The 115,768-nt window shown below is 41.0% G+C and overlaps 2 protein-coding genes and 1 non-coding gene across 4 annotated transcripts; 1 reads left to right on the plus strand and 2 right to left on the minus strand.

Annotated features, from left to right (window-relative positions):
- Window positions 1-4,682: 4,682 nt before the first annotated feature.
- On the plus strand, window positions 4,683-78,147 carry RAF1 (Raf-1 proto-oncogene, serine/threonine kinase). 2 transcript variants are annotated; one of them, XM_057554309.1, is made up of 18 exons: window positions 4,683-5,061; window positions 48,169-48,401; window positions 55,816-55,928; window positions 58,659-58,761; window positions 59,053-59,210; window positions 60,949-61,047; window positions 62,706-62,859; window positions 63,452-63,511; window positions 65,973-66,000; window positions 66,111-66,238; window positions 66,590-66,707; window positions 72,530-72,614; window positions 73,386-73,562; window positions 74,762-74,808; window positions 75,993-76,111; window positions 76,497-76,628; window positions 76,762-76,896; window positions 77,127-78,147. In XM_057554309.1, exons 2-18 carry the CDS (start codon window positions 48,195-48,197, stop codon window positions 77,268-77,270), a joined length of 2,007 nt encoding a protein of 668 aa, XP_057410292.1. In that variant the 5' UTR covers window positions 4,683-5,061; window positions 48,169-48,194; the 3' UTR covers window positions 77,271-78,147. The 2 variants fall into 2 exon arrangements, with proteins under 2 accessions (XP_057410292.1, XP_057410293.1); XM_057554310.1 differs by lacking the exon at window positions 63,452-63,511 and having other exon boundaries at window positions 4,684-5,061.
- On the minus strand, window positions 25,769-25,841 carry TRNAG-UCC (transfer RNA glycine (anticodon UCC)). Its single transcript has one exon. It is a non-coding gene; the product is annotated as a tRNA-Gly (tRNA).
- Window positions 78,148-79,155: 1,008 nt separating the features above from the next.
- Window positions 79,156-107,143, minus strand: MKRN2 (makorin ring finger protein 2). The gene is made up of 8 exons (XM_057554311.1): window positions 106,992-107,143; window positions 92,939-93,067; window positions 91,840-92,021; window positions 90,687-90,991; window positions 89,568-89,782; window positions 87,482-87,592; window positions 79,556-79,700; window positions 79,156-79,378 (listed from the first exon to the last, which is right to left on the minus strand). Exons 1-8 carry the CDS (start codon window positions 107,015-107,017, stop codon window positions 79,241-79,243), a joined length of 1,251 nt encoding a protein of 416 aa, XP_057410294.1. The 5' UTR covers window positions 107,018-107,143; the 3' UTR covers window positions 79,156-79,240.
- Window positions 107,144-115,768: the final 8,625 nt, after the last annotated feature.

Genomic DNA, 115,768 nt, shown 5'->3' on the forward strand with positions numbered 1-115,768 from the left:
ACCTCCTGCCCTGTCCACCCTCCATTCTCAGTCTGGAAAATTCTGACTCTTCCTTTAAGACTCAGCTTCAAGGTTGCCTCTGCAGAGGCCTCCCTGACCCTCCCAGGCAGAACCGGTCACTGCCCCCTTCCCCCAGGTGCCCTCCCACAGAACGCGGCAGCTCCTCGCCATTCGAGCACATTTGGACCAGCTGGTGGGGTAACTGTCTGTTTACATGGCTCTGTCTCTCCAGCACCCAGCCCAGGCCGGGCCCACACGTCAAACTCATCTGTGACTAAAATTAAACTCGCTGGAGAGGTAGGATGGCATGGAAAGGGCACAGGCGTGGGAGTCAGCTGCTATGACTCCACCCTCTGTCCAGTCCCCGCTGCGCCAGCCCCAGCTCCCCCTCCTTGGCTGTGTTCTGACCACGCTGGCCTGCACTCCTTTCCCACTCATGGCCCTTCACGTGCTATTCCGGCTGCTTAGAATACTCTTCTCCCGGCTCTTTCTCACCTCCAGTGCCCAGCTTAACTATCACCTCCTCCTGAGAAAGGCCTTCCTTGGCTCCTGAGTCTAAAGGCACACCGCCCCCCATTCCTTCGTTCTCTGGTCCTTCCCTTCACGGATTTACTACAATCCTGAGTCTCCCGTGGATGTGTTGGTTTACCTGTTCGCTGCTTGTCTGCCCCGCTGTGACCCTAAAGCCCTTGAGGGCAGAGACTGTGGCTTATTCGCTGCTATGGGCCCAGAGCTAACATGGGGCCTGGCACGTACCAGGCATGAGAGAAATCTTCAGCAACTGGATGAGGAATGAACAGAGGAACGGGTCCTGACCCCCACTCCACCACTTCCCAGCTTTGTCCGTAGATTAATTACCCTCTCTGAGGGGCTCCTCATTGGAAGATCAGGCCTTTTAAGTTGTGATGTGTATTGAAGATTGTGAAGAATGCCTGATTACATGAAGAGGATCCATAAATGGTAGCTGTTATTTGTGAAGTTTTTCTTTCTTCTGAAAAAATGCACCCTTTTTGGCCAGGTTTGGAGAACGTATTGCCCATCTTTCAAAAGAATTCTTTACTGAGGTGTAACAAATGTATAGAAAACTACACACAGCCATTTCTACATACATATGTATATCTACACACTCATGTAACCACCTCGCAAATTAAGAAGTAGAACATTCCAAGACCCAGGAAAGTTTCCAGGTTAGCCTCCCCTCATCCCCTTCCCCTACTAATGGACCCCTCCCATTCTTTCCCTCTTCTCTTTGACCTGAGCTCATGGCATGTCCCTTCTTCAAGCCGTTTCTGACTCATTCCTTTCCCCACTTCCGTTCGTCTTCTGAGACCTTTCCTAGTAATTCTAGCTCTCCTGACTTCTCCTACCACCAAACCAGAGGTCTGCAAAGTAGGGGACATGCAACCCAGTGGAGTGCAAGATGGCCCAGCAATTCCACTCCTAGGTATATGCCTGAAAAAAACTGAAAACAGGTACTCAAACAAGTACATGTACACGCATGCTCATAGCAGCACTATGCACAAGAGCTGAAAGATAGAAACAGCCCAAATGTCCATTGACAGATAATGGATAAACAAACTGTGGTATATACTTACATACTCAGCCATAAAAAGGAATGAAGTACTGCTATGTGCAACCACGGGGATGAACTTTGAAAACATTATGCTAAGTGAAAGAAACCAGAGCAAAAGGTCACATATTATATGATTCCATTTATATGAAATACCCAGAACAGAGAAATGCATAGTGATAGAACACATAGTGGTGGTGGTCAGGGGCTGGGTGGGGATGGGAGGGAGAGAAACTGCTTAAAGGGTAAGGGGCTTTACTTTGGAGTGATGGAAGTGTTTTGGAAGTAGAGGTGGTGGTTGTATAACATTGTGAATGTACTAAATGCCACTGAGTTGTTCACTTTAAAATGGCTGATTCCGGGACTTCCCTGGTGGTCCAGCGGTTAAGCATCTGCCTTCCAGTGCAGGGGACGCAGTTTCCATCCCTGGTTGGGGAACTAAGCTCCCACATTGCTGTGGGGCAACTAAGCCTGCACGCCACAACTACTGAGCCCGCACGCCACAACTACTGAGCCTGAGCGCCACAATGAAAGATTCCGCATGCTGCAATGAAGATCCTGCATGCTGTAACTAAGACACGATGCAGCCAAATAAAATAAAATTTTAAAAAATGGCTAATTTCATGTTATGTGTACTTCACCTCAATAAATTATTTTTGAAAAAATGAAGTAGCCACTCTTACTGGTGAGCTGGGAAGTTTGAATGAGGCACAGACTCCTTCAACCTTCTAAGCTGTGAATTGCTGGGCAAATACCAGCTGGGGGTGGCTGAAGAAAGGAATGGCCTAGGGGTCGGCAAGTGTGGTTTGCTGCTCTGCCCTAAGCAGTAATGATAGGATGATAAGAGTTAACTATAATAATTACAGCTAACACTTCTATAATGTTTAATGTGAACCAGGCACTGTTCCGAGTGCTTTACATCTTAAACTCACTAAATCCTTACAACTCTTAAGAGGTGAGTGCTATCGCTTTTTCATTACAGATGAGGAACTGAGGTTTAAATGACTTATCCAAGTCACAGCTGAGGAAGGGGCAGAGTCCAAATTTGAACCTTGGCAGTCCGCCTCAACCCCCAGGCTCTGTGCTAAGTGCTTTTCATGTTTTATCTCATTTAATCCTGTGAGGTACGTATTATTGAGACAGTCTGGGACATGTGATCTGGGACCTGGGACCCTTTACTGCAGTGCTTACACCTGGACAAAATACAAAGAAACTGTAAGGGACTAAAAATAACTGCGTGCATGCAGTTGGGGCAAATTATAGAGAACAAGATACGACCAAAAACCCAGCTGCCACTTCGGAGGTGTCGGGAGCAAAAGCAAGGTACTGCGCATGCCCCCTGCACACAGCACTACCAAAGGGGTGGGCAGACCACCTAAGCCACCCCTCCAGCCTGACCCTCGACCCGCCCCTACCCTCATCCCTTATAAGGAAACAGCTCGCCACCCACCTGGGGAGCGAGCTTGTTTTCACTCCCCCTTGCTGCAGCAGGGGCCCCAATAAAGCCTTGCCTGAATTTCTTGTCTGGCCTCTGATCAATTTCTATTGATTAAGGAGGCCAAGAACCCTGGCAGGTAACATCATTATTCCTAATTAAAAAAAAAAAAAAAATCCCTTCATGGTCCCTACATGTTCAATGCCTTCCAGTCTTTCCCCTGCATTTATGTATATTTGTGTGTATTTACATATTTATGTATTTATATATTATTTTATTATGTATTTATATATTTATGTATTTATATATAGGTCCACATACTCCTGTCATTATCTCCTCTTCTTCATCTTCATTTCCCTCTATTTTTTAAATATTTATTTATTTGGCTGTGTTGGGTCTTAGTTGCCACAGGTGGGAATTTTCCTTGCGGCACATGGGATCTTTCATTGCGGCGCAGGCTTCTCTCTAGTTGTGGCATGCAGGCTTAGTTGCCCCACTGCATGTGGGATCTTAGCTCCCTGACCAGGGATGGAACCTGCGTCCCCTGCACTGGAAGGTGGATTCTTAACCACTGGACCACCAGGGAAGTCCCTTCATTTCCCTTTATACTGTACATATTACTACCTGAATTTATTATTTATGTTTTCTTTGGGTTTCCCATCTCTGCAAAACAGAGCTTTTGATTACTGTTGACTTCCCAGTACCCAGAACAATGTGTGGTACATAACAGGCTCGCAATAAAAATTTAAATGAATGACTTGTACATGGTATTGGGTAGCTTTGTGTGACTGTATTTGAATGAATAAAATCATTCTGTACATGTTCTACTTTTTAAAATTTAATGTCCTGGATTAAAAAAAAATCAGTACATAGATCTAGCTCATTCTTTTTAACAGATGGATATCCTGTACTGTGGACCTAGCACCCTTTATTTAACCTGTTTCCTATTTAATTAATCCACATTTTTTCCAGTGTTATCTCTAACACAAACAACATGGTAATAAACATCTTAGCAGGTGCCTTTTTGTGCGTATGTGTACCTATTTCTCTAGCATGAGTGCCTAGAAGTGGACTTGCTGGGAGGGATAGTATATGAATTCAAATGTCCATAGATAACGCCAAATTGCCCTCCCGATATCCATTCCTGCCAGCGCTGGATGAAGGTACACATCAGGTTTTCACACATCTTGCACCAGATTGGATATTATCAGTCTTTTAAACTTTTTGCCAGTCTGACGGGGGAAAAGGAACCCTCACTTTACAGATGAGGAAACTGAGACTCAGAAAACTTTAGGGACTTTCCCACATGATGGGCTGCGATTTGCCACTTGATGTGTCCGACTCCAGGGAGGACGGGCCAAAGGTGGACACGGTCCTCTATGCTATGCGTCCTCGGGCACGTCTGGTTATCTCTGGGCCTCGAGATGCCGGCAAGCTGGCCTTCCTCCCCTCTCCAATTCTCAGGCCCCTTTGGGACAGCCAAACCCTGGCCCTTCCCGACTGCCAATCCGGGGCCAGAGAGGACCCGCCCTACTGCCTTCACGGCTCCGAAATGGCGACCAGCGAGATGGCGAGGCCACGCCCCCGGGAGGCGGGGCCTGAGTTCAGGCCAGAGCGATGGATACCCGAGCCAAGTTTGAAGTCTGCCGGCAGGCGGGCTCGCGCAGAAGCCGAGAGCTGGTGGCGTCGCAGGTCGGGAGGAGGAGCACCGAGTGGAGGGCTCGCTTGCCGGGGCCGCCCGAAAGCGTCTTCAGTGCGGGCGCTGGGGCCGCCATCTTAGATGGCGGGAGTAAGACGAGAAAGAGCGTGAGAAGCGAAGGCTTCCCTGCCGCTTTTCTTGGGCCCCGAAGAGGGCCAGCTGGCCGGGCTTTGGGGTGTGTGCCCTGAGGCGCGGAGTGCGAGAGCGACGATGCGAGGGCTGCCCGGGGCCCCGTCCCCTGGGCTGGGGACGCGCCGAATGTGACCGCCTCCCGCTCCCTCACCCGCCGCGGGGAGGAGGAGCGGACCAGACGCCACAGCCGGACGACTGGACACAGAGGCGGCCGGGCTCCCTCAGGTAGGCTGCAGGGCCGGGCCCGGGATGCCGGGGGAGCCGGGCGGCGGCGGGGCTGAGGGGGCCGGGCTCCCCGGAGGCCCGGCCAAGGCGGCGCTGACGGAGCGGCCCCGCGGCTGCCGGGCGGAGGGCCCGGGCCAGGCCGCTGTCACCCCGGGTGGCGCTGGGCGGGCGGGGGCACTGGGGCCCGGCGTCATGGCCGGCGAGCCGAGTTCCCGCATCCCCACTCAGGTTTCCTTGTGTTTTGGGGAAACGTGCCGGCACCACCCCTGTACCCGGTGCACATTCCGTATATTTTGGCCACGGGAAAAACCGCCCAGAGCTGTCTCGGATCTGTGTTGTCACTCAGATGGGCTAATGTCTTTTTGGCCGCGGAGTGGGGGACCCGGGCTTGCATCTTCTCTCAAGTAAGTGACACCCTTTTCCGGAAGATGAGAGCAGTCGGGGACGGGAGGAGGAAATAGGTCGGTGCCCCACCACAAAGGCATAGGGGCCTCCCCTTGGGTCTCAGGACTCTGCGGGTACTTAATGAGACATTTGTGATGCTTATACTGACGATTGGCCCCGGGATGCTTTGGAATGAAGATCCAGGGCTCTTGGGTGTGAAGTGAGAGCCTCCAGGACGCTTCAGTTCTGCAGCTGCAGAGGCTCTGCAGAGCTAGTCGATGCCCAGAGAGAGGAGTTTGGACATCAGGAGAGGCGAGGCGGCTGTGTTCATTCATTGTTCTCTTTCAGGGGCTCTGGGTGTGCCTCCTGGTATTCATTCTCTGGTGGGAAGAATGATAGGGTCTCCTGTGTCTCCTCGAGATGTGACCGGGTTCTAGAGGATCACCCGGTCTAAGTAGGGAATGGATTCAGCGCACGTTCATCATTTCTGCCTGATTCGTCCTCTCCGGGCTGAGTGGAGGGAGTCTGCCCTCTGTTAGCTCCCGAGGCATGAGCACAATGCGCTGTGATTAGGATGGATTTACCAAGTGTCTTGGGAATTTGGAACAACTAGTTTTGCCTGGGGAAGTTGAGGAAGCTTGTAGACTGGAGGGGACTTTTGTGCTGAGGTTTGGGCTGATGAGTAAGTGCTCATCAGGTGAGGAGGAGGGGAGAGCATGCTAAGTTGGGGGAACAGCTGGTACAAAGGCACGGAGACGTGCAGGAGTTTGGGGAGCAGCAAGCAGTCTGGGGTGCAGGAAGGAAGTGGTGGGAGATTTGGGTCTGAAACAAAAGTTGGCTAGCTTGTGGAGGATCTTTGTTGAAGATAGTGAACTAGTTGATTTAATTGGGATTATTTTAAATGAGTGTTGCTAATTCTCTTTTCTTGCTGATAACTGTATTTCCTCCTTCTCTTGATGTTAAAGCTGATAGTAATTGCACAGATTGACTTTGTTAAACCCAGTTAACATTTTGATAAGGGCTTTATGTCAAATTTTTGTACTTGCACTGTGGTGAACGAACTGAACTCATATTCCTAGGGATTCTTGCAAACGTTTCTTCTAAAGTTACACTTGCTAACAAAAATGTTGATTTTATAAATGTAGCACACTCTACTGATACTACATTTTCAGTGGCTGTTGACAATGTAAACCATGCTCCCCAGTCATTTAGAAATTGGCAGATTATATGAAACATCTGAAAAATTGTAGAATGCAAGTGAGTATTTTTAGTTAAGTAAATGTTTTATATAGTAAACTGTTTCTTTGGATTGATTCCGTGGATTCCAATTCTGTTATAAAGTCTTTAGCTCTATGAACATAATTTTCCCCAAAGATCTGTATTGTGATTAATGTTTATGCTAAAGTGATTATTATGGTATTAACAGACTTCATCTAGCAGTTCCTAAATCTTTCTTGGGTTGTGATGATTATATACCACTGAAGAGCCTTTTGGCTTGTTTTCACCCTTATCACTTCAAGGGATAAGCTGCTGAAAATGCAGCAGAGACGTTTGACCCAGTTGAATGCTGGATACTTGGGAAAATTAACCTGTTACTCTTTCTGTTGTAAAAGCTTATCTTTTAGGTATGTGGTGTTTGTGATGGTAAGTTGTAGTGGAACTGCTTAGTCTTGTTAAACTCTTGTCAGATAGTTTAAAAGATGTATTTCACTCAAGCCTTCTACTTTGAGGGCATACACGTTAGAACATATTTTATGGGATTTCGTTTAGCAGAAGAAAACAGTGAGAAGCAGGTTAAGCTGGTCACTTATGATGAAAAGTATCTAAAAGATGAAATGCAGAATGGTTAAACATTAAGTATTGTATTATAACTGCTTTGAGACTGGTTGCTTTTAGTTTAAAACATGCCGTTTGTGAAATCCAAAGTAGGAGTTTGCTCTGAAGATGAAACAACTTCTTGGAAGTTGAATTTGACTTTTCCAGAAGCACCAGATTATTTATTAAATGGAAAATATAATTAATAACTTGAAATTACTATTTCAAATAGCCTGTTAGTAGTAGGTGCATGATTCTATCACATTTTAATTCCATATAAAACTTTGTTAATAACCTATTGCCTAAAAGTAGAAAAATGTTACATGGGAGAGTGCTTTTGTTTGCATGTTAACATAGTAGGGCATACATAATAATCCTGGTTTTGGGAGAAGCTTGTTAGCCAAACAGCATGCCTTAATGTTGACTTGCAGAAGAGAATTTTAAATATTGCCTTTGAAAGGCAGTGGACTAATGTGACAGCGGGACGGGAGTTAATGAAACCACAAAATCGAGCTTTGATTTATTAAAAGGTCTTCTGTTTTTTAAATTGTGCGTGTCATGGAAGTCAGTTCTCCATAACAAATGTCTGTAGTTGGAAAATTGCTCACCTTGGCTAAATTAATTGGGAAATGAAAGAACACTTGGGTTCATTTAGGATAAGGTTGTTTAGGATTTAGGTTGGGGTGTGTGTGTGAGAATGTGTTTATATTTACGTATGTGTCTGGATGTATAAGAATGCTTATTTGCTAAACTGACCAGGTTGAAAATGTGATACTAGATATTTGTGTTATAATTCAGTTAGTATTTCTGGTATAGGGCTTAACTACCTTGCCTGTAATACTCAGGATAGTAATGTCTGGGTATTTTATTCTTGCCTTAAAGTTGTGAGTAAAAATTCCTTAATTACATATCAAAGTTTTCATCTTTAATTTTACAGTGGTTGAGTCATTCTGTTCCTCCTTTTCTCCGAGAATACTTGTGTAGCTCGCAATGATTTTAGTAGTTAACTTCAGATCTGTTAGCATTTCTTCTAAAACTACTCCTAGAATGTCAGTTTAACCAAGGAAAATGTCAGATGGGTGTTGTTCCTTTGTTACTGGTTTTGGCCCAAGCTATCTCAAGTCTCTTTGGCATATCACTCAAGAAGTGTGTTAATTGCTTCACATTCCAATCAGTGTACATAGTTTTTCTTGAGGAATACTTGACACAGAGTTTTATTTTTAGATCAGATTCTAAGGGATTTTACTGGGTGGGGATTAACAGCCCTAAAACTAGTTTGGAATCAAAACCTTTGTGATTTAGAAATTGTTTACATTTTTGGTTAATGAATGGGAAGCTGCAGGCAATGACAGTGTTTTAGGGAACCAAATATGTCTAATTGCTTCTGAGGACCCTTGTAGACTATACCGATGACATCTTTCTACCTGTTGGGTTTCACTTACTATCATCCAGTAGCAAGAGTAAGTACATCTTTACTGTTGTAGTCAAGATGTTGTCTCCTGTTTATTTTCTTCCAACCTGCTAAGGAAGGCAAAAGTAGTCTGATTTCTTTGAAGCTACTTCTTTCTAGGCATCATATTTGGACAAAGTATTTACCTTTTTCCACCCATAAACATTTCTGATGGAAGAATCAGGCCAGTTAATGTTTAACTATGTTAATAGGTCTTTAAAGTTATGACATTCTTAATCTGGGTTTTATGGAGGCATACTTTTCAATCTCAGATAGCTTTTAACATCTGTCCTTTAGCTAGGTTTGGGGTAGATGAAATACTGAGTTTTCCTTAGAAGAACATGATTCTTGTTCTCTGTGGCAAATCTCATTAGGAAGCTCAGAGCTTCTGGGAGAGGCATTTCCCTGGATCCAGATAGATCATTCAGAAAGGAACTCCCATTTGCATTTAAGAAAGTTTGTTTACAGTAGAAAAAACTAGAAAAAGTTCAAATGTACTACAATAATAAAATGATTAAGTAAACTGTGGTACAGCCGCTTAAGGAGCCCTATGCTTTTCATTAACTATGGCGTATATGAAGCATTTATGACACGGGAAATGCTATATCCGAATGATTACAGTTGTGTTAAAAAACAAAACATAATACAATGGAATATTATTACTCAGTAATAAAAAGAAATGATGTACTGATACATTCTCCAATATGTATAAACCTTGCAAACATTATGTTAAATGAAAGAAGCTAGTCAGAAAAGACCACATATTGTATGATTCCTTTTGTATGAAGTGTCCAGAATAGGCAAATCTGCAGAGAAAGTAGATTAGTGGTTGCCAGTGGCTGGAGGGAGTGGGCAATGGGCAGTGACTGTGACAGGGGTTTCATTTTTGAAGTATTGAAAATGTTCTAAAATTGATTGTGGAGGTGAATGCACAACTCTGTGAGTATAATAAAAGCCATTGAATTGTACACTTTAAATGGGTGAGTTGTATGGTATGTAAATTATATCTCAAGCTTTTTAAAAAAACTCAAAACCTACCCATAGGAAGAAAACACATGTAGATGTTAACAGTGGTTGTTCAACAGTAGAAATACGGATAATGTTCCTCTTTATACTCTTCATATTCTCTGAATATATTGTTTTATAATAGAAAAATACATATAATAAAGTTAAATTCTATTCATGGTGTGGGCCCTTATGTCCCTCCAAACATTCAGTCACTCTCAGATTACATTGACAACTGTATTTTTGAGCTTCTTTCACCTGTTTTCTACTTTCTCCAGATTAGTTCAGGCTTTTATGCTGTATTTGCCTTGACTGTTGTTAGAACCTCTGAATTGAACTCCTTTTTCTTGTTTCTTCCCTTTTCACATTATTGCCAGATTCACTTTTTAAATGTGTAGAATCTTAAAAATTAAGTTTTATTTTTTGTATAGATAGTACAGTCACATGCTACAAAATTCAAAGGATACAGAAAGTTATGCTGTGCAGAGTAATTCTGCTTTCCCCTTTGTTTCCCAGATACCCAGCTTTTTTTCATGGAGGGAAATATGTTATGGGGTTCTTATGTATCCTGTTTTGTGATGATACAAGAATATACAAGTGTAGATGTGCTGGCCTTACTTCCTTTGGCAGATTGTCCAGGAGTCTCCATTGCTTTTCAGACTAAGCATACAGTTCTTGCTTCTATGTCTTGCTAATGTGGATTATTCCTCTTACTATCTTCAGTGGAATTCAGAAGCCATTTTTTTTTAGCACCTAAGTAGGTGCAGCAGGCTAGTGTGGTGGAGGGTGAATTAGGCAAGCTCCTGCCTTCAGCGACCTTATCTAATGAGGAGAGATTCATAGGATTTCCTCACTTTTATCTGTTCCTCTTTTAAGAGTCATTTTGAACACGATCTTCTAAATATCATTTCCCGATCTTTTTCTCTTCTTCTCACTCATTGTTTCCTTCTTTGAACCCCACCTTAAAACCCTTACATTTATTTTTCTTATGATCTTTATCATATAGTCATTTGTGAGCTTATCATCCCATTAGGTTATCAAGTCAAACTAACGCTTTCTAGTCAATGTGCAAGTCCTTCTTTATTGATATTTGTGAAAAAGTTTGAGAGGCTGAGGGATCAGGCCTGTGTGCTTTGGTGAAAGCATTGAATCTAAATTACCACATTTAATATTAGGTTTAAATAAGACCTTTTATTTAAACTTAACACGGTTTGTGTATGTACTTTTTGGTACCATGCACTGTAGACTTTATATGTATTTATTGTGACGTATTGATATTTTATTAAAGTATTTGTTTACCTCTCATCTTTTCTCAGAGGACTGTATCTTGATCATCTTTGAATACCCAGAGTTTAGCACAGTGGCTGGCCCCCCTGATTTCAGTTCAATTTGTTGAATGTAAGGTGCTAAATGATGTTTATTGAATTGAATTTTTTGTGTAGATGTCTTACATCTCTGGCTAAACTTAAGCTCCTTAGAGCTGAGCCATGTCTTGTTTCTAAATCTCTAGTTCTTAAAAGTTTCTCTGGATTATGTAATAAACATTAATTGCATGAGTAGAGATTCACAGGTTAATCACCTGTGGATTTAGTTCCTTCCTACTGCCCACCACACACAAATGCTTACAATTAAAAGGGTATACTACTTACTAAACTCATACTCAGAACTTTGTAACTTAGGACATCTGTTGAAGGAATTAGCTTGGTTAGCTTTCCCTTCTACTTTGCTTTATCAGTAGAGTGCTCTGGGTTCTCACTGCCAGCTCCTTGAGGACGTTTGCCTGCTTTGGCAGCTTGCTGACTCATTGGTTCAAGCCACTCTTGCCATACTGGCTATTTTCTTCTGCATTCATAGGCTTTATACGTGGAGGAAAGTTTTAGCCAGAGAGAATGAGGGGACAAATGATACTCTTCTGCCTTCCTTGATCTTAGTCTGGACTGGAATTAGAGAAGTGTGAATGTGAGAATAGATATGTCCTTCATGACTAGTATTTATCTAGCTGTCTGACAATGCAAAATGGGCCCTTTAGGCTTTTTTTGGGGGTGGCGGCAGTGGTGGTGATAACTTATACAAAATATAAAATATACCATTTTAACCATATTTAAGTGTATTATTCAGTGGCATTAAGTGCATTCATAGTGTTGTGCAACCATGACCACTAATCTTTTTCCAGAACTTTTTCATCATCCCAAACAGAAGAACCCTGTAACAATTATACAATAACTCCCCATTCCTCCCTACCTCCAGCCTCTGGTAAACTCTATTCTACTTTTATCTGTGAATTTGCCTAGTCCAAGTATCTCATATAAGGGGAATCATACAATATTTATAGTTTTGTATCTGGTTTATTTCACTTACTGTGTTTTCAGAGTTCGTACATATTATACTGTGTGTGAGAATTTTATTCCTTTTTATGGTTGAATAATATTCCATTGTGTGTGTGTGTGTGTGTGTGTGTGTATGTGTATGCTCCCATGTGTGCACACATAAAATATTTTATTTATCCATTCAATAGTTGATGGGCTTTTGGGTTCCACCTTTTGGCTTTTGTGAATATTGATGCTATGAACACTGGTTTACAAATATCTATTTGAGTCTCTGCTTTTATTTCTTTTTAGTATATATCCAGGAGTGGGATTGCTGATCATATGGTAGTTCTGTTTAACTTTTTGAGGAACTGCCAAATTATTTTCCACAGCAACTGAACCATTAGATATTCCCACCAGCAATGCATGAGAGTTTCAATTTCTCTGTATCCTTGCTAACATTTGTTATTTTCTGTTTTTTGATAGTAACTGTCCTAATGGATGTGAAGTGGCTCTAGGCTTTTTTCTTACTGCTGATTAGATCGAATGGTCAAACCAGAAGGTTAGGAAGTTGGCTGTATTTGCATCTGATGGACTTTTTCCTTCTTTATGAATGTATTTGTATACAATGTTCTTGAAAGAGATAAGTTAATTACACAATTAGTGACTCATTTTTTGAAAAAAAAAGTTTTTTGTTAAGCTGGTACATATAGTTGTTGTAGTTACCTTCTTTGTACCCTTATTTCCCCCCGCTTTTTTTTTCTTTAATTTTCTTGGCGGCCGCGTGGCATGTGGGATCTTAGCTCCCCAACCAGGGATCAGACCCGAGCTCCTTGCATTGGAAGCGAGGAGTCTTAACCACTGGACCGCCAGGGTAGTCCCTACCCTCATCCCCTTTTAATCTAAAATGTGTTCAGTTAACCTGTAAACGATGATTTCAGTTAATCCTGGGTGGTAAGATATATTAAGTGAAAAAAGTAGGGTACTAAAATATGTACCATAAGATTCCTTTTTTTTTTTAAAAGGAATATTTATTTATTTATTTATTTATTTATTTATTTATGGCTGTGTTGGGTCTTCGTTTCTGTGCGAGGGCTTTCTCTACTTGCGGCAAGTGGGAGCCACTCTTGGGGGCCACTCTTCATCGCGGTGCACGGGCCTCTCACTATCGCGGCCTCTCTTGTTGCGGAGCACAGGCTCCAGACGCGCAGGCTCAGCAATTGTGGCTCACGGGCCCAGTCGCTTCACGGCATGTGGGATCTTCCCAGACCAGGGCTCGAACCTGTGTCCCCTGCATTGGCAGGCAGATTCTCAACCACTGCGCCACCCGGGAAGCCCCAAGATTCCATTTTTATAAAGAAAAACATTTACATGCGTCTATTAAAATGCTACCCCTTCAAGTTCAAATATTACAATGAAATTATTCTTTATTGTCAATCTCTTCCTCCACTCGAACTATAAGTGACCTTTTCACGCTCTGAATTCTTATGGTTTTCTTAAGAAGTTACCCCTCTCCCCCCGCACCCATCACCACAAAAAAAAAGCTGTCACATCTTGTTGTAGGCCTCTTTGTCATCCTGAAAGCTCATAGCACATAGTCAGTCTCTGGGAAATGATGATTTTTTTCTTTTACTTTAAAAACTCTTGGAAGGCAAGGGCTGTCTTTCTGAACTTTATATTCTTCGAAGCAGCTAGCAGTTGAAATAGATTCTTAGAAATCGTTAAATGATAGTGTTTCTTATACTTTCCCACTCAGTTCTCTGCCAGGTTGCAGTATACAGAGAGGCATTCTGGTTCTTTGGATTGTATATATCAGTACTTTTATGTGGTAGATAGTGATTCAATATCCATGGAAAAGAATTAGGATAAATATTGTAATTATAGCTTTTCTCCATTAATATTTTATTCTGAATTTAAGCATCTAATTTTGTGTGAGGTACTGTACTGGATGATGGAGTATAACAAGATGTAGGAAATGCGTATAGTTCTTTTCCTTAAGGCATTCAGACTGGTGTATAATTACATAGGTTACATTTTCATATTTTGTTTTTTTGCTCCTATGGCAAAGTAGCTGGGTATAATTTAGGGCTTTAATGAATTAATGGTCTAATTTACAGAGAAAACTTCTGCACATGTCCTTGTTTTAAGAAAATTATTCTTGAAAAGTTGATTTAAAATATTTTCTGGGAAACAAGTGATACTATCAGTTTTACAGGTATACCTTATTGTAGTTGTAACTAGTTCTTAAAACAAGCAAGGTGATTGATTACCTTTGGGGGTATCATTGAAGACTAGGGAATCTTTCTGTGTATGAAAGCCATTGACTCCAGAAAGAATTGTAGGAGAAATGGCCGAATCAGATGGTTACTTCTTGAAATAGCTTTGGCAAGGTTGTAAACCTGGAGGAGTACCTCCTATCTTGAGGATAAATCTCAGTGTCTGCCCAATTGAGAGATGCCAGTGTGCAGAATAGTGGATTCACTTATTTTATATTTCATGTCTTTATTTTTGAGGAAAGTAATGCTGTTTTTTAAGTCACTTGTTGATTATGCAGGACTTGCCACTAAAATTGATGCCTTTTATGTGGAACAGAAATTATTGGTACAAGGTTAAGTCAGTGTTTCCAGGCATTAACTTACTAGCAGGGTGAGATGTCTGCATGGTTTTTATTTCCTCTCCTTCCCCTTCCACTGACTAGGCGTTTTTTACTTCATTATTACCCAGCCATCAGAATGATCATTCCTAAACCATATTTTATTTGTGCATTGTATTGATATATTTTCATGCTTGTGTTAATGGTTTTACTTTGTAAATGGCTCTGTTCATTTAAAAATGAGCAGTTGCTGCCTAAATGAAGAAGCAATGACTGATTTGGAGATGAAAAGTAAAACTTGGGTTAAAAAAGAGTTCAGACAAAGTGACTTAAAATGAAAATAATGAAAAACTAAGAGTTAAAAATAAAATTGGCTCCAGATGTCTTTCATTGTGGAACTGATTGCTTTAACATAATTGTTTGAACTAGCTGATTAACTTGTTTTAAAATTAATTATCCTTTTAAAAAGACTCTTTTCTAAACTTGGGCAGCCCTGCTTGCTAACTATTACAAGGGTAGAGTATCACATTTTTTCATGTTCGTGTATGCTGGCCAGTCATCTGATGAAGTTACCAGTTTGTGGTCAGAAATTGAGAAAGAGGGGTGAGGAAACTCAAAATATTGACACACACACCACCTTGCGGTGCATCAGAGTGCCCTTTTGAACTGGTTGGGAAACTGTAGCTAAGCCATTTCCAAACTGGACATATTATTGTTTCCTAGCTTGGACAAGATGACATTTTATTTAAGTGTTTGAGTGTTTCTGTTCAGCAGAAACTTTTTATGTGCGAGGGTGGGTTTTTTCCAGTGTTGTGTGACCAACTGAATTAAAACGAAACAAAACAAAACACTTAATCCTTAAAGGAAGCTTGGAGTAATCTTGAAAAATTGATCACCCAGTCTCTCAGATGGACCAAGGCTGGATTGAACAAAGGGATGAGCTTAAAGGAGAAATGAAGAGTGAAGTCGCATTATAAATACGTTAAAATACGAGTAGGAAATTCCCTGGCAGTCCAGTGGTTCGGACTCTTGCTCTCTCACTGCCCAGTGTTCAGTCCCTGGTCAGGGAGCTAAGATCCCACAAGCCACCTGGTGCGGCAAAAACAAACAAACAAAACAACCAAACAAAAAACGAGTATTCAACTATGTTTTTGCCCTGCCAAGAAAAGTGTTTTAATAATGCAGGCAATTTTAGCCACCATTCCTCATACTGAGTATATGTTCTTGTGAGATTTTGATTGCAGTTGAAGAAAGTGAATCTATTCTTTTGTCATTCTCAATTCTCCCAAGCCTTATAGTTTGACCATCTCACAATTGAGTGTGATTGTTTTGTCTAAAGATACATTTTTAAAAAAAGGTCCCTAAAGATAATAGTTTACCTTTGTTGATTTAACTACTATATGCCAGGTTCTTCTGAGAGTTTACCTTAATTCATTTAATCTTCCCATCAGCCTGAAGATGTAGGTACATTGTGATCCTTATTTTAAAGAGGAAGAAACACAGAGATAGATGGCGTAAATACCCTAAGTATAGACCATCTACTTAAGGAGAGATTAAAGAGAGAGAGATATTCTGGGTTAGTTTTGACTTCATCCTACATCCTATGAGCACCTTAGAATTTAAATTCTAGATGTGATGCAAACTTACTGTTATTGCTAGGTTTCTGGGAATGCCGTCTGCCTTATAATTTTCTTTATGACTTAGAGTAGTTCCATTTCCTTCTTATAGGCCTTATATGATTAACCCCACTTCATCCCTGTATTACTTCTTCATCTAAATTATAAATTTATTGAGGGCCAGGATCAAGTCTTAATCAAATTTGCCTCTTCCAAGTACTTACTTTTCATAAATCCTTCAGAGGTATCCCTTCTGAAGAGTTCTTTCCTAAACTTTTTTTGACTTGAGTAGAAATAATTACTTCCATTACTTTTTTTCTGTAAGATGATAATCCCTTTGTTATGACTTTGTATGTGAAAACTTTTCTTCAAATCTTACATATTTAATTTAGGGATTTAGTTTAAAATAGCACTTTAAGAAGTATTCTTCTTGGGGCTTTCCTGGTGGTGCAGTGGTTAAGAATCTGCCTGCCAGTGCAGGGGACACCGGTTCAAGCCCTGGTCCGGGAATATCCCACATGCCATGGAGCAACTAAGCCAGTGTGCGACAACTACTGAGTCCGTGTGCCACAGCTACTGAAGCCTGCGCACCTGGAGCTGGTGCTCTGCAACAAGAGAAGCCACCGCAATAAGAAGCCCATGCATCGCAATGAAGAGTAGCCCCTGCTCAACGCAACTAAAGAAAGCCCGCATGCAGCAATGAAGACCTAATGCAGCCAAAAATAAATTAAAAAAAAAAAGTATTCTTCTTTCCAAAATGTGTTTCTCTCCACCACTAATCAATATTTCATAAAGTTCTAGGAACTTTTAATCACTTGTATAAAACAATTGTGGGCTCACACTGAAGCCTTTAATCTAAAGTTTGGAGTGATTGGGGATACCCGTCTAATGTTTTATCTTAAACATTTACCATTTAATGGGGAGACTTCCCTCTCTGGACAGTCTTCTGTGCAGATTTTGCCAGTTCTTAGGGGAATGTTTAAGATGCTTAGAATTTTATATGATAGGTAATACTCTGAAGAGTGAGCTTAGTGGAAAGATTTATGAAATGATTTATTGGCTTTTGTAATTTTAAAGGTTCATTAGACAATTAAGTAATCAAAACTGAGTAGATACAAGTCTTTGGAATAGTGTTAGTGTTCTGATCAGAATGGCTGTTGGAGTTATTAAAAATTAATGAACTAAGTTTATTTCATTGCTACCATTTCTCCTACTCTATACTCTTAGCCTGTTTTCAAATTTTCTGATTTACCAGGAAGATACAGAGTTAGAATATTTTAATTAACTGATAAAAATATAAATTGACATATACTTCAAATAAAGTTGTATACCATATATAGTTAATAGAGCTACTTCTAACTATTTCACTTAAAGAACAGTGAAATAGGGTATTTTACTTGTCTTTTAAGCATTGTCACTGTAAGTTGTACATAGCATTTGGTTTATTTCACTTTGATAGTAAATCTTGTCTAATTTCTCCTATCATGGGGAAAAAAATAAGCTTTTTGAGGAAATGATAAATCCAAGCAGAGAGAGAGGTATTTTCCAAAAAGTTACATTGGTTAATTGTAGGTAATTTAGGAGCATGCCGATATTACTCACAGGTTCCAAGTTATAGTCTAATGGGTAAAGCATCTGGAATTATTACTCCATGCAGTCTCTGCAGAGGATCTCTGGGAATATGGAGACAATTTGCAAAGATCAAATGAACAAGATAGCATATGGCCAGTGTTATTCCCCCAAGTAATGTGAGAGCTAAACAGTTGATCTGTATTTTGGAACCTGGGACTTAATTTTGGAACACAGTACCAGTAGCGGTTAAGAGCTTTAGGCTTTGAACTCAGAAAAACCCAGGCTGGAGGTTTAAGGGCTATCTAGAAGAGTTCCTGATTGTTGTATATCATGATAATAGGGAACATTTACTGTCTTAGGCCAACACTGTGTGTTTCACGTGTTATTTAATTCTCACATCTTACAAAACATGCTGAGTAGAGGAGAATGAAATACAAGTATATCTTAAGTTTAGGTGTCATAAGTCAAAGGCTGTTTAAAACTATAGGCACCGTAGTGGATTCAGGTCAGTTATGGCCAGTCGTAGTCTTTTAAAGCTCTTGCTACCAGTTCCTCCTCCTCCTTTCTCTGCTTTCAAACCAAGGAGAAACTCACAGCAGCTAGATAATATTACAACAGAATTTTAACTCTAGGGCAGTGCCCAGGTTATTTTGATGTATAGGAATTCTTTTGTATTGACTAATCTTCAGAAATAGTGAGTCATGGTTTGTAGTTCAGCAGTCTTCTAATTACATGGAGATTTTATTTTATCTAAGCTGTATTTATTACCAACTCTGGGGAGAAAAATTTTGGATTGAAGATAAAGAAGAATGACTTAAAGGCAATTTACAAGACTGGTGCTCTAACCCCTGAGTTACAGAGCTGTAAAAAGCAATTTAGACTTCATTATGTTTGTTTTAAATCCTTATCTATTTGCTGCAGATTATAAGAGTTAGCTTTCTGAATAAAAGATTATATATTTCATACATTCTCTCTTCTGTATCATTTAGTGGATAAGAAGAAAGGTCATGTGAGAAAAAGCATTAGTAATACAACTGCTCTAAGGTAATTTGAACTAAATCATGTATTATTTAGAAATGATGTAAAAATCTCTTAAATATGAAGTAAATTTAAATTGCTTATGATATATAAAACTTATTTTCCTTTCTTCCACATACAGGTCCGATGCATTACTTATAAACAAACAGTAATTATTTCAAAGTAGTATAATAGTAACAATGTTAAATAATTATTTTTTGTGTTTTAAATCAGTGTGTTAAAATAGAGATGTAATTTAAGAGTCTGAGGACCTGAATTGTTTTGCTTCCCTTATTGTCACTAAATCTTTTGAACTTCACATTTTCTTTATCTACAAAGAGGAATAATACCTGCTTTTAGCCTGTTTAATTCTAACAGCACTATGAGATAGTGGAGAGGAATAAACTGTAAAGTTCTGTAAAATTTTAAGCTGTCCTGTTTGAAGTAAACTTTCTGCAATCAATCTCAACCACAGAATGCATTGCTACATTCTCAGGAACTAGATTTTAGGTAGATTAAGAATTTCTTTAAAATCTCATTTAACGCCAAAGTGCTAGTTGCCATAGGTGTTTTTTGCTCTACCACTTTAATATTTTTAAGTGAAATAAAAGATAGCAATATTTGAATAAAAACTCAAAAGTGAGGGTTTTTTTAAACTGATTTTAAATACTGATTTGCTGAGGCATTTTGAAGAAAATTCAAAATGTCTCTGAAAATATTTACATTGTTTTGTGTGTGTGTGTGTGTGTGTGTGTGTGTGTGTGTGTGTGTGTGTTTCCCTAGTCAGGAAGGGATAGTAAAATTTATTTGGCTGTTTGGCTTGGCTGAGGTAGGGAGAGGGTGAAACAAAGTCAACCTTAGCCCCAAGTTTGCCCAACTGCTTCTTGACTCTTTTAGGCAGAAGTTTTAGGACTTTTTGATTCTTGCACACTGAACTCCTGAAGAGCTTCCTGAATTAATCAGGGTTGTTATAATTGGTTTTTCTTACCATGGTCCAAAGGCGTCTAACCCTTCCACCCTTTAACCCTTCGGGAGAGTGAGTAACTGTGACAAGACAATGGATGAGGAATGTTGAGTGAGTGCTCTGCTGAGGTATCTCCAGAAGTTGATAGAATAACATTTCCAGTCAAACATTTATGCCTCAGATTAGGCTTTAAGATGGTAGATGGACCTTAAGCATAGGACTCAAATCGCTTAAAAAAATTATACCCTAAATACTGGTATTTTCATAATTGTGATCTTATCAGATTTGACTTGTCCTGGGGCTCTTTAATAGTACTTTGTACGTGTGCTGCTCCCTAACAATCTTGCACCTGAAACAGTCTTGCTTTCAAAATGTTTTTTATAGCATCTGGTAAACTAAAAAAGCAAAAAACAAGACTCTCCCAGCGTAATGAATCTCTTAATAATTACTATTTTATTAATCTGGTGCTATTTATTCATTTTTAGAAATGCCTCTGAATGCAGCAATTCATTGAAATTATTGCTAGAGCTGGGCCACAGGGTGAGAAGGCTGAAATGAATGTGTTGCATTTAAAATGCCTTTATCGCAACCTGGTATTCTGGATTTTGAGTTTAGAATAAACTATTCAAGTGTCCTTTGTAATATCACTTCTCAACAGCTTGTTAGGAATTGTACTAGGAAATAACTTGATTTCTCTAAAATTTTTAAACAATTCAGTTTTCACAAACAGTGTGGCCCTTATATTTACTACCCTCTTACTTTGTTTGCATATCTAAGAGTGTTCCTTCCTGCTATAACCAGTTTCTCAGTCACATGGTGTTTTGTGTAGATTGGGGCATGAGGATTGTGGAAAGAGTGCTCAGCACTCTGCAGACTTTGGAAATACAGTAGAGCTTTTTGCCTTAGCTGAGAGAATGTTTGTGACTTCTCTGTTAGTGCCTGCGAGTTGAGTGGTAGGTACTGTGCTCTTACTGCCCATTTGATTTGTTGCCTGATGACAATAGTGCAGTATTATGGGGAGGATTTGTACCTTGCTTTACCAGTGTTTAGACTTTTAAAAAGATAAACTTCTTTCTTGAAAGTGTAAGATGAAAATTCTGTTCTCTTTCTTCAGAGCTTTCTACTTGGCTGTCCTGGTGCATATTGTTCATGGAAACCCCCAGGAATGTGTTCTTGATTTTAAGAAGTGTGAATTTGCTGTAAAAGCTGAGTTTTTTTTAACATTCCTATATTTGAATTATTTAAAAAAGAGTTTGAGAACTTTATCATTTTAATCATCTAATTAGCTGTGGCATGTAAAACTTGTTGACATTCAACAGCCGCTTGTTTTTTATTCATTGAGAAATCGGCTTCATCATTTACTAAGATGGAGACTTATTTTTAGGGCTACAACATTGTGGCCTATGGTATTTGGCCCATAGCAAATACAGAGAAAGTGGTGACTACTGTCTGATTCTAGAATCATTTGCAAGCCTGATGTGAAAATGTAGCAGTTTTCCCAGATTTTACCTTTTGCATGTTCTGAAATTGCTGAAAACTAACAAAATTTTAAGTTTGTTTTTCTCTTTAATTTTGCTGATCAGTTTCATGGTTGACAACTTATGTATATGAAGAATATTTTATTTTTATTTTATTATTATTTTAAAAATTAATTAATTAATTTTTTTTGGCTGTGTTGGGTCTTCGTTTCTGTGCAAGTGTTGGGTCTTCGTTTCTGTGCAAGGGCTTTCTCTAGTTGCGGCGAGTGGGGGCCACTCTTCATCGCGGTGCGCGGGCCTTTCACTGTCGCGGCCTCTAGTTGCGGGGCACAGGCTCCAGACGCGCAGGCTCAGTAGTTGTGGCTCATGGGCCTAGTTGCTCCGCGGCATGTGGGATCTTCCCAGACCAGGGCTCGAACCCGTATCCCCTGCATTGGCAGGCAGATTCTCAACCACTGCGCCACCAGGGAGGCCCTATGAAGAATATTTTAGATTACCATCCAAGAATCTAAACTATAATTTGGTTATGCTTAAGAACGCATTCTTGTTTTGAGACATGTGCCCCAAATATTTGTTAATTATTCTATTTCCTTTAAGCTGAGCAACCCCCTCCTTCCACCTGAAATCCTCTTTCTACACATTCTTTTGCATTCTACATGATCTTAGGCATGTTTAAAAACACACTTCTACATTTCTTTAGCAGGGGCAATGTGGTTTAAAACCACTTTATTTCCAGTAGTGTATATTTAGGACAAATGCATGTGTGTGTAGGTGGAACATGTTTGCAGTTTACTGTGACACAGCAGGTGAACAAGAATGGTGCTTCGTTTTATTTTTAAATTAAAACAACTATGAAGAAAAATGCCAAACAATACTAGTAAATCAAACTTTGGAAATACCTCAAGCATAGTAGAATTAAATAATGGCTTCAGCTGGCTCTTATCAGCTGGTTTTTGTCTGGGATTTGTCTGATGGAGCTGCTATAATGAATTTAGCTGACTGCCAGCCAGCAGTTAACACTGTGCCGATTCTACAGTTGCAGAATTCCACAGTTGTCAGTGTTCTAGTCCTAGGGTGTAGCCCCTCAGCATAGTGTGGTTCATAAATGACTGCACTGATGATTTCTGTTAGAACTCAGCACCCACTGGACCCAGGTGCCAGCATTTGTTATTCATTCAGGATGTGTCGTAACGGCCAGTTGTATGCTAGACACTGTTAGAGGTGATGAGGTTTTTAGGGTGAACTGAACTTAGCTTCTTGGAGCGTACTATCTAGTAGGGTAGGCAGACAATCATTGGCTAGGCAGATATCTAATATAATTTCAAAGTATTATATTAGATGGTAATAAAGTATTATGAAAACAACAAAGCTGAGTAAAGAGAGAAGAATGATGGGGAGGGGCAGGATACACTTAAACAGGATGGTCAAGGTGGTCCCCTTTGAGGAGTGACATTTGTGTGGAAACATGATTGACAAGAAGTGACTAACGAGAAGGCCAGTATAACAGAAATAAAGTGAACAAGAGAGAGAAGGGTAGGAGATAAGGTGGAGAAGGAAGATAGAGGCCAGGTCATCACGTAAGGCCTTGTAGGTCATAGTTAAAGAACTTGGGTTTTATTTTGAGTGTGATAGGGAACCAGTCACACTTAAAATAAGGATTTTAGTGGAGCAATAGTGTGACCAGATCTGTGTTTTAAGGTCTCTCAGTAGAGAATAGATTTAGAGGCTTTGGGAGTGGACATTGTGACTCCTGGTGTAATCTAGGCAAGAGAAGATGGTGCTTTAGGTTAGATTGGTTGGGTTGGGTTAAAGTAGTTGGATTTTGGAGGGTCTGACAGTACATGATGGATGATTAAATGTGGTGGGTGAGGAAAATACTAAAGGAATCAAGGATCATAACTAGGTTACTTTATTGTGTGGATAAGCACTGTTATTACCAAAAATAGTAATATAGCTATCATGTGGTAATAGCTGTCATGGATTAAGTGACCACTATGTACCAGACAGTGAATTTTTCATAGTTTGTAGTTTTTCATTTACTTCTCATAGCCACCTCTTAAAATATAGTTGTGCTTTATTTTACAGATGAAGAAATTAAGGCTTAGATGTTTTTTGCCTAGGTTCACACAGCCAAAAAGGTTACTCATGAACAGGTCTCTGACTTCAAAATGCAAGCTCAGTTTATTTAGTCATTCAACAAGTACTCTTCTAGGAGTTAAGTATACAGAGGTTATCAAAGCTGAGTCACTGTTCTCATGGAGTTTAAGAATTTATAATTTGGGTGTTAAAAAATTTTACCGTAAGAGTGTATACAGTTTTGTGGACCAAGTGTGTAGGAGGACCTTGCTTACATGAATGTTGGATTTTTGGTAGCCTTAATCTTCTGGAATGTAGCTTTGACCATGCACATAAGCCTGTCCTGAAGCCTTTTCATTACTCAGTAGGCTAGGGCCTTTCTAGACTAGTAGGTTCTTTCTCTTCTGTTGTGCTCCTTAATACACAGGCTTGATTATCTCTCTTTCTCATATCGGGTTGTCAATAGCAAATGCTGAGGAGTAGGGGAGTCCATAGAGGTGTAAATACTATCAAGTCAGAAGTGGCAGTGGCAACCAGAGTGTAAGAAATACCTGAAGAATAGAAAGGAGACACAGGACTCTGTTGTCTGTTACATTCATTATCATTATTGTTTTGAAACTTTTCCATCAAACTACCACTAAAATTAGATTAAATGCCTACTCTTTAAACCTGAAAGTTCTTTGAAGTCATGTTTTATGCCTGATGATTTTTGTTGCTCTTTGGTTTTTGAATTTTACTTCAAAACAGGTGTATTATAAAAATATTTTAAAATATTAGTTACTTTATTAACCTCCCTCACTCAAGTCTGAGTAAAATTGTTTTCTTAGGAAAATATACTATATTTATATTCCATAGATAACCAGAGGTTACTCATAGTAACTTATAAATCATTAAGAGAAAGTTGAAGCATAGTCTGTTTGGAAAGCTAGGGAAGGATCTTCTATTTCAGAAAATTTTAACATATGTTAGATTTTCATGGCGCTAGAATCATCATAATGTGTTAGAGCTAGAAGGATCATTATAGGTCATCTCTTCCAACTCCATATTTTGCAGAGGAGGCAGGTAACTTGAGGTTATGTGGGTTAAATGAAATAGCATATAAACATCTGTGTGCTCAGGGTGTTGCCTAGCTCATAGTAGATGCCTAAAAGATGCTGGGTTTTGTTTTTCTTTATCTGTCAAGTCTGTTACTTTTATATTTTCTCATATTTCACTTTCTGGAAATTTTATTTTCCTGGTCCTAGAGATAGATGTGTTCCAGAGAAGCCACTGAACAAGAGAACATCTGTTATCTTGTCCCCTGCCTGCTCAGGTATCTTCCCTTGAGATTTGCTGAACAGAGCGACAAGGGCTTAAGAAGACCCATGTTGCTTGCCTGATTGGTCACGTGTGTGTGTTTTATAAACAGTGGCAATATTTGAGAAGCTTGAATTTAAATGTATCACCTGAGTTTTGATTGTACCTTTAAGAGTATGTACAATAGGTCAATTTAAGGATTTCTCTAAGCTCCTTCCTTTAATCCCTTGATCTTGGTGATTGTCACCTGTAAACCGGTGAAGTGAACACCTGTTAACCAGTGAAGTGAACACCTGTTGTTTGTTTCTGTTTCCCCCTTTCATTGTAACTGTATCCCATATTTTTCTCTGAGGAACTGTCAGCCCTTATTCCTTATTACCTAGCCATTCATTTGAGCCATTTTAATGAGATTGACCCCATCTTTAGCTCTAGTGGAGAGCCTGATTAGCTTAAGTCAGTCAGTAAAGGCCAACCATTTGGACATAATGATTTGTTAACAGTGACTCACTGGAGGCCAGTGAGATGTGAAGTCATGTTTGGGGCTCCTTACTCTGAAGAGCTTCCCTGGGAAATGCTGTTTACCTGAAGGCATTACCAGAAAGTTCCAAAAAGCAAAACTTGAATTTGTCACCTATCGGCAACTATTTACGTAGCATTTACATTGTATTAGGTATTGTAAGGAATCTAGAGATGATTTAAAGTGTATGGAAGGATGTGTGTAGATCATATGCAAATACTATGCCGGTTTATATAAGGTGCTTGAGCATCCTTGGACTTTGTTATCTGCAGGGGGTCCTGAAACCAATTCCTTGCAGATACCTAGGGAAGATTATACCACATTTTAGTTATTCATTCATCAGTTGGTGGGCATTTGGGCTGTTTCTACCTTTTGGCTATTAGAAGTAATGCTGCTATGAACATTCTGATGTCCTAAGGTTCTAATAACCTGCAAGTCTATTCCTGAAGTCCTATAATTCCAGTCTGCAGGAGAGAGAGAAGCCTGATGATTTTTGTTGCTCTGGGCAGGCTTTTGAAAGGTTGAAGAATAATTTATTAGGTTTTATTTGGAAATATTGAAAAAGAAGTAACCAGAGTTTTGTTTTTTGGCTGCACAGTGCAGCTTGCAGGATCTTAGTTCCCCGACCAGGGATTGAACCTGGGCCCCCTGCAGTGGAAGCACAGAGTCCTAACCACTGGACTACCAGGGAATTCCAGGGAGGATTTTTTTTTTTACATATAACGTTTGGAGTTCACAGGGGTCCTGAGACTCCAAGACAGAAGTAGGTCTGATTTAGTCCTTCGTACCTCATTTTTAAGATGAAGCCACAAGGTCCATGGAGATGCATGGGCTTTCCCAGTGCCTCCAAATTTAGTATCGATGACTTTAATGGTATTTTTACCAGTAATGATCAACATGCTATCTTTTTTTTTTTTTTAAATGACATGGTAGGTTTAGGCAACTATAAACATTCTTTTTAAAAAATTTATTGTGGTAAAATATACATAACATAAATTTACCACCATGTACCATACACATAATATAAATTACCGCATAGTTCAGTGGTATTAAGTACATTTACAATATGTTGCACCCATCACCACCATCCATCTCCAGAACTTTTTCATCATCCCACACTGAAACTCTGTACCCTTAAACTCCTCACCCCACTCTCCCCTCCTGTTCCTGCCAACTACCATCCTACTTTCTTTTTTTTTTAATCCTACTTTCTTTCTTTATGAATTTGACTACTCTAGGTACGTCATGTAAGTGGAATCATACAATATTTGTCCGTTTATGACTGGCTTGGTTCACTTAGCATAATGTCTTCAAGGTTCATCCATGTTGTAGCATATATCAGAATCTCTTTGCTTTTTTTTTTTTTGTTTAAATCTGGCTAGCTTTTTTTTTTTTTTTTTTTTTTAATTATTTTTTGGCTATGTTGGGTCTTCGTTGCTGCATGTGGGCTTTCTCTAGTTGCGGCGAGCGGGGGCTACTCTTCGTTGCTGCACGTGGGCTTCTCGTTGTGGTGGCTTCTCTTGTTGTGGAGCACCAGCTCTAGGCGTGTGGGCTTCAGTAATTGTGGCACATGGGCTTAGTTGCTCTGCGGCATGTGGGATCTTCCCGGACCAGGACTTGAAGCCGTGTCCCCTGCATTTGCAGTCGGATTCATAACCACTGTGCCACCAGGGACGTCCAGAATCTCCTTGCTTTTTTTTTTTTTTTTTTTAATATTTATTTATTTATTTATTTATTTATTTATTTATTTATTTATGGCTGTGTTGGGTCTTCGTTTCTGTGCGAGGGCTTTCTCTAGTTGTGGCAAGCGGGGGCCACTCTTCATCGCGGTGCGCGGGCCTCTCACTATCGTGGCCTCTCTTGTTGCGGAGCACAGGCTCCAGATGCGCAGGCTCAGTAATTGTGGCTCACGGGCCTAGTTGCTCCGTGGCATGTGGGATCCTCCCAGACCAGGGCTCGAACCCATGTCCCCTGCATTGGCAGGCGGATTCTCAACCACTGCGCCACCAGGGAAGCCCTCTCCTTGCTTTTTAAGGCTGAATGATACTTCCTTGTATGTATATAGCATATTTTGTTATCAATTCATTGGTCAGTGGACACTTGGCTTGCGTCTACCTTTTGGCTGTTGTGAATAATACTGTGAACGTGGGTGTGCAAATATTTTGAGTTCCTGCTTTCAATTCTTTTGGGTCTACATCCAGATGTGGACTTGCTGGATCATATATTCAATAGTAATTCTAATTTTATTTTTTTGAGGAACTGCCATACTGTTTTGTGTAGCAGCTACACCATTTTACATTCCCATCAGCAATGCACAAGAGTTCCAGTTTTTTATATCCTTGCCAACACCTCCCTTCCTTTCTTTTTCTTTCTTTCTTTTTGATAATAGCCATGTGAAGTGCTGTCTCATTGTGTTTTTGATTTTCATTTCCCTAATGATTAGTGATGTTGCACCTCTTCATGTTCTTCTTGGCTGTTTCTTGTATCTTTTTTGGAAAAATGTCTGTGCTGATCTTTTGTCTGTTTTTAAATTGTGTTGTCTTTTTTATTATTGAGTTCTAAGAATTCTTTATTCTGTAGTCTATAGAATATTTGTATTCTAGATGCAAGTCCCTCATCAGATACATGATTTGCAAATATTTTTTCTCATTCTTTGGGTTGTCTTTTTACTTTCTTTATAGTGTTCTTTGGAGCAGAAAAGTTTTTAAGTTTGTTAAAGTCCAATTTACCTTTTTTTAAAAAAATATTTTGTTTACTTATTTATTTAGCTGTGCTGGGTTTTAGTTGCGGCATGCATGTGTGATCTAGTTCCCTGACCAGGGATCGAACCTGGGTCCCCTGCACCGGGAGCACGGAGTCTTATCCATTGGACCACCAGGGAAGTCCCTATCTGTTTTTCTTTTGTTGCTTGTGCTTTTAGTGTTATATCTTAAAAACCACTGCCAAATTCAAGGTCATCAAGATTTACTCCTTTGTTTTCTTTTAAGCGTTTTATAGTTTTATGGTTTTAGCTCTTAACATTATTTAGGTCTTCATCCATTGGGTTAATTTTTGTATATGCTCTGAAGTAGGGGTACAGCTTCATTCTTTTGCATGTGGATATCTGAATTGTTTGGCACCCTTCTCAGTTGTGTTCTACTGATCTATATGTCTATCCTTATGCCCGTTCCACACTGTTTTGATTACTGTAGCTTTGTGTAATAAGTTTTGAAATTGGGAAGTATGAGTCCTCGAATTTTGTTCTTTTTCAAGATTATTTTGGCTGTTCTGGCTCCCTTGAATTTCCATATGCATTTTAGCGTCAGCTTGTCAATTTCTACAAAGAAGCTGGCAAAGAAGCCTATTCTATTAGGGCTTGTATTGAATCTATAGATCAGTTTGGAGAATACTGCTGTCTTAACAGCAAACTTGTTTTTACTGCTTTGGACATCCATGGACCAACATTCTTATACCTCCTGAGTTTATATGTTCTCTCAATTTCAAATCAAGTTCCCAGCTTGGATCCTTGCTCCATTCAGTTGTAGTGGGTTCTAAAGGGGCAGGATCATGAATATAAACATATAAACATCGCTGCTCAGGGCTTATTCCTATGGGTGAAGGAAGGATGTTCTCGAAAGAGGAGTGTGGGATTGGGAGACAACATAGAGTTGTCCACCACACTTTTCACTGATGGAGGCAATGTATGTAGGCAGGTTGGAAAGGCTGTGGAACACTAAGAAAGTATAGCGACATAGAAGCCTTGAGATACATCCATGGTTGGAGCAGGAGGAAGACTAGAAGCCAATAAACAAGGTAGAGGAGATATAGTTGGAGACAGAAGAAACCCCTGGAAGTGCAGTATAATGAAAGTCTCTTTAGGAGGAAGAGAGAAGGAGCATTAGGCTGAGAAACACTCTAGATTTGATTACTAGGATTTTATTGATCAGACTTGCTTAAAAGCCTGATAGATAAGTAATGGCAGAGTACAAGGTCATTAATTTAAAGAATGTATTGTCTCTGCTAGAGTAGTGTTTCACCACTTCAGTCATTCAAGTATCATCTTCCTAACTTTTACTAGAACAGAGAACCATCTATAGTAGTGCTTATTTAATATTTTCTCTTAAATAGCTCACTGTTTTTTTTGGCCGTGCCGAGGCTTGCAGGATCTTAGTTCCCCGACCAGGGATCCAACTTGTGCCCACTGTGGAGTCCTAACCACTGGACTGACTGCCAGGGGATTCTCTGGAACTTTAAAAAAGGTGAAGTAGTTTGAGGCTGTTGAGTTATAGAGATAAAGGCTAGGTGATAGCCTCATCCTAAATTGCAGGAGCAAAGCAGGTGCAAGCTTCTGTGCTGGAAATGTAGTGATGTATCAAGGGTGGATGGTTGTGACTCACTCTCTTGTGTTGACTTCTTTTGCACTAAAATGGAGGGAACTATGTTATAAGCACTTGCAAAATACACAGTCAAAATGAATCCAGAAGAAGCTGCCAGGAGAATAGGAATCACATATAGTACTAGATTCCTTTGCTGCTATTTTAATAAAATAAAAACAGTATTAATTTGTAGTTAGATATTAGGGTCTGTAGTGGCTTTGAGTTTGAAAACTATATTTTTTAATTAAAAAGGGAGATTATGAAGTGTTATAGAGGTATTAAAGATACCAAACTGATAATTCTTCCTTATCATAATCTTTATCTGATTGATTTAGTATTATTTTATGTCGTGTCCACAAATCCTCTAAAATTATTTTTGTAAACCATGAATAATGTATGGCCCATGCTTTGGGAAACCCTACACTGCTAGACTGACTATTCTATTCATGTTGATCAACCACCCAGAATATCTCAAGACCCAGCACAGGTCTCACTAACTCCTCTACAAGGGAGAATGTGCTTGAGGGGTATAGGATCATGTCATAAATTGTACCGATGTTTTCTTAGGTCAGTCTCCCAAGGCAGTATAAATAAAAGCAAAAATAAACAGGACCTAATGAAACTTACAAGGTTTTGTACAGCAAAGGAAAGCACAAATAAAATGAAAAGATAACCTACAGAATGGGAGAAAATATTTGCAAATGATGCAACTGACAAGGGCTTAATTTCCAAAATGTACAAACATCTCATACAACTCAACAACAAACAACCCAATCGAAAAATGGGCAAAAGACCTAAATAGACATTTCTCCAAAGAAAACATACAGATGGCCTATAGGCACATGAAAAGATGCTCAACATCGCTAATTATTAGAGAAATGCAAATCAAAACTACAGTGAGGTACCACCTCACACCTGTCAGAATGGCCATCGTTAAAAAGTCTGCAAATAACAAATGCTGGAGAGGGCGTGGAGAAAAGGGAACCCTCCTACACTGTTGGTGGGAATGTAAGTTGATGCAGCCACTATGGAATATAGTATGAAGGTGCCTTAAAAAACTAAAAATAGAGTTGCCATGTGATCCAGCAATCCCACTCCTGGGCAGATATCTGGATAAAACTATAATTCAAAAAAATACATGCACCCCTATGTTCATAGCAGCACTATTCACAATACCCAAGACATGGAAACAACCCAAGTGTCCATCGACAGATGAGTGGGTAAAGAAAATACACACACACACACACACACACACACACACAGTGGAGCAATAAAAAAGAATGAAATAGTGCCATTTGCAGCAACATGGATGGACTTAGAGATTATCATATTAAGTGAAGTAAGAAAGAGAAAGACAAATACCATATAATATCGCTTATATGTGGAACCTAAAATATGACACAAGTGAACTTATATACGAAACAGAAACAGACTCACAGATAGAGAACAGACCTGTGGTTGCCAAGGGGGAAGGGGGTGGGGGAGGGATGGAGTGGGAGTTTGGGGTTAGCAGATGCAAACTATTATATATAGAATGGATAAACAACAAGGTCTTATTATATAGCATAGGGAACTATATTCAATATCCTGTGATAAACCATAATGGAAAAGTATACAAAAAAGAATGTATATATATGTATAATTGAATCACTTCATTGTATAGCAGAAATTAACACAACATTGTAAGTCAGCTATACTTCAGTTAAAAAAAGGAGAGTATAGGATCATGTAGAACTTTAAAAATGTGAGCTGTTTCCTTCCATCCCTTCTCTCCCCCCACTTCTCTACCCCCCCTTTCCTCTCTCCCCTCTCTCCTCTGTCTCTGAAGAAAAGAAAAAAAGGCATCGTCTAGGTGAGTGTTGGTGGTGGTAGTTTGAGATTGCTAGAAAGGGTCACAAAATTATGGATTCTTGTCCTTGATGCACAGATGTCATCCAGAGATTTCCCTCCACTAACCTCTTGGGGATTTTGTTAGTTTCTTTCTTGTGTTGGATGCCCTTTTTCCTGTATGCCATCTCTTTCTTGATTTACTCTTATTCATGTGACAAATCCCTTGAGACAGGGATCGTGAAGGGTAAAATATTTTTGGTAATGAATGGCAGAAAATATCTTTCTTCTACAGTAGTTTTGCTGATTATTCTACATTGGAAATACTTTTCCTTCAGAATTTAGATGACTTTGCTTCATTATGTCTTCTAGCTTCCAGGGTTGAGAAATTTGAAGCCATTCTGATTCCCGATCCCTTGTATTTTTTTTTTTTTCCTGTAGAAGTTTGTAGAATTTTCTGTTACCCCATTATTGTAAAATTTAATGTGATAGGCATTTGATGGACTACATTCTGATAATTCCAGTTAATCTGATAGCTGAAGTCATTCAGGGGTGTGCGTATGTGTGTGTGTGTTGCCTGTGTGTTCTGGTCTTTATCATACATGTTAGAAGCTTTCCTAAAATGTCTTGTAATCCTTGGCAGTCTGTCTATTTTTAAAAGGACAGTATTAAACAGCTGATTGGAATGCTTGGGTTAGGCTTGCTGTCTTTGAGCTTCATTATAAGGTAGGGGAACTAGTGTCAGTTTCTTTGAGCCTGGTTGCCCAGCTATGGAAGAGGCTGTTTGGTCTTTGTATTTAAGCATTCAGTTAGCATAGTTTTCAGAAGAGCATCCATGCTCTCAACTGTACCTGAAATCCCCCAGTCTAGAGACCCTCCCTTTTACCTTTTCCAGGAATAAAGACCGGGGCCACCTTTTTAGAAGGGTTTCAGAGAGCTCTTTGGGAATTAGGCTGTTGAGTTCTATTTTTCTTCGATAGAGTATAAAAAAACACAAAATAATCTCACTCAACACCTAACCTGCTGTTGGAAAGCTGACCTAATGTGAAATTCTTAAAGTTACACCCACTGGTGTTGCCTTTATCAGTCGGTATCTTTACTCTCTCAAACTTTTAGAAACCTTTGCCACTTCTAAGAAAATGAAACAACACAACCTTCCTTTTCCTGGTTAAACTTACCTTACTCCCCCGCCTCAAAAAAAAAAAAAAAAAAGATCAGAGAAAATAAATAGCAACTAGTTGCTTCAGCAAATAAGCTTATCTTAAAAACAAAAATTCACCCCAGACCAATTTTAAAATATTGAAAACATGACAGTAGCAGCACTCATCTGTAATTCTTATCTTTTGACCCAGTAATCTCACACCTAGTTGTTAAGCAAAATACCTGTATATCTGAGGTGTTGATTTAAGGTTCTCTGTTAGGATAAATAAGGCACAGCATTGTTTTGTTTTTTGTTTTTTTTTGAAAATTAATTTATTTATTTTTGGCTGTGTTGGGTCTTCGTTTCTGTGCAAAGGCTTTCTCTAGTTGCGGCGAGCGGGGGCCACTCTTCATCGCGGTGCGTGGGCCTCTCACTATCGCGGCCTCTCTTGTTGCGGAGCACGGGCTCCAGACGCGCAGGCTCAGTAAATGTGGCTCACGGGCCCAGTTGCTCCGCGGCATGTGGGATCTTCCCAGACCAGGGCTCGAACCCGTGTCCCCTGCATTGGCAGGCAGACTCTCAACCACTGCACCACCAGGGAAGCCCCACACAGCATTGTTTTTAAGATGTGTTCTGATTTCAGAGATTTTTAAATCTGAAAAAATATGTGACTTAAAAATAGGTTAATGATGCATATATACAATGGAATATTACTCAGCCATAAAAAGGAACGAAATTGAGTTATTTGTAATGAGGTGGATGGACCTAAAATCTGTAATACAGAGTGAAGTAAGTCAGAAAGAGAAAAACAAATACTATATGCTAATGCACATATATGGAATCTAAAGAAATGGTACTGATGAACCTAGTGGCAGGGCAGGAATAAAGACACACGTAGAGAATGGACTTGAGGACACGGGGAGGGGAAAGGGTAAGCTGGGACGAAGTGAGAGAGTAGCATCAACATATATACATTACCAAATGTAAAATAGATGGCTAGTGGGAAGCTGCTGCATTGTACAGGGAGATCAGCTCCAGGGAGATCAGCTCCAGGGAGATCAGCTCGATGCTTTGTGACGACCTAGAGGGGTGGGATAGGGAGGGTGGGAGGGAGGCTCAAGAGGGAGGGGATATGGGGATATATGTATACGTATAACTGATTCACTTTGTTGTACAGCAGAAACTTAACACAACATTGTAAAGCAATTATAGTCTAATATAAAGATATTAAAAAATAGGTTAAGGATGAATTACATCCAACACAGTGGGGTATGATTAGACAAATGACTGAAATATTTAAAACTGGAAGGAGAATAATGTAACATAGGATGTGGATTGAGACTGCAGTTGTGCACATGTACACATATGGACAAGGATGAAGGCTGCAATTAGCCCCAAAGACACCATTGCTAAATAGCAAAAGGTCCATAGCTCAGCTAGCAGGACTGCCCCCTTCATGTGATTTAGGAGAATCCCCTTCTTTTAGGCTGATGCTGTCTGTGTACGAGGCACATTGAGGCATAGGCTCATTTTCTACCCTCTCATTTCCTATGCTGAGTGTCCTTGTTTAAGGCAGAAGCTATAATAATATCAGTGTCAGGCACAGTGCTAAATGCTTTACAAACATTGTTAACAATTTTCATGACAACCCAATGAGTATCATTATCCCTTTTTACAGTTAATCCTTCAGCGCAGACATCTTTTGAACTCCATAATTGTGTGTCTACTGCCTACCTAGTTTATTTGCAATATAGCAGCTGGACTAGTCCTTTTAAGATCTTAGGCAGATTGTGTGTCTCCTCTGCTCAGAACTTTTCAGTGGCTTCCCATTTCACTCAGTAAAAGGCAGAGTCCTTAGAGCGGTGACCTACAAAACAGTATGTTAACCACATTGTCCCTCCTCCCCCAACTGTACTCTCACTTCACTGAACTCCATGATCTCTTTGCTATTCCTTGTACACAGGACACTCCTGCTTTAGGGTTTTCACTGGCTGTTCCTTCTGCCTTGACTGTCCCCCCCAGCTACTTGCAGGTCAAACTCCCTGACTTCTGATCTCAGCTCTTACCTCCTCAATGAGGCCTACTCTGACCTCATTATGTAAATTGCAACTTGTCTCCTTTCCCCCAGCACTTACCATCCACTATCATGTTATATAATTCACTTTATTGTGTGTCCTCCACTGGAAGATATGCTTCTCCTGAGGTCAGGGGTCTCTGTCTCTAATTCACTGAATTAACCCAAGCATCTAGAGTAAAGCAGGGTCTGGTACATAATAGTTGCTCAGTAATGTTTATTGCATGAGAGATTGAGTGAGAAAATTGGTGTGGGGGAAGTTAAGCAATTTGGCAAAAGGCCACACAGCTAATAAATGGTGGAAGTAGATTTTGAACAAATATTCATGTATTGTGCTTCTAATATTAGAAGATGATATCCAAAAAATGTTTTGTTAGGATGAATAAGGTTATGGATAACTTTTCTCCTTTATCCCCCTGCCCAAATTTAATTATATCGTCTTAGATAAAAGTATAATAAAAACAAATGACCAGAGTGGAAGGAAAGAGCCAGTATCAGGAAGCTAGAGCAGGCAGCCCAAGGTTGAAATCTGGCACCGCATCTGAGCAACAGCCTGTCTCACAGATGCACTGATCTTATCTGCCTTAAGAATAAAGAATGATGGTGTAATAAAGCTCTGGTAAAACTTGTGAGTGCTTTTGACCTTAGATATTCTGTCAGTAATCTTGGCTCTCTAGCTTACTGTGTAATCTTGGATAATTTTATTTAACTTTTGTGGTCTTCAGTTTCTTCATCTCCAAAATCAGGATAATAGTATCTTTCATAGAGTTCTTGGGAGGCTTAAATGAGATATCATGTTTAAAGAACTGATACTAACATAATGATATGTGAAGAATTCAATATTATTATACATGCTGTAGTATGTACTCAGTAGTATTGTACATACTGAAATGTCAAGAACTCAGTAGCTGTTAGCTAATATTACTATCATTTTTACTATTTAGTTGGTACAGAATTTTAAGAAATTATTTGGTGACTATATCTTGTTTCCTAGTGAGTTTTGGCAGATGTCAAAACAGAGAGCAAACCACTATTGTTATTGTTCAGATAGCTAGTCTTTGTTAGTATTTGTGTTTTTCATGAATGCTTGCTTGGGGTTATAATTTTATATTACATATTAAAATAGCCATTTTCCTTAAGAATTTACATAAATTTAAATATTTAATGTATTATGGATTCTGCAACTACCATCACGTTGGTTTTGAAGTCTTGGTTGAATAACTCCTGTGAGTCAGATGTCCTGCTAAGTTCTGGGGAAACAAAGGAGAACAAAGAGGCATGCATGTACTCTATCCTCAAGGAGCTTATAAGTCAGGTAGGGAGGCAGACATGTAAATAAATAATTACAGTTCGGGATGGGAAGGGCTGTTAATAACATACATGTGAATAACATAAAAAACAGGAGGGAGTGGTAAATTCTTTATGAATAGGGAGCAAAGAAGGGAGGCTTTATGGGGAGAATTTTACCTGAAGAACATCACAGAGGACCCAAAGCCTCAATAGAGGTGTATAGAATTCTACTCAGGGGCTGCCCTCAAGAGCAGACTTCCAGAAACCTACTTTGTACCTTTTAAGGTTCTCATGCTATACAGAGACTGAATCTCTGACGATCCAGAAGAGAAGGTTAAAAAGAAAGTTACAAGACTGTGAGTGAGTATAATCTTTGTTGTGTGCACTTTGGAGAAGGGTTTAAATTGGGAGTGGAATCTACATTAAGTTCAGTGAAATAGATGTAACATCACACTCTTATTTGGTATTTTCTTTTAAAAGCAGAAAAGAACAGGAAATAGAAGACCTTACAGCAATAAAGATCATTATAAGAAGTGATAAGTGAAAAGGTAAAGAGGAATGGCTATTTTGAGAGAGAATGAAATGCTGGAACTTCTACATAGGATAAAATAATTTAGTAAATGAGACGTCATAGTGTGAGAACCATGGGTATATAAGTTCCATGCCTTAAAAATGTCATATTTAAAAGTTAGTGAACCATATAACCTAATCAGCATTAGAGAATGGTCTCAGGTTACTGTCAGTGAATCCATTAAAGTAGATATCTTCACAGTAAATTTGAATGATGAATAAAGATACAAAATAACTAATGGTACCTGAGAAAAGAATGAAAACTTAGTATACTGAGTTTTTTTGAGTCTACTTGGCAATGAAATACGTGAAAACTGGAAGAATCACATGAAGTAGCAGAAACGACTATTTTTTTATATTAATCTTTTATTTTTTTTGAATTTTATTTATTTTTTTATACAGCAGGTTCTTATTAGTTATCCATTTTATACGTATTAGTGTATATATGTCAATCCCAACCTCTCAGTTCATCTCACCACCACCCCCCCGCCCCCCACCACCAGTTTCCCACCTTGGTGTCCATACGTTTGTTCTCTACATCTGTGTCTCAGTTTCTGCCCTGCAGACCGGTTCATCTGTACAATTTTTCTAGGTTCCACATACATGCGTTAATATATGATATTTGTTTTTCTGAGTTACTTCACTCTGTATGACAGTCTCTAGATTCATCCACGTGTCTACAAATGACCCAATTTCATTCCTTTTTATGGCTGAGTGATAGTCCATTGTATATATGTACCACATCTTCTTTATCCATTCATCTGTCCATGGGCATATAGGTTGTTTCCATGACCTGGCTATTGTAAATAGTGCTGCAATGAACATTGGGGTGCATGTGTCTTTTTTTTTTTTTTTTTAAAGAATTATATACGTTGAACAATTCAAAGAAGTGGTGATTCAAATCCCTTTTCTCATTCTCTCATTGATTTGTAATATTTATTTATTTATTTATTTTTGACTGTGTTGGGTCTTTGTTTCTGTGCGAGGGCTTTCTCTAGTTGTGGCAAGCGGGGGCCACTCTTCATCACGGTGCGCGGGCCTCTCACTATCGCGGCCTCTCTTGTTGCGGAGCACAGGCTCCAGACGCGCAGGCTCAGTAATTGTGGCTCACGGGCCCAGCCGCTCCGCGGCATGTGGGATCCTCCCAGGCCAGGGCTCGAACCCATGTCCCCTGCATTGGCAGGCAGATTCTCAACCACTGCGCCACCAGGGAAGCCCCGCATGTGTCTTTTTGATTTATGTTTTCTTGGGGGTATATGCCCAGTAGTGGGATTGCTGGGTCATATGGTAATTCTATTTTTAGTTTTGTAAGGAACCTCCATACTGTTCTCCATAGTGGCTGTATCAATTTACATTCCCACCAACAGTGCAAGAGGGTTCCCTTTTCTCCACACCCTCTCCAGCATTTGTTCTTTGTAGATTTTCTGATGATGCCCATTCTAACTGGTGTGAGGTGATACCTCATTGTAGTTTTGATTTGCATTTCTCTAATAATTAGTGATGTTGAGCAGCTTTTCATGTGCTTCTTGACCATTTGTATGTCTTCTTTGGAGAAATGTCTATTTAGGTCTTCTGCCCGTTTTTGGATTGGGTTGTTTGTTTTTTTAATATTGAACTGCCTGAGCTGTTTATATATTTGGGAGATTAATCCTTTGTTGATTTGTTTGCAAATATTTTTTCCCATTCTGAGGGTTGTCTTCGTTTTGTTTATGTTTTCCTTTGCTGTGCAAAAGCTTTTAAGTTTCATTAGGTCCCATTTGTTTATTTTTGTTTTTATTTCCATTACTCTAGGAGGTGGCTCAAAAAAGATCTTGCTGTGATTTATGTCAAAGAGTGTTCTTCCTATGTTTTCCTCTAAGAGTTTTATAGTGTCGGGTCTTACATTTAGGTCTCTAATCCATTTTGAGTTTATTTTTGTGTATAGTGTTAGGGCGTGTTCTAATTTCATTCTTTTACATGTAGCTGTCCAGTTTTCCCAGCACCACTTATTGAAGAGATTATCTTTTCTCCGTTGTATATCCTTGCCTCCTTTGTCATAGATTAGTTGAGCATAGGTGTGTGGGTTTATCTCTGGGCTTTCTATCCTGTTCCATTGATCTGTATTTCTGTTTTTGTGCCAGTACCATATTGTCTTGATTACTGTAGCTTTGTAGCGTAGTCTGAAGTCAGGGAGTCTGATTCCTCCACCTCCATTTTTTCCCCTCAAGACTACTTTGGCTCTTCGGGGTCTTTTGTGTCTCCATACAAATTTTAAGATTTTTTGTTCTAGCTCTGTAAAAAATGCCATTGGTAATTTGATAGGGATTGCATTGAATCTGTAGATTGCTTTGAGTAGTATAGTCATTCTCACAATATTGATTCTTCCAATCCAAGAACATGGTATATCTCTGCATCTGTTTGTATCATCTTTAATTTCTCTCATCAGTGTCTTATGGTTTTCTGCATACAGGTCTTTTGTCTCCCTAGGTAGGTTTATTCCTCGGTATTTTATTCTTTTTGTTGCAGTGGTAAAAGGGAGTGTTTCCTTAATTTCTCTTTCAGATTTTTCATCATTAGTGTATAGGAATGAATGCAAGAGATTTCTGTGCATTAATCTTGTATCCTGCAACTTTGCCAAATTCATTGATTAGCTCTAGTAGTTTTCTGGTGGCATATTTAGGATTCTCTATGTATAGTATCATGTCATCTGCAAACAGTGACAGTTTTACTTTTTCTTTTCCAATTTGTATTCCTTTTATTTCTTTTTCTTCTCTGATTGCTGTGGCTAGGACTTCCAAAACTATGTTGAATAATAGTGGTGAGAGTGGGCATCCTTGTATTGTTCCTGATGTTAGAGGAAGTGCTTTCAGTTTTTCACCATTGAGAATGATGTTTGTTATGGGTTTGTCACATATGACCTTTATTATGCTAAGGTAGTTTCCCTCTTCGCCCACTTTCTGGAGACTTTTTATCATAAATGGGTGTTGAATTTTGTCAAAAGCTTTTTCTGCATCTATGGAGATGATCATAAGGTTTGTCTTCTTCATTTTGTTAATATGGTGTATCACATTGATTGATTTGCATATATTGAAGAATCCTTGCATCCCTGGGATAAATCCCACTTGATCGTGGTGTATGATCCTTTTAATGTGTTGTTGGATTCTGTTTGCTAGTATTTTGCTGAGGATTTTTGCATCTGTATTCATCAGTGATATTGGCCTGTAATTTTCTTTTTTTTGTAGTATCTTTGTCTGGTTTTGGTATCAGGGTGATGGTGGCCTCATAGAATGAGTTTGGGAGTGTTCCTTCCTCTGCAATTTTTTGGAAGAGTTTGAGAAGGATGGGTGTTAGCTCTTCTCTAAATGTTTGATAGAATTCACCTGTGAAGCCATCTGGTCCTGGACTTTTTGTTGGAAGGTTTTTAATCATGGTTTCAATTTCATTACTTGTGATTGTTCTGTTCATGTTTTCTGTTGCTTCCTGGTTCAGACTTGGAAGGTTATACCTTTCCAAGAATTTGTCCATTTCTTCCAGGTTGTCCATTTTATTGGCATAGAGTTGCTTGTAGTAGTTTCTTAGGATTCTTTGTATTTCTGCGGTGTCTGTTGTAACTTCTCCTTTTTCATTTCTAATTTTATTGATTTGAGTCCTCTCCCTCTTTTTCTTGATGAGTCTGGCTAATGGTTTTTCAATTTTGTCTATCCTCTCAAAGAACCAGCTTTTAGTTTTATTGATCTTTGCTGTTGTTTTCTTTGTTTCTATTTCATTTATTTCTGCTCTGATCTTTATGATTTCTTTCCTTCTACTAACTTTGGGTTTTGTTTCTTCTTCTTTCTCTAGCTCCTTTAGGTGTAAGGTTATATTGTTTATTTGAGATTCTTCTTATTTCTTGAGGTAGGCTTGTATAGCTATAAACTTCCCTCTTAGAACTGCTTTTGCTGCATCCCATAGGTTTTGGATCGTCAGAAACGACTATTTTAAAATGTAACATGAGGTGGAATTAGCACACACGTGGAGAGAGTTCATTGGTAGAGCTAAGAAAGACAATTTAAGACTAGATGGATCCTTAAAAAAATTTTATCATTCAAGTGCAAGAAGGTGTCTTTTGTGTGGATAAATGCATTTGGGAAATCATTGGAAGCTCTGGTAGGAATTCTGGGCTTTAGAATTACACCAATTGCTTTCAAACTTAGTAGTGTTCCACACTAAGGAATACATTTTATAATGTGTGTGTACCTGAATCAAAGATTTCTTACTATGTGGTTATATTGTGCTCTGCTTTATTTTTTGACAAAGCTGGTCATGACTCACCAAAATGATTTTCTGAACACTTATGGGTCATTCTCCACAGCTTGAAAAAGTGCTGAGTTACAGTCTAGGAAAGAAAGAGACTTGAGTTTTTGAAGTCTTCCTTGAAGAAGCTGGCTATTAAGAAGGTACTTATTCTGTCCTTGTTCGAAACATATTGGGTGCTATTTTAGTTATACAGTAGTTCCTCCTTATCTGTGAGGGATACTTTCCAAGATCCCCAGTGGATGTCTGAAAGTGCAGATAATACTGAACTCTGTACTATTTTATTCTATACATATATACCTATGATAAAGTTTAATTTATAAATTAGGCACAGTAAGAGAATATCCGAATTTCCAGCATCACTACTCTTGCACTTTGGGGCCATTGTTAAGTAAAATAAGGGCTGCTTAAACACATGTACTGCCATACTGAGACAGCCCATCTGATAACCCAGAAGGCTGCTAAATGACTAAAGGGCAGGTAGAGTATACTGTGTGGATGTGCTGTGGACAAAGGGATGATTTACATCCAGGCAGGAGGGAGTGGGTTGGTGTGAGTTTACATCCCAGGCAGGAGGGAGCAGGTTGGTGTGAGTTTTCATGACACTACTCAGAAATCAAAAAGCTTAGAAAAGCATGCAATTTAAAACTTAGGAATTGTTCATTCTGGAATTTTCCATGTAATATTTTCAGACCGTGGTTGACCACTGGTGACAAACTGCAGAAAGCAAAACTTTCTAAGGTGGAGCACTACTGTACCAACCAAAAGGGTCCAAAGAAGGCAACTGAAATGGATCTCAAGATTCAGGGGTTTGGTCTTTGACTCTTCCTTGAGTCCCCTTGCTGCATAATTCAGGGCTGTGTGTCTTTCTAGTTTGGTTATTTTGTTTGCTCCCAAACTCAGTACTATTTAGAATTTATAAACCACTTTTTAACTTAGATGTAGAAAAGGTATCATTCTCTAACTTTCTAAAAAGGAATATTCATGTAGAGAATAAATGAGGTTGAATGATTATGAGAGGTGAACTATGATAATAAAAACAGACATTTTGATATAGAAAGATGTAGCTTTGAAAAAGAGTTCAGACTGTAAAAAATCATGAATTACATGGCTGAAGTGAATGTTTCTTCAAACTCCAGTGTGACAGAATGAAGCATGAAGTCAATAAAAGGCAAACTTTGGTGAACCTATGGAACCTGCCAGCTTCAGAAATTATGCTAGAAAAAATAAATTTAGAGAAATTTTGATCTACTCATGATTGACAAATGTTGAGTGGGTAACTACAGAAAGCTAAGATATCTAGCAATTAATGAGTTGTCCCTTTTTCTGTCATAAAATATCTATCCCCTGGTGTCTTTCAGAGACTGAATCTGGGTTTAAGCCCATTGTGGCAAATCTTTAATGGAAGAGGGGTGGAGGAAGCAAAGTAGAGTAGGATCTAGGCTTTTTGATTTCTGAGGTGCTCTGTAATGGGGGTGGTTGGAGGAGAGGAGGTCTGAATGCAGAAGGAAGCAGCTTGAAAACCAGTTGAGCCTAGCCTATTCTAGAGTGTTTTAGAATATCCTATTCTAGAATACGCTAGAAGAAGTCACGTTAAGTAAATTGTAGACTTCCTAAATTTATAGAATTTCGCTTTCGTAATAAGTGAAATTATGAATATGCTGTGTCCTTTCTGGTAGAAGGTAAATGTGTAGTCTGTTGAATACAAATTCTCAGGCTGTCTCACCATATATAACTATAAACATATAAGTGTTTAAGGTCAGCGAACTTTTGTCATAATAAAGCTACTGTTTTGTGTATGTGAAGAGTTATTTAAAAAAGATTACTTTTTAATCATTGGACAGAAATGAGCTTTTAAAATTAGATTCCATATAACTTTTTGTTACCAAAGTTACCTTTTTTTTAAAAATTGCTCTGAACACGAACAATTTCCTCTATTTATTTGTTTATTTATTTATTTATTTTTGGCTTTGTTGGGTCTTCGTTCCTGCATGTGGGCTTTCTCTAGTTGCGGCGAGCGGGGGCTACTCTTCGTTGTGGTGCACGTGCTTCTCATTGTGGTGGCTTCTCTTGTTGTAGAGCACAGGATCTAGGCGCGCGGGCTTCAGGAGTTGTGGCTCACGGGCTCTAGAGCGCAGGCTCAGTAGTTGTGGTGCATGGGCCCACTTGCTCCGTGGCATGTGGGATCTTCCTGGAGCAGGGATCAAACCTGTGACCCCTGCATTGGTAGGCGGATTCTTTTTTTTTTTTTAATTTAATTAATTTATTAATTAATTTATTTATGGCTGTGTTGGATCTTCGTTTCTGTGCGAGGGCTTTCTCTAGTTGTGGCAAGCAGGGGCCACTCTTCATCGCAGTGCGCGGGCCTCTCACTATCGTGGGGTAGGCGGATTCTTAACCACTGCACTACCAGGGAAGTCCTGCTGTATGGTTTTTAGAAGATGCTTCTTTCTTGTTTTTAGATGTGAACCCTTTCTTGTTAATTGATTACAGAGTACCTTGTCTTAGAGCTTCCTATGATAAACAGGTCAGTCCTGGGGCAACTGGTAGGGGCCTTGGCCTTTCTGGGCTTGTCTACTTATGTAGGCATGCCTTACAAATAGGATCCATCATTTTCTACGAGTGAAATGAAAAAGGTTGGGAGGCACTGCCTTAGTGTGCTTCTCAGCCTGTAAGTGGTCTTGATATAGACATGGAAAATTAAAAATTATGAATGATAAATAATCAAAAACTTGAGAATTAAACTGGATTTGCATTTATTTTATCAGTTTTTTATTAACAGTTATTGTAGTATGTTCTCTACTAAGCACCAGCATTGTTATTTTCCAAGTGCCTACAAAACTTAGCATTTGTCATAAAATAACTATGATCTTGGACTTAGTCTACAGTTAAGTCTTGTAAGTGGGTTCTTTAACCAATAGATTGTAATACAGTCTTCCCTCACAATTAAATACAGAATGCAATTTATTGCAGTTTGTCTTTTGCTGAATAGTAGGTATTTTTTAAAGGTGTACTACCAACTGGAGATTTAATTCACATTTACTAGTTCTTGACAGGTCTTTTCTGTTAAAAAAATTATATTTTTTGCAGCATTATTCTGGCTCCTAGCTGAATTCATTTAATAAATATTTGAGTGCTTGTGTTCCAGGTACTGTATTAAGGGCTAAGAATACAGTAGTGAACAAGATTGGCAGGAGGTACTGGCAAGCTTGGCATGGAGCAGAAAGGGGATGGGAGGTACTGAACAAAATCTGTAGACAGTTAACATTAGTGGTAAGTGGCATGAAGAAAATAAGGGTTATTTGATGGCGGTAGGGGAGTGGGGTCTTCTGACTAGGGTGGAGAGAGAAGGTGTCTCTAAAGGGGTCTTTTAGGTGAAGACCTTAATGATGTGAAAAAGCCAACTTGCTTGTTTCTGGAGGTTTTTGCCTTCTAGATGAAGGGAACAGAAAGTTCAAAAGTGCTGAGGTGTGAAGCTTGGCATGTTCAGAAAGAAGTTTAGCTTTTATTCTGAGTCTTATACAGGGGAGGGAAATGATAAGTTGCATTTTTAAGATTGCCCTGGCTGCTTCTGTGAGCCACATCATTTCAGGCGAGTGAGTTGTTCAAAGGAGTCTTCCTCTTTAATTGGGGAAAAAGGTCTAGGGAAAAGAGAAGCTTGCAGATGCCCCTAAAAAGTGACCTCATGGTAATGAAGGGATAGAGTTAGGAGTGTGCTGGGGCTTGGGTAGAGGTGCCAGAAATGGGAGGCAGTGCGTCATGGCCCTGCCACTTGAAGGGTGTAGGATTTTGTCCTGCCCCTCCCCTTTGCATAAATAAAATAGGCTTATAGATGTTTGTAGTAAATAGTAAAATAAAAAAGCAAAAAGTAAACATATATAAAAAGTAAAAATTTCCTAATCATCTTGCTGAAATATTGGTACTTTATTATTCTGTATTTTCTCACTTCTTTATTTTTATTTTTTTAAATTAAAAAAAATAGGTTTGTGTTACTTTTAAAAAAATAAATTTATTTATTTTACTTATTTTTTAATTTTTGGCTGCGTTGGGTCTTCATTGCTGCGCACAGGCTTTTCTCTAGTTGCGGCGAGCGGGGGCTACTCTTCGTTGCGGTGCACGGGCTTCTCATTGCGGTGGCTTCGCTTGTTGCGGAGCGCAGGCTCTAGGCGTGTAGGCTTCAGTAGTTGTGGCACGCGGGCTCAGTAGTTGTGGCGCACAGGCTTAGTTGCTCCACGGCATGTGGGATCGTCCCGGACCAGGGCTCAAACCCATGTCCCCTGCATTGGCAGGCGGATTCCTAACCACTGCGGGACCAGGGCTCAAACCCGTGTCCCATGCATTGGCAGGCGGATTCCTAACCACTGCGGCACCAGGGAAGCCCCTCTCACTTCTCTGTGACTCTAGATTTCCCTCCTTCTTTCTAGATTAGTATGAAAGAGGTTCAAACTACATTTGTCATTTTTTGTTTTGTCTTGGGTAGCTTTTTCCACCTTTGCACATACAGATCTACTTTACTTATCACGTGGGAATTAGTATGATTTGTTTAATTCCCTATTGTTAAGTATTTGGTCTTTTCCCCAATTTTTTAAGGATATGAACAATGCTCTAATGAAGATGCTTATACATATATCTTTATACACTTTCCTTATACTTCTGTAGGATAAATTCCTAGAGTGATATTGAATTACCAGATCAGTCTTTAAGAATGTTTCAAAACTTTAATAGTTTTTTTACCATATTCTCCTCCAAAACAGTTGAGCCAAGGCTCTGAGAGTAATGCCAGGTAGTGGTCTTAAGTCTCTAAACTTCTCTAGTTTTCTCAGCTGTCAGCTAAGAATAGTTAATATCTATTGTCCTCTTTTGCTTCAGGCATGTGATGTGAGAAAGAGCATAGTACATAATGCGTATTCAGACAGAAACTTCTGGTTAAGAACAAGATGTTTGGATTAACTCTAGGCCATTTTAGCTCTGACTAAATGATTTCAAGTGTCAGTGTTATATATGAGAAGGTTAAGGGCTTTGGAGTCAGATAGAGCTGCGCAATTCTGAATCCCACCTCTGCCCGCTAAAGCTCGACTGTAAAAATAGGGATGTAATTCCTACCTAGAGTATCCTCTAAGGATCAGGTTGGGTAATATGAGTGGGATGTATGCAGTATATACTGTTTCATAATAGTAGGCACCTAGTAAATGGTAACTATTGCTAATAATGCTAATAATGAGATAAAACAAGTTTCTGAAGGAGTAAGGCTTGAGAAGGATGGGATTCCCTGTCAACCTCACTGTTTTCTACAGGAGGAAATAAATACCTCTCACTTCTGCATGGTTGCTGACTCCCAGTCAGCATCAGGGCATTGCACATCCTCACTGCAGAGTATCTGACTTATTGTCATTCTGTGACTATCTATGGACTTTCATTACAGTGTTCTTCTTGCCCGATTAAAACATTTGATTATTTTTTGTTAGGTAACTGTCTCCCCTTGCTTCGGTTTATAAGCTTTGTTTCTGCACTAAAACTGAACTCCGAATGTTATGTTGGAAAGTTCATGTACTTTAAATATAAACAGATACAGAATCTGGTTAGTTTACCTATCAACTGGGTGTTCTTGGGCAAGTAGCATGGTTTTTCTGTGCCTTATTTGTTTAAAAAATAAAGGGTGGTTGGAGGAAGGGATTTAAAATCTTTTGGGGTCCTTACACAGATTAAATGAGATTATATATTAAGTGTCTAACATATCCTAGAATACTAGTTTCTTTTTCTTCTTCAAAGGCAGAAAGTTATGGCTTACACTTTTTTTTTTAAATTTCTCATAGTACTAATGTGTTACTCATACTCAAGTGTAGTTGCTCATGCTTAATACACAGTAACAAAAGAAGGAGAGAAGTGGAATTGAAAAAGTATTGGGTTGACCAAAAAGTGCTTTCGGTTTTTAAGTAAAAGTAAAAGACACATTTTTCATTTTCACCAAGAACTTTATTGAACAGTGTATTCACCGTTTTGTTCCACTACCTTCTGCCAATTTTTCAGGCAACTTCATAATTCCATCTTCCCAAAACTCTATATTTTTGAGCAAAGAACTGTTCCAGGTGCCTTTTACAGTCTTTCAGGGAATTGAAATTTTTTCCATTAAGAGAATTTTGTAAAGACCTAAATAAATGGAAATCTGAAGGTGCAACGTCTGGTGAATACAGCAGATGAATCAAAACTTCCCAGCCAAGCTGTAACAGTTTTTGCCTGGTCATCAAAGAAACATGCAGTCTTGCATTATCCTGATGGAAGATTATGCGTTTTCTGTTGACTAATTCTGGACGCTTTTTGTCGAGTGCTGCTTTCAGTTGGTCTAATTGGGAGCAGTACTTGTTGGAATTAATCGTTTGGTTTTCCGGAAGGAGCTCATAATAGAGAACTCCCTTCCAGTCCCACCATATACACATCACCTTCTTTGGATGAAGACCGGCCTTTGGTGTGGTTGGTGGTGGTTCATTTTGCTTGCCCCACAATCTCTTCCGTCCCACATTATTGTACAGTATCCACTTTTCATCGCCCGTCACAATTTGTTGTAAAAACAATGTTTTCATTACATTTAAGTAGAGAATTGCATGCGGAAATATGGTCAAGAAGGTTTTGTTCGCTCAACTTATGTGGAACCCAAACATCAAATCGATTAACATAACCAAGCTGGTGCAAATGATTTTCAGTGCTTGATTTGGATATTTTGAGTATGTCGGCCATTTCCCACGTGGTATAACGTTGATTGTTCTCAGTTACTGTCTCGATTTGATCACTATCAACTTCAACTGGTCTGCCCGACTGTGGAGCATCGTCCAGTGAGAAATCTCCAGCACGAAACTTCACAAACCGCTTTTGACACGTCTGATCAGTCACAGCACCTTCTCCATATACTGCACAAATCTTTTTTGGCATTTCAATTGCATTTTTACCTTTTTTGAAATAATAAAGCATAATATGCCGAAAATGTTGCTCTTTTCCTTCCATCTTCAACATTAACATGGCTACACAAAAATTCACCAATTTTGATAAGTCTTGTTTTAAATGCACGCTGATATGACAGCTGTCACATACAGTCTAACAAAATTGTTTCAAATGAAGTTAAAGATAACTAAGTGCTATTAGAGCCATCTTATGGAAGAAACCGAATGAAACTTTTGGCCCACCCATTATTAGAATAAGAAGTCAAGAGACCTGGGCTTATAGTTCCAGGTTGGCTTTTAACTGGTGGTATAACCCTTGATGAGTCTTTAGATCTTTAATCCCCATTTTGCTAATTTTTGAGTTGTCTATGAAATATTCTGTGGAAATATACTAAAATAGAAGTTTTCTGAGTAATTTATTTAAGCAGAAGATGTCACCTACAAGAAAGCCCACATACTACTGTTTTCACAATTACTCTGTATATTGTATTGTTGAGTTAATTACTTTTGTTCAAGAATTCTAATTATTTGTCTATTTATTTATTTATTTTTACCAGGTTTAAGTATTGTGTAAGCTGCATCAATGGAGCACATACAGGGGGCCTGGAAGACGATCAGCAATGGTTTTGGATTCAAAGATGCGGTGTTTGATGGCCCCAGCTGCATCTCCCCTACAATAGTTCAGCAGTTTGGCTATCAGCGTCGGGCATCAGATGATGGCAAACTTACGGACCCTTCTAAGACAAGCAACACTATCCGTGTTTTTTTGCCAAACAAGCAAAGAACAGTGGTACGTGAACATTCCTCTCAGAAAATGTAGTTGTCCATCACCCTATAGAAAATGTTATGGATCGTGTTGCCCATCTTATAGGCAGGCAAGATATTCACTGTCACTTTGAGTCGTCATTCATTTTAAACTTTTATTTTAGTGTTTTGTAGTTGTACCTGTTTTGTTTTGTTTTTAATTGAGGTATAGTTGATTTACAATATTGTGTTAGTTTCAGGTGTACAGTAAAGTGATTCCGATATTTTATATATATATATATGTATATTATTTCAGATTATTTTCCATTATAGGTTATTAGAAGATATTGAATAGTTCTCTGTGTTATACAGTAAATCCTTGTTGCTTATCTGTTTTATGTATAGTAGTTTGTGTCTTTTAATCCCATACTCCTAATTTATCCCACCTTTCCCCTTTGGTAACAGTAAGTTTGTTTTCTATATCTGTGAGTCTATTTTGATTTTGTGTATAGATTGATCTGTATTATTTCTAGATTCCACATTTAAGTGATAATCATGTAATATATGTTTTTTCTGTCTGACTGACTTCACTTAGTATGGTATTCTTTTTTTAAGTATTTATTTGGCTGTGCTGGGTCTTAGTTGCAGCACGTGGGATCTTTAGTTGCGGCATGTGGGATCAAGTTCCCTGACCAGGAATTGAACCCGGGCCCCTTGCATTGGGAGCTCGGCGTCTTAACCATGGGACCACCAGGGAAATCCCAGTATGATATTCTTCAGTGGCAATATTTCATTTTTTTTTATGGCTGAGTAATATTCCATTGGTGGGCACTGGGGTTGTTTCCATGTCTTGCCTATTGTAAATAGTGCTGCTATCAACTGGGGTGCATGTATCTTTTCGAATTAGAGTTTTCATCTTTTCTGGATAGATGCCCAGGAGTGGGATTGCTGGATCATATGGTCACTCTAGTTTTAGTTTTGTTTTTGTTTTTAATAAATTTATTTATTTATTTTCGGCCGTGTTGGGTCTTTGTTGCTGCATGCAGGCTTTTTTTTTCTAGTTGTGGTGAGCGGGGGCTACTCTTCGTTTGCAGTGTGCAGTCTTCTCATTGCAGTGGCTTCTCTTGTTGTGGAGTGTGGGCTGTAGGGCACGCCGGCTTCAGTAGTTGTGGTGTGCAGGCTCAGTAGCTGTGGCTCGAGTGCTCTAGAGCTTAGTAATTGTGGCGCATGGGCTTAGTTGCTCTGCAACATGTGGGATCTTCCTGGACCAGGGCTCGAACCCATGTCCCCTGCATTGGCAGGTGGATTCTTTAACCACTGCACCACCAGGGAAGTCCCTAGTTTTAGTTTTTTAAGGAACCTCCATACTCTTTTCCATAGTGTGTGCACTAATTTACATTCCCACCAACAGTGTAATAGGGTTCCACTTAGGGTCTTTGTTAATTGGCTTTCCAGTTGCAGATTTTATTGCTTTATGTTCCTTTCACATCCCTTGCTTTATCCCAGCTCTTGGCCTTCATTCTGTTGTTAGTCTTGCCTGGAATGTCTTCTTTACTGACATTTCCTCTAAACAGATAGTACATTCTTCTTTTTTTAATTTTTAAATTTTTATTGGAGTACAGTTGATTTACAATGTTGTGTTTGTTTCAGGTGTACAGCAAAGTGAATCAGTTGTACATATACATAGATCCACTCTTTTTTAGATTCTTTTCCTATATAGGCCATTACAGAGTATTGAGTAGAGTTCCCTGTGCTATACAGTAGGTCCTTATTAGTTACCAATTTTATATATAGTAGTGTGTATATTGTATATAGTAGTGTGTATATTTCAATCCCAATCTTCCAATTTATTCCTCCCCCCCCCCCTTACCCCGGTAACCATAAGTTTGTTTTCTACATCTGTAACTCTATTTCTGGTTTGTAGGTAAGTACATTTGTACCCTTTTTTTAGATTCCACATATAAGCAATATCATATGATATTTATCTTTCTCTGTCTGACTTACTTCACTCAGTATGATAATCTCTAGGTCCATCAATGTTGCGGCAAATGGCATTATTTCGTTCTTTGTTATGGCTGAGTAATATTCCATTGTATATATGTACCACATCTTCTTTATCCATTCCTCTGCTGATGGACATTTAGGTTGCTTTTATGTCCTGGCTATTGTAAATAGTTGTGCAATGAACATTGGGGTGCATGGATCTTTTTGAATTATGGTTTTCTCCAGATATATGCCCAGGAGTGGGATTGCTGGATCATAGGGTAGCTCTATTTCTAGTTTTTAAAGTAATCTCCATACTGTGCTCCATAGTGGCTGTACTAATTTATATTCCCCCCAACAGCGTAGGAGGGTTCCCTTTTCTCCATGCCCTCTCTAGCATTTATTGTTTGTAGATTTTTTGATGATGGCCATTCTGACTGGTGTGAGGTGAAAATAGTACATTCTTAAGGGGATATATTTCAAAGTGTTCTTTGAAAAATTCCCTTAGACATTTCTGGTGATTAAAAAATTGTTTTGTTGTGAATATTAAAGCAAACTGTTCATTTAAAATTTTTTTGATATTACAAGTATATTGAAGGAAATAAAATTACCTAGAAAAAATTATTTTGGTAAATTTCCTAGGCCTTGTGGCAAAGCTGGAGGTAGCTTAAAAATCACAGCTCTTTTCCAAGGGCACTGGACTAGCCCGTTATTCCTGCATAGTTTCTGACACAAAATCTCAACTTCTCCAAAAATTACTGCTCAAAAAGTTTCTTACTATACTGGGAGGGGAAAAAATAACACCTGATTGAAACAGAAAAGCGAAGTTGTGCTAATTTTGCTTGGCGTGGGACATTTGAGAAAACCTTCCTTCAAAACGTCCACACCTCCTCCTTTCCCACCCTCTGTTTTTTGTGTAAAAGCAGTGCATTGTGTTTATTCTGTGTACCTAGGCGAGGCAAGGTTCCAAGGTTGGCAAGTACAGTCCAGAGTTTTCTCAGTTTGTTTCTAACAGTTCAACTCTCTCCACTTTACTAAAACTTCCTTTATGCTTCTTTTGTGACCCTAAAGAGCCTTCCAGTTATAGTGTTGTACATTTAGGTACATTTTGAACTGAAGGCAAAACTCAAAGGCATTTTAAAGTGTGAGTAAATTTATTTTTGTTCCCTTTCCTAAAAATGAAAGGTTAATGGCTGGCAAAATAAATAATAATAATAATCCCCTTATATTTCAACAGTAGTCTTTCATTTGCAAAGTGATTTTTACCCACTATTTTCTCAATAATTTTCTTTCTTACCTTAAGTGGAGAACCCAGGTGTGAAGTCTGAATGTGATGGGAAGCTGAAGATCATCTGGTGCTTCTTCTGGGCTTTACTGCCACTGTCTTCTCCACCCCCATCTACCAGTTTGCCTGGAAGAGTGGGAAACTTAGTTTGGCGTAATAATTAAGTGTATGGGCCTTGAAGACAACAAGGCCCAAATTTAAATCCCTGTATTGCCTTTTATAAGCTGTATCATGTAAACAAATTACATAATATTTTGAGCCTCTGTTTCCTGACCTTTATGAAATGAGGCTCATGCTGACTACAGTGGCTAGTTCATAAGTAAAATGGCAGTTATGATTATTTCTGAGTGTTTTCTATATCTGTGTATACTTTTTAAAAAATTTTTTTAAATTTTTATTTTTGGTTGTGTTGGTTCTTCATTGCTGTGCACGGGCTTTCTCTAGTTGTGGCGAGTGGGGGCTTCTCGTTGCAGAGCACGGGCTCTAGGCACGTGGGCTTCAGTAGTTGCAGCACATGGGCTCAGTAGTTGCGGCACATGGGTTCTAGAGCGTGCGGGCATCAGTAGTTATGGTGCGTAGGCTCAGTAGTTGTGGCTCACGGGCTCTAGAGCGCAGGCTCAGTAGTTGTGGCACATGGGCTTAGTTGCTCCATGGCATGTGGGATCTTCCTGGACCAGGGCTCGAACCTGTGTCCCCTGCATTGGCAGGTGGATTCTTAAACACTGCATCGCCAGGGAAGTCCGGCATTTGTGTGTCCTTGACAGCCTTCATTTGAGCACAACTGGTGGTTGGGGACGACTGATTTGGAAGCTTGACTTCTCCGACAGCTTTTGAGAAGATTCTGTCAGAGAAAGTTAGTTTCTTCTGTTTCTTTGACCAGAGATGGACTGTGTGTCTCTGGAAGAACCACCTTCTTTCACTAGGCACCCAGCTTCAGGGCAGCACTGAAGGAAGAAGGAGTCATTTGCTGGCCAGCATGGCCAGTCAGCTGTTTGTAATCATCCCCAGGTTGCTTCACTGCTGGAGCCCAGAATGACTATCGTAGTCACTTAGTGGGCTCCAGAGATTAGTCACATTTAGCTGATTACAACCTGTGTCCATGGGGAGTTGTAAGAGAGAAGAGTGATAGAGAGGATCTATGTCTGATTTAAATAATTTCAGAATAATTAGTAGTTGCTTGTCTTTTGAATTTTTCTTGTCGTTTGTTTTGCAAACACTCTTTGACTAACTGCTGCTGCTAATTATTATTGGATGAGTGATTGGATCATAGCTGAGGCCCATTAATTACCACTGGAATCACCCGAGAAGCAGTTTAAAATACAGATTCCTGCGCTTCATTCAAGATGAACTGAATCAGATGGATGTGTTAGAGGGGCAGGCCAGGAAAATATATTTTCACAGGCTCCTCAGATGATTCTAATATCAGCCACATTTGGGAACCCCACTGGATTAGAGGATATTTAAAGAACTGTCTAGCTCTTGGAGCTGTGACTTTTAATGAAGATTAAATAGCACAGATATCACTTTACAGTTTTCAAAGTACTACTGCATAGTATTTGATACAGGTCATGATTCTGTTAATGTGAGTGTTTATTTACTTTTCATTGTCCTCATTCTTGGTGTATTCATAGTTCAGATCATTCTCTCTCCCTTTACTTTGTTGTTTTGTGTCTGGAAGCTGGAAGTTAGTGGGATATTTCTAAGGGTATCACTGCTTCAAGAAACCTTTAAAATAAACTTGTGAAACACTGTAAATGAATATTTAAAAATTTTAAACCTTTAAAATAAGTACACACATCACTCACCTCCCTCTGGGAAGGGGCTGGGTTGGCCATTGTCAGCTGTCACACTTTCACCCAGTGGAAGGACTCTACTTTGGGCAGTTTTGCAAGCACTGCTAATCTACATTCTTCTCTCTCTACAGCCCGTACTGAGTCTAGTTGCCTTACTTTTTGATTAACTTTATTGGCTTTAAAAACAAAATGTATAGGGCTTTTATTGAAATGCTTAAGAGCTTAGGTGAAATTTTTATATAGCTGCCATTATTAGCACCCTGGCACTCACAGTTTATGTTAGGCTTATTTTTTAAATTTTAAGATTTATTTATTTATTTAATTTATTTTTGGCTGCGTTGGGTCTTAGTTGTGGCATGTGGGATCTTCATTGAGGCATGCAGGATCTTTTAATTTTTTTTATTTTTAATTTTTTAATTAATTATTTGTGGCTGCATTGGGTCTTTGTTGCCGCATGCGGGCTTTCTCTAGTTGTGGCGAGCAGGGGCTACTCTTCGTTGCAGTGTGCGGGCTTCTCATTACGGTGGCTTCTCTTGTTGTGGAGCACGGGCTCTAGGTACGCGGGCTCAGTAGTTGTGGCTCGTGGGCTTAGTTGCTCTGCGGCATGTGAGATCTTCCTGGACCAGGGATCGAACCTGTGTCCCCTGCATTGATTGGCACGTGGATTCTTTTTTTTTTTTTTTTTTTTTAATTATTATTTATTTATTTATTATTTTTGTCTGTATTGGGTCTTCGGTTCGTGCGAGGGCTTTCTCCAGTTGCGGCAAGCGGGGGCCACTCTTCATTGCGGTGCGGGGACCGCTCTTCATCGCGGTGCGCGGGCCTTTCTCTATCGCGGCCCCTCCCGTTGCGGGGCACAGGCTCCAGACGCGCAGGCTCAGCAACCGTGGCTCACGGGCCCAGTTGCTCCGCGGCATGTGGGATCTTCCCAGACCAGGGCTCGAACCCGTGTCCCCTGCATTAGCAGGCAGACTCTCAACCACTGCGCCACCAGGGAAGCCCGGCACGTGGATTCTTAACCACTGCGCCACCAGGGAAGTCCTAAGGCATGCAGGATCTTTCATTGCAGTGTGCAGGCTCTTTGTTACAGCACGCAGGCTTCTCTCTAGTTGTGGGGTGCAGGGTTTTCTCTTCTCTAGTTGTGGCGCACAGGCTCCAGGGCGCGTGGCTTCCAGAGCCCGTGGGCTCTGTAGTTTGCAGCACGCAGACTCTCTAGTTGAGGCGCGTGAGCTCAGTAGTTGCAGCGCGCGGGCTTAGTTGCCCCGCGGCATGTGGGATCTTAGTTCCCTGACCGTGGATCAAACCTGTGTCCCCTGCATTGGAAGGCGGATTCTTTTCCACTGGACCACCAGGAAAGTCCCTCTGTTAGGCTTCTGAGCGCCTGCTCAGTTTTTGAAGATTGGGTACAGGGGGATGTGAAGGGGCGTATACTGCTCAGGCTGTCTGGAATGGGTGTGCACATTTATTTAAACTAGCAGTGATGTTTGTCCTGACAGCAGGGCAGAGGCTTTATTTCCTCCACTTCCTGCTTGCCCTCCCTAGTGTGAAGTGCACGTGAGATGGAATTTTTGTTAGGAAGATCAAGCATTTTGTTGAAAATAGGTTGAAATACAAAGTTTTGATCAGAAGAACTCATGTTTGTTTATAGATTGGGTTGGCTTATTTTCCTTTCTGGTGGATATTTATGCTTGCATGAACATTTCATTGAGTCAAACAAATTAGAGATGTAGAAAGGGAAAGTTGATCATTTCTCTCTCCCAACCACTTTCTCATAGGGGTAACAGCTGAGTGTCTATCTTTTCACACTCATACAAGATATATAAACATATATAGGTTCCCCACCCTTTAAATAATCTTACTCTTTGTATTATTCTGAAAAATATTTTCCCCCAGTTAATATGAACACCCTCTGACGAGTCATTATAAGTAATATATTAGCAGCACCGTGTGACACATACAGGTGTTCTGTACTTTATTCAAGCACTTACCTATTGCTGGACATTCTGGGTGCTTCCTCTGTGTGTGTGTTTGCCATTATTGTTGACCCTTGAACAACTCAGGGGGTTACGGGCGCCAACCCCGTGTGCACTTGAAAATCCGAGTATAACTTATAGTCAGCCCTTGGTATATGTGCTCTGTATCTGCTGTTCCATATCCTCGGATTCAACAAACCACAAATCATGTAGTACTGTAGTGTTTCCTATTGAAAAAAATCCACGTATAAGTGGACCTGTGCAGTTGAGAGCCGTGTTGTTCAAGGGTCAACTGTACAAGCAATGCTGTCATAAAATCTTCTACATATACCCTTACAGACTGGTGGATTGATTTCTCTATTCACCTTTCCAAGGGATGTGCTTGTGCAGCCTGTGTTGGTTCTAAAGGTGGTCCTTTGTTTGTAGGTCAATGTGCGGAATGGAATGAGCTTGCATGACTGCCTTATGAAAGCTCTCAAGGTGAGGGGCCTGCAACCAGAGTGCTGTGCAGTTTTCAGACTTCTCCACGAACACAAGGGGTAAGAACTCAAAAGTCAGCCAGCTCTTCCTTCATACTAGTAAGGATTTCCTAGCTTCAAATAATAACTGTTTCCATTTTAAAAAAAATTGTTTTAGCTTCCTATAGAATAGTGAATATTTGAATACCCTTGTGTATAAAGAGACAATTCAGAAAACTAAGATACCAAGAACTTGAAAATTTTGCTTGAACATTGCATTGGAAGATAAAATACATGTTAATTGTTGGATAGTGTTTCCATAGAAGGAAACAGTAATGTCAGATGGTATGTTTCTTGAGAGCAAGATTTTTGTGTTTGCTATAATGCAGTTAACAGAGTGGGTACTCAGAAAGTGTTTCATTATTATTTATAGTTAAAGAATACTGTCTTTAAGAGGTTAACTTTTATAATTCACTCCTTTTTATTCAGTTAATATTTACTGAATCCCAGCAGTTTGACAGACACAGGGCTAAAAGATGCAGGAGAATTTCTGCTTCAAGGAGGATCAGTGTAGTTCATCCTATTCCTAATGGTGGTAGCAAGATAGAGGCATTGCCTCAAAAGTCTAGGAGTAATACCCCATAGCATCAGAGCCATCTGTGACTATCTGTTACCTGTTATTGTTTCCCCCCAAATCTGGGATAATAACCTTAATTTTACCTTCTTGGAAAGTGCTAGTTCTGTTATTGATCTTCAGCTTAACATCTTCTATATTTCAAGGGGCTCCCCAGTTTGAGAGAGTAGCCTAGGGAATGAGTACTCAAAATGTTGCCAAATCTTGGCTCCCTGTTCACTGATGCCGAATAAAAATAGGGAGACAGAGATTTGGAAGATAAGAAATAGAGAGGCTTTTTATTTTCTTTGCCAGGCAAAGGGAAGACACAGCAGGCTAGCGCCTCAAGAACTGTGTCCCCCTGTCCTGGGGAATTACAGGGGGTCTTACAGGTGGAACTGGCAGTCCAGGGTAAGTGATAAGGATGAAAGTGGTGAAGGTCCTGTATTCTTCTTCTTGCAGTATTTTAAAACAGTCACTGTTGGCATCAGGCAGCCTGGTAATTGGGTCCATTTATCTCTGGGTTATCAGAGGGGTGACCTTCTTTATGAAATGTAAACAGCTACAAGGGGTGATTTGTTACAAGAGAATGCAGCCAGAATAAATGCCAGGTGCAGGGAACAATTCATATGGAATCAGAGAGTAATTAGCTTTGTTTAGCTTTGTGAAGGACAAGTCTAGCTACAAGTGTTTGTTAGTAGTAACAGCTAAAGAATAACCAAGATTGCTTAACTCTTTCAGGCCTGTTTATGCTGTTTCCCCAGCCTGTTCATTGTTTATTTTCCTTATTTATCAGAAAAGTTTCATTTCTATTTTTGCTGCAACAAAAAGGGTGAGCATAAATTCATCTGTTTATGTTATTCCTCTCAGCTTAGGGGGCTTTTTGCTGAAGTGCAAATCTTTGAAGCAGATGCCAGTTTTATGTGGGTCCAGTCCCAGGTTGGTCCCCAAGCCAGAGCATAGTGCTCCCTAAAGAGTAGAGAGACTCTGAGACGGTGAGGGGCTTGATCCACTCTTGTCCGCGGCTGCATTTGTTTGGAGCTACCCTAGGTTCTCTTTTGGGTGGATGGCACCTCAGGACTGATCAGGAAACAGGACTGACCCTCTCCCTCTTCATTAGGGCAAAACAGGACTTTGGAGTAATGTTGGGTTTCCCAGACCTTGTATAGGGAATTATATTAAGGGATGGATTATTTCCTGCTATATAATCAGAAAGATGGCTCTAATAGGCTTCTCATAGGTGAAGGGAGAGGTTGGAATGGTGCTGTATATGTGGTGTTCTCTCCCTACCTGAGAATATTCTTCCGTCAGGAGATGGGCCAGATAAACTAGATAGGCATGAGAAAGGCACTGGGCATTAATTTTTACTTAAATGTACCTATTTTTCTGTCTTGTTTAGGCACAGAAAGAGTGGTTTCAGAGTAAATTTTAAGACAGTTAAGTCTTTCATCAATTTATATGTATAGACTCTGCGGACAGTTCTACAGATTTAAGCCCATTCTTCATAGAAAAGTGCATTTTATTTGTGATTCCTTTCTATTTATGTATTTTCTAGATTGAAGTAGGCTAGTGAAGATTAAATTTTGCTACTGTAGCAATATTTATAACCCATTTTATAGGATTTTAGGATTTTTATAGGATTTTAATGTTATAAAGTCCAATTTATTGCACATTTCCTTTATCATGAGATTGTTTTATTTCATTGTTTAAAAAAAACTTTATTCTAAGAGTACAAGCTTTGGAGTCTGACTGACCTGGATTCCAAATAGGCCTTTACACTCTGTGTGTTGAGCAAGTTACCTTCTTAGAGCCCCATTTCTCTCATTTTTAAGATGAGGATAATGCCCATTTCATAGGTTTGTTTTTTTTTTCCCCCCATATTTATTTTATTTGGTTGTACTGGGTCCTTAGTTGTGGCATGCAAACTCTTAGTTGCAGCATGCATGTGGGATCTGGTTCCCTGACCAGGGATCAAACCCGGGCCCCCTGCATTGGGAGCACAGAGTCTTATCCACTGCGCTACCAGGGAAGTCCCTATAAGTTTGTTGTATGAATTAAATGTCAGTGTTGTATGGGATTTAAGTTTTATGTTTATGTAGCATGAGCTAAATGGTAGCTGTTGTTATTACTGGTATTCAACTCTTTCACCTAATTTAAATATTTCCCTTTCATATTATGTTTTTTAAAACCCTCTTTAGTAAAAAAGCACGTTTAGATTGGAATACTGATGCTGCCTCATTGATTGGAGAGGAACTTCAAGTAGATTTCTTGGATCATGTTCCGCTCACAACACACAACTTTGTAAGTTGCAGATCTCTTCTCTCTTTGTGTATGTTGGGTGCTTTGGCTGGCACAATAGGAATTTCTCAGAGATAATAAGTATATATGTTGTTGGATTGTTTAAAGCTGTGCCATTGTTTACAGTAAAGCAATTTAGGTGTCATTAGATCACAGATGTACTTCAATTTCTGTGTATGAATTTTACAAATGTTGGAAGTATGATTCTTCATTCTGATAAAACCTCTTGGGGGTCAAGAAGGAAATTATTTTGTTTTTTATTCAGTATAATTTACACCTGTGTTCTTGTTCCAGGCTCGGAAGACCTTCCTGAAGCTTGCCTTCTGTGACATCTGTCAGAAGTTCCTGCTAAATGGGTTTAGATGTCAGACTTGTGGCTACAAGTTTCACGAGCATTGTAGCACCAAAGTACCTACTATGTGTGTGGACTGGAGTAATATCAGACAACTCTTGTGAGGCATTGTTCTTTTTTCAAAGAATATAAGGGGGCAGGGAGATATAAACCTCTTTTGAGGATGCATACTGTATATATGACTGACAAGTCTGGGTTTTAGACTTATTAAATGAATTATCATGATCTGGAAACGATCTACTTTAGAAACATGACAGTTCTGAAACTATCAAGTTTTAATGTGGTATATAACACTCTAAAACGAGCTGGTAGGAGTATTACCTGTCAAATAGAGATTGATATACTGTGCTTCAGTAAGGCAAAGAGTAGAGGGATATGAAAACCCCCCCCAGATTTTTTTTTTTACTAGGTTGCTAGTAGACACTACTCTGTCTACTTTTAAATAACACTGAACAGACCTCTGACATCGAGAAGGAGCAGAAAGTGTGGTTGGTGCTGTTTTCTTCACCTCAAACTAGGGAAAACATTAGTCTTAAAATTATATTACAGTAAACCTTAAAAAACACATGTATTGGGCTTCCCTGGTGGCGCAGTGGTTGAGAATCTGCCCTGCCAATGCAGGGGACACGGGTTCGAGCCCTGGTCTGGGAAGATCCCACGTGCCGCGGAGCGACTGGGCCCGTGAGCCACAATTGCTGAGCCTGCGCGTCTGGAGCCTGTGCTCCGCAACAGGAGAGGCCGCGATGGTGAGAGGCCCGCTCACTGCGGTGAAGAGTGGCCCCCGCTTGCCGCAACTAGAGAAAGCCCTCGCACAGAAACGAAGACCCAACACAGCCATAAATAAAATAAATAAATAAACATAGAATGATCATTTAAAAAAAAAAAGATTAAAAAAACCCAAAACACATGTATCCCTCAGGAGACAAACCAGTTACTAAAATATATTCCATATACACAAACTGGTTTCTTTAGTAAGGTTTAAATTAAAAGTTACATATTCCAGAGAACCTCTTAAAAACTATTAACAGGGATATGAAAAGTCAAAGATGAACTTTTATCCTTTTTTGAAGGTACTAGAAAAACTAAGGGAGTGTTATCATTAAACTACCATGGGAACATCTTTTTTGCTTTCGTGGTAGTCACATGTTGCTTTTGCAAAGAGAGCTTGGGTAGCATAAACAGCACAGACTTTGGAGTCCAGCAGACATTGGTCAAAATCTCAGTGTTGTCATTAACTATCTGTTATCCCCTCTGAGCCTTAGCTCACTCATCTGAAAAACGGGGGTATTACCATGGTTGCAGTGTTCTTTTGAGGCTTAACTGAGATAGCATGTGAATTTATCGGGCACCAAGTGCTCATCTCATGGAGGGAAGATGCCCAGTTAATGTTAATATCACTTTTCTTCTTATTTATGACTTTTGGTGCTGAAGGTTATCTATCCTTCATATTTCTGTCTTTTCATTTGTGCGTTTCCAAGACAGAATGTTTCTGAAAAGCTCTACGTGATTTAGGTTATAAAATGCCCTACTCTAGCTTAAAAAAACACATTATTTTGATATGGCTGGACATTGGGCCAGTATTTCCTAGAAATGCACACTAGAGACTCTGTGCTCATTGGCCGGTCAAGATTGTTCACATTCTGTAGTCATTCAAACCCAGTCACTTGGGTAGCCCCTTACCTTGGGTAGCCCCTTACCCTGGGTAGCCGGAAGTGGTCCAGGAAAATGTGACTAGGAAAAGTTGAGTTTGAGTAGCTGTGAGTTTGCAAGGCCAGGCAGGCTGACTGTGAAATTACTACTGCAAGTCTATAAACCAGTCTTCTTCTGATTTCATTTAGGCTGTTCCCAAATTCCATTGTTGGTGATAGTGGGATCCCAGTAATGCCTTCTTTGACAATGCGTCGGATGCGAGAGTCTGTTTCCCGGATGCCTGTTAGGTATTTTTTTTTACCTACTGCTTTTCTTTTGGAAAGTTGTATTAAGAGTTCCCTTGCGTTCCCTCCTCTCTCTGTGTAAACCCTTTGCTGCTTCTGTGGAACTCAGCATTGGCGTTAGAGCAAAACGTAGGACTTTTTCTCTGTGGTCCTCTAGTTCTTAAATTCTGGAAAGTGACTCTGACTACAATTTATTCTATTATCCTAGCATGTCCCTTTTGTATCTCATTACATTTTAAAGAGTTTGAGATTTTGCCTTCCTCAGTATGCAGTGAGCCTCAGGGAAAGCGTCCCAAAACGATATACAATGATTCGGTAAAAATAAAACCCTCAATTTTGAAATGCTTATTATGGCCTTGCATTGCTGAAACCATGGTATTGGATTGGCCAAAAAGTTCGTTCGGGTTTTCCCATAACATCTTATGGCAAAATCTGAACGAACTTTTTGGCCAACCAAATATTGAATAAACTGCTATCTTGAAAAGAATCTAATTAGATTTTTAATATAAATATCTGTTTTAATGTGCCTGTGAGTTTGCACATAATTTGTCTTTACTCTGTTTTCTGGCTTTAAAATTAGAGTTTTGTTGAGTCCACATGCCTTACTGTTACACGTGAATTTGGAACCTAAAATAAATCTACATCTTTGTCCAAAATATCTGACTTTAATTTATATATAATCATATAATATTTACTGGCCTTTGTAAGACTGTCATGGAAATTGTTAAAGGCAGTATATCTCAGAACAAGGAATTTGTACTGAAGTGATATCTGTATATATTTGTATATGATTTTTATTTTTCTTGATAATTTGAAAAGCAAACCTGACCGAAAAACTGTACTTGCTTCTGAAGATTTAGATAGAAGAAACCAGGCCTCTGAAGGCATTAATGTTGAATTGCCTGGAAAGGCAATTGCAATAGAGCAATTTCTCTTAGAAAAAAAGTCTTTTATCTCTTGAATCTATGCATGGTGCTACTTGAATCTAAACAAAACTCCGAGTAATCTTTGGAGCAAATAATGAGAATGTTAAACTTAATGCGTGTTCCCAGATTGGTTGGTGGGAGAGTGGCGTTGGGTAAAAGAAGCCAGTGATAAATTTCAGTTAGGTATTGAAACCTAAAAACTGAATTCACATTAATTGATTTTGTGAGCTGTTTATGGGGGGAGAGAATGCACAGCAGATAAAATGCTGGCCTGTTTGCAGCTATGCTTGGCAGATCTAACCGTCTATTAAAAAATCTTCCTTAAAGTTTTCTAATTTAGTCTCTAAATTAACCTGGGCAAGTTCCAACTAGCTTTTGTAGGGGGTAGTATTGGTTGACAAATGCTAATCTGTTCTTTCCCAGAGATGGTCTAAAAATTCGGAGTATCCTGTAGAGGTGATTTACTAAATAGAAGAAAACTTATAACGTATCATTTCTTTTCACATGACTTCAGAGCACATATATTATTTACTTTTTAAAAATTTGCATGCAAAGGCATCTAAACAAGAAACATTTTAAATGGTGCATATTGAAAGAAAGGAACATTTTTGTCAAAGTTTGTAGTATAAGTAGGGTTTGCCCCCAAGTATCTTAATGAAATAGGTAGTTGAAAGACTTTACCAATACAGAGGCCTGAGTGTCAACCATGGAATTTTCTTTCTCCTTCTCACCTAGTTCCCAGCACAGATACTCCACACCCCACGCTTTCACATTCAACACCTCCAGCCCCTCCTCTGAAGGTTCCCTCTCCCAGAGGCAGAGGTCGACGTCCACACCTAATGTCCACATGGTCAGCACCAACTTGCCCGTGGACAGCAGGATGATTGAGGTAATAGGGTCCTTTGCGGGTGGTAAAGAGTGTCAGTTATTCGGCTGGGGTTGACGGTTGTGTCAGAGAGTTTTGGGTTTCAAACCTGATAAGGAATGTTGCAGCACTTTGTCAGGTCTCTGGACTTTTTGATTTCTTATTCACTACATCTTGAGACTAGCTTAATTAATCTGGTTGGTATATCATTCAAGTGGAGAACTGAAATTTCCTGAAGAAATGTTAACATTTGAACTGATTCTTTCCATGTTAGATTTGAATAGGATTTCAGTGAACTAGTGAATAAGATACATAAAGAGTAGTTTCTTTTTCATGTGGGAAAGAAAATAATAGTGATAGAGGACTACAAACTCTCTGAAAGACTTTAAGTGATTTTATTTAGAAATAAAAGGGTAGAGTCACAGGACTTTAATAAGCAGGTATTCAGGGAGATATAAATGCGCAAAGCTAGTGTTTTCAAACTGCTTTTTCTTTTCTTGGCTTTATTGTATGTTCTGTTTGGTTTGCTTTCTAGTTCATCTTTATTAACAACTGAATACACTTAAAATACTTCGTTTGTTCTTTATTCTTCTTATTTCTCATTGCTTTGGACTAGAATAACAGCCTGAATGCTTCTCCCAGGGCGTGGTCCAGACGATTTTGTTTGAGGGGAAGAGTAGGTATTCTTCTTCATGCCTTTGCTTTCTTGTAAAGTAGCAGGATTGCTAAGACTGTCAGTAGCCTATCAAAAATGAAACAATCACTAAATTTTATGTTTCTTGTCAGACTTGGTCTCATGTTTTCTTTTTTGGCAATAGCATATTTGGGAGTAAAAAAATAACTGTATGTAGTATTGCTGATAGCTGAAATCAGTTTCTCAAGTGAGATTTTGAGGCCAGGGGTATTAAAAAAAATTTTTTTTAATCATTTTCAACTAAAGACGAATGCTAGATTTGTTTAGTTGTTACTCAACAGCATCACTATTCTATTTATATTTTGTTTAGAAACAAAATGTGTCCGTTTGGTTGGTATGCCCTGAAAATCCTTTGATAAGCTTTTATCAAAGACAGCTGTGCTCTGTCTACATCATGAATTGTTCCTTGAAAAACCTCAGGGCCACCCACTACCTCACGCACAGCTTACGTACCTCACTCAGACCTCACATCATTTTCGACATACTTGTCCTACCAGTGAGACGTGGGAGGGACTCAACAAAAGAGTTGGCTTTCGAATGTGGGGCCTAAACTGGTCATTTGGGGGCACTTTGGTTATCACAAGATTATTGTGAGGGGGTCATGTATATGCACGCTATGAGTTTTATTGTTTCTATTGTATTGTCACTAGCCCTGATAATAATACAGTAATATACCAGTTACTTTTCTTCTGATATATGATTTAGTCCTGTATAAACACTCTAATACTTAGAGGGAACATGAAAAGTGAAAATTCTTGAAGCTTTATTATAGAATAACTAGCACATTTGTGGTGCTTAATCCTCTCTGTACTTTAGAAGCAGACCAAATTTTTATTCCTGTTTTGTAAAAATTACATATGATTCAGCATTTTAAAAGTATACTTTCTTGCTTTGTTTAAACCGTCTTAGTTCTCTTTAACTAATATTTAGATTTTGAGATGATGATAAATCAGTCCAGCTGTAGAAACTAGCACAGAATTAAGTATGAGGTATGTAAGTGGATACGGGGAAGAAAATTATGACGACATTAAGAAAAAATCCTAGTGCATGGGAATGTAATTCTGGTCAGTAAAAATACATTGTGCCACGCTTTGACTAAAAACAAAGAATAGATTAGTTGAATAATAAAGCTACAGCTGCTAAATATTCTACTGAAATTCAAGTTATTTTTGGAGAAAGTTTTGTCTACCTGGCAGTCATCCTGTCATACTTAAAAGCATGTAGGTTCCTAGGTTTCCCGCCTTCCCTCCCAGACATACTTAAATCAGTCCTAGTGGGGTGGAGGGGCTTGGGAATCTGTATTCTTAAACACCTCTCCTGGTGATTCTGAAGACTGGCCAGGTTTGAGAACCCCAGAACCAGGCTTTATTGGCAAATTCTGAAGATGTTTGGGTGGGGCTGCGAAAGTGGGGGAGGGGCAGCTTGGCCTGTGATTCTTCTTATCTCTTGTAAAGATGTCATAGCGTGTGAGCATTCTGGTAATGGTTGTGTGAAAAAAAGGATCCTGTCTTTACTGTGGTTACACAAAGAAAACAGAGTAAGACTTCCAAGAGAAATAATCCTTTTTGAGGATATGGGGACCAAGTATTTTTCTATTATTGTTATTTATATATTCCAAGTGAGGATTTATAAAAATGAGGATTTAGGTCTCATGGAGCGCCCTGTGATTTAAACTGTTCCAACTAAACAGTTTAATAAATTCTAAAGGTAGCCTTTGACCTCTCACCTGAGTAGAATGTAACTAGTTTCAGAGCTTACCCATAAGATCTGAGGAGCATTTTGTGATGAATGAGCTCATGGCTGAGATCCGTGGGTGGTGATTTTTAGTTCTTTTTCTGCCACCTACTGGTTGTGTGACACTCGCCATGTTCCTTTATCTGTTCACATGTGTTTTCTTATATGTAAAATGTAGGTTTTAGATTAGGGGATTTATGGTCCTTCCAGCTTTCTATGATATTAGGTTTGGATAAAATATGTAGTCGTGGTGCTTACCCATAGCAAATCCAACTCCTAGAGGGGTAACAGTGAACTTGCCACTGAACCCCTCATTAAAAATATTTTATTATTATTTTTTTGAGCTTCAGTGGAGCAAGATCCCCAACCACTGGAAGGAGCTCAGCTTGATAGTAACTTTGCCAGCCTTCCTTTAAAGAGTATCAGTCTGCAGTGTGCATTGCTTTCTTCAGAGAAAAAAGAATGCTGCTTTATTGTGTATGAGAAATTAGCATCAGTCCTCCTAATATTTGATGATAACAATCTTGGAGATATTGGCCACAGACATTTGATGAATTTAATCAAAGAAAAGTTAGAGTATGTAATTAGACCTTTTGTGTTTTAGAGATTTTATAATCCACTTTGCTCCTGTAAATCCTTCTCCCTTTCCCTCCCCCAGAGAACATCTTTTATAGTGCAGAAATTGACCAGCTTTCCTTTTCTGTTTCAGGATGCAATTCGAAGTCACAGTGAATCAGGTACTTGTCTAAGTCATTTAGCAAATAGTCATGGGCTTTTTCTCTTTATGCTGTGCATCTTCTGTTGGCTTAGCCATGTGTGAATTCTGTTTGTCTTGTCTATTATTAAGCCTCACCTTCAGCCTTGTCCAGCAGTCCCAACAATCTGAGCCCAACAGGCTGGTCACAGCCCAAAACCCCTGTGCCGGCACAGAGAGAGCGGGCACCGGGATCCAGCACCCAGGAGAAAAACAAAATTGTGAGTATGGTCAACAGTACCTCCTGCATGTTAGGGTTCAGTAAGAAAAGCTTAGTCAGAAATGAGAATGCCTTTAATTTTAGGGTTGGGGGACTCTAATTAAATGAATACGTTATAAATGTCAATGCCATTTTTGGCATGCTTACATTGGAAAACTTGCTGCTTTGTTGCAAGGCGGGGCACAACTAAAACGGTATTTTCTCAAAAGACAAAAACTGGAATTATAGTTAATATGTCTATCTTTAAAAGATATGGGAATGGATGGAGTTGGGTTGATCTTTTCTTTGACACCCTTGTTAAACAGTCTTTTAACAGTCCACGGAGTATATCAGTGATCTCTGCTTGTTTTAGAGGCCTCGTGGACAGAGAGATTCAAGCTATTACTGGGAAATAGAAGCCAGTGAAGTGATGCTCTCCACTCGGATTGGGTCAGGCTCCTTTGGAACTGTTTATAAGGGCAAGTGGCATGGTAAGTTTGGGGCCCCCTCCCTTTACTACCAGGGTGAAGTCACGTTTCAGTCCAGAGAGGGCCAGGCAGGCTCACAGCAGCACTCTCCAAGGGTACTTGATTGCATGTGAAGATTGAACTTAACGGTATCTCAGTGACATTTCATACTGTTCTTTCTAAGACTCAGCAATGCTATAATTGGTATGAAAAAGTTTTCAGGGTAATGAGAAATTGGTGAAGAGTTGAGCACCATAGTGAAATGTCACAGTCTCTTATAAACTGATTAAATACAGTGTGCGCCTGGGAGGAACATGCTTTGAAGCTCCTTAAATGTGTTTAAGAGGCTGTTGCTATTAGGAGGGGCATGGATTCTGGAAACTTAAAACTGGAAAGGACCTTAGAGATTTTACATGCCAGAAAACCAAGGTCCCCAAGAAGGGGAACTACCATACCCATGGTCAAACAGTTGGGCACAGGAAAGCCAGGAGCCTCCTAAAACAGATTTTCTTTGCTCTGCCCTGGGATTGGTTGTGGGAATTTCTATCAAACAGGAATGCACAGACTTAATTCTTGAATCTGTGGGGAGTTGACATTCTTATTTTAATGGAAACACTTTGTCACTTGGAAGAAACTTTCTATTTTAAGGTCTGTGGCCAAAGCTTCTGTATTTTGTCAACATACTTAACATTTCTGTCAGGTTTTTAATGCCTCTGGCTTTAGGATGTCAGCCAGAAAATAGAGTATTTTCTTGAAAATGCTACATGTTCCCCAAAAGACATCTCTTCTAAATTCAGATTTTAATAAAGCAAACAACAACAACAAAACCACACACAAAACCTAAAGTGCCTAGATGCCTGTGTTTCTACTTTGGACGCCACCATATTTATCTTTATACATAAATGGACAAAGTTATGAGCGTAAAATACATTGGAGCATTAAAATTCAAGTTGCTAAAAACTGAGGAACACTGGGTTTTCCACTTATAACTAATCATCTGACAAATTTCTCGTTCTTTGCAGGAACTGGCAAAGGACTGAACATTTGTAGATACACGTAGGGTGACTCCTTTTCTTTCAAAAATTGTGTCTAATATACTACTGGCCTGCCTCCTGGGTCACTGAGAAATTATGCTGTTGCAGAATATTTTCTAAATAGATGTCATAAATGTCTTGGTGATCCCTTAGAAAAGAAAAACACAATTTTGTGAGATTGAGTGCTTGTATCTGAGACAAGAAGGCTGTAAGTAATTGCAGGAAGTGGAGCAGAAAACACTGCTTTTAATGCTTCCATTAGGAGCATTTTATCATTTTTATCCGTTTTGAAGCCTCAGCTAAAAGCCAATACATGCAGTTTAAGTTGGGCCCAAATTTAAGCCTCCTCTGATTGAGCACTTTTATTTGGGGGTTCATAGTTTTTCAGAGCATTAGATTTGCCACAGTACTGCCTTGAGCTTGCGTTTTCTCTCAATCTCGAACTTTTAGATTATGGTAAGGAGATGTATTTGCTATAGTGTTACTTCCATAAAGACAACTGTTAGAATGTAGATAACATCTAATGCTTTAAGATTCTACTTTTTCTAAGTTAAGAGTGTCAAAAGTCGGAGGAGCGAGGAGCAGTGGACTTTTAGCCCCTCAGAAAGCAAGCCATGGTCTGTGAATGAAGAGGAAAATGAGAGGGTCAAGGAAAGCGTAATTTCTAGATTGAGTATTTTGTGCTATATTTGCTTCCTTTTTTTTTCCCTGTTGCTTTTCTGATTCCTATATATAATAGAATATTTTATTCAATTTCTTAAAAATTACAGCTGTTTTGGTGATCCCCGCCCCGCCCCACCGCTGCCCCAATTCTGCCCGTCGGCTGTGAACAGAAAAAGTCTTAAAGCAGCCAAAGTGGAGGCCTCAGATCCGTGAACTAAGCGCACTTTATGTACAGAAGAGACCCTTTGGGCCCAAGTGCAGAGTCAGAGTCTCCTTTTGAGCATGAATTTGGGGTCTGATTTGGCAGCCTCTGCTAATTACAGACAACATATTAAAAGAGATGAAGATAGCAGTTGAAGCTGTCAGACTGTTAGCAGCGAGGTCACTTACAGCATGAGAAGAAGGCAGCAACCCCCTCAAGAGCAGATCCCCCAACCTGAGAACGCTCTTGGGCCACAGTGTGAAGTCAGCAGCCTGGTATAACCATGTATGGGGATCCCCAGCCCAGCCTAAGGCTGAGGTTTGCCATTTTGACTGAGTCAATAAGAAGTGGAGGAATGGTGTTCATTCTGTTTCTGTTCTGGAAAGCAGGGGTGTGTATAATAAGTTTTAGACAATCTCAGATGATTAAAGCAGGGAAATTAATTGGTGTTTAAAAAGGTAAAAACATTTGAAATTCACCAGTGATAGTAGCTCGCTCTTCTTCAATGGTAGATGAATAATATTAACGTAATATCTGATTAAAAACATGATAACCAATAGCCGTGTATCTTAACTTGCTTGTACTACATTTGCCTCTGACTTTACTATGAAGGGAAAGTAAGAAGTTCTGGTTTGAGTACTTCATGTAGTTATTAAGCAGTGTTACTGAATGCCTATTGCACGGAATGCTGGAGAGGTGGACTTGGTCATGATGTGCTTGGCCCCGAGGACTGCTGAGCAACTAAGTCCCCGGTATTCCCTGCTAGAGGCTGTGCCCACTTCCAGCTCCAGAGCTTCAGACAGACAGCTTTTCAATTCATAACTTGCCTTGCTGACAGTTGCATCATAGAATTCACTCATTTCTTCAGCCAGTGTTTCCTGAGCATTCTTCTAATACCGAGCATTTTTCTAGGGGCTAGGAATGAAGCCCTGAGCAAAACAGATAAAAATTCTTTCTCTTATGGAGTTGATATTCTGGTGGGGATAATAACCAAGAAAAGCAAATTAGATAGTGTGTCCTAAGTGCTACGGAGAAAAATGGAGGAAAGCAGGTATAGAGCGGCAGGCCTGGTTCATAGGTTTTAGTAGACTGGTTAGGGAGGAATCTGCTGAGGAAGTGGCATTTGGGAAGCAGCAACAGCAGATGCAAAATGGGCCACTCACCTGGCCTGTCCGAGGAACTCAAGGAGGTCTGAATGGCTTTAGTAGGATGAGCGAGGGAGAGGCTCATAGAAGTGAGGTCTGGGGTGTGGGTTATAGGGTACCGTAAAGACTTTGGATATCATTTGGGTGAAATGGGGGTCTCAGATTGTGCAAGATCTTTAGGAGGTTTGGCCAGCCTTGGCCTGAAAACCAGAGTGATAGGGAGCTCATGAGTTACCTGAAAAGTCATTCTAGCTCTGGGCATTTCCTACCAGTGGAAAACCGTTCTGTATAGGAGTTGAAATTGGTTTTCCTATGGTGTTTGCCCATTGTTCCTAGCAGACTGAATCGCTGGTATGGCAGTCCTTGGAGGGTACACGTACAAATGAGGGTGTGCGGTAACGCAGAGTATGGTCTCTGGGTTTCAGTAAGAAAGTGCGCATAACCTGTTACCATAACTGTTAACCGTGAGCTGCCTGGCCTCTGGATCCCTACGGTGCTGTGGGCTCTGTTTTTAGTTTGACCCTGTTCAGTCTTCCCATCAGTGACTTGCATGACTCAGGTATTGTGGATGACTTACACAGCGGTGTCATGCAGATTTGGATAATAGGATTTGGATTTAGAAAGATGGGAGGATATGAAGTGTCTATGATGATAGAAGAAAGAAAAGATGAACTTTTAACAGGAGTAAGTCTTGTTCAGGAGTCCAGAAAGTAGAGGCTAGAGGTGGAAGACGTTCAGCTGACAGCAGGTCAGAGCGAGTCACTGTGAACAGGCTTTGGCTGCTGATGGATCATCTGAGGTCTGAGGTTGCATTACTGATCAGGTCCAAAATGGGTGACGCTGAGGGTGAGTTCAGCGACGACTGGAGCATGCCCAGAGAAAAGCTGTGAGAAAGGGAAGGGCTTGCAAAACTAGGCTCATGAACTAGAAAGCAACCCCTTCTGAGGGACCATCCAGCATCTCCCCAAGTCTTTCTTCTGCATCCCTATCTCCAGCCTGTCCCTTTAAACCCCCATCTATTGCCTGGCCGTCTCCTGGCCCTTCCTCTCAGTTGACTGCCACATTGAGTCAGTTCACCTTCACAGGGTTCCTTGCCTCCATCTCCTTTTTATCCCTACTGTCACCCACGTGCCTGCGTTGCACCTGCGTTCCTCCTCCCTGGCCTCCCTCCTGTGCTACAGGTGTCAGATCACATGCTATGTTAGAGTTTCCCAAACACAACTTGCCGTTTCTCTCATCCCCCTTACCTCACCTTTGTTCCTGGTGTACCAAGTCTAGAACAGCCCCTTCCTTTGGCTTATATCCCATTTCCTTCAGAAAACTTTTCTATATCCTCTTTGCCAAGATACTTACTCCTCTCCTCTGTCATCCCCCGCCCCAATCCTGTCTTGGCTCAGACTGCTCCAGAATGGGCACTTATGCAAAAGACTCTTGTCCCTCTACTCAGTCATAAGGAACTTGAGGTTGGGGCTGCAGTTTACCAGCTCCATCTTCCTAGATATAAGGCAGCCCTGAATATAGCATGCAGCTCTGCCATCCAAAGTCAGCAGCACCTTCCAGGCAGCCCTGGGCCCTCAGTAAGTTCATGCACCAGTGAACTGGATAGGAACCAATTTGGAAGCTGCCGCTAAGTGGGGATTTTAGCTTTAGATGATGCAAACAGAGATCACGGGGCAACAGTTAGGGACCTATCATAAGAACCATCTCTGTACCCTTTGGTGCTCCCCCAAAGTGGAATGAGTGCTCCAGCAGGCTGCAGGGGGGTGCTGCCAAGGGCACATGCTCAGTTGTGGAGGAACTAAGTCACCTCCAAGTGCCACTGAACTTAACTCCTACTTTGTTTGATCATTGTATTTAGTAAAGTTACTTGTCATGAAAAGCTGAGGTCCTAATAGGGCTTCAGGTAATTTATTATCATTACAACTATTATAAGTATGACATAACACTTCTAAAGTGGCTTCTAAATCGGTAGCACCTAGAAAGTAGAATTGATCTCTGGATGTTTCTGAAGTTATATGAAGAGGCTGGTTTTACTCACAGTGATTGACAGTCAGTTAGTGGTCAGTATTTTAGTTAGAAGTACAGCTATTGGAGTCAGACTAGGGTTCTGATCCTGGCTCCAGCACTTTTCTTTTGGCTATATGACTTTGGCCAAGTAACTAAACTTCAGTTTGTTGCTTGTAAGATGAGGACAACAGTATTAACGTCATAGAGCAGCTACGAGGATTAAAGGAGGTAATACCTGTGAGAACAGACAGTGCCAGGGTATAGTAAGCAACCAGTATTAATCATTAGGATTACTTTCTAATGGCATTGAAAGCCGAGAGGCTTAATTTCAATATATGTCTTTGAATTTGTACAAGGGAGCTTCTCAGGTCTCATTGAAATGTGGCTGCTGAGCTTAGCATCAACTGCTTACTAACTGGCCTGCTTCCGGGCCCCATCCTCCTGGCCCCGAAGACTCAGTATTTGCTGGGCCATTCATATCCACCTGCTGATGTCATCCTCACAGGCCCAGGTTGTGACCTGTCACACATGACCTCACCGCTGGGGATGCCAGGCTTGACAGGAGTAGTTTAAACCAAGCTGGTTCAAGGCCTGTGGGGCGGTATTTTAAGGATAGTAGTATAATCTAATTTTTTAAGCTACTTGATAATTCAGAAATTTGCATAGTATTTGTTCCGTCTGTGTAGGTATATGATTTTTGAATAAGTGATTAATTGTATCTTCCTCAGAACTAGTGTACATGAAAAATAACAAAGTAAGATCATTCAACTGCACTGACTGTAAACTAATTTGCAGGAGACGTTGCAGTAAAGATTCTAAAGGTTGTTGATCCCACACCAGAGCAGTTCCAGGCCTTTAGGAATGAAGTGGCTGTCCTTCGGTGAGTAGAAAGCTGGCCTGTCCCTTGGTGTGGCAGGGGCGGGGCATGGATGCTGGTACAAGCACTGCAGAGGAAGTAGGCTGCATGACATGACCTGTCTCTGAGGGCTGATGGCTGGGACCGGTGGTGAGTGTTCACTGTGGAGTCCTGTGGTTGAAACAACTCCCTCATGAGTGAAAAGGAGCGGAGGGTTTCTTCCAGCTTATGCGCTTGTTAAGCCTTTAGAAGAGCCCCCTTTTAGAGGCATACCCCCTTCCACTGCCTCAGGTCTCTGGGCTCACTGCGTTGATAGAACAGCCCAGGTTCTATCTCTGGGTTTTGTTTTGACGTAGGGAGAGATGGGTTCTATTTTCACATTTATTTCCAAGAACTCTTTATGCCTTAATTTGGACTTCAAAACCGTCAGCTTTTAAGTCTTTGAGTCACTGTTGAGACTTGTAGGAATAAACTGAATAAGGATGGATTCCACAGATGAGGGGTCCTTGTGACCCCTGTGGGGAGATTGGTGAATACATGCTGATGGAAGAGAACGTCCTCTGTTCGATCAAGGCCAGCACTGAGGGCAGTGACGGCAGCCCCTTTGTCAGCTCACAGCACCAGCTGGATCGTCAGCAGTCCGCTGTGCTGGCTTTGCCAGCGCCTGGACTGTAAGCATGGGTGGTGTCAGCAGCACGCAGGGTCTGGTCGGAGACCGTGGGAAAGCAGACGAGATCTCCCTGTTCTGCAGCAGCGGCAGGTGCAGAGCCTTTTCTTCTCTCCTCCCCTCTCCAGCAAAACCCGGCACGTGAACATCCTGCTCTTCATGGGGTACATGACGAAGGACAACCTGGCAATTGTGACCCAGTGGTGCGAGGGCAGCAGCCTCTATAAACACCTGCACGTCCAGGAGACCAAGTTCCAGATGTTCCAGTTGATTGACATTGCCCGGCAGACGGCTCAGGGAATGGAGTGAGTGAATGGCCTGACGAGTAGAAAATCTGGGGTCCAAGGATCAACTTGTCCCTAAATCAGAACCAAGATTAGGAAAAGCCAAGCCTGTTAAGTGACTTCTGTGATATTTTTGCACAGCTGGAAATGAACCTGTGTGCTGGGCCAAAGGAACGAGAAATTCAGGTTTATTGCCCAAGCTGAGGCTACCCCCTTAGGGCTCAGATTCAGGTTACAGCAACTGCCCTCAAAATTCAGCCAGACACCCAGCACAGTGCGGGTTGCCACCTTCTGGTGGGCATCGTGTCTGAGGTGTAGCGCATCAAGTGTGCTTATTCCACGTAAGGGTTTGATCAGATGTCACGTTCTGTGTACTTTTTCCTTTTGGAGAATGCTTAAATTAAGGTGATCCATAGCACCTCCATTAAATACTATCGTTTTGGGTCTTTGTGCTTGACACATTTCTCTGTGAAAGGGTTGTGCGTATGCGTTTCAGTCTTGGCTAAGCCAGGGCAGTGCTTCTCAAACTTTTCCTTTGAAGTACCCCTAATGTGGAACAGGGGGAACTCCTCATACCCCCTGACGACTAGGAACTTTAACTAAAGCTGTGCTTGCAAGTGGTTTATAAAATCTCATGTTGTACTTTTAAAATTCATATGGAATTTGCATTGTATACATTTTCAGAAATGACTAGTTATTTTTTAGAGATGAAATTCACTTACAAAATTCACCCCTTTAAAGTGTACAATTCAGTTTTTTTAGTATATTCACGGAGGTGTAAGCCATCACCACTGTCTAATTTTAGAAGATTTTCAAGATACTAGATGAAGTCTTTTGTGTCTGGCTTCTTTCACGTGGCGTTTTTGAGAGATTCATCCATGTTGTAGTGTGTGTCAGTACTCCATTCCTTTCTGTGGCTGAAGAATATCCCATTGTATACAGCGTTTTATTTGTTCATCAGTTGATGGATATTTGGGTCGTTGGAATTACTTTTTGAATAAAACTGATGCTTAAAGACCTTCCCTGTTTGTGCTGTGGCCTCACTTTCAGATGTAACTCCTGACGTGGACCAGGCTGAACCAGTGCAGGGCCAATCCCCAAACGTGACTTCTCAACTAGGAGTCAGGCCGTCAAGTGGTTTACTTCTTAGATGTATTTTGAAGCTGCTTTCTACCAATATCTCTCAAACTGGTTTTAATAGACTTATTTTCCCTTCACAGCTATTTGCATGCAAAGAACATCATCCACAGAGACATGAAATCCAACAGTATCCTTTGGTGGTGGTTTCATCTGACTGCTCAGTTCTAAATTTAGGACACTTTTAAAGTTTACCTCAGCAAAAGTGACTCTGGAAAGAGTTCCATAGAAGTTGAGATACCTGTTTGGGTTATGCTTGAAACCGGCCTAATTTTTAAATGCTATTTATTATTAAATTTAACTTGGGGGAATGGGCCTTTTGTCTTTTATGCTATTTTCTAGTTTGTGGACTGTATATCTGGTTAGACAGTAGCTTCAAGCCAAAAGTTGCAAGATTTTAAAAATTACTACTTAAAATTGTCTTTCTTGAATGCACAGAAATGGTTTCCTTAGAGATTACTGTTGGAATCAACCCTTTCCAAGACTTAATGTGCTTTTACGGAAGGGGAATGAATAAAGGTGTTTTTCATGCTGTAGGGTGTGAAATGTAACAATTTTACGTCTGCCTCCCTCCCCCAGCCTTTCTCTTTGAAAGGAGTATGGCATTACAGCCGCACTTTGCTTCTTGGCCAGTGAGAGGCACAGCAGTTGTGTTGGGTCGCATGATGGGATGTGGCCTATTTTGGGCATGGGTCTGAGACATAGGATACCTTTTAGTGGTGGGTTTTGGGGGACCAACGTATTATACCATGAAGGCAGACACCACCGATTTTAAGGGTATGAATTACTGGGCATCAGCAGATCACACAAGTCGGCCTTAAACCGCCTGGCTTCTTTACTCAGAACTGAGGTGTTTGGTTTTGATTTCGAAGTCACCAAGTGGTGGTACCTATCCTGTGAGAAATGCCTTCAGGCAGACAGCATTCAGGACTCAGGGTGTTTCCATTAGCCATTAGAGGGCAGGATGCAGGCAGAAATGGATGTAAGCAGTCAGCAGGCCATGCTCAGAGTCTTGGGGCGTAAGGCACCTACGTTATGTGGGAATGTCACAAGGCCAGACACCCGGCTCCTAGGTGTGTAAATGGGAGGCAGCAGCAGCGGGGGGGCAAACTGGCTTGTTGTGGCTGGAGCCAGAGAATCTGGTACCCAGAGCACCTCCTGGAAGGAGCCGCGTTCTAAAGCACTAGCAAATCCAGTGCAGCGAAGGCTGGGGCAGATGGGAGGCCGAGAGATGGTGCTAGTAAGAACTTTGGGAAGTTTTTCAAAAGTAGCTTGACCATTCTTTTAAAACCAGAGTCCTTAACAAGCATTGAGATATATTTCTCCATGAAGGCCTGACGGTGAAAATTGGAGATTTTGGTTTGGCAACAGTGAAGTCGCGCTGGAGTGGTTCTCAGCAGGTTGAACAACCCACCGGCTCCATCTTGTGGATGGTGAGGCGGCTAGGCCCCCTCTAGCAGGGTACAGGGCCAGAAGGGGTGATGGGAGATGTGTATGCAAACTTCACGTCTTTCTCCACATTTCCCCGACCACCTCGCTAACACCTTCAGTGTTGGCAGCCCCTGGGCAAATTTGGGTTTCCTGGAGGAAGCTGGCGACGAGGAAGTGCTGAAGCACAGCTCGGGGGAGTTAGGTGATGGGGAGTGCTGGATCTCAGAGACAGGATTCCTGAGCTCCTTTGAGCCTGAGAGTGGGAGCCCTTTGGGAAAGAGCCACAGCAGGGCTGAGGAGAGGACTTTCATACCCAGCCCAAGGGACAGCCTGGCTCCTGCATGTCTGTGGGGCCCAGATGGTGACAAACGCACTTTGTCCCCGTAGGCCCCAGAGGTGATTCGAATGCAGGACAATAACCCGTTCAGCTTCCAGTCCGACGTCTACTCGTACGGCATCGTGCTGTACGAGCTCATGACGGGGGAGCTGCCCTACTCCCACATCAGCAACCGCGATCAGGTGCGTCACTGGCGCTCAACGACCCGCTCACTGGAAGCCCCTGGGCTCTGCCCGTCTGAGCAGCACAGGGTGGAAGGTGTTGCTTTCACTGTTGTTCATCCACCTGTTCCCTCAACTACTTTCTTTCCCTTAGATCATCTTCATGGTGGGCCGAGGGTACGCCTCCCCAGACCTTAGTAAGCTGTACAAGAACTGCCCCAAAGCAATGAAGAGGCTGGTAGCCGACTGTGTGAAGAAAGTTAAGGAAGAGAGGCCTCTTTTTCCCCAGGTAAGACTTGGCTCAAGGAGCTAGAAGTGATTAAAGCAGGAGTTCTTAGTGATACAAACAAGGAGAGAAGTTTCTTGCTTTTTGTTCTATAGGGAGGGACTTGTGTTCTCCACAAGATGATGCAGGTGGGGTGGGGAGAATGGCCTGTGTCTTTGGGCCAGATTGAAAGCTGCTGCTGCAGAACGCCCCGCCCCCCGCCATGATGAGACCATTTTATGGCCTCGTTTCAGATCCTGTCTTCCATTGAGCTGCTCCAACACTCTCTACCGAAAATCAACCGGAGCGCTTCTGAGCCATCCCTGCACCGGGCGGCCCATACCGAGGACATCAATGCCTGCACGCTGACCACATCCCCTAGATTGCCTGTCTTCTAGCTGACTCTGCACCTGCACTCAGGCCACCAGGTGGGAAGGGAAGTCAGCAAGCATCACCTTTCTGCGGGGACATTGCTCGTCTTCAGAGAAGCTGCTGCTAAGGACCTTCTAGACCATACAGGGCCTTAACTTCACGTTGCCTTTTCTACCCCTCTGGCCCTGGGAGGAGGAAGCCATTCACAGTGTTGGTTTGTCCTGCTCACCCGCAACCCCTGTGCTCATGAGCCGAGCCTCCTTCAGATGCACCGGTGGCTGCTGATGGCAGTACATGATCTGGGGCCCCAGCTGTTGGCTAAACGAGTATTTTTAGGGCAAGAAAAAGCACTCAGAGGGGAAATGCAGGTAGCAGGCAAACCAGCCGTGACGTGGGGACATGTGGATTTTGGAAATCAGCTCCTACGAGGAACGCTTACCACAGAAGGAAGGACGGACTTCTCTTCAGAGATACGTGGTGTGGCACCAACAGGTAGTTTTGCACATAATGCACCAAACAGCCCAGGACTGTCTAGACCGTGGCAGCCTGGAGGAGCCTGCTTTGGTACTATGGACTTGACTTTGGGGACACTTCCTTTTCTTGAAGGTCTCTAGTGCTTTGGGATGGTTTTCCAGAAGAGGTGCTTGGCGTGCCCCTCCCAGTCTCCGCCCTCTCAGGGAGCAGTCTTCCATTGTGCTGAATTTGTCTTCCAGGAGCTGCCCCTATGGGGCGGGGGGCCCCCCCCTGCCCACCGCCAGCCTGGTCCCTACATCATCATATGCAAGGAAGCCAGGAACACAGGTTTTCTTGATAATTTGGGTTTAATTTTTGTTTTTATTGCGCCTGACAAAATACAGTTATTCAATTTGTTATTTTAATAAAATAAATTAAATGTAGGTTTAATGGCTGTTTCCTCCTTTTAAATCCTGAGCTCACAGCTTGAACTCCATTTGTTCATGCCTTTGGGAGCAGAACTCAAGAAACAGGAAATGGGCCCAGAGCCTCTGTTGGGAATTGAATTCAGCCTTTGTCACCCTTCTTACTCCAAATCAGGTAAAGAGTAGACTTTCTTCTTTAATAAAACATTTGGTGTCTACAGCTGTCTATAAAAATAATTTAGGCTTGGAGTTCCTTAAGTAAGTTCTATGTTCCTTCAATTAAAATCACTACTGATGACAGAAGACTTGTACTCAATTCTCTTCAGGACCACCGCTATATCAGAACCAGAAACTGTTCTTAGGTGTTAAGTTTTTATAAAATTTCAAATCAAAGCCAGGTTTTACAGATAAAAACACACATGAGCCCTCGGGGCACAAGCCAGCAGGTGAGAGTTTCCCCTGGAGGCATGTGTGCAAGATTACTCTGACTGTGACCCTAACACAAACTGTAAAAGAGGGGCCGTATCTCTGCTTCCTGCTACTTCAAGAGCCCCCACCCCCAGGTAAGAAGGTTTATACCTGTCTGCTGAACGTCCCGCAGCAAGACTTCTCCCCTGATTTGGGACACTGCAGAGCCCTAAGTCAAGTTTTGTGCTAAGGTGTGCAGCGTGGTTTTTGAAAAGCAATATACAAATCCAGTGTTGACCACACTATTTCAGTATACTAGGGAGGTTCACCACACAGGAATCCTTTGGTAAGATAAATGAATCTGCTGCTTTTAGGGGCAGCTGCACGGTCCTCGAGGACGGGAGCCAGGCTGGTCTGAATCAATCAATGAAAACTCTGGCTGGTCAGCTGGCCCCCCTGAGGAGTTTGAGGTGCAACTAAGATAAATAGCAACTAGAGAAGCAGCGATTCCATATATGTGTTAAGGTTATTTTATATCCTCACTCTTCCCATGGCTGTAATAATGGAGTGGATGAGACCAAGGTTAAATACAACCCCACTCAAATACAAGTGACACGCCACCCCAGGCTGCCGTGAAGGAAGCTCTGCACACCCTGGCTTGGGGAAGGCTCGGCTGGTGGAGCCGAAGACGCAGGGCGACCACCTACTCTTCAGGGTTCTGATGACTCCACTCCGGAGAGGTGCATGAAGAGGTCCCCAAGCTCTGTCATGTCGACGTCTTCAGTGTTGTGGACATGCTGGCTCTCTCGGTTCTCAATGAAATCCCAGAGCCGCACTGAATTAAAGAACTGCAAAACAGCCAGCAAACATGCCTGGTTATTGCTAAAGGCAATGTGAAATCTAATAGCTTCTATTTCGTTTGCCTACCACACGCGCTTCTGCCAAAGCTACAAGGAGGGGCCAGGAGCAGTCCCCGGATATGCCTACAGGTGGGTGTTCCTGACAAGAGATGGCGAAGTCCTTACCCTCACGGTGCCTTCAGAACTGAGCTGTTTCCGAGGTTTCTCTGGTTCTGCTAGCCGCCCATCAGGGTAAGCATGGCGGTAAAGGCATTTGCTTCCAAATGGGCAGGTCCCTTTGCCTTGCTCAAAGTATTTACAAGCTTTTTTTCTGAAAAGCAGAAAGAAAAGATCAAAAGAACAGTGGGAAAATCTGGGGTGCAGATGAACCACTGTCTTCCTCCATCCCTACCAGAGCCAGGTCAGCCTCAGGTCAGAGGTGCTGAAAATGAGGCTCAGAAAGGCTGGATGCTGATTTCCAAGCTGGACGGTACTTGCACCACGATATGCTGCCTCACGTGGAATTTAACGTGCACGGGGCCCCCACTGTGTTTTGAGCCTGCAGGGCTCCAGAGGCCTCCAGGGGCAGGTAGGCCTGACCATTCCTCTGGGCCAGCTGTCTGGGCTCCAAGGTTCTGGAGCTGGGCTACTTGCCTCAGCTCAAAGTCCCAACAGGAGCTTCACCCAGGAAAGTTCCCCTTCCTCTGGCCAGCAGTGATGTCAAGGTGACCACAGGAAGCCTTTACTTAGCAGTCACAGGGAAAGCAGCAGGCTTTAGCAGCTGCCTAAAGTTACAGGTCTCATTCCAATTTTCCTTGGTCCCCACCCTCCAGAGCAGGGCTTCTTAACTCTGTACAGAACCCTTCTTGGAACAATGTTTTTAAAGGCATAAAAGAAGACACATAGGTCTACAAAATGCAGTTATCAGAAAGTTAAAAAGATTTTCCCCCCATCTTCAGTTTCTAGCTACAGACCCCTATGTTACAAACCCCTGCTCCTGAGGAAACTTAGAACCAAATAGAGAACCGAACAGACAATTCCCATTCCTTCTTGCTGAAATGAAATTTGGCTTATGTAATCATAAGTGATCCCACGTTGCAGAGGAAGAGAAGCCAGAAGGGCGGGGAAGGTGCAGAAATGAAGCCAAATCCCAGCAGAAAGGGCAGCCTGCCGCGGGGATGGGGTACGTGGTGGTGGCAGACAAGGAAGGGACCTTCTTGATGTCAGTGTTTCCTGTTTTCTCAGACAAGGGGACGATGGCAGAGACGGTGGTGAAAGCCCCTGAGGCAGGCCTCAGAGCAGCACAAAGAAAAGCTCCGCAGCAGCTGTCCACTTCCACCAGGTCTGACTCAAGCACAGGTGACTGGGGAGTGGATTCGAGCAGAGGTCTGTGGACCAGATGCCATCCATGGCCCACTGTCCCCAAGGTTCTGAGCAGATCTTCAAATGACCGCTCAAGTGGCGAGTTCTTAACAGGGTCTACGGGACACTGGCTTTAACAAACTCGTCAGGTTCAAAACATTATTCTCTGGTCCCCACCCCAAAATGATTCCCCCCCCCACCCCAAGCTTTATCTGGTTACCAGGGACATAAGCCTACAGATCACTCCGACTCCATCTTTGTTCTCAGCACCCACATCCAGTTGTTACTTCTGCCTACAAAGCACCTCCCCAGTCGACCATCCTCTTGGTTCCCACACCGTTGACGCGTTCGGGGCACCATCCTCTGTTGCCTGCCTGCCTGCCATGGTCCAGTCTCAACTGGCCTCCCTCCCACCAGGTTCCACTCTCTTCACACACCTCAGAGGAGCTTCCCCAAACAGTGTGTCCCTTGTCGTCCTGTTCTTCAAGACCACTCAAGGCCCCTTCAGACTTGTGCCTGTGTCCCTGTAGGTCCCACATCCTTCGACACACTTCTTTCAACCCCCGGGGACCACGCCCACTGCTCCCCAAACACAAAATCTGCACCATTCTGCATCCATGTCATCCCATCTGCCATCCCAGCCCCCAACCCCGACACACGGACTATCCATGCTTCAGGGCTCAGGGTCCCATTCCCATCCTGCCTTCCCTGACACTCCCAGGTGGATCCCAGTGCCTTCTCTATTGTGACATCTGGCTCGGGCCTCTCATGATGAATCTGTCACCAGATAACCTGTATCATAATTGTCCTTTTGTAATTTCCCATGAAATTTCTTACTGAATTTTACTCTATATCCCACATTGGTGTTTAGCTTGAGGGAACCTGGCCTGCAGCTCAGTAAATGTCTGTGGAATGCATGAAAACACTGTCATCAACAGAAAGCAAGGCCAGGAAGACCCAAACAGCAATAACGTGACTTTTCAGACAACTGCAGCAGAGCTCCTTTCTACAGGCTGGACCCCTCTGCCTTGCCACTCCTGCCCTCTGGTGGACACACAAGAACATCGCAGGAGGTAAAAATGGTAAAACAAGAAGATAACAAGCCATTAGTAATCAATATGCAACTTAAAGGAACTATTTAAAAAGATAATGTACAGTTTCGCTTTTAGTACCCTTCCTGCAGATGAACTAGAAATACAGACACTATTAAAAGACCTGAACGCACTGGAGAGTGAACAAAAGTAGGATTCTTCAAGAGATTAGACACCTGGAAGAATGGAATGGCAAGAGACTGAGTTATCTTTTTAAGAAAAAATAGCACTTAACCTAGAGCAGGCTCCAGGCAAGTATCTACGCAGGGTGGCTAAAACTCCAGTGGAAAAATCAAGTCTTTCCGGCCTGAAGAACAAAAAGAGTTGGTGGAAATCAACCATTGGAAGCGAGGAAACAGTCCCCCAAAGAAAAGGGCCTGAGAGGGACCCATCCAAATACTGCATACTAACTCCTCCCAAATCCCGGACCAGCCCCTAACCCACACATCAATGCAGCAGGCTCAAGGCAACTCAGCTAAGGATAAAAAAAACTGAACTGAGATTTGACCTGCTGCCCAAGAGTTTGAGTCTAAACAATTTCTCTGCCTATTAAAACAAAAACATTAACGTTTTATAAATGAACCTAACAGAATCCAGAGTCTCTACAAGGTAAGATTTACAGTGTCTAGGTTACAATCCAAAATAACTCAATGAATAATCAGTAAAATGTGACCCATTCTTAAAGGACAATCAACAGAGTCTAACTTCAGGATAACAAGGATTCAAAGCAGCTACTATACATGTGTTCAAGAACATGAGCAGAGAGGAAAAAAGATTGGAAAAAAAAAGAACAGAGCCTGAAACTTATAGGACAATATAAAAAAGTCTATCACCTGTAATTAGAATCCCAGAAGAAAAACAGGGTAGTAAAAAATGTGATGAAACAATGGCCAGAATTTCTCTAAATTTGGTGAATAATATCAAATTCAGAGAAAACCAAGCAGTAAAATACGAAAAAACTCACTCCTAGGCAAAATATCAAACTGCTGAAACCAGGATAAAGACCCAGAAAAATGACATACTACAATCTGAATCACACACGACTTCTCATCAGAAACTACAGAGGCCAGATTATACAGTGGAACGACATTTGCAAAGTGCTGAAATAAGAGGGGGGAAAACCCCAAACTATTATCTCAGAATTTTACTCATTGAAAGAGGAGGCAAATATGTGAATAAGACCAATTAGACCAATAAATTCAATGAAAATATCCTTCAGGAATGGGGGGGAAAAAAAGCTATTTCTGATAAAAAGAAAACCTTCAAACTCATCACCAGCAGATCAGCAAAATGTTAAAGGAAGTTCTTGAGGCTGAAGGGCAACTGTATCACTTGGAAGGAATTACATACCAAATGACAGAGCATTGGAAATATTGTATATGAGTAAATATAAACTTTTTTACTCTTAAAAAAATACACAAGTTTTAAGGCAAAAATTATTACCTTGTGAGGTTCTAATGCATGTAAATATTACATCCCATACATTAAAGTTGCAGGATACAAAATCAATATACAAAAATCAGTTGTTTTTTCATATACTAACAATGAAGTATCATCAGAAAGAGAAATTAAGAAAACAATACCATTTACAATTGCATCAAAAAGAATAAAATACCTAGAAACACCAAGGAGGTGAAAGAGTCATACACTTGAAAACTACAAGACACTGATGAATGAAATCAAAGACGACACATAAAATGGGAAGATACTCCATGCTTATGGATTAGAAGAATTCTGTTAAAATGTCCCTACCACCCAAAGCAAGCAATCTCTACCAAAATTCCAATGGCATTTTTCACAGAAATAGAAAAAAATAATCCTAAAATTTGTACAGATCCACAAAGTCCTGAACAGCTAAAGCAATCCTAAGAAGAACAAAGCTGGAGGCACCGCACTTCCTGATTTCAAATTAGGTTACAAAGCTATAGTGATCAAAACAGTATGGTACTGAACCAGACACACAGATCAATGGAACACCATAGAAAGCCCATAAATAAACCTGTTCATATATGGTCAATTAATTTACAACAAAGGAGCCAAGAATATGCAATCGGGAAAGGACAGTCTCTTCAAAAAATGGTGCTGGGAAAACTGGACAGCCACATGCAAAAGAATGAAACTGGACCACAATCTTGTACCACACATAAAAATTAACTCAAAATGGATTAAAGGCTTGAATGTAAGACATGAAACCATAGGCAACAAGCTCCCTGACATCTGTCTTGGAGATGATTTTTTGGATTTAACACCAAGAGCAAAGGCAACAAAAGCAAAAATAAACAAGAGGGACCACATGAAACTAAAAAGCTTCTGCAGAACAAAGGAAACCATCACAAAATGAAAAGACAACCTACTGAATGGGAGAAAATATTTGCAAATCACATATCTGGTAAGGGGTGAATTTCCAAAATATACAAAGAACTCATACAACTCAGTAGCAAAAAAAAAAAAACCCAATCAGATTTAAAAATGGGCAGAGGAACTGAAGAGACAGTTTTTCAAAGAAGACACACAAATGGCCATCAGGCACATAAAAAGATGCTCAATCTAACTAATCATCAGGGAAATGCAAATCAAAACCACAATTAGATATCACCTCACACCTGTCAGAAGAGATACCTGCACCCCCATGTTCACTGCACCATTATTCACGATATCCAAGATATGAAAACAAGTTGTTTAACAGATGAATGGATAAAGAATATGTAGTGTGTGTGTATACACACACACACACACAAAATGGAATATTATTCAGCCATGAGAAAGAAGGAAATCCTGCCACTTGTGACAACATGGATGGACCTCGAGGGCATTATGCTAAGTGAAATAAGTCAGAGAAAGACAAATACTGGACGGCATCACATATATGTGGGAATCTAAAAAAAAAGTTAAACTCATAGAAACAGCAGAAAAGTGGTTGCAAGGGTGCAGGGAAAATAGGGAGAGGTTGGTGAAAGGGTACAAACTATCACCTATTAAGATGAATAAAGATAAAACATAGTGACTGTGGTTGACAACACTGTATCGTACAACTGAAATTTGCTAACACGGTAGAAAAAAAAAATTTGTGAGGCAATGGATGTGTTAATTAGCTAGATGGGGGACTCCTTTCACAATGTATATCAAATTACCATGATGTACACTTTAAGTATTTCATAATTTTATTTGTCAATTATACCTAAATAATAAAAAATTATATTATTACCTTGTGCTGTTCTAATGTATGTAAACATAATGCATATGCATTACATCTGTAGCACAAAGATGGTAATGAGAAAGTAACTGCATATTATATAAGGCAGCAGGAACATTAATTGTGACTAAAATATTAGGAGTATATTGTAATCCCAAGAAAAAACCATTTTAAAAAAAGAGATAAGCTAAAAAGTTGCAAGTTAAAATGGAATTCTAAACAATATTCAAAATAGCTAACACAGCAGAAACAGGAGAGGTATCCATCAACAGGGGCACAGACCAACCGGTAAACAGGCAGCCCTTGCTTTGCAAGGTTCGGATCATGTGCTATGGTCTGAATGTTTGGATCCCCCTAAAATTCATATACTGAAATCCTAATGTCCAGCGGGATAGAATTAGGAGACAGGTGATTAAGTCATGAGGGTGGAGCCCTCATAAATGCCATTAGTGCTCTTATAAGAGACCCGGTGAGCTCCTTCACCCCTTCCACCACGTGAGGACACAGTGAGAGGATGCTGGCCCCTTGATCTTGGGACTTCCCAGCCTCCAGAACTGTGAGAAATAAATGCCTGCTGTTTATAAGCCACCCAGTCTGCTGTTAATCTGGAACAGACTGATAACACCATGTACGGTGAATTGAATAGTGGCCCCCAAAAGACAGGTCAAAATCCTAAGCCCTGCTACCTGTGAATGTGACCTTATTTGGAGAAAGGATCTTTACTGATGGAGTTAAGGATCTCAAGATGAGATCATCCTGGATCAATGGGAGGGTCTTACGAGAGACCCTTACACGAGTCAGAGGGGAGAGAAAAAGACACAGAGCAGACAAAGACAGAGACTGGAGTTACGCTGCGCCCAGAAGCCAGGAGAGGGGCCTGGAACAAATGCTCCCTCAGAGCCTCCAGGAGGAGCCACCCTTGCCCACACCTGGATTTTGGACTTCCAGCCTCCACAAGTGTGACAGAACAGATGTCTGGTGTTTTGAGCACCCAGTCTGTGGTAATGTTACGGCAGCCACAGGAAATGAATCCACCATGGTTTCGTTAAGTGCCACTGGTCCCCCAGCAACACGGTTCAAATTTCTGTCACCACAACACACAACTGTGAGTGACCATGTGAAGCACACACTGTCAGCTCTTCAGTTCAGTCCAAACCACCATAGGAACAACACATGTGCACCATGGTCAGTGACTGACCATCTTAACTCTCCTCCCAAGTCTGTCGGTGACTGGTCACTGTGCATCCGTTATTCAGTGGAGCTGCGTTGCCTCCTTGTTTCCCAGTGATACACCCACAAGACATTTTACAAAAACAGATAACTGAAAGAGGAAACTGGCCAACAAAGACAGAAGTGCAGCAAAGAAATGAAAAGTGGTAACACTGGAAGTGAAATCTGAATCCTCAACCCCTCCACCATATTCAACGCATCAGCAAATCCATCCCAGTTCTTCTAAACAGATCCAGAATTCGACCACTTCCCATCACCTCCATGCCTCCTGCTCTGGTCCAAGCCACTGCCACATCTCGCCTGGACTGTTGTAACAGCCTGACTGGTCTCCCCATTTCCACTTTTGCCTCCTCTTTCAATATATTCTCAGTGGTTCAGCCACAGTGATCCTTTCAAAATATATATCAGATCATGTCACTCCTCTGGTCAAAATCGTATGACGGCTGCCCACCTTAGCCAGAATAAAAAAGCTAAGTCTATCCAATGACCTACAGAGCCCTACACAATTCACCCCACTCCCCCTGTCCTCGTCTCCAGTGTTCTCCCCACCTGCTTCTCTCGTCCAGCTCCCCTCGCTGTTCCGAACAAGGCAGACACACTCCAGCCTCAGAGCTTTCTCTGCAGTGACAGTTCCCTCCCTCTGGAGTGTTCTTCTCAGTCACATGGACATGGCTCGCTGCCTTGCCTCCTCGAGCTCTCTGCTCACAGGTCGCCCTACTGTGTCCTCTGGGCTCCAATATGGAAACTACAATCCCCTCATTTCCTATCCCCATTCCCAGGCTTATTTCACTCCTTAGCCCCACCATCCAATAAACATTTTCCTATTTTCTTGTTTGTTTCTTATTATTCTTGTTTATTTTTTCCTTCAGTAGAATGTGAACTGTGTGAGGGCTGGGATTTTTGTCTGATTTGTTTAATGCTCTATCCCCAGCAACTAGAAAAGGCCTATCAGATAGATCTTTCATCTCTATTTGTTGAACGAATGATCAGGGATAAAAAGGCTATCTCAGCACTACAAGCAGGACTTCTAGGGGATACTGCTCAGCTTAAGAACCGTTAAGCAAGTCCACTTCACCACGGCCTTGCTTGCTCACCTCTGTGTCCCCAGAGCCCAGCATGCTGCCTGAGAGAAAGAAGACACTGAGTGGCCTCCCCACAGGGGAGGCCCTGCATGAAGCAAAGACAGAAACAAGAGCCAGGCCTGCACCAGATCACGCTTGAGCGCAGAGCACTTACCCCATTCCCTGTTTGAAAGCTTCAATCAACTCATTCTTTTTATTCTGATCTTCTACCCAATACACACTTGGAATTACAAACTCTGATATCACACGGCACTCTGGACAAGACCTGAAATAAGAATCAGGTTAGTAAGGGAGAGATTCAGTTACAAATCCTGTGCACACTCCACCACTAAACCTTGTGCTCAAATGCATGACCGCTCCAGGTGTTTGTTTCCCACCCCGGAATTCTAAAAGGTACAAACGCAATCCTCTAACCGAATTTACTGTTGAAACATGTTCTTCTCAACAATAAAAAAGACAACCTAATTTTAAAATGGGGAAAGGATTTGAGTAGGCATTTCTCCAAAATGGCCAATAAGCACAGAAAAAGATGTTCAGTACCATTAGTTATCAGGGAAATGCAAATCAAAACCATACTAAGGTATCACTTCACACCTGCTAGGATGGCTAACATCAGAAATCAAGACAACTAAGTGCTGGCAAGAATGTGGAGAAACTGGAATCCTCCTATGTTGCTGATGGGGATGTAAAATGGTTCAGCCACTTTGGATGGCAGTCTAGCAGTTTCTCAAAATGTTAAACACAGAGTTTCCATATGCCCAGCAACTCCACTCCTAAGGATATACCCAAAAGTTCTGAAAATAGTATTCAAACAAATACACAAATGTTCATAGGCACACTAGCCATAACAGCCAAAAGGTGGAAACAACCCAAATGTCCATCAACTGATGAATGCATAAACAAAATGTGGTCTAGCCATACAATAGAATATTATTTATAGTCACTAAAAAAGGAGTACTGGGCTTCCCTGGTGGCGCAGTGGTTGAGAGTCTGCCTGCCGATGCAGGGGACACGGGTTCGGGCCCTGGTCTGGGAGGATCCCACGTGCCGCGGAGCGGCTGGGCCTGTGAGCCACAATTACTGAGCTTGCGCATCTGGGGCCTGTGCTCTGTAACAAGAGAGGCCATGATATTAAGAGGCCCGCGCACCGTGATGAAGAGTGGCCCCCGCTTGCCACAACTGGAGAGGGCCCTCGCACAGAAACAAAGACCCAACACAGCCATAAATAAATAAATAATTAAAAAAAAAAAAAAAAAAGGAGTACTGATCCATGCTACAATATGGGTGAACTCTTAAAACATGCTGAGTGCAAGAAGCCAGACACAAAGGCCACATATTGTATGATTCCATTTATATGAAATGTCCAGAACAGGTAAATTCATAGAGAAAGAGGAGATTAGTGGTTGCCAGGGGCTGGAAAGAGGGATGAACACGCAATGACTGTAGGTAGAGGTTTCTTTTTAAGATGATGAAAATGTTCTAAAATTAGACTATAGTAACAACAGCTGCACAACTCTGAATACATTAAAAAAAAACCCTCTGAATTGTACATTTTTATCTCAATAAAGCTGTTATTTTACCATACGAATGTGTAACTTCAGGCAAGTTACTTGACCTCACCATATCTGAGTTTCCCTATACATAAAATGAGAATGATGATCAAGGGTCTCTGAGAGAATTACGACTTAATGTATGTGAAATTTCTGACAGTACACAGCACGCGGTAACTTCTCACTATGACTTAGCTTTTCTCCCACCCCACTGTGGAATTTAAGAATCCTATGATGTTATGTGTAAGTTATCTCTCAATAAAGCTGGGGGATAAAACCCTGTGTTGGCTCACTGAGTACATCCCATGTTATCAGACATAACGTGAAATGTGTTACATGCACTATTCCATTTAGTCCTCAAATAAGCCCTACGTTACAGATTAAATAAAAAAAGGCAGTCAGCCTACGGGCGGACCACCAGTAACTGTGCCAGAGTCAAATGGGCCTTCTCACACAGAGGATCCCTGCTGAGTGTCCCCCCAACACCCTAAATGCCTGGCAGGAATTGTCACCCGTGTTTTAAAGGAAAAGGCAGTTGGGCTCAGGGAGGGTCTGCGACTTGCTCAAGTCCCTGCTCAAGGACTCACCACTCACCTGTGGAGGACAAGGGAAGGCTTCCCTGTGGATGGAAGCAGATCCCAAATCAAACCTTCTCCCAGATTCTATAGGTAAGACCCCTGCTGCACTTACTTGATGATTGGGTTCTCAAACTGCTTGGCACACCTCCACTGCCGGATGCAAGACAGGCAATACGTGTGGTTGCAGTTGGAAAGGATCCCGAACCTCCGCTCCGAGGCTGACGCCTTCTCGAGGATAACCTCCATGCAGATGCTGCACACTTTGTCCTGACTCGCCTGGAAGGCAAAGGCCTTCTCCATCTCGTGTTCGAATGTTGACATGCAGACCTGAAGTACAGGGAGGGAGGAAGGAAACCTTTGGTTCTGGGCTGGCGAGTGGTGAGAGCCTGGAGTGACTGCCGGCCACACAGTACAACCAGGATCGGGAGGGAATGGGGACTGGGGCTGCTTCAGGCAGGTCCGGCCACGCCCTGCATGCGGGACACAAAGCTCTCTCAAGACCACCACTGGCTCGCCCCCCTGCTTGTCGGCACTGCTCCACGGTCACTTCCAATTTAAAGCCGAGACCAGAGGCCCAAGAAGATTAGAGGGCCACTGTGGGGTCAAGGAGGTCCCAAAGACTGGGACTCTGGTCTCCTTGCCCCTCTGGGTACCGCCTTTCCCAACACCAACACCAGAAATGCCAAATAACCCTTACTCTAAAACATCAGGCTGACAGGCCAGGGTCAGAGGTCAGCAGCATCACTTCTTCCTACGAGAACCAGTTACTGAACGAATCCCTTCACTCAGGAGGCAGGTGAACAGAGCATGTCCCCCGCGCAGCACCACGCATCAGGCACCAGAATCAATGCAAAGGACCTAGGACCCAGGCCCTGGCACAGTGGATGCACACACAAGCCGAACCCACAGCACAGCACCCGGATGTCATGTCCCTGGGGAGGAGGGAAGCTCTAACCTGTGCTCACCTGAACACCCGCCGGGAGACAGCAGAGGGTTCAGACAACCTCCACGGCCCTGTGCTGAGCAGAAGCCTGCACAAACACGGGAGCCTAATGACCTGCAAGGTCCCTTCCGACACTGAACTCCTCAAATTCTCCAGAACTCGGCCTGGCTGGCCAGGTACAGAATGCAGGTATTACTGGCAGAAAGATGCTTACAGAAATACCGATTTTGTCACTTAGTGCACTTCAAATTCCTTAAAACGACTTCACATAAAGGCTTGCAACCGTACCTTCTCGTGAGCTTTCCTTTGCTCTGGGTCGAACGGGTGCAGGACTTGTAACCTACAGATTTCACAAACTTCCCCATGCAGGTAGACACAAGCATCCCCAAATCGGCACTCCCCAGCAGCTGCGTAGGGGCACAGCTGCTGCTCGCTGCTGTAGGAGCTGCTAGCTTCTACGTTGTCGAGACCACTCCTGATTGCTTCTAGGTAGGAATGCGGCTTCAGCTCCGGGCTGTTCTGCGGGTCGCTGCAGCCTCCAGGATTACTCACCACACTTGGGCAAGTCTTTTCTTCAGCCATGCCAGAGAGATCTTAAAATAAAACACACAGCACACACACACACACACACACATGAAAACTGGCCCAACCTTTCTGGTAAGCAATCAGTCAAAACCTGACAAATTAACCCTGACTTTGGGAATTTCACTCTTGGGATGTATGGAAAAAAATAGGCCAAGAGGGGAAAAGTAAAAGGAAAAAATGTTCAGAGTGATATTACTTAGAATCATAATAAAAAACAAAAAAACATAATTGGCAACATAGGGAAATAGCAAAGCAGACCATGATATATTTATATAAAATAACACTAATGTTCCTTTTTAAAAATGGCCAGTATGGAAATCTCAACACATGGACCAGTTACGCTTAAAAAAAATTTTTTTTAAAGAAAACAAAGTATAAGTCAAAATGAATTCAGAATGAGGTCAATAGAATACAGTGGTTTCCTTTTTACCAGTAAAGTTACCAATCTTTTTAAAGTGAAGGAGAATGAAAATCTGGAGCAAGTCTCTGGGTCCTGAGGCCAGAGTCAGACTGTCCTTCGGCCACCCACCCGCTTCTCACACGGGAGCTGCTGCCTACGCATCACGCTTCTAACATTTTCTGAGGGGATATAGCTGACGGGATGGATTTATTGTGTGCTTAGGATGCGATCTGCCTATCATGTGCTGAACATATGATGTTATACGTCAGGACACGAGCAGAGACGAGGACACACACGGACACGAGGCCTAATGCGTCATCTGAATGCTCTGTAGCCAGATGAAGCCTGTTCTCAGGACCGTTCTGGGTGTGAGGTTAGGACCCCCTTTGACAAGAGAAGGCCAAGGAAAGCAAGAGTGCTGTTCACAAAGGCAATAGAAGGATTCTGCTCACTCACTTCGGTCTCTAAGTACCAATGTCCTCTTTTCACGTTTCCCAGGCTCATGTAAGTTAGTTTTCACGATTGATGCAGTGAGGTCAGAAGGAGGGTGAGGACTGTGGAAACCCAGGGAGGGCACCCCGTGGGGAACAGTGCCCATGGCCCCACCAGCTGCAGCAGAGGGCCTCGTGTGATCGTATCTGAACAAAACACACAGCAGATGCATTACGGACACACCACACGCACATACCTCCCGCATTCCCCAGACCTGGAACATCCCTCCTTCTGCTCAGTCGTTTCCCGTATTTTAACTGATAAAAATCTCATCAATTAGTAAGAACTGCCTGGCAATTCAGAGTGAGTAGTACACTGCTGTCTATCACCTCCACTTAAGTGTCCTTGTGGGACTTGAGTGGGACAGAGGTACCGCCCAGACCACACAAAGAGAGCCCGACGGTTCTGGAGATGCTGACGGACTGGCTTGTCCTGGACTGTCTCTTGGGGGCGCCCACTGGCAGGGGGAGGGCAGAGTGGGCCAACTTCCCACATCCCAGGCAGCACAGAGGAAGGACTGAAGGGAGCTCTGCAGCCCAGGAAAGCAGATCAGCCCTTCACGACAACAGCACAGGAACAGGTTCTGGAATGTTCTCCTGTCTAGAAGTTACAAAACTTGCCTACAGATGTCAGTAAAAAAGGAAGATTCTACATGCTCATAAATGTTCATTGCACTCATAGCAAAAAACTGGAAGCCCCTTAACTATCTAATACAGGGATAGTTAATAAAATGATGGTACGTCAACGTGATGACGAATTATAAAGTTACAGTTAAGACAAAGTAGCAGCACTAGAAGGAGCTTATGACATGGTAAAAAGAGGCAAGACAGAAAATCTTACGTATACTGTGAGGGCAAATTTATGACTATAGACTCATAAGAAGAGGCATGAAAAGTGACTTTGAAAAATTAAAATTATTTTAACGGTACTAAATTTGAGGTTTCAAAATTATTTTTGTAACATTACTTTTAAACTAAAGTTTTCCCATCATCAAGACCCAGGATTTAAATCCCTGAAGGCAGTGAACTCAGTGCAACAGCTGGCGACAGAAGCGGGTTCTTGCCTGCAACGAGTTCCGTAGGCGCAACAGCCCTTCTGGTAGTATTTGCAGATGGTAGATGGCTTGCTGTTTGCCAAGTCATGTGAGAACAGGCACTGGTTTCCTTCCCGACACACACCATGCATAAAATACCTGATGAGACAAGCAGAGGCATAAAACTTTTAGAAGCACACTTTGCTTTGTAAAGTCACCAAATTCTTGAACCCAGTATATAAACACACACTGTGCATATACTATGTATCAAGGCTCTCCTGGGCACTGCAGGTACACTTATGTCCTTGTCTCTAAGACAGTGATTTTAGATGCACCACATCTATTTCAATGACAGCTTTTCTGGAAGAAAAATGATCCCATGCATTTCTGTCTTAAGATATATCCTCTTGATTTAAGATATGCCACATACGTAAAATGTGAGCCTCATGACTGAGAAAATGCACACTGAAAGACTGCTCTGTTCTCATGGATTTTAAAGCGTATGGTTGTAAAGGAGTCAGAGACCTGGGCTCAAGATCTAGCTGTGCCACGTGTAAGCAAGTCACAAAACCAACTTCCCTGGGCCTTCCTACCTTTACCTATAAAATGAAAATTACACTGCCTACTCTACTATAAACTGTGGTGAGGCTCAAGTAAGATAGTGGAGCACCAGGAGACACATATAAGAATGTTCCACTAAGTTGTCCAATTCTGGCCCTGAAAGAACAACTGGGAGGCATTCTAGTTCTGTCCAGCCAGAGCAGAGAGGCCTGGCTGAATACTCAGAGGAAACTGTAGAGGGACATGCCTTGGCATTAAGGGTAAACAAGTCCCCAAATAAAGAGATTTTAGACCTGCCCTAATAAAGTTTTTTTTAAAAAAAACAAGCTTCAAAACGATCTAGCTGATAGCAAATAACTTACTGTCAGCTAAAACAAACTTTAACATTCTTTGAAGGAAGACAAAAAAATCCAAATGCTCAAAAACACTCACAATGTTCGGCATCCAATCAAAAATTACTAGACATACCAAAAAGCAGGAAAATGTGACCCATAACCAGGAGAAAAATTAGTCAATAACAGGAATGACAGATGATGGACTCAGCAGACAAGGACTTTAAAACCAGCTATGACAGGCTATCATCAAAAAATCCACAAACAATAAATGCTTGAGAGGGTGTGGAGAGAAGGGAACCCTCTTGCACTGTTGGTAGGAATGTAAATTGGTGCAGCCACTAACGGAGAACAGCATGGAGGTTCCTTAAAAAACTAAAAACAGAGCTACCATATGACCCTGCAATCCCACTCCTGGGCATATGTCTGGAGAAAAACATGGTCCAAAAGGATACATGCACCCCAATGTTCATTGCAGCACTGTTTACAATAGCCAAGACATGGAAGCAACCTGAATGTTCATCGACAGAGGAATGGATTAAGAAGATGTGGTACATACATACAATGTAACATTCTCAGCCATAAAAAAGAATGAAATAATGCCATTTGCAGCAACATGGATGGACCTAGAGATTGTCACACTGAGTGAAGTAAAGTCAGACAGGGAAAAAGAAATATCATATGATATGGCTTATACGTGGAATCTAAAAAGAAATGATACAAATGAACGTATTTACAAAACAAAACAGACTCACAGACTTAGAGAACGAACTTATGGTTACCAGGGGGGAAGGGTGGAGGGAAGGGATAGTTAGGGAGTTTGGGACTGACATGTACACACTGCTATATTTAAAAAGGATAACCAACAAGGACCTACTGCATAGCACAGGGAACTCTACTCAATGTTATGTGGCAGCCTGGATGGGAGAGGAGTCTGGGGGAGAATGGATACACGTATAGGTATGACTGAGTCACTTTGCTGTGCACCTGAAACTATCACAACATTGTTAATCGGCTATATTCCAATATAAAATAAAAAGTTAAAAACAAAACAAAAAAACCCAGTTATTACATATATGTTTTATATAACCCAGCCATTACAGATATGTTCTATATGCTGAAGATTTTAAGGAAAACACACAAATAACATGGGAAGAAATGGACGATATAAAAAAGAACCAAATGGAACTTCTAGAAGTGAAAACTACAATACATGAAATGAGAATTACATTGTAACGGCAGATTAGACACTATATAAGAAAATCTCAGAAAACTTGAAGACAAAGCAATAGAAACTATCCAAACTAAAGTACAAGAAGAAGAAAGAGAAAGAACAGATTTTTGCTTCCAGCTTTGGAGGAGCATGGAACCTGCCCTTCCACTGTGAAAAACTAGAAAACAGAACAAAATATATGAAACAACTGCTTTCAGACATGGACAAAAGGCAACACAAGACTGGCCCTTGAAGAGAAGGAAAACAAGGGAGGCGAGCCTGGCTTTCTGCCTTGAGGAATATTTTGGACCTTGGTGCAGGGAGGGGAACCCCAAGCAGAGCACTGCTGTCTTGCTGAGGTGAAGAGACAGAAACTGGAGTTCAAGGAGGCTGAGGAAGGCTCTTTAAAAAGCTTGTAAATAGAATCACACATGCATGATCAATTAACTTTTGATAAACGCTGTCAAGGTAATTCAACAAATGATGCTGGACCCAGTATCTATATGGAAAAACAAAAACCAAAAAACCTCAAACATTACATGTCTGCGGATGTTCCCCAATATGAATGAAGTATACAACATAACCTGCCATGTATCCTAGCCAAAAACATTTAACTTGAATCCAACAAAACTTCAGATCTAACTTCTAGTTTATAGGAAATACAGGGGGATTGGGAACAAGCTAAAAGACCTCATGAGGAAGCAACCAGATAAATACAAAAGAAGAGGCAGTATGTGGGCCAGATCTCTTTACCAAGGAAGTGTCATGGAAAAAAAATAAGGGGGGGGGGCCTGGGTTTGGAAAATGATTTGGTGGTTTCTTAAAAACTTAAACATAAATTTACCATATGACTCAACAATTACAGTCCTAGGTGTTTACCCAAGAGAAATGAAAACATATGTTCACACAAATATGTGTATAATATGTGAATGTTCATAGCAACATTATTCATAATAGTCAAAAGGTGAAAACTCTGACAATTCCATAAACTGGTGAACAGATAGATAAAATGTAATATATCCATACAACGGGATATTATTTGGCAATAAAAAGGAATGAATAATGATACATGCTACAAGGATGAGATGCAAACACATTATAGTAAGTGAAATAAGTTAGACACAAAAGACCACATGTTGCATGAATCAATTTATAAGTAGTGTTAAAAAAGGGGCAAATCTATAGGAACAGAATGGTCCTTATAAAGACTATTATACAGCCTATATTGGCTACATATAGACACAGTCCCTACATATGGTATGTAAACTATACTTCAATAAAGCTGTTAAAAGAAGAAAATTTAAAAAGGAGGAAACTGCACTAGATTAGTAGACAGAATATAAAGTATGTAATAACCAATGCAATATTTGGCCCTGGATTATATTCTGGTTTGGACAAACCAGCTGTAAGAAACATTTGTGGGACAAATGGGGAAATCTGAGTACAGACTAGGTATCAGATAATTTATTGACATGGAAAGTTGAAGATGATTAACTGAGAAAAGCATATTATATAACAGAATATACAGTAAAATGGTGTAGCCGCTATGTAAAACAGTACAGCAGTTCCTCAAAAAATTAAAAATAGAATTACCACATGATTCAGCAATTCCACTCTTGAGCATATACACAGAAGAACTGAAAGCAAAAACTCAAGTATTTGTACACCCCTGTTCATAGTGCATTATTCACAGTAGCCAAAAGGTGAAAACAATCCAAGCATCCATCAGAGGATGAATGGATAAACAAAATGTGGTCTACACATACAATGGAATATTACTCAGCCTTAAAAAGGAAGGAGGGCTTCCCTGGTGGCGCAGTGGTTGAGAATCTGCCTGCTAATGCAGGGGACACGGGTTCGAGCCCTGGTCTGGGAAGATCCCACATGCCACGGAGCAGCTGGGCCCGTGAGCCACAATTGCTGAGCCTGCGCGTCTGGAGCCTGTGCCCCGCGACGGGAGGGGCCGCGATAGAGAAAGGCCCGCGCACCGCGATGAAGAGCGGTCCCCGCACCGCGATGAAGAGTGGCCCCCGCTTGCCGCAACTGGAGAAAGCCCTCGTACGAACCGAAGACCCAACACAGCCAAAAATAAAAATAAATAAATAAATAAAATCAAGTAAAACTTTAAAAAAAAAAAAAAAAAAAAAAAAAAGGAAGGAAAGTCTGACTTGTGCTACAACAGGGATGAACCTTGAGGATGTTATGCCAACTGACGGAAGCCAGACACAGAAAGACAGCACTGTGTGATTCCACTTATGAGAGGTGCTTAGAATAGTCAAATTCACAGAAAGAGGGAGGAGAATGGGTGTGGTCAGGGTTTGGGGGAGGCAGAATGAGGAGTTAGTGTATAAAGGGGACACAGTTTTAGGTTGGGAAGATGAAAAGAGTTCTGGAGGTGGATGGTGGTGATGGCTGCCCAACAGTGTGAACGTACTTACTACTCCTTAACTGAACACTTAAAAATGGTTAAGAGGGGCTTCCCTGGTGGCGCAGTGGTTGAGAATCTGCCTGCCAATGCAGGGGACACGGGTTCGAGCCCTGGTCTGGGAAGATCCCACATGCCGCGGAGCAACTAGGCCCGTGTGCCACACAACTACTGAGCCTGCGCGTCTGGAGCCTGTGCTCCGCAACAAGAGAGGCCGCGATAGTGAGAGGCCCGCGCACCGCGATGAAGAGTGGCCCCCGCTCTCCGCAGCTAGAGAAAGCCCTCGCACAGAAACGAAGACCCAGCACAGCCAAAAATAAATAAATAAATAAATAAAATTAAAAAAAAAATGGTTAAGAGGATAAATTTATGTTATGTACATTTTACAATTAAAAAATTTTAAAACAGCACGTACAGTATGCTCTCATTTTGGTAAACACTAACTACACACACGCACACATCTGCATTTTAACAATGTGGAAAGACAGACAATAGCCTTTTTAAGAGTGGCAATCCTTGAGGGTAAGGCATATGGTATTTTTTTTTAACATCTTTATTGGAGTATAAATGCTTTACAATGGTGTTAGTTTCTGCTTTTTAACAAAGTGAATCAGTTATACATATACATACATCCCCATATCCCCTCCCTCTTGCGTCTCCCTCCCACCCTCACTATCCCACCCCTCTAGGTGGTCACAAAGCACCCAGCTGATCTCCCTGTGCTATGCGGCTGCTCCCCACTAGCTATCTATTTTACATCTGGTAGTGTATATATGTCCATGCCACTCTCTCACTTTGCCCCAGCTTACCCTTCCCCCGTGGTATTTTCTTATTTTTGTTGATCTGTACTTTCTAATATTTCTACCATGAACATATACTGCTTTTGTAATATTAAATGGTTGCTTTAGTTTTAAAAAATTATGAAGGGCTTCCCTGGTGGCGCAGTGGTTAAGAATCCGCCTGCCAATGCAGGGGACACGGGTTCGAGCCCTGGTCTGGGAAGATCCCACATCTGCCGCGGAGCAACTAAGCCCGTGCGCCACAACTACTGAGCCTGCGCTCCAGAGCCCATGAGCCACAACTACTGAACCCGCACGCCACCTACTGAAGCCTGCGTGCCTAGAGCCCGTGCTCCGCAACGAGAAGCCCGTGCACCACAACGAAGAGTAGCCCCCGCTCGCCACAACTAGAGAAAGCCCGTGCATAGCAACAAAGACCCAACACAGCCAAAAGTAAATTTATTAAAAAAAAATTACAATAAGTATCGAATATTGGAGAGAGTATGGTTTAAAAAAAACACATAAATGCTCAGTACAATACCTATCTCACAGTGGGTACCCCCAAAGTTCAGCTCTTATTAAAGTTTAGTAAAAAATGCTGCCAATTAAGCTGACAGTTACAAGAGGGACCTGTGCCTTATCACAACGCACGCATAGGGCTGAGGAGTCAGTCCATGGACCGAGGCAGAGAGAAGGGGGCGCGGACCCAGGGGCCGCCTAGCCAAGCAGTCTACAGAATGCCCGGGTGCCGATGGGCGGGAGGAGCAGGCGCCAGAAGCACACAGAAAGGCAGGGGAGGGAGGCCCCATGAGGGCGCGGCAGGCCTGCTGAGACAGATGGCGGATCAGGCCTGACTGGGGCACCTGGAATACTGATGAGTGTGCCTCCCAATAGGGGACAAGGGGCCCAAGTCAAGCCCTGAGACACATTAAACCCCCTTCCTAGGCCTCTTGCAGAAAGGCCACTGGAGCTGCAGGGCGAAGACAGACAGAAGAGGCTGGAAGTGTAGGTGAGAGGAGCCCGTCAGGAGGTTGCTCTGTAAAGGGGCTTGTTCTGTGAACCCATGTTTTAACTTAAAAAATATACTATGGAAAGTCTCAAACATATACAAAAGTAGACAGTGGTAGGGTAACTCCCAAGATGTTCCCACACCAGCTTTCGCCTTATCACCTTCCAAGCACTCTGGTTTCACCCATTTCTCCCCTCTCCCATCTGGCTGTGACAGTTTATCTTTTTAAAGAGGAATAACACATACCTCTTGAATGAAGACTTTGGGGCAAGGAGGGCCCTCCCTCCCTCTGAACAAGTATGTTATCAGAAATATATGAAATGAGCAAAAATACAACAGCTCCAACGAGCAGTACCATCAGTACTCTGTCTAGCACTTTCACTTCTTTATCTCACTTAATCCTGATACTACTCTGAGGAATATTAGCTCTATACCCATGGTGCAGACAGGAAAGCTGAGGCTCAGAGAGGTGTGATGACTTAAAGATCTAATTGCTGAGTAGGGGACCTCAGCTCCGGTCTTCCCAAGCCCTGACCTTTTCCCACCAAAACTGATTTTCCTGTCACTCTGCCTCTGTCCATACCATGGCCCCTTTCTACAACACTGTACCCCATCTTTCACTGTACTTAACTGTGATAACCCACCTTCCTTCAAGACCAGCACGAGTCCTGGCTGGACCAAGAAACCTTCCCACCCCTCCAGCCCACAGTGTGCTTTCCTGGCAGCTCCACGGTATAGTGCTTCCCAACTTGGGGCCCCTGACCCAAGAGAGCTGGTGCTCTTGAACACATGGTTGGGAACATCTGTTAACACCATACACAAAAATAAACTCGAAATGGATTAAAGACCTAAATGTAAGACTGGAAACCATAAAACTCCTAGAGGAAAACATAGGCCGAACGCTCTTTGACATCAATCGTAGCAATATTTTTTTAGATCTGTCTCCTAAAGCAAAGGAAATAAAAGCAAAAATAAACAAACTAAACATAAAAGCTTTTGCACAGCAAAGGAAACCATCGACAAAATGAAAAGACAACCTACTGAAGGGGAGAAAATATTTGCAAATGATTTGATAAGGGGTTAATATTCAAAATATATAAACAGCTCATACAACTCAACATCAAAAAAAACCAGCCTGATTAAAAAAGATGGGCAGAAAACGTGAATAGACATTTTTCCAAAGAGGACATGCAGATGGCCAACAGGCACATGAAAAGATGCTCAACATCACTAATCATCAGGGAAATGCAAATCAAAACCACAGTGAGAGATCACGTCACACCAGTCAGAATAGCTATCATAAAAAAGAACACAAATAACAAATGTTGGAGGATGTGGAGAAAAGGGAACCCTCCTACACTGTTGGTGGGAATGTAGATTGGTGCAACCACTGTGGAAAACAGTACATACGTTTCCCAACCAACTAAAAAGAACCACCACATGACCCAGCAATTCCACTCCTGGGTGTATAAAAAAACCCTGCAAAACACTAATTTGAAAAGGTGCATGCACCCCAATGTTCACAGCAATATTATTTACAATTTCCAAGATGTGGAAGCAACCTAAATGTCCATCAACAGAGGAATGGATAAAGAAGATGTGGTATACGTATATACAATGGACTACTACTCAGCCATAAAAAAGAATGAAATCTTGCTATCTGGAGCAACATAGATGAACTTGGAGGGCATTATGCTAAGTGAAGTAAGTCAGACAAATACTGTATGTTATCACTTATATGTGGAATCTAAAAAAATATAACAAACTAGTGAATGTAACAAAAAAGAACAAACTTACAGATACAGAGAACAAACTAGTGGTTACTGGTAGGAAGAGGGAAGAGGGGAGGGGCAATATAGGGGTAGGGGGTTAAGTAGAACAAACTATTAGGTATAAAATGAGCTACAAGGATATACTGTATGACATGGGGAATATAGACAATATTCTATAATAAATATAAATGGAGTATAATCTTTAAAAACTATGAATCACTATATTATATACCTGTAACTTATATAATATTGTACATCGAGTATACATCAAGGGGAAAAAAAAAAAAAAAGCCTGGAAATAACTTGAGGAAGACGCAGCTGGAACATCACTAAATGCGACAGAACACAGAAAGCCTAAACCTAACCAATTATGTGGTTCTGCCTGGAACTGGAGAACGGTTGACAACGTTCAAACATTGGGAAACAGAGTGGACTCTAAGGAAGGTCAGAAGGCCCGGACTGTCCTTCCCAGAGAAAGGGTACCAGAGAACATGGGTGGCAATTCGTGCTGCACCTCGGCCCTACAATGGGCCTGGGAGGCTGCTAGGCTGCTGAGCTGGGGGCCACAAGTTTTTAAGCCCTTCCCTCCCTCCTTGCTCCCTAAGCATACTTCTAACTTTCTCCACCTATCTCCCCAAAAGCAGAAGTGCTGACCAGGACCACCTGACAATTTCTTTTCACCCAGGAAATGTTAAAAGGGTATTCTACTTCATATGTCAGTGTCTACTGAGTTTGGGTAGCATGAGCCATCTCTAAATACACCAACAGAATCAAATTTCTGATCCTACAGAGATGACTGGACCTGTAATGTAAGTGACTATACTAAGGTGGTGTCCTATAGGGTCTTTTCTAGGTGGTCAGTTATGCTTTTCCCAGGCAACACCCCCTGGGAGTCTTCCACTAAATCAGAGATTGTGTAGTAACTTGCTATAAGGCTGCTGTAGATTTACTTAAAAAGAAAGAAGGCTCAGAATCTGGCAAACGAAGGGTATTCTTGTTAGAAACTTAAAAAAAAAAAAGTCTATATGAAAAGAATCTTCTCACAATACTGATTTTAAAAGTATGCAGAAGAGTTAATAGAGCAGGTCTGAGTCTGCTTACGAGGCAAGGCCCTGCTTATAGCACCTGGGACTTGGCTGGTAAACAGTTCCCTACACTGATATAAACTGTCTCTAAGTGATGAAAGTGGCTCACTGTGCCTATACTGTGTACAATGTGGTTTACGCTGAACATCTGCTTTCCTTCTGGGAGCCTGGTCTGGGAACATGCTAGGCAGAGGGTGACCGTCCAGGGCACTGGATCTCTAGCGGGCTTCGCTGGGCACACGTTGCTGCTGCATTTCTGCTGCGGGAGGAAGAGTGTGCTGTGACCCTTTATGGGAGGAAGTGAGGGCAGGAAGCCTGCACATGGGCTCCTCCAGATGCCGCCTGAGTCCTTCTCCCTTGTGATCCATCTGTGACTCCTCACTACTCACTGTGATAAATCTTAGCCTTGAGTACGACTATGCGCTAAGTCCCATGGGTCATTCTAGCCAATCACTAGCTGTAGGGGTGGTCTTGGGATCCTGGACACGGAAGTTTATTATGCTTCTAAGCAGTTTGGTAATTCTTCTTGAGAAATGCTACTCAACACTGTGACATTATTCCAATCATCCTCAACTATGGTAATCTTTGAAGGTATGAAAGTAGAAAAACAAAAAAATAATAATAAAATAAAGAAAATCAGTGCCAAGAGCCAAATCCAATTATCAGGATTAGTAAACTCATAAAGAGTGGAAGAGAACAGGTTCAAACTGGTTACATAAACAGTTTCACAAAAGAGAGATCTAACAAATACTTCATTAATAATTTCTTTTGGAGAACTAGACAAGATTTCCTGAAAGAATCAGGGTAAGAGACTACCAGAGCTCCTCTACCAGATACTACCTGTTAACCAGGCGTGCAAGAGGAAAGACGTTCAGTGGTGGTCCTGCAGATGCCTTTTATAATTCTACCATCTCCCATTAAGTCCCATTCAGAAAACTTGCCTTCCAAACTGCACTAATTATCTTTCCCATCAAAAACCCAAAATATTTAACCACCACCTAAAGCTTCCTAGTTTTGTCACTTATAAGCTGGTGACTTCATGCAAGCCATTTCACTTCTGTAAGTGACTGAGCTGAAATTTTAAAAGGTTCAAAAATAACTTCTAGGCCACCATCACTGCCTTCAAGAAAGGTGAGTGTGAAACAAGTGTTATAAGAGGTGGAGCCAGCCAGCGCTATTTCTGTAGCATATGTCACCACTTCCACTCCCCAGTGACAAACACAAAACTCCCTAGAGCGCATCCTGCCTGTCCTTCGGGGCATCTTTGTCATCCGCTTACAGAGATTCCTCAGCATCTAGGTTATACTAAGCTTAATCCAGGCCTCTTTCATGTTACACCCTGTAACAAATTTCCAACTGCTCACCCTTCCCTATGGCCAAACCATCCCTTATATCTTCCTAGAGGGAAGACTGAGACTCGAGCTGGGGAGGAGTGTGGGCTGTTGCTAGTATGAGGGGGGAAGTGCATGGCTGGAGACTCAGAGCAGGGAGATTCTTTCTAGGGGACACTCCAAAGTCATCTGTTATCCTGGGTGACCCCGAAGACCGTTTCAGATGGTGTGGCTATTATATGCTGCAAAGGATATGAGGTTCACTACTGGCCACAGAACGGCCAGCAGCTCCCGCTGTGCCTGAGGGCTGAACCAAACAGAATCAATCTGGTTTCTTGTAGGTCTTTCAATGGTGCCTGCCTCTAGCAAAACACTTTTGCAAATCGTTTCCAGGTATGTGGGTAATTTGCATTCTCAGTGTCACCTTCCTTTATGTTTTCGCACATAATTTCACAGACTTAAATTTTATGGCTGTACTGCTTGTGACAAAAGAGCCATCAAGGGGGAACACAGCTAATGCGAGGCATGGTGGGAGGCTTGAAATAACTGATAAGAGGTGGGGATGAAATAAAGTACAGTGTAGTGGTTAAAGGAAGACTCTGAGGTCAGAGAGCTTCCTGTGACCTTGAGCAAATTATTTAAATCTCCAAACCCGTTTCCCCATCTGTAATATGATATAATTGTACTTCACAGACTGCATGTCAGCGCTTAGCCTAACACACCATAAATGCTCTTAGGATGGTCAGTCGTTGTTATCTAATCTCTTAACCAACGCTGCTGGTTAGGCATTACTATCCCAATTTTACAGATAAAGAGACTGTGATACCAGAATCAGAATCCAGAACTGCCCGAGTCTGGAGCTCAAGCTCTTCCTACCACTCACTGGCCACAAGATGCCCCATATTTTGTGACTTTCAATGAGTCAAAAGCTCTAGGCCCGACTCTCAGGAAACTGTAATTCTAGGTCTTGTACTACTGATTATAAAACAAAGGGACCTCTATCACGTTGAGGAGGAGGACAAACAAACTGGTTACCAAGCAATAATAAAGGCCTGCACCAGGGCTTTGAAAACAGACTGGAAGACAAAGGGAGATGGTTTGGAAAAACCATCAGCAAAAAAGGATCCCCAGATTGAGATTCTGGATAGAGTGAAATGTCAAGAAATCAGGGGAGCTGACTGATAGCACAACTGTGTGAGCGGCCATTCTTGCATTCCAGGCAATAAATATGGAGTGTCTTTGTCATTAAGTCTGGGAATCCTAGCATTTCACATCCATCTCTCTGAGAGAAATAATTCGTATTAGAATGGAAGCAAAACAAACTCTCTGTCCAGCTGACATTCAGAATAAGCAAGTATATCACATCCCACAGCAAGGAAAACAAACCAAAAAACAGTTTGCACCCTGACATAAACCCAAAACAGCAGACCACCCAGTTTAGATCTGGTCCCCCAAATAAATCATACCTGGATTATTTCATGTAAGTTACCAATGTGAGATATGACTTCAGTGAATAAGATAATCAAGTGAGAAAAGCTTTCCCATCACGAGCACACTAACGTAAACCTGGTACTCTTGGTAATATGGCCGTTTTTCCTGTTTCAATATGTGTTCTGTTTTTTATTTGGCGAGGCAGCCCTTGTGAGGTCCAACTCCTTCACATCCCTTTGCAAGTAACCTTTACTTTCCTTATGGTTTTGGTTGAGTTTTCCTTTCATATGAGCATATTAAAAGCTTTGAAAATTCCTGTAGTAAAGAAACTTTAATTTAGCATTTCTGAAACTTATCTGGGAGCCATAGGGTCTACAAGAGCATAAATTCTGATGCCACATATCTGCCACCTGGAAGCTGAATAACCTTGGCAAGTCACTTCAATGCCGAGGCTTGCTTTTACGATCTGTGGAATGGTGCATGTTGCTGGATTACTTGCGACACGGCTGTAAAGAACCTCAAAGAGCACCCAGCACACTGCAAGCCCCTGCAACGAACAACAGTTAGTCCTTAAACAGAATTGATCCCCTCCCAGTGTTCCGACCCACTCTAGTCTGCACCAACTTCCTGCAGGACACCCCTATCTGGGAAACACAGAATTAAAGCTTTTAGGTCAGGCCATCTCCTAGTATAGAAGGAAAAAACCCAAGATGATCCTAATTTACATTTTTGTTCCTGCAGTTAGATGTGAATTAGTGGCAAGGTTCAAGCCTGAGCATAAGGTTTCCTTATCTGCAAAATTAAATTACCACACAGAGTTGAGATTCAATTACAAAGCATCATACAAACGTGCACCGTTACATGGCCGCATCTTAGGAGCAGTAACCAGAATTTGCTATACAGTCCACAATGACTAAGAATATTGCTCCAACAGGGGGAACTTTATACAAATAAAAATAAACAGACACAAAGGTCTTCACAAAAGACCTTTTATCACAAATAACCTAGTAAAACTCTTTTCTATAGACACTTAAGTGCAAGTTTCTGACAACTGCTAAATATACGTCACCTAGGCCTTGCGTAAACTGGCTGAACAGTTAATATAGACTAATACTAACAGCAAACTCTTTACATTACACTGTCTCAACTATTCACACTAACGAAGAGAAGTAACAACACAGATGATAATGAAATAAACTGCTCATTACACAATCAAACCATACAACTGTGGGCTGGTTTTTATCCCCCCTAATCAATGTTTCCCACACAGACTTAACTGAAACCAATTATTAAAAGAAAAATCGTACTTTCCAGGTCCAATTAAGACTAGGATCCCAGTACCTTCAAGCCACACGCTTAGCAAGGAATGAGGGTGTTACTCATCAAGTTATTTGTATTTAACAGGAGCAGTGCAGCCATCCGGCTTTGAATTTTCTACAACCAGCCACCCATTAATGTTGCATTTCTCCACGGAAATGGGTCTCTCAGTAAGATGAGAGTCTCAACCTCCGTTAGCCTGAGTTTTCTGCACTGCAAAATAGGAATAATGTCTGCCTTGTGACATTCACCAGTGAAGACTGGTGACGAGTATAAATGACTTGGGAATATGCGGGGCAATGAACAAACTTCCAGTAAATGCTATTTTCCACACAGCAATTCTTAACTCGCTATCTCTGCAAGTTTACGCTGCATCGGAATTCTCCAAACTCTCAGGAAACCAAGGCCGCTTTCGGGGCCCCAGCTTCTTTGAGGCCCTCACCGACGATTAACAGACTACACCTGCGTGGTATCTCCATCTGTAAACCATCTCCTGGTGCCCCTTTACTCAACTCCAATTCACCTCCTCCAGCTAAACCCTCAGGCCCAGGGGCCCGCCCCCCAAGGCCCCACCAGCATTCCTTCCTTCCAGCCGCACGGACCACCCCTGGAACTCTCGGCACAGCCGCCCGCGCTGGCTTCGTCCGGGTGTCGCCACAAGGCTCGGCCACGCACCGCCGGGTCCCAGGCTCCGGCCGCCGCGCCCGCCCCGCCTAGGGAAGCCGGACCCCGAACCGGGAGCCACTTTCCACGAACCCGCTCCGGCTTGTTTCCCTGGCGCAGGACTGGGGCGCACCCGGGGAAGGACCTGCGGGGCCGCGCACTGACCTGCAAGTGACCTGCTTGGTGCTCATGGCGGTCGGGTGGAAGGGCCGCCGTCACGCCGCTGCCGCCTCTCGCTCTCGTCGCCGCCTAGGCCTCGGCCCTGCCCATCCCGCGCGGCCGCGTCACGCCGGCGCACGCCGTCGTCCCCGTGCGGCACCTTTGTAGCGCCGGCAGCAAACCTCGCCGCCGTCACAATTGGTTCCGCCCCAGGGGTGAGGCTGGGCCGACCCCCAATCTCGGGCACTCCTAGTCCGGCATTTTCAAACCTCCTAGGCGGGGTCTGGCTAGCTTCCCAGTCCTGCGGGTTTTATCCCGGGTGCCGACTATTAGTTCCTATGGGTCTGCCCCTTTCTCCAACTGCATTTCTTAGCGGCTTCTCACGGCTTAGAATTACCTCACCCCTCCCGAGGCCAAGCTCCCGCCTCTCCTCTGCGCACCTTAATCCCAAGTACTCCTACCCACCCAAACCCTCCCTAGGCCCCTTTCTCAGACCCAGCCTCAGCTGTTTCCGCCAAGCCTCGCCTCCCACTTAAGGAATTCCTTAGCCCTCTCCAGGGCAAAATCCAAAGATTTTGCTCTTTTTCAAAATCTCCATTCCCACCCCAAGTTTTAGACCTCATTTTCTTTCCTGGCATTCCTCAACTGTTCATCTTCCATTTCCTCTGGTGGAAACCCCAAAAGACATTCGTGACATTTTCCTCTGGTTGTCTAACATCCTGCAGATCCTGCTTCCACACCCGTCTCCAAAGCGTCCCTCCTCTCCATTTCTACCGTCATGGTTCCTGTCTAAGCAAACGGCACTCCTTGCCTCGGCCCATGCACTGGCCTCTTAACTCGTCTTCTGGCTTCTGCTCCTGCCCTTTTCTAGTCTGTCACACAAAACCTGTTTTTAAAAAAATAATAATAATAATTAATTTTACCTTATTTATTTTTGGCTGCGTTGGGTCTTTGTTGCTGCACGCGGGCTTTCTCTAGTTGTGGCAAGCAGGGGCTACTCTTCGTTGCGGTGCGTGGGCTTCCCATTGCGGTGGCTTTTCTTGTTGCGGAGCATGGGCTCTAGAGCGCAGGCTCAGTAGTTGTGGCTCACGGGCTTAGCTGCTCCGCGGCATGTGGGATCTTCGCGGACCAGGGCTCAAACCTGTGTCCCCTTCATTGGCAGGCAGCTTCTTAACCACTGCGCCACCAGGGAAGCCCACAAAACCTGTTTTTAAAACATAAATTGGATCATGTCATTCACCTCTATTAACCTCTCAGTAGTTTCCCATTGCTTTTTTCAAAATTTCTTTTTTAAATTGTAAAGACTTGAGATATAGCAAACTACAGGGAAGTGCACAAAATACATATATACATGTGAATTTTTACATATGTATACACTCATGAAACCACTAAGTAGATCAATATAAAGAACTTTATCAACACTCCAGAGGGCTCCTTTATACCACCACCCAGTCAATACCTCCCAGTTGTTCAATTGTTTGAACAATTGTTTCAATTGTTCTTGACTTTCATATAAATGAAATTCAGTATGTACTCTCTTGTCTTTCTTTTGACCAACATTCCGTGAGATCTACCGATGTTGTTATATACAGCTGTATGTTGTTTTTACTTTGCTGTAAAAATATTGTCTTCTGATGAATGAGCATGGTATATACCTCCAATTACTTAGACCTTTTGAAATTTCTCTCAGAAACTTAGGAAGAATATTGGAAAATTTGTAGTTTTCAGTGTACAAGTCTTCAACAACTTTTATTAGATTTATTCCCAGGTACCTAGATGAGTTTTTTTGATAGTTTTCAATGATATTTTTTAAAATGTCCTAATTGTTTGTTGCTTGCTCCATCCTACACTCAGGTATTAATTTTGTTTGTTGTTTTGTATTTTCTACACACACAATCATGCCATCAACAAATAATGACAGTTTCACTTTATTTTCAACCTTCATATCCTTTATTTCTTTTTCTTGTCTTATTGCACTACTGAGAATCTCAGTGCAAGTGTAAATAGAAGTGGTAATAGTGGACACCTTGTTCTTGAGTTCATGGAAAGTATTTAATATTTCATCATTAATTAGCCCTAGAGTTTTTGAAACTATCCATTATCAAATTAAGGCAGTTTCTTTATAATTCTAGTTTTCTTAGAGTTTTTAATCATGAATATGTCTTGTTTTTTAAATCAAATCCGTTTTTTCCCCCCCATCTATTGAGAAAACCATACTGTCATCCTTTATTCGGTTAATGTGTTGAACTATATTGATTTTTGAATGTTAAACCAACCTCAGATTCCTCGGCTATACCCCCACTTGGCCATGATATATTATTCTTTCTATAAATCATCAGATTCTATTTGTTAATATTGTGTTTAGGAGTTTCACATCCTTATTGATAAGACATATTGGTATGTAGTGTTCCTTTTTTGTAATGTCCATGTCAAGTTTTGTACCTGAGATGTGCTGGCCTCATAAAGTGAGTTTGGAAGTCTTCCCTCTTTTCTATTCCTTGGAAAAGTCTGTAATATAGCTATTAATTTTTTCCTTAAATATTTGGAAGAACATAGCACTGAAGCCATCTCAGCCTGCAGATAACATCATAAGATATTTTATTAAAGGTTTAATTCTGTATTACATATAGGGCTATTCAGATTTTATCTTCTGTCAGGTTTGGGAAGCTTTTTTTCCCCCAAGTAAATTAGTCCATTTCATCTAAATTATGAAACATGGAGTTTTTAATAACATCTTCTTTAAAAAAAAAAGATCTGTAATGGTGTCTCCTTTCATTACTGAGATTAATAATTGGTGTTTTATCTCTTTTTAAAATCCATTTTACTAGAAATTTATCAATTTTGTTAATCTTTTCAATGGACAAGATTTTGGCTTTGTTCATTTTCTCTATTGTACATGTTTTTTTTCTATTTCAGTGATTTCTGCTCATATCTTTACTATTTTCTTTTTCTATGTTCTTTGAATTCACATTGCTATTGTTTCTGGCTTCCTGAGATGGACATTTAGATCACCAGTTTTCAAATGTTCTCCTTTTTTAAGTATTTAAAGCTATAATTTTCCCTCTAAGCACATTTTAATTGTGTTCCACAAGTTTTTATGTCATATTTTCCTTATCATTCAGTTCAAATATTTTCTAATTTCCATTCTTTGACCCATATGTTATTTAGAAGTGTTCTGCTTAATTTCCAAACAACTGAAGATTTTCTAGTTATCTTTTCCTTACTGATTTCTAGTGTAATCCCATTGTGGAATTGTCTATTCTCCTTTTGGTTTGGTCAACATCTGATCTATATATTTTGAAGCTGTGTTTTAGGTTCAGACAAATTTAGATTGCTTTAGCTTTTTTTTGTTTCAACACATCACTAAGAAATGTCCTTCTTTGTGCTTAGTTGCACATGTTAATTAGGGGAGTGTTGTATCGGTGAAAGAATGTGTTAGAAGGTGTCTAGAAATTCTTTTAATTTAAAAGTGTACTTTGTCTGATATAAATATAATCATATCAGCTTTCTTTCAGATAGTCTTTGTATGGTATATCTTTTTCCATCCTTTTATTTTCAACTTACCTGGTATTTTTATATCTAAACTGTATCTCTTGTAAATGGCATATAGTTGATTAATTTTAAAATCCTATCTGATAATCTTTGTTTTGAATTGGATTATTTAGACCATTTACATTAAATGCAATACAGTTGGATTTAAGTTTACCATCTTGCTGTTAATTTTCCATTCATATCATCTGTTATTTATTCTCCTTTCTTGTATTCCTTTGGATTAAGTATTTTCATTTATTCCATATTTTTCTTTATTGATTATACACTTTTAATTATCATTTAAAAATTATTCTTTTAACAATTACCCTAGAGATTACAATATGCGTCTGTGAATTTACTAAAGTACTAGTGCCTTAAATTAGTACTAGTACCACTTCCTCAACAATGCAAAAAAACCTATGATAACTTACCTCCATTAACCCTCCTACCCCATTTTGTACTATCGTTATCATATATTTTACTTCTGCATATGTTCAAACCCAACAACATGTTATAATGAATGTTGTTTTAAAATGTGGTATTCTTCATTACTTTCAACCATTCCATGTTTCCATCTAGGATCATTTTTATTCAGCCAGAAGAACTCTTTTAGTATTTCTTATACTGAATATCTTCCAACGATTAATTTTCTCAGCCTTTATTATATGAGGAAGTATTTGCTCCCTTTTTAAAACATGCCTTTTATTTTAGAATAGTCTTAGATTTGCAGAAAAGTTGTGAAGATAGTAGAGACTTCCCATACACTCCACATCCAGTTTCTCCTATTATTAACATCTTATATCAATATGGCAATGTATGTTGAAACACTAATGCGTTATTATAAACCAAAGCCCATACTTTATTCAGATTTCATTAGTTTATACCTTTTTCTGTCCCGGGATCCCATCCAGGACACCACACTGCATCTATTCATCATGTCTCCTTGGCTTCTCTTGGGATGGCAGTTTCTGAGAGTCTCCTAATTTTTGATGATCATGACAGCTCTGAGAAGTTCTGGTGAGATATTTTGCAGAATATCCCTCAACTGGGATTTATCTCATGTTTTCCTCATGATTAGACTGGGATTATGGGTTTCGGGGGTGGGGGAAGAACTTGGAGCTAAAGTGCCATTCTCTTCACGTCATATTTGGATTAGACACACAAACTACTGAAACTGACTCAAGAAGTAGAAAATATGAATAGACCTCTAACAAGAGACTGAATTAGTAATCAAAAAACTTCCCACAAAGAAAATCCCCAAATCAATGGCTTCACTGGTGAATTCTATTAAACATTCAAAGAAGAATTAACACTAATCCTTTACAGATTCTTATAAAAAACAGAAGAGGAAATACTTCCTATTCTATGAGGCCAGTACTACACCTTGATACAAAAACCAGACAAATACATCACAAGAAAACTATAGACCAATATACTTTATAAATATAAAAGCCCTCAACAAAATACTAGCCAATGGAATGCAGCAGCATATAAAAAGGATTATATGCCATGACCATGTGAGATTTATCCCAGGAGTGCAAGATTCGTTGAACATATGTAAATCAATCAATGTAACTCACCATATAAATAGAAAAAAAAATATGGTCATTTCAATAGAAATGGAAAAAACATTTGACAAAATCCAACACCCTTTCATAACAAAAACACTCAAAAAAACTAGGAAGAGAAAGGAACTTCCTCAACGTGATAAGATCATCTACCAAAACCCCACAGTTAACATCAGACTCAATGGTGAAAGACTGGACCTTTTCCCTCTAAGATCAGGCACAAGATAAGGATGTTTACTCTTAACACTTCTATTCAACATTATATTGGAATTTCTAGCCAGGGCAATTAGGCAAGAAAAAGAAATAAAAGTTATTCAGATTGGAAAAGAAAAACTATTTTTACTTGCAAATGATATGATCCTGTATAAAACTCTTAGAAGAAAGCATAATCATAAATTTTCATGACATTGGATTAGGCAATGGATTCTTAAATAGGACACCAAAAGCATAAGAAACAAAAGAAAAAATGGATACATTTGACTTCATCAAATTTTAAAAAATTTGTGCTTCAAATAACACCATCAAGAAAGTGAAAAGACAGTATTTAGAATATATATAGTATATCCAGAATATATAAAGAAACAAAAAAAAACAAAAAAAACCCAAAGATATATAAAGAACACAAACTCAACAATAAAAAAAAAACAAATAACCCAATTAAAAAATGGGCAAAGCATTTGAATAGATATTTCTCCAAAGAAGAAATGCAAGTGGCCAACAGGCACATGAAAAGATGTTCAACATCATTAGTCATTAAGGAAATGCAAGTCAAAACCACAATGAGATACTAATTCGAAACCACTAGGATGGTTAAAACAAGAAATACAGACAATAACAAGTGTTGGTGATATGGAGAAATTGGAACCCTCTTAAATTGCTGGTGGGAATGGAAAATGATACAGCCACTTTGAAAAAAAGTTTGGCAGTTGTTCAAAATGTTAAATACAGAGTTACTATGTGACCCAGAAATTCCACTCCTGGGTATATAATCAAGAGAATTGATAACATATGTCCACACAGAATCTTGTACAGTAATATGAAACTTGTTTATAGCAGCGTTATTCATAATAGCCCCAAAATGGAAACAATCCAAATGTCCATCAACTGATGAAAGGATATACAAAACGTGGTACCTCTCTACGGTATATTATTCAGCCATAAAAAAGGAATGAACAACCAATACATGCTACAACATGGATGAACTTTGAAAACATTATGCCAAGTGAAAGAAGCTAGATACAAAAGACCACATATCGTATAATTCCACTTATATGAAATGTCCAGAATAGACGAATCCATTGACAGGAAGCAGACTAGTGGTTGCCAGGGGTTAGTGGGAGGGAAGAATGGGGAGTGACTGCTAACAGGTACAAGGTTTCTTTTTTGGGGTGATAAAAATGTTCTGAACTTAGATTAGGTAAAAACCACAGAACTGTACACTTTAAATGGGTGATTTTTATATGTAAATTTTATTTCAATTTTTTTAAAAAAGTAAGGCATATTGAAGATAGAAAAAGGGGATCCAACATACACAGAATAGAATTTCATGAAGAAGAAAATCAAAACAGAATTGGGAGACTGGATTGACATATATACACTAATATATATAAAATAGACAACTAATGAGAACCTGCTATATAGCACAGGGAACTCTACTTCACTTTGCTGTACAGTAGAAACTAACACAACATTGTAAAACAACTATACTCCCCCCTCAAAAAAAGAAAACGAAAACCAAAACAAAGGAAACAGAACAAATCCTCAAAATTATAATTTATGAAAAATTTCCTGAAATAAAAAAGATACGAAACTGTATATTCAAAGAGCACACCACAGAATATAACAAAAAGGAAGAAGACTCACAGATACAGAGAACAAACTAGTGGTTACCAGTGGGGAGAGGGAAGGGGGGAGGGGCAATACAGGGATAGGGGATTAAGAGGAACAAACTATTAGGTATAAAATAAGCTACAAGACTATATTGTACAACATGGGAATATAGCCAATATTTTATAATAACTATAAATGGACTATAACCTTTAAAAAAATAAAGTTTTATAAGTTAAAAAAATACAAAGAACACACCACAAGCCTGAATAAATCAACCTAAAAAAACAACATCAAGACATATAATAAAATTACTGATCTTTAAAAAAAAAAGAAATATCCTTTGGGCATATTGGGAAAAAAGAACACGACTTATAGGAGAAAGAAAATTGTTTTGTCATCAGACTTTTGACAGCAGTGCTTTATACCAGAAGAAAATGGAATAACCTATTAAAGAAAATGCGAGCCAAGGATTTTATATCCAGCAAAACCGACTTAAAGAACAGAGATAAATTATCGACATTCAAGAACTCAGAGAGGGACTTTCCTGGTGGTGCAGTGGTTAAGAATCCACGTGCCAGTGCAGGGGACACGGGTTCGAGCCCTGGTCCAGGAAGAACCCACATGCCACGGAACAACTGAGCCCGTGAGCCACAACTACTGAAGCCCGCGTGCCTAGAGCCCGTGTTCCGCAACAAGAGAAGCCACCGCAATGAGAAGCCCGCGCACGGCAACGAAGAGCAGCCCCCGCTTGCCGCAGCAACAAAGACCCAACACAGCCAAAAATAAATAAATAAATTTATTTAAAAAAAAAAAAAAAAAGAACTCAGAGACTATTCTTCCTATGAGCCCTTCCTAAGGAATCTTCTAGGAATGAACTTCATAATTACTAGAGAGTGAGGAAAGGACTAATAGTGAGCATGAAAAGATATTTGTGTGTAAAACTAAGCCTCAGCGAGGGCTAGAGGGGAGAGGTTATTGTTTACAATGGCAGATGCTCTGACAATGAAGAAATAGGACAACCATTTAAATACATGAGAGGAAGACGGGGAGAGTATGTGCAAAAATTTTAAAAAACCTCTAATCGTAATTAGAGGTGGTGGTATTACTATTGCTACTCTGAGATTGTGTAAAGTGGGATAAAGCATCCCCTGTATCCTTGAGACCAAGGTTTTCAGTGTGGAGGAAAAGAGATACAAATGTAATATAGAAGAGATAAAGTAAAAACACTAGACCTGAACTTGAATTGGAAACAGCATTTAATCTTTTATGTGTATGCACGTATGCGTGTACCTTTTTTACCCTGCTCTGTTCACTGAAAAGATCAAGAAACGATTTAAAAAAAAGAATGCTAGTGTATTAAAAATGTTTATTAAGGCATGGTTCCTCTGTTTCTTTTCATAGGACTAAAAATACCTCTTGGTATTGGTGTCATGAAGATGAATATATTCTCAGTTGAAAGTAACTTGGGTCACACAAACAATCGAACAGTAGCGGTGGTTTATATTAATAATGAACAATCTCAGATCCTTGTCACCTGAGCTGGGCGTCTAGCTATAACCTGTCTGCCTTCACTGTAACAAGAGAAGGTTGGCTGAAATGATTTCTAAGGTCTTTTATATTGCTGTGAGTCTGATCATCATTCCATATTATTACACTGAATATGTGCTTTTCTGCACTTCAGCATACTGTAGCTTATTTAAATGCACATTAGGAAACACTTTTCTGAAGCGCCTTTACCTGCCAGGACACCTTCTCTGTGCGTCTTCCCTCTACGATCGCTTTTCTCTGGAACCACAGGCATCAGGAGGCGACTGGCTAAGTAAAGTGTGCTGCCACCAAACTTTGGATTCCTCT

The sequence above is a fragment of the Balaenoptera acutorostrata genome, chromosome 10 (assembly GCF_949987535.1).
Source record: "Balaenoptera acutorostrata chromosome 10, mBalAcu1.1, whole genome shotgun sequence".
NCBI lineage: Eukaryota > Metazoa > Chordata > Mammalia > Artiodactyla > Balaenopteridae > Balaenoptera > Balaenoptera acutorostrata.

What these genes read in the sequence shown, in the direction of transcription:
- RAF1 (XM_057554309.1), top strand. Translation starts at nt 48,195, where the DNA reads ATGGAGCACATACAGGGGGCCTGGAAGACGATCAGCAATGGTTTTGGA. An exon ending in CCCAGGAGAAAAACAAAATT is followed by an intron (nt 66,239 to 66,589) that starts GTGAGTATGGTC and finishes TGCTTGTTTTAG; the next exon opens with AGGCCTCGTGGACAGAGAGA. An exon ending in TTATAAGGGCAAGTGGCATG is followed by an intron (nt 66,708 to 72,529) that starts GTAAGTTTGGGG and finishes ACTAATTTGCAG; the next exon opens with GAGACGTTGCAGTAAAGATT.
- MKRN2 (XM_057554311.1), bottom strand. Translation starts at nt 107,017, where the DNA reads ATGAGCACCAAGCAGGTCACTTGCAG. An exon ending in ACCAAGCAGGTCACTTGCAG is followed by an intron (nt 93,068 to 106,991) that starts GTCAGTGCGCGG and finishes TTGTCTCATCAG; the next exon opens with GTATTTTATGCATGGTGTGT. An exon ending in GTTCTGAAGGCACCGTGAGG is followed by an intron (nt 79,379 to 79,555) that starts GTAAGGACTTCG and finishes GCTGTTTTGCAG; the next exon opens with TTCTTTAATTCAGTGCGGCT.